The sequence below is a fragment of the Acomys minous genome, assembly GCF_964271855.1.
Source record: "Acomys minous genome assembly, chromosome: 13".
In the NCBI taxonomy this organism is placed as follows: domain Eukaryota; kingdom Metazoa; phylum Chordata; class Mammalia; order Rodentia; family Muridae; genus Acomys; species Acomys minous.
Genome location: NC_140495.1, coordinates 76,295,110 through 76,439,288, shown reverse-complemented (window position 1 = coordinate 76,439,288; position 144,179 = coordinate 76,295,110). Strand labels below are relative to the sequence as shown.

Below are 144,179 nucleotides of genomic sequence, written 5' to 3'. Positions count from 1 at the left end.
TTTTAATAGCTGAGTAGTATTCCATAGTGTAAATGTACCACAGTTTCTTTATTCATTCTTCATCTAAGGGACATTTAGGTTGTTTCCAGGTTCTGGCTATTATGAATAAGGTTGCTATGAACATGGTTGAGCATATGCCCTTCTTGTGTGGTGGAGTGCCTTCTGGGTATATTGAAAGGAGTGGAATAGCTGGGTCTTGAGGTAGCCCTATTCGTGGTATTCTGAAAAAGCACCAGATTGATTTCGAAAGTGGTTGTACAAGTTTGCACTCCCACCAGCAATGAAGGAGTGTTCCCCTTTCTCTACATCCTCGCCAGCATCCTAATTGGCCTCTTCCCCCATATAAAGATTTACTTATATATTCATGTCATATATATATATATATGTATGTAAAAATCTAGGAACTATGAAGGCCAAAATGTACATTATTTTTCTTTCTACAACTATATTACTTCATTTGATATGATTATCTCCAGCTGATTCAATTTGTCAAGAAATAGCAAAATTTGATTCAATTTATGGCTGGAAGATGCCTATTATGTGTATATTTCACATTCTGTTTTATTCATTCATGTTACTGGACACTTAAGCTGGTTTTACAACTTAAAACTCTCATTAAGAGTGCTGCAATTTAAGTCACAGTGGAAACATGTCTGTGATATATTTATCTGAATTAAAGTAAATATCCATGGGGCATATAGCTGGATTATACAATATAAGTTTTTGTTTTGCTTTTTTCTCATTTATGTATGTATGTATGTATGTATGTATGTATGTATGTATGTATGTATGTATCTATCTATCATCTTTCATTCTTTCTATCTCTCTGTCATCTATTTATTTTTGAGAAATCTCCTTAATGGTTTTAAGTGAGATCTGAATTTTTAGCATGAAAAACATTCCTTCAGGTAAATTTTTTAAAATGATAAAGTAGTATATATTTCCAATAGAAGTGTGTGAGTGTTTAATTTTACCTTATTCTCATTAGAATTTGTCATTTAAAGAAATTAGTGAGTCTATGTCTGGATATGATAAAATCTCAATGTAGTTTTAATTTGTATTGCTCTGGTATATACAGAGAGTGAACGTTTTTATCATATGTTTATTGGGTACTTATATTTCATCATCTGAGATTTGTCTGCTCTGTTCATTAGTACAATTGCTCAGTTCTTTGGATGTTTCATTTTGTTTTTATTATTTAAAAATTATTTGTATGTTCTAAATCTTAATTCTTTGTCAGACGTACAAGCAAAAGTTTGTCCCCTGGTTCTGTAGTCTGTGCCTTCACTCAACTTACTCTTTCCTTCATTGTGCAGAAGCATTTAAAATCATGATATACCAATGTTGGCAGTACTTCCTAAAAAACAAATTCTACTCAGAAAGCCCTTGCTTATGCCCAGGTCTTGAAACATTTTATCTACTTTCCTTTTGACCATGTTCCAAGTTTGAGGTCATATATTATGATATTTGATACACATGAAATTTAATTTTATACAGAGTGAAAGATAAGGAACATGGAATAAACTTAACCAATAAGGTGAGAGAATGGTATAATAAAAACTTTATGGCATCAAAGAAAGAAACCCATGAAGACAGTAGAAGAAAGACCTTTCCCCTGCAGATCAGCTTACATACTTAGAAATCCCATTAATCTGGCTTTAACATAAAATTTTCATTGCTCCTATAACTTAAAGGATAGTTTTTGTGGGCCTAATAATTTTAAAGTCCTGAAAATTAATTGATGTAACAATTGTTCATTGTAATTGGACTGTTTAAACATTTTCTTTCCCTTATAATTTTATGACCTCTGTATGGTGCATTCTGTTGTTATAGTTATTTGGGTCTATATTTACATATTCTGTATTTCTTCCATTTTCAAATATTCACATTTTTAAATAAAATGTCTCTGAACATTACCTTTCTGGACACAATGGCTACAATAATGTCTAAGGCACTCCATATGAAACTTTCAGCAAGTGATTTCTGAGAAGGCAAAGTACAACATCATTGACACCATAAATAATTGCAATAACCACATTACTAACAGCTGAATTCACAGAAGTAGAATTTATATGAAGATATTTGTCCACAGCTGCTAAATCACATCATCATGATCTTAACAAAACTTGGTATAAAGAACAGCTTCATATAGTCTTTCTATTTGTTTTTGTGTTTTACTTTATTTAATTGCAATGTTTTCCCTGTCCCTCTCTCCCACCAAACATGTCTATTTACCCCTCCTCACTTTGATTCAAATGCCTCTTTTCTCATATATATATATATATATATATATATATATATATATATACACACACACACACACACACACACACACACACATATATATATATATATATATATATATATATATATATACACACACACAGACACACACACACATATATATATATATTGGGTGTGTGTGTATGTGTGTATTCCTATATAAAACCTTTTGATTCCATATATATTACATGTGTGCATGTTTTTAGGGCTGACCATTTGCATTGTAAAACAAATTGGTGTGCTCCTTCTGGTGAGGACCACCACTCTTACTCTCAGCTTCATTCATTTGCATATAGGCTTTTGTGGATTGTTGAGGTCTTGTGGTCTTTTTTTGTGTGTGTCTGTACATTAATTCATGATGTGTTATTTGACTTGAATTCAAAGTGTTACATATCCTTTATGGGAGAGACACAATATTGCTGCTAGAATATTTGTTTGAAAATTACCACAATTTTCATAAAAACATTGTAAGGAGTATTAAAAACAAAAAAATCTATTATTTATTGCCTTGGCTAATATATGTAGTTTATATGTATGCATTTATTTTAGAAAGAGTCCATCTCATATGCATATCTATTTTTTCTAGCGGTAATTGGATACAACATCAAAAACTTAAATTAGATCTTGTCCAGAAAAAAATTACTCTATGTCTTTCATGTGGAGAAAAACAGTGAAAGATATCTTATTAACTATAGTCATTTTCATATAGTTTTATTTATGTTAGTAATATTATTCATTTAAATAATCATATTATCAGCAATTTATATAACATCAATAATACAAAAGTAACTGAGTTGAATTAAATTTATTATTGTATAAAACACTAGTGGATCATGGATAAGGATTATATATTAAATGGACTGTGTGTGTTTAGCATTAAAATCATTAAAATCAAACCAGATGTATTTTTGCCCATCTTATGTAAAAGAAAGATTAAATCTCTCTGAAAGTCAAGCTTATTAGAAATGACAATTTCTCTAAGAATAAAAGTCAAAATCAATGATTTTGTTTCCAATATATTTTAATAAAATATACTAAGTTCCAAATCCCTTTTATTTCTCTGAAATTACATTAGAGATTGTCTAGGTCAGAAGCTGTATGTACAGTAATATCATTTAGATGCTCACTTCTTCATCTGACCATTTCTGAGGCTGAGCAAAAATATACTACTTGTCAAATAACATACAGAAAGGATGACATTTTTTTCTGACAATAGTTGCCTATATTGTTTGGCAGAACACAACAACAAAATCAGTTTATATTTAAATAACAAAAATAAAATTATTCTCAAAAGGAAAAATGTATCTTCTCTAAGAAATAATTGAAGAAATATTTCTCTGCAGGAAAATTACCTGATTATACATATTTATTATTATTTTTTTTCAAGACAGAGTTTCTCTGTGTAGCCTTGCCTGTTCAAGACTTGCTTCGTAGACCAGGCTGGTCTTGAACTCACAGAAATCTACCTGCCTCTGCCTCCCTGAATGGTGGGATTAAAAGCATACACTACTATGCTCAGCTGTATGTAAACTCTAAGGCTTCATGAAGACAACTGTAAATGTGTCACTTTTTCCCCTTTAAAATGTTTTTATTCTCTTTGGGTCAGTGAGATTGATCAGGAGGTAATTGCCTGACTTCCAACTGATGACCTGAGGTCAGTTCCCATGTTTGAAAGAAAAATCCAACTTCCTCACTCCCAAGGGATCCCCTTTGCAGGTGCATATGCATGCGCACACACACACACACACACACACACACACACACACACGTTAATACATTTTTCCTTTACAATTGTAATTCCATTGTATTCCACGTGTACTGTGTTAACAAAGTTGTTACCTGATTGATGAGTAATAATTTTCTTGGCTTCTGCTTGCTCATCTTTGAGGTGATAACATTGTTAACAGAATACATGTGGAAGGCATTGGAATTTCCATTTAGAAGACAAGCTAATACTTCCCCATGCACCTCCATTCTCTCTTTTCAGCCCCCATCTCCAAACTCAAGAAAGAATGATAAAAGAACAAAAAGAGATCCCTGAGTCCCACTTGTTTTTTCTCAGAGTAAGACCAATAGATGTTTATATTGTTTTAATGATTCTTTACAACAAGACACGTTAACTCCTGGCAACACATGCCTCAGCCTCTGCCTGGCAACACCCAGCCTACCTCTAAGATGATGATGAGCTTCATCGACCCTGCTCATAGAGATGGCTTCAAATATGGCAACCCAGCCACTGTGCAAATGTCCTCATTTTGGTCACTGACAGAATTCTACCCAAACCTTGGCAAGCTTGGATGCAGGCAGAGTCATTGGGTAAACTCTGCCAAGACAGGGTAAGGAAGTCCTCAATAGTTCCTGGATCACAAATATGTCCGTCAGATTTACTGGGCCACAAGGCTGAAGATGATGCTCCAACACTTTAGAGAGCTATGGGTGACTGTTCAGGTAGCAAACTATCTCTGTCATTTCTTTGTTATTATTAAATTAGTAAGCTGATAAATCACATTTCATGTTTACTCAGGTAATTAATTTTACTCCTTCTCAAGTCTCCGATGAGGTTTAAGACCAAATAATTGAGTTTCACAATTAAGCCTAATTGGTTAGGGGTTAAGATGTTATTAAGTCTATATAGATGTTTTAAGTTGATAGAGATGAAATATGATACATATTGAGTTACATTCACAATTTTAGACACACTGAAATAGACAAATGTTATGTTCAAGGTTGCCAAGTAAAAACAGCCAAGACACTATGAATGTAAAATGAATGTAATTCCTGAATGTTTTATGGTTCTTTTGCTGTATGTAGTTGATTTTATATAGGGGTAAGAATATAAATGTATATGTAAAAAATGAAGTAAATTGATAAAACAAACAAACAAACACCAAAACAACAAGGACAATAACAAAGGAAAAGACAGGTTGGGTAAATAGAAATTACACAGAAATCAAAGGATCATAGAATGAGACAGGCCTATGAAAGATTTCTATATCTTTTGTATGATGTTTTGAATCTCCTAAATCTCTGTCGCTATGGCTGGCTTTGTTTTCTCCGTATCAAGATATTTTATTTAGTCTGTCATTTGACATGTTCATACAAGCACATAACATACAGCAACTCATCATTTCCCCATTTCCTTTATTTGTTTCCCTTTGCCATAAACCTTAGACTCTTCTTGTTAGAGAATATCCTTGACTTTTTTTTTCCAGATAATAAAGATATACTTATTCTCTCTAGTATTTGGGACAGGATTCTTTTTTATTATTTTTCTTTGTTTATATAAACATGTACATTATTACACATATATACAATAGACTATGTAAATCAAGAAGACCCATGAAACAATCAGGAATTATATAAATGCTATGTTCATAGTGTTTTGGCTATTTGTATTTGGCAACCTTGAAAATAATATCTTCTCTATCATGGTGCATCTAAAATTCTTTACCTAGATCTACATATTTGCTTTGTTGAGTCTGGCTTATTTCACTTAATATGATGATTTCAAGTTATGTATATTTTCCTGTAAATAGCATGACTCTGTTCACTTTATGGACACGTAGTACTGTGGTTTTTTTTATAATGTACTGTGGCAATATCTTTACCCGACCATCTATAAAAGAGCACATAGGGGCAGGCTATAACCTTTAAACATTGCACTGTGTTCAAGGTGGGTGTGGGCAGCTTGATGGTATGCTGACACAGATTCATGTAAGTGACATGGCTAGATCATAAGGTAGTTTCATTTTTAACTATCTAAGTAAACTTTATATAATTTCCATAGTGGTTATATTAAATTGCTTCTAAAAATGCATTTATGGGGGATTATTTTTTATTAAATCCTCCTAGAATTTGTTGGTTTTCTTTCATTCAAAAATAATTTTTTAATTTGACAAGAAAGACTACAATTTAGTAATTATTAAGTGTATACACTAAAAACTGAAAAATATATTTCTGTAATTTAAATTTGCTTCAAAAGATTAGATTAAGAAACACTTCAAGCTACCATTCAAGTAATATTTAAGAAAATATAATTTAATAATTCCAAAAAATATTAAAAAGTATAATAAAGGAACAATAATGACTCTATATATTGAGAAAATTTATCAGAAATTCTTATGATATATATGTCATATATATGATATATATATGATGCTGGAACAAAGAACATAAATAAATATCATTGAAAATGGATATTATTAAAAATTCATATTAATATGCTCATGTACATTGAACATTTATCGGTAGAATTGACTAATCAATAGTTAAGGAATTTAAAAGCAAAGCATATGCATTGCTATGCCCCTGCATTTATAGCTATTACCCTTTAAAGGGAAAAGCTTCAATTTTGACATTATTTCATTTTGATGGGGTCCTATAAAATGTCACAAATGGGTGTATTAAAATTAGAAATGTACCTCTTGCATTAAGGAACATTGAGGTATCAAAGTTAAAGGTATTTGAATATTTGAAATATCTGTCTATGTGAGGGTACCTCCCTTTTTATAGATGGCAATATTTTTACTGTATGTTCACATGGCAGGAGGGATGAACAGTATTTCTCTGTTGCTGTTTTAATTTTTGTTTTTTATTATAGTTTATTCAGATTATATCTCCATTGTTATATGTTCACTTGTATCTTCCAGTTCTCCCCCTCCCTCCCTCCCTCTATGGCTTCCTTCCTCCCTCTTTCACCCTATTTCCCTCCCCTAGACCTCTGACAGAAGGGGACCTCCTCCCTTACCATATGTTCACAGCCTAACAGGTCTTATCCAGACAGCCTGCTTCCCCTTCCTCTCTATGCTGGAAGGCCTCCCCTCCCCCCAAGGGGAAGTGGTCAAATTGGGGGCACCAGTGTTGATGTCAGAAGCAGTCACCCCCAGACCCCTGATCTCCCCACAACCATGGAGAATCAGCTGTCCATTGAGGACACTGAACTCATTCAGGAAGGCTGAAGTGATCACATGACTCTCTTATTTCCCAATAGTCTTCCTCCCAAGAGAATCACCTTGTGTGGCTTAAACTTGAATATATGCAGTTTAGAAGGATGTATTGGGAGCACACCAAACATTTTATATACTTCTAATATTTATTGTATATTATTACAAAGTCTATGTACCGTTAGGTAGATACATAGGTAGTTGTGCTTCTGCCGCTAATGCATTTCAATAATGTGATGATGAGCAGGTGACCATGTGCATGCCTATATCCCCAACACCTGGAGGTAATATTTTAACAAGTTCGAGAATAGTCTGTGGTGTGTAGGAAAAAAAAACTATTTTATCAAAACAAATATAAGATAGATGAAACTATCATTATTATGGGAATAAGGTATTAACTTAATAGTTTGTCATGCTAGTATATTTTTGCAAGATGGTAATAAATATGGCAGGACTGTTGTAGCGAGGGCTGTCTCTCTCTTGCGTGGAGCAGAATCACAATTATTTTCCTAGTGATATCCTGTATAGCAATTCAATTGAGAGCTACATTGTTTTACACTCATTTAAATATATTTGGTGATCTAAAAAGCATAAGAAAGGGAGTTTAATGAAATATTGTCTCTGTAATGGTGAGTGTTAAGAGTAAATTGATTCCTCAATAGAGATATTTTGGCATCCCAGAGATAGCTATACTTACAGATAATCTTACTTGCCAAAACACAATAGTTCTGAGCCAGCTGCTTATACCCATTTGCAGCAAATAGTTCCGCATCCCAGTCCCTTGACACATTGGGGAGACCACAGCTTAAGGGTATAATGAAGTAGGTCAAAGCCAAGGCCAGTGTATATAAAGGAAGAAACTCAAACTCCTAGAAAACACAAAACCTCCCAATTTCTGCAACTGAAATATAGGACACACTCTGTTTCAGCTTTCATTGTTAAAATTTCACAAAAGTAAAAAGAACCATAAAGGGACTTCCCACTCTGAAGTGGGAAATGGCAGAAAATGTGCTGTGAGCCAGTCTTTCCCTTCATATAAAAGACAAAAATGCTAAATTTTATTATTTCAACATGCCACAATAATGTGCAGTGATTATGCAGAAATGATCTTAGTGTATATCCCACCACACTCCCTTAAGGCACTAAGAAAGAACAGAAAAAATTCAGAGGAGCCAAGTTAAAGCTAGGTCATGAATAGAATATAAAGCCATTTTCATGAAATAGGCCAGAATATGTAATAAGAAATATCATATTTTAAATTAGCCTGTAGCCTGAAGATATGTCTCTGGAGTGCCACAATAAATATATCATATATTACTTTATATGCTGTTTGTATGGTACATTATTAATGACACATGAATTATTAAGTGCATATTTTAATAATTAGTGCTGGAATTCATGTACAGCAAGTAATCTGATACCACAAACAAAATGGATATAATGTTACTGCATTCACACACATTTTAATGTTTCCCAGTGTTTTTCACGTAGGAGAGTGATGCAGGTTTATATGTAGTGTATGCTTTGCTTAGTTTTATGAATTGATCAATATAAAGGTATATAGAAAAATAGATTCGAGATCATTAGCAATGTCAGGCTGAATGGGAGGAAGCAGGGGAAGCATTTTACAGTTTTATAAAACTAATGATTTCTCCTCAGGCCTAAGGCTATAACAGTTTGGAGGTAGTTTATCCTCCTCACTTTCATTAGAAAATGATCTGGAAATAGTCTATCGGAACAAGTTAAGAAAAATTTCCTTGAGGCTCACAATATCCTTTATTCAGAACTCTGTGTCTGAGAACAGAGTATGATTTTACAGGCAGGTATAGTTATCCTGGCAAACATGAAAGCATCTAAGCCACAACAGCTTCAGGACTTGCTAAGTTTTGATCACTGAAAAATAATACGAGGAAGGAATAAATATTTGTACAACCGACCTAAGGTCACAAAGCCAATCAAGGAGAAGAGAAAATTCACATCCGCTGAAGTTCATTCCAAGGATCCCAAATGATCTTTCAGGAGGTAACTTGCTAATTCATTTCCTCGGTACGTAATTAGGTGAAGCTCTGTAAATTCAGAGGTAAAGAGTACATGGCCCTGGTCCTCAGGAAACTTGCACAGTGAGGTAGGGGGCATGTTATCCCACTGAATTAGAGAGGACAAGGTACAGCAGGTATTGAACCAAAGGGGGGAAAAGTGAGTCATATGTTGTCTCTTCATACTCACTGATTTATTTCCTTTTTGAGTCAAAACTAATTTTATATACTTTATTTTTTTTTCATTAATTTATTTAATCACTTGAGAGCCTGATCACACCCATCCCGTCTCTCCTCCAAGTCCCAATATCACAGTTTCTCACCCCAATCTTACCCTTCCCTCTCTGAGAAGGAGAGGCCGCTCAGGAGTACGAACTCACCCTGGCACCTCAAGTCCCAGCATGTCTGAAAGCATCCTCTCCAGCTGAGGCTAGGCAAGGTAGTCCAGCAAAGGCAGATAATAGAGTCAGAGACAGGCCTTCTCAAATGTTAGGAGTCTCACATGACCACAAAGCTGCACATCTGTCACATGCAGGAACTCAGTCAGTGCAGGAGCCTTGAGGTAGAAACTAAAGCCCCGACTGTGGTAATACTGCATTTGTATTTAAGAAAAATGGTCTGCATACAATATATTTTGATCATGTTTTTGTCCTTTCAGTTCTAAGATATTCTCTACTTCTCTCCCTATTCAACTTTATGTTCTCTATCTCCCTCAAAAAAAAAAAAAAAAAAAGATGAAACATGACACAGAAAGTGATATCAAACCAAGTAAGCAAAAAGACTAGTTAGAGAAATTGCCAAACAAAACAGTCTACAACAAAACAAAACAACAACAACAACAACAAAAACACATTGATTTTGTTTTAAGTTGGCCAACTATCATCTGTGGTTGATAAACCCAGTGACACTCCACTGAAGAAAACTCATTTATTCTTTGACAGTGGGTATAATTTGCAATTCAGTTCCTGTTTGGGGTAGGACCATGTGCCCATTTCCTTATCTGTCTTGAACGTCTGAAGATCTTGTGTCCACTGTCACAGTCTCTGAAAGTTCATATGTGCATTATATGAATTACCACTTCTGTCTAGAAGGCACCAGTTTCTCGCAGTCATCTGTCCTCTTTGGCTCTTATAATCTTTTTCCTTCCTCCTCAGCATAGACTTTGAGCCTTGAGGTGAGGGGATATGAAGACACCCCATTTAGGGCTGAGTGTTCCAAAGCTCCTCCCTGTCTATACATTGTACTATCATAGGTCTCCATGATAATTGCTATCTACAGAAAGAAGCTTCTTTGATGTGGCAATGTGACTTGAGCACGAACCTGGTCTCCGGGTACACCAGTATGCCATGGGAAGTCATGTTATTGCCATATTCCTTTATCAGATTAATAGTGTTATTCTTTTCCCTATGGCCATGACTTTTCTAGTCTCAAATTCTTAGCCTAAATGATGCAGTACCTTTCTGCTGAAAATACTTCTTGCCTCAAAGAGACTTAAAATTTCCAAGACCTTGAAATTAGATTATTAATATACCTTGAACTCATTTAAAACTATGTATCAGTCTCTTACCTAACTGTTTAAATTTAAGCTGACAGTCTCTGACACTGTGTCTCCTAGGACCTTTAAAATCCTTTCCCCAAAATTCTCACCAACATGTACTGGCTGGTTTTATGTGCCAACTTGACATAAGCTAGAGTCATCAGAGAGGAAGGGGCCTCAGTTGAGTACCTGCTTCCGCGAGATCCAGCTGTAAGGCATTTTCCCAATTAGTGATCAATGGGTGATTTACCAGCCCATAGTGGGTGATGCCATCCCTAGGCTGGTAGTTCTGGGTTCCATAAAAAATCATGCTGAACAAGCCATGAGAAACAATCCAGTAAGCAGTACCAACCCATGGACTCTACATCAGCTGATCCTGTCCTGGTGAAGTTGCTGGCCTGGCTTCTTTCAGTAATGAACAATAATACATGAAATGTAAGACATATAAACCTTTTCCTCCCTAACTTTCTTTTTTATCATGGTGTTTCCTCACAGCAATAGAAAACCTAACTAAGACAGTGACCCTCTAATGGTGAGCAAAACAAGATGACACCAAGGAACATTTGAAAACGGACAGAGAAAAGCACACAAAGCTTTAATCCCACACAAAGAAATATGGGCAACCCAGTAATGCTGGGAATAGGAGAAGAGCACACCAATTGCTTGGCCAACAACACACAGTCATCTCTGGACACATGTATTTTTTTTTATTGATTTACATTCAGCATTTTATTTTTTTCTCCTTTATTAATTTATTCTTGTTATATCTCAATGGTTATCCCATCCCTTGTATCCGCCCATTCTTCCCTCCCTCCCATTTTCCCCTTATTCCCCTCCCCTATGACTGTGACTGAGGGGGATTACCTCCCCCTGTATATGTTCATAGGGTATCAAGTCTCTTCTTGGTAACCTGCTGTCCTTCCTCTGAGTGCCACCAGGTCTCCCCCTCCAGGGGACATGGTCAAAGGTGAGGCACCAGAGTATGTGAGAAAGTAATATCCTACTCTCCACTCTACTGTGGAGAGTGTTCTGGACACATGCATTTATGTAACATTATATGGACTCAACTGGTTACAATCAGGAATATATGTATATGTACATGCACATGTGTATGTATATCTTTATGAAACTGCATATATGGACACAATAAGAATTAGTAAAAAGAAAAGCCATGAATTTGAAGGAAAGCAAGAGGTGTATTGTGTGAGAGCTTGCAGGGAAGAAATGGAAGGGAGAAATGTTGCAATTAAATCTTAATTTCAAAATAAAAAACAACCTAAAAAGAAAAATCTAAATAATCTTACTCTGCCTTTCACTTTCTTTGCAATGGGCATTTACAACCTTAGCAGATGCATAGTGTTTATCTTAAACTGCATGCTCTTCCATGTCTTTGACCCAGAATCATGTGTGTTTATGTATTCATGTGTGTTTTTGTGTTGTAGTAATCATTTGCTTAAATACAAACAGATGGGAAACAACCTTAAACAATAAGTAGGCTTTGGAAGCTAAATGTGGATAAATATTGGCACTGTTTGTGTGCTGTTTTGAGTGCTATTGTTGGTCATTGGGGGCCATAAAGTAACTTCTTTCCTGGTAAAACTTTGCTAAAGATTTCTGTACAAGAATTTTCCTCATTCATTCCCATAGTGTTATCAGTGCTGTTCAATAAAGTCAGAGTAATGTCCTTTGTTAAGGAAAGACAGCATAGATAGAGAGCAACTATTTACAAATCTCAGACACACAACAGACAGAAAATACAGGTCCCAAACCACAAACTAAAGACATACAGACACACAGAAGACTCTTCAAGTGAAGTAAAAATGTCAAATTTGGACTTTCTCTTCATCTTAACTTCTCCAAGGGGTGTTTACTTTTATATTAGTCAATTTAACATTAAAGTAATGGGTCATGCAGGAGTGCTGGTTACTGGCTTGCTTCCCATAGCTTGCTCAGTTTGTTTATTTGTAAAACCCGGGACCAACTGTCATGCATCACAGTGCATTAGGTGCTACCACGTAAGTCATTAATCAAGGCATTAATACATGAACTTACTCACAGGACAATCTGATTTAGGTTATTCCTCAGTTGAGGTTTCCTCTTTCCAGATGACTTTATTTTGTGTAAATTTGACAGAAATTATCCAGTATAATTTACCCTTTGTCGATTTGAAACATAAACACATCAGTGTTGTGTAACTATCTTCATTTTATTGTTTATACATAAGATATTATATCAATGTCACAATATAAAGCTTTAAATGTCACAATATATAACTTTAAAATTCCAACTGTTTCTAAGCATTACAACTGTATGTAGCAACTAATAGGGGAAATTGTTATAACTTTGAAAGAGAGCCATATGGGAAAGTTTGGAAGGAAGAAAATTTAGAGGAAATCATGTAATTGTATTATAATCTAAAAAAATAAAAGAACTAAATTTAAAAGTATAAGGTTTTTTTTCTTTAAAATATCCAACATGTTTTTGAAAGTTTAAAGTTCCTCAATTATGTGATCCTATAAATAAAAATTAAATTACATATATTATATTTCAAAGGAGAAGAACCACGGCACAGGATCAACCAAATCAAAGCCAAAAACAAAAACAAAACAAAACAAAAAACAAAAACAAACAAACAAACAAAAAACAACATCAACAAATAAAAACTAAAAATGTAAATAGCTCAGTGTCTGATGTCTAAGACTGACTAATGATCATCTGGGTTACAAAGAGCTTGGCTGTTCCCAGCTCCCTGGCTCTGTTACCGACAACAACACAGGCTTCTTTTCTCCTAGGCTTAAGCTGGCCCCATTCCATACCTCTTGTTGTCCTTGGAGGTCATGGCACGGTCTAGACATTTCCAGTATCCTGTGGTTGACACTGAAACTGAGACTCCAACTTCAGTATCTGGCCCCTCTTTAAGAAGACACTCAAACTATTACAGAGTGTCATGACTCTGTTACCTATATGACACCCTACAAGTCCTCTCATGCTTCCAAGGCCAATATGTGGGGGACTCTTAGCTATTTAACTGGTAATTCTTAACTCAAATATATAACGTGAGTTTACCTGATATATTCTTATCTTCCCTCTGCAACTTCATAAGACATGACTCCATCATCTGCATTTCTCCCAACGTTCTTTTTTTTTTAAATTTATCATATTTTTTCATATTACTTCCTGATTGTTCCACCGTCTCTCCCTCTTCTGCCCTATTTCCCCTACCCTAGACCTCTGACTGGGGTAAAGGGCTCCTCCTCTGGCCACAGCCTATCAGGTCTCACCAGGATAGCCTGCAGTCACCCTCCCTTGTGTGACTGGAAGGCCTCTTGCCAAGAGGCAGTGATCAATTACTGGGCACCAGAGTACATATAAGAGGTTCAGTGGCAGCCCTCCCCGGCTCCTTAGCCCAAGTGGAGAATTAGCTGTCCATCAGCAACATCTTTCAAGGTCCCCTGTAGAACAGTTTGTTAAGCTTCAAGTACTCTGCCTTTTCCAGACTAGAGCTCCATAGTTCTCCCTAAAACATCATCAGATATGTCACACCAATCCTATACTCTTTGGTAACAATTCCAGTCCTAGCTTGCTTCTCCTATTGCTGAAATAAACACAATAACTGAAACCAACATGTGGGGAGAGGGTTTGTTCGAATTTTATGTTTTAGTTATCTAATGAAAGAAGTCAGCGAAGGAACCGGGAGCAGAAACCCAGAGCAGAAGCCAAGGAGGAGCACTGCTTACTAATTTGCATTCCATGGTTAGCTGAGCTTGATATATTTTCTAGTACAAAACCTCAAGCACAGGAGTGGTTTATAGAAAATTTAAAAAACAACATGGCACATTTTGGAAAAAGGTTTCTTTATTGAAAGTTGGGATAGAAAAGTGGAGTTGGCCTAATGAAGGGGGAAGGGACTGTAATGGCATTTGTGTGATGTTTACACTGTAGATGTGGTTTGCTCTCTTAATCCCTTGCTGCAGCAGATTGTTGCCCAGTTTGATTTCTTAAGAGGTAATAAGGCATTAAGAAGTGAGCCCTAATGTAAGGTTACTAAACCATAAAACACAAAGCCATGCCTATGATGGGATTAATTCTGTTTCCACACAGTGGTTTGCACTGTATGAATCCGTTAGGTGTCAGGTGTCTTCTATATGATGCCATGTTCATTTGTATTTATGAAGCAGTGTTGCAATCAAGGTGTCTTTACCAAAATTATAAGACCGTGGTACACTGCATAATTGTTGAGAAGGAACATTTTGTTCTTTATAAAACACTCAGCAACACAAATAGACTAATGTAGAATATTGCCAGAGATTTCTACTAAATATTCCAAAAATATTCATTGTACAAAATATAGATAAGCCATTCAAAGTTAGAAATGATACCTTTAATCTAGAGAACAATAAAATCCCATAACATCATTGCACAGCAGCACTTCTGGCTTAAGAAAGGCACTACAGAAGAGAAAAAGGTTTGAAGTAGTACCTAGCTTTCTGTATACAGAATTTTCATCATTATGATAGATTTTATATGGTATAGGAAAACTGAAAAATAAGTTAAACACCAGTAATCATTTCAAAGTATATTGTTCATATTGATCATCACTGTCAGTCAAGTCTACAAACAAATTAAAGTCAAACTTAAACTTTTTAATCAGTATGGATAAATTTATGCAAAATAATTATATTGTATTCACAAATCATTCTAATATTTTAATGCCAAAGTTTTGATTCACTATTTACAAGTATAACTTGTAAAAATACATGTTTTTGAAATACATAGGAATAATATTATATTTATAGAACATGAATATAAAAGAAGTTTGTAATCTGTTATTAAAATTCTTAATTAATAGGACCATAGAATACATTGGAATCAGGTCCTATTGGCTATTTCTTTTTTTTTTTCTTTTTTTTTTTTTTTGAGACAGGGTTTCTCTGTGTAACCTTGGCTGTCCTGGAACTCTATCAGTGGTCCAGGGTGGCCTCAAACTCACAGAGATCATCCTGCCTCTGCCTCCCAAGTGCTGGGATTAAAGATGTACGCCACCACCGCCTGGCTCTATTGGCTATTTCTATAAATGATAGGCTCAACCCATAAGGATAAAAATCACTTTTAAATGATTTTAGTGAGTTCTTTATTGGCATTTATAAATTATATATAGCCACAGATTTCATTGTGATAATTTAATATGTACATAACACCACATGTAACACAAACATACACCAGTAATGAAAAGCAGGAAGAGCAGGGGAAGGAAGAAGATGGAGGGGAAGAGAAGGAAATTAGCATTTTATATAAACTAATTAAATAAACTCTTCAAACCAAAGGGAATAACAGGAAGAAAAGAGGGATCATGAGAATGTGCAAAGATGATTGGTTTGGACATAATCCAAGTACTAAAATTTACTCCATGTGGAATATAAATGAATACAAATGTTAGAAGACAAATATGTGCAGTTAGTTCCCCCCCCTCCTTTGTAGTATTTGGTGTTTATTTAAATATCTGAGCATCTACTACAGCTTTCTGCCATGTATGAAGTACAGGTAATCCGCCAGAAGTTTCTGCTGCTCTGCTGACATCTAATGAAAGAGAGAACTTTATTATCTGGATTGAGTTCCCTTTTCTAACTTTGCATGGTTGCGAGATTGAATTCAGATTGTTAGGGTTCCGTATCAAGTGCTTTTACTCTTTGAGCCTTCTTGCTGTCCATGGGGAAAAAATGTCTGATTTTTAATTTAATTAAATATATAAAAGTGAATGCCTACTTCTTGGAATAATGGTAGATATTTTAGAATATATTGAATATTTGTTTTCTTTAATTTTTCTTTTTATGTATTCTTTTACTCATTCTACACATTCCAACTGCAGATTCCCCTCTGTCCACTGTTCCCAGTTTCTCCAATCCCCACAGGAAGCCTTCTTTCCTGCCTAGATCCACTGGTCCTTCATTTCCCTCCAGCGAAGAGCAGGCCTACCAGGGATATCAACACAACACATCATAATAGCATGCAATAACTCTAAGTACAGAACTATACAGATTTTCTGGTTATTTTGCTTGGTTGCCTATATACTTACTGAATTATTAACTTTATTTAAAATGAACATACTTACTAGAAATAGCAAGCCTTTTATTTCTGACTTATCTAAATAAATTATTCTTTATGACTCTAGTAATGACAGCTAAATAATTAAACATAATTTTTATACAGCTTGTGAATGGCAGAGAAATGGGTTTGAACCATTAATCTACTAAATACATAGACATCGTGTATTATATGGTTCTATTTTGTAGCACTGAAAGTATGTTAATTTTAATCCCTTGAATTATTTTCTTTTACAATGAAAAGATCAATTGTTAACATTTCACTCATATTGCAATTTACTTACAACGAACAACTGAAGAGGAATAAGCTTCAAAAGAGGTCATCTGTGGGCAAAATGTCAGCATGATTGTTATGCTGGCTAAACAGAATAGCGTACAATATGAAATAAGAATGATTTAATTAACTCAAACTGTCTCTGTGGAGTGCACGTTTTATGTAGTGAAAACATAAAAATGATAGATATGTGCACTATGTCAATTAATCTCTTCATATTTCAATGTGATTATAAGAAATGAGGATGTATATGAGATATCATTGTCAGGGTAAAGACTTAATGAATACATAAACTGGCTCATTTGAATCTTCATCATCATAAGCAAGACCAGACGAAGAATCATGCCTATATATTTCCAATCAGACAGACACAACTTTTTAACACAGAAAGATGGAAGTGTTATCTTGAAATGTTTAAATCCTTAATTGAAAACCTCAAGATGCCATCTCTATAAGGAAGTTCATTGATGCTCATTCTCTTCTTTGAGGTAGGCTTGGTGTTGCCAGGAATTAAGCTGTCTTATTGACAATGAATTATTTATTTATTTATTTATTTATTTATTTATTTATGTGATTTTTTCAGATTACATCTCAATTGTTTTCCCCTCAATTGTATCTTCCCTTCCCCCTCTCCCTCCTTCTTTCTGTGACAAAAGGGGACCTCCTCCCCCACCATATGATCATAGCCTATCAGATATCATCCTGTTAGCCTCCTCATTCTTTCTCTGAGTGCCAAAAGGACTACCCACAAAGGAGAAGTGGTCAAATAGGGGGGGCACAAGAGTTTATGTCAGAGTCAGTTCCTGCTCTCCACAAAACTGTGGAGAATGTGCTGACCATTGGCTAGATCTGGGTTAGGGTTGTAGATTTAATGCATGCATTGTCCTTGGTTGGTACAGTACTTTGAGCAAAGCCCCCTTGGGTCCAGATGTGCCAGCTTTAATAGTCTTCTTGTAAGTTTCTAGGATCCTCTGGACCCTTCTATTTCCCCATTCTCTCTTAAATCTCTCACCTGGAGTTCCAATAGGAAGTCCTAGTATCTATCCTAATCTCCTGTTAAGGGAAGACTTTCAGGGAACATCTCTGTTGGTCTTGTGTCCAATTATAAGTGAGTATATACCATGTGTATCTATAGTAAAACATCTTTTAATGCCATATTCTGTAGGTCTCTGAAGATTTTGAAAACTTTATCTAGTTTATCTTATCTACATATAGAATTATATCTATCTGTTAAGTCTGTATATTCTTTTAATATAAATAGACTAGCAATTGACATGACAATGATTTGATCAAATAACAATTAACTTGTATAATTTAATTATTGTAGACTGCCTGCAATAGCACTTTCTTTTTTTTTTTAAGATCATGACAAATTTTTTATTTAATTTACTCAGATTACATCTCAATTGTTATCCCCTCACATTTATTCTCCCATTCCTCCCTTCCTTCCTCTTTCACCTTCTTCCCCTCCCCTCGATCTGTGACAGAAGGGACCCTCCTCCCCCACCTTAAGGTCATAGCTTATCAAGTCTCATCCTGGTAGCCTGCTTGGCCTTTCTCTGAGTGCCACCAGGCCGCCCCACCATGGGGAAGTGGTCAATTATGGGGCACAGTATTGGAGGTAAACTTTGTATTCTACTTGAGTTTTACAGATATAAGACCTCATATTAGAGTAGAAATATAAATAATGTATGTGAAAAATAATCTTTTTTTTTTTTAGGGGAGAAACAGTTTATTTTGACTTACAGTTCCAGAGGGAGGGTCTGTAATGGTGGGGAAGGCATGGTGGTAGCAGGTGGCCTCAGCAGGAAACCGAGCACTCACATCTTCAACAGGAAGAGTAACAGGAAGCAGAGAGCAAACTGTAGGTAGGGCGTGGCTGTAGACTCCCAGAATCCACTTCCAGTGACCTCCTTTCTCCAGCAGGGCTGCACCACTCCTCACACAGCACCACCAACCCAAGACCAAGCGTTAAAATACCCAAACCTGTGGGGTCATCTCTTACTTATGCCACCAAACCCACATCTTCATGCTGTTCTCTCAACTGGCCAGAGGAGCTTGAACCTTGGTTTTCAGTATCTTTTTATTTTTTATTTTTTGGCAGCTTCATAAATGTAAACAACATGTCTTCATCGTATCCATACCTGACTCTGTTCTCCATGTTCCCATCAGTCAGGACCCACCATATCCCCCTCCCACCTTCCTGCCCTCCTTACCTGTTTGTAATGCACTGAGCCCAATCAGCGCTGCAGGTTGGATGTTGACTGATCTCATGCAGCAGCCAGCGCTGCAGTGAGATCCTGACTGCACTGGCATGCAACAGCACTTCTCCCAATCTTCCAGCTCTTACATCCTTTATGGCTCCTCTTCCGTGATGATGTTCACTGCGCCTTGTGGGGAAGTTTAATACAGATGTCCCATCTAGGTTCGGGCACTCTGTAGTCACTTATTCTCAGCACTTGGGCCGATTAAGAGTCTCTGACTTAGCTGCTGTGAAAAATAATCTTAAATTTGAGTTCCATAGTAATATATAAAAATTAAACTTATTTTGTATCACTATACAAAATTCTATACCAACGAATTAAAAATAACCTTGTGAGTAATAATTAAGATCTTAAGTTGAGAAGTAGATTCAATGATCTACTTCTTGTCCTATCATTCCTATATATTTTTATATTTCCCCTTTCTTATTTTCAACCCCTATCTCCAAACCTGAGAAAGATAAAGGAAAAGAGAGACATCACTGAATCCAACCTCCCTTTCTCTCTGAATAAGATCAATAGTATTTTATAACCAACTCCCAATGAAAATAAAAATCTATAGCCCAAAGAAAGCAACCAAAAACCTACCCAACACCCCTTAACAGAAATAGAGAGTTGTTCTCTTAAAGTTTCTTCTGGCTGAATTGGTAGGAATAATATCTTTGTAGGGGCCCAAGTGAAATTAGGGAAAATGATTAAACAAGCTAGGAAAAGCATTTGTTGTCCATTTCTAAATGTTGAGAAATTCTAGGCTTAATAGAAGCCCTGTGTAGGCTAGAATGTGGCAAACCAGCCATTGGGCAAAATCTCCTCATTTCAGCCACTGACAGAATTCTGCCTAAAAATTTGCAAGCCTGGATGCAGGCAGAGTCAACTGCTAAACTCTGCCAGACAGAGTAAGCAAATGCTCAATAGTTCCTGCCTCTCAAATATTTCTGTCAGATATACTGGACCAGATGCTGAAGATGACGTTCCAACATTATAGAGAGTTTTGGGTGACTGTTCAGATTACAAACTAACTCTGTGATTTTTTTTTCACTTTGGAAGCAGCTATCCTGCACTTTCTATTTACTCAGATAATTAATTTTATTCCTTCTCAAGTCTCTGAAGGAGTTGAAAACCAGATATTTAGTTTTATAAGTAAGCTTAGTTGTTAGGAGTTAAGATGTTTTTAGATCTAGGCAGATGTTTTAAGTTGATACAGATGAGATGTGCTAGATATTGATTTACATTCAGAATTTTAGACTCACCAAGATAGGTAAGATGTTTTCTTCAAGGCTGCCAAATACAAATAGCCAAAACACTATGAATGTAGCATTAATATAATTCCTGATTTTCTGTAGTTCTTCTTGCTGTATGTAGTTTATTTTATATATGTATAATAATATGAATGTATATATAAATATAATATAAAAATATATAATAAAAAATTTAAAGTAAACTTCAGGATATATTTTGCAGTTTGTTTAAGTATTCATTTTTGCCTTCCCTTGTATGTTTTCCAATGAAACTGATATAAATTCCTTATGCTGAGTCTCCAGAATCTAAAATCCATTTTTCACTTTTAAAAGCAATTTATTCAATTCCAGGCCAGTTTGTTTTATATAATATTTTATTTAATAGTCAAAAATGCATGTAACATGTTTAGAACACATCTATCTCCATTTCTTTCCCTCTAGTACCTCCCCACCACTATCAATAATTCCATGACAATTTCATGCATACCCTTTCTTTTCTTTTCTTTTTTTAATTCCTTTCTGAATCTTTTAATGATGTTGTCAGTAAGTGCCTGAATGTGGGACAATCTACTGCAGCACAGATCACCTCAGATGGCCGTCATCCCTGAAGAAAATTGACTTCTCCCCATACAAAAGCTATTAATTTCCAAGAACTTCTCAGCTCACGGTGAGAGTTCATGAGCTCTTCTGCTTTGCATGTTGGGCCTTTGGCTGATGTGATCCTCTTCAGATCTTTTTTGTATGGTCTAAGCTGCTGTGACTTTATGTGGGCCACAGTGAAGTCATGTCATGCAAATCCTGATTGACTACAAGCATCCACTACCTGTGGCTCTAAGACTATTTCTAATACTCACTGTACCTTGGAGAAAAGAGGTATGGTATGGCGATCCCAATTATTCCTGAGCACTCCATAGCCTCTTATTCTCTGCATATTGTTGGCCGTGGGTAGCTGTATTGATTTCCACCTACTACAAAAAAGAAACTTCTTTGATCTAGTCTGAATGGGGTGAATGATGTGAAGGCAAAAAAGTTGAAGAGTATAAAGTAGGATAAATAATACAAAAGAGCCTGGAAAATGGCAAACGGAAATGTAACACTCTAGATTCCTCCTAAATGTATACATATATACATGTGAAACAAGTTCCATGATGATATCATGTACTATACCTTCCAGAACTTGTTGGTCGCTAGGCAGAGCAGTTTAGTCAGAAGCCAGACTGTTCTTTCCATATGCATATCCTGTAGCAGCTGTGTAGGATGACGGCGGCAGCTGGGATGCCGAACCGTCCTTGCTGAGGGAAGAAGTTGCGTTCTTCAAAGCTTGTCCTTGAGAAGGAATAAATGCTTAAAGTCCTGTAAGCCCCAGTTACTGAGAGGGGTCAGAGGCTCCCAATAAATATAACAGTTTCTTTGTATCAACTACTGATAAACCATTTCCTGGATTGTCCTTTTGCCAACTCTCATTGCAAACTTCGACACAGATCGGCATCAGTGGGTGCTGAGCATGCCGCGCACTCAGTCATGCATTGCTTCTCCACGCTGTCTGGAGAATGTGGCCAGTCTAACGTTTCTGCATTTGATTATGCATCTCAGCATGATATACAAGATTTTAAAGATAGGGTGATTCACCTTTACCATTCTATTATTCAGAGTCACCAAGTGAACAACAAAATCACAACTTGAAATGGTGTGGCTGATTTTGACGTGTTAGGAACCTCCGAAACACTGCCCTGAATTAAGGGTTATGTTTACTCTCTCTGTGTACGCATCTGGAGGTCTTGCTTTGATTCTCGCTGCGGTGTAGCAGGGTGCTAAGAAGGCAGGAAGTCTGTAGGAAGCATATCATTTGACCTGAGTCTCCTCATATATCTGTCTGGCCATGAGAAAGCGCCTTCATTCCCATGAGTCTCTCTATTTTCTTTTGCTAAATGTATCTTCTATGATATACTAGTGAGCTTTAAAAGCTGTCTTGGACACCAGAGAGCAAAGTGGTATCTACAGTTCTGAAAATTACATAGTTTTAAAAATCACCGGACCAGTACTATCCAATATAGCTATTCTGTATTTATATTTAATTATTTCTGTACACTAATACACGGCTCTATTCATACTGCTTACATTGGTCTTCTGTGAGTTTCCGTTTCAAGCTTATACAAGTATGGAGGGCAGTTTTATTCTTAGTATTAAACACAGCAGTTAGGCCAGGGGAGATTTTCTTGTTCTAAGAGGGCAGACAAGGGCAGCGATGTAAACCAGGGGAACTGACCTTCAAGGCTTGGCTACTGTTAAGGCTTTTGCCAGTTAACCAGATTAAAGGCTTGAAACCTGGGGAGAGCAGATCAGGAGGAGGGATTTTGCTTTGTGCCTTTGAGAAGGAGAACCTTTCAGTGGAAATGTAACAATCTTACATCAAGTTGTAGAAAATGGCCCAAGATCCCCATGAGCCTGAGACGCTGTCAGAAAGAAGATATCGGCATCTGGCAAATGTCTGGACGTTAAGCCTGACTAGAAATGTTAGATTTTTATTCTCTGAAAATACCTTTCCCTCCTCTCTTTCCTCCCAAGTCCTCTATTTTCTTGTTCTTCTTACTCATTAGTGAAAACCAGCTGCCTTTACGGGGTTGTTTCCCCCCTGGAGCCTGAGGATAAAATACTTAAAGTAAGAAAATTAAGCATGATTACGTTCTCAGAGCCCCGTCCCATCTAGTGTTTATGCTACGACAATGTGGTATGAGGGTGAATAGTTTTTCTAATATAATGTGTCTTTACTTTTCTTTCAAGTTTTCGTAAGTAACATATTCACACACATTGTTTAGTATAAAAATGAACATACTAGTAATGAAATCTTGTGATCAGAAATATCTTTTTACAAAAATAAGTGAATAAATATTCCCACTTAGTTCAATGCACTTTACCCTGGGCTTGAAACTCAAAGTAACAGATACAGCTGCACATAGAAAAACCTTACACTGTTTTTGACAACAGCTAAATAACCATGTCCCTTACCATCCAACATGATTCATGTTTTAGTAGTTGCTTCTGATATCTTAGGCACTATTTAATGTGAAATACGGTGCATAAAAATTTTACATTTATCTTTTAAACAATTCTGTGGAGTTGCTGGTATTCATAGACTCATTGTTAACTTGAAATGTCAGAGTAGAGGTAGTTAGCTGTTTTGTTAGAGACAGAACAGTTACTGACAGCAAAGCTTTCGTTCTAAAAAGAATATCTCCTTATGACTTGTACACACAGCTGTTGTTATGAAAGTGAATTTTACACACTTGACTTTACTCTCAGCAAAAGAATGGCATAGGTCATTTTATTTCATATCCAGGGTCCTCATTATTTTATAAAAACTATTATTTCTAGATTTGCATATTTCATAAATGTTTGTAGTCTCAAGCAACTTAAGGTAGTCCCAAAGCCTGCTTTACAAAGCACTCACTTTTTTTTTTTTTTATCTAACTGAGGGTGGTTGGAAATAACCACAAAACAGAAGTACATATTGCTTTTCTAGTGTGAACCTGTACAGATAAATACAATCCCTAACAAACACTTCATTGAATACAAATTTTACTCAATCTAAACATTTTTGTATTTTGCCGTTTGCCTAGAATCTTCACAGAAAAATGGAACTTAGGGTGATATATGTCATCAGAACACTCAAGCTGGGCTGCTGATAAAGCTAAAGTTCAACTGCGTTTTGAATGTCACAGGCTAATATAAATTGGCAAAATAAATCAGCATGTAAAAGATGTAGCATTATTAACTTATGCTTTTCTTAAAATTGACATCAAACAATACCTTTAGGAAAAATATTGTAAAACTTAAACAAAATTGCATGTATTAGAATGTTTTCTGGGGAAAACACACTGCACATGTGAACTGTACCTGTCTTAGCAATAAACTGTGAGGCATGGTCATGAGAGAGCATTACAGTTATTCTAACAACAAAGGACATGAAACCTCTATTATTATAAATTGATAGCTAATACTAGTAAAATAATAAAGCTCTATTACTATAAATTAAACTGACATTTCTTTGAAAATTATCAAACTTATTTCTTTATGTACTTTGGCTATACTAACAATGGGAACAGTATTCAAACAGTTCGAAATCTTTTTAAAGATAGAAAATTTTGTGGAAACTCTACATTTTTCTGAGAGAGGCTAAAAATGAAAAATTTCACTCTAGGCTCTCTTGTGTTCTCACACATTTATAACATGCAATACTGCTTCATGGATTTCTTAAACTTCAGAATTTAGCCATCTGTAAAACTCTATGTTCTGCAAGGACTCTTGGAATAAGAAAGATAGAAAAATATTACCAAGTTCCAAAACACATTCAGAAGTAAAAACATTTAAAGCACATGCAGTTGTTTATTGGGGTGAATCAACATGCCTTTTCTCAAGTTGTGTTTATTTTTTATGTATTACTAAATTTACTGTCCCTTAACAAACTATCATTGATTAAAAATAACAAATGTAAGGAAAAACATGAGACAGCTTCTCACATTCATAGCATCTATTATTTAAATCCACAATTGGTAAGAACACATTGATTTAATTTCTAAAGCCAAAAAAATGGGTAAGAATAATTTATCAGTGACATTTTATTCAGCTACATTATTGTATTATAGAAAAGAAAGAAAAATGATACTATAATGAATAATATACAAAAATATTTCATCCAATTTTCTTAACAAAATTTTAAGCAAGAATCTTTGTGAATATAGACATCTAAGCAGTAAACTGTATGTAGAGGTTATTCAATGAAACAAATGTAGGCTATTTAGGAAGAACATAACCAATGGACCTTATTTTATATTACTATTCTCTGCACTGAATCTTTTAATGATATTGGCTGATGTCTACCTAATATGTCAAGTTTAAAGTTTGGCAATATGTTCACAGCTGAAGATGTTGCCACAAATCGATTTAATCAACAGAGTTAACTGAACCTTTGGGATACAATTAAAATCAGTCAGTCATTGATTATCTTTAATACTTCTAAATTGATTTGAAATATTATACCCAGCCTCTAAGCGAAGCCCTAATTTCATGCACAGATTTTCTGATTAACAGCTATCAATACATAGGGAGCATGACACTTCATTGAGTTATTAAAGCAGCGAGGAGAAAACAACACATCATTATCTCCCTCAAGGAAGACAGGAAGGCAAAATTTATAATTCATTCTTCCTGTCTTAAACGCAAAAACATTAAACAGATGGAAGAACCCAGATGAGAATAGGATTCATAAAAGGAAAAGGCTAAGCTATGCTGCTAAAAACACTGAGGATTAAACCTTCCAGTTTGTCAGATCGTCCTTACTCCTTTTTCCGAAACTAAATCTATCATGGTTTTTAGAACACTGGAGATACATGTTCTGCTCTCTACACTTAGCATGACAGAATTTTACACTACTAAGTGTTCCCTAGATAACTGGTACAGCTATTCTTAGAAACACATACACACACACACACACACACACACACACACACACACACACACACACATGCACAAACACACATGTACACAAAACTTAAATTTATAGCTTCGTAACCTTCATATCGAAATAGTGGTTTATATGCGTTTTCATGTCTTCGTGTGGATTCTCTAGTCTTGATCCGTTCTTCTCTCCTTTCTTCCTCCTTCCCGTCTTACTTCCCTCCCCCCTCTTTTTGTTCCACCTCTGCTCCTTCTTTCTTCCTCCTCTTCTTTTCTTTCTCTTTGAGATGGGAATTGAATTTGTGGAAATGCATACTAAATGTTCCATTGAGCTTCATTCCCAAACTTTACATATGTGCATTTTTCAAGAACTGATTCAATTCTAATTGAGTGTGTACTTATGTGTATGCATGTGCATTTATGTGTGCACGTGTTTGTGTGTGTGTGTGTGTCTGTCTGTCTGTCTGTGTGTGTGTGTTGTATGTGTGCATGTGTGCAGGTACTCACAGAGGCAGGAGATGTTGGATGTCCTGAAACTGGATATTACACAATGTTGTGAGCTGCCCATCACGGTTGCTGACTTATGAATTCTCCTTCTCTGTACAAATAGTACATCTATGAGCCTTTTTTCCAGCGCCATATTTATGAGTTTTTACACTGGTAACTCTGCTGAATATATGTTTTGTTAATCTCTTACTAATTATTAAATTAACTGATAAATAAATCAAAATGTGTAGTAATCGCTACTACATATAACACATATATTAAAATAAGCTATAAAGCTATATAATAATTGGACAGAGCAAACTTCCATGCTATAAGATTGAATGAATGCTTTAGCAGCTTCTCGTTTTATGATTTAAGTAAGTCACATGAGCACTAGGAATTTAGACAGATTCATATCCACCCTCAAAAATATTCAAATTCTGTCTTTAAAGAAAGTCACTCTAAACTTCAAAGATATTTAACCTTATTAAGTTGGACAGTCACACAAACTGTCATTTTATCCAGATTAAAATTTCATACATACAAGCAATATTACTATATGATGTAATGTAATTATAATAAAGTCTGTATCAGAAAGCTAAAATAGTTAGATATTTGAAATTTCCTGTTGATGGAGAATTTACTGTGAAATAATTTTCTATTGTCTTTTGTCTCTGTTTTTCTTTGCTGCAAAATGAAATTATTTCTTTTATCTGTCTAGGCATATTTAGAACGTTCTTTTAATTCGGATGAATCTCAGCATTTTGGAGCTCTGACACTGAGAAAATGGCACTGTGCTAATTTCTGTCTCTGGAGAATAAACTAGTATTATGGAGAGGGATGTCAGAGAACAATGAGATTGACTCCAGATTAGAAGCTTTGGAAACTGGAGAAAGTGTAAAACCTAGATGTTTTAGATTCTCTAGCTAGATGTGCTTAAGGGACTGCTGAGCATAATGCATCTTGGGAAAGAAGGATACCAAAATCATGGGAGCCCATTTTTGGCACAGATTTGAAGTTACTTAGCAGTTTACCAGGCCTTTGAAACCAACGACCCCTATTCTTTTCACACAATAAGAGTTTTAGTAGCATGAGCTGCACCATGTACACTGTAGAGATTAAAATATGGTAATTCTGAAATGATCAATACCCAAGTGCTTACAATATCAAGAGAGAGAGAGAGTCTATAGCACTCTCAAAAGATTGACATTGAGTTTTCAAATGAACTGTAGGTTTTAAAAAAGCAGATATAATCTTTTTGGTTAAGATACATGTAAATTAACCTTTCTTGTTACTTTTGGATAAAATTTAAATGTTTCATATGACAATATTATGTTTAAAATTTTATACAGTTGTAAATGGATAAAAATTGTACTTGACACGTATTAGTTCTTTCCAATAATTTTCCTTCTCCTGCTGTCTAAATTAAACATTTATTAATCATGTAAGATTTAAAGGAAAATAAAAGCAAAGTAATAAATAATATACTAATCATACATATTTAAATAACCCAAAGAGATAACAATTTTTAAGTATACTCATTAAAGTTATATGAGGAATTAAATCTCACACTTGTTTTCAGTTTTTTGAGATGGGTTTCTCTGTGTAACGTTGGCTCTCCTGTACTGTGTAGATAGGGATGTCTTCAAACTTGGATATACACCTGGACCTGCCTCCTAAGTGGTGTACTGAAAGGTGTGCATAACCACCAACTGGCAAATTTCACTCTTAATATATGTATTACACTATATTATGAGCCTTCAAATGTGAGAATACAAAATAACCGCATTGTTTCATTTAGTATAATGGGACATAAAAGAAAAGAAGAAAACAGGCTTGTGATTACAAAATATGTGTTTTGTTTGCCAAGTCTCCTGACTGGATGCTTTCTATTCTATATCCAATATTGTAATGGTATAATATAATCAGAAGAAAATATAGTAAATTTGGAAGTGGTAATTTATTCTAATAGACATACTAAGTTCAAAGACTGAGAAGGCACCATGACAGTTGGTCTACAGAAATCCATCATAAAACAAAGCAAGCTGCTTACCAGGCAGATGAGAAGCCTCATGGGTGAACTGAGGCCATCTTATCACTAGACAGCCTGACTGAGCTTCCAGTAGAATAGCCCAATCCCATGCCTTTTTATATTTATATCTTGAGAACCAGTAACATTTCATTTTTGCCCTTTAATAATAATTTGGTGGGTTGGGCGTGGTGGTGCATGCCTTTAATCCCAGCACTCGGGAGGCAGAGGCAGGCGGATGGCTGTGAGTTCGAGGCCAGCCTGGACTACAAAGAGAGTCCCGGACAGTCAAGGCTACACAGAGAAACCCTGTCTCAAAAACCAAATAAATAAATAAATAAATAAATAAATAAATAAATAAAATAAATTGGTAAAAAGAAGATATTTAAAACACAAAATTTCCTTTCTTTATTCTACTTATTATATATAATTTCCATGGAAAATACAAGCTTTTTATTTGTTTCATACGCCATACCATGGTGTGGCAAAGACATTTTTTAGTTCATCATTATGTAATATTGTCTTCTAATAATACACAATCTTTTTATTGTCAAAAGCAGTACTTGAAAAATTTTTACAGAGAACAAATTGAATCTATACTGAATATTGGGAAATAATTACTGGACTTGGATTCCTGTAATTAATAATAATGTCTGGTATCTGAGACTTTAAAACCAGGCAGTTAAAGTTTATGCTAACTTTAGGTTGCAGGTGCGTTTTGAATATCTGGGGCAATAGGCAGGGCTATTTCACTGGAAGATGCAATCTGATCAACTAAAGCCAGTTATGCAGCTGTAAGGTTTTGTGAGTGACTCACAACACAAACGCTGGAAACCACAGCTTTCCTGTGTGACAACAACCCTGTAAGTCATGCTGTCTAAAGGTTTCTGAGAAAAAAATTGTGCACATTTTCCATGTATCCCCCACAACACGAGTAGTGCCCACTCTTCAGGACTTTGTTCCTGTGTTTTTCTCTTCTCTGATGTGAATCTATATTTTGCAGTGTGATAAATAGTAATAAAATGTAGAACATCCCCTCTGAATTCTCTGAATTTTCAAATGTGAAGGTCTCAGATATGATTTCTAATATTTACATGGTAATTTAAAAATTGTTTACATTTTCAATCAATCTACTATTTACATCACACTCTTCTTAGAAAAATAGCACCAATCTACAGACTTTTCATTATTTTACATCAGTGAATGAATTATAAAAAATTAGATTACTTTAACACACACACACACACACACTTACACACACATATATATACACATGAAATCAACAATCTAGTGATTGACTTTTACTAAACTTTACTTCATTTTTAAAATTTTAATTCATGCTTTTCATTATTATAATAATAATATTTTTGCATAGGAATAGTTTTTATGAGCTGAAAGTAGATTTACATTAATTATCACAGATACTCATTGGCAACATGTAAATGTAATCATGAGAGCATGTTGTAGGTGCATGTTGTATTGTGTAGTATGACTCAGATTCTGAAGTGAAACCTCCAGTTTTCATATGAATGGCTTGCTGAATTTCACTGAAAAATTGTGATCAGATACAGAATTGTAATCACATGAGTGGGGTATGGAGTTATTTTTGTTAGAATAGAGTGTTCTTCCTGAAGATATGAGTGGGATCGGTTCTGAGGTGAAATACCACCACACATTTATAGTACAATTTATTTGCAAGTAAAAGGCTTTTGACTGGTCATATTTAAATACAGGCTGTGACAAAAATCTTATAATTAGGTTTCGCTGTTAGGAAGTCATCTAGAAAGTTCGGCCAAGATCTTATCAGCTGATCAATGGTAAAGTTCCATTAACCTCTCCATTCTGCTTCAAAATCTTTCCTCATTAGGATGCAACCCGTTCTCCTTTTGAGGCACCCTGGAACTGGGGTGTTCAATGTTTTAAGGAGGTCAGAACCACCAAATATTTTCAGTGTCAGGTAAGGGGTTTTTTTTCCTTAGAAAAATTGCTGTTTTCAGAGAGCTGTGTATTATCACCTAATCATCTTGAAAGTATCTACAAGTGGTGATGGGTAGAATATTAGGACTTTCACAACACATCCAGTATAAACTGGAAAGAGAGGAGAATTAGGTCAACTACACGCACCAGAACAAAGTCTCAGTAGCTTACAGATACGTCCTGTTTGTCCTAATAGATATTCAAACCCAACACGCAATCATTACTTTAGGAGTGTGCCTTCCCTGTGAAGAAAAACAATGTCACAGTTTATTCTTTCACTGAGAAAACTAACACAGTTTCTGACTAAGACTTAAATGTGCTGCTAAAACCAAATTGTTTTACAGAGCTTTGTTTCTAATTTCAAATTGCAATTCTCTTCTAGAAATAAGCTTTGTTGATGGTGAACAACCTGTAAGCCTGTGCTACTTTTGTAGCCTTCAATTGTATGTCACTTGTTTTCTGAAGGCAGTCAGTGAGTGAGTGAGTGAGTCCACCTTGAGTGGATATGTTTTCTGTCAGGCTTTCTGAGAAATGAAGAGCCTGAGTGTTTCCCATTGATTTGCCAACTGTGCTACAGTCCATTTAAGACAGAAGGGCACATGCATGTAACTAAAGTGATGAAAAATGACTCTGTGTAGAAGGGATCCCAGCAACACAGATGAATGAATGGGATGATGGAGTATACATCAAGGGATGGAAATCAAAGTGAATGTTAAGATTGCGATTAACAATGAAATGTGCATGTAAATAGAGAGGCTTGAGCTGGACCAGAAAAAAAAAACAAAACAAAATTGTAAGACTCATAAAATTTCATAGTTTCTGAAATCATACAATTCATTTTCACTGAGAGTGATTGGTGGGCACAAAGAAACTCTTACTATACATTGTGTATATTATATTATGTAGTGATAAATAGAAAAATTAAATATTCTTAAGCTATGCTACCCGAGTTTCTGCTTTTTAAGCTTAAGAAGTATACACAGGTGTGGATACATTTTTGCCAGAAATTCACTTTATTTGTAAGACTTTAGTGATGTTATTTTTCTAAGATATGTTAATGAGATACATGATTACAAGGCCTTTTTTCATAGATGTTAAATATGGAGTCATCAGTATCCTGCCCATCACCTGGATTGAAGGGAAGCCAGTATTTAGTGACAGCAATGACAATAAAAAGTTAATAATCTTACAACAGATATCACACAAATAACTTTGTAGTCCATAGAATCGTCTTTACAATTAATTTCTAACTTTAGTATGTATTCTTACATTTCATTTTAGGACACACAGCCTTGTACAATATTTTAAATAACTATCACTGTCTTCTCGTGTCCTTTCTGTTCCATGACAAAATACTGACCAACAGCAACTTGTAGGGAGAAAAGGAACTGTTTCTTTGGCTTACAATTACAAGTACAACTCGTCATCAAGGGAGCTCAGGGCAAGATCTCACAGCCAAAGAAGCATGCCCGAAACAATGGAGGCATGGGGCTTTCCGGCTCACTTTTTAGGTCACTTTGGTGCTTATAATTATCCTGTTCTCTTATACAGGCTGGGAGCAGGTCCCAGTGATGGCACTGCACACAGTTAGCAAGCCAATTCCTGTATCAATCAACAATGAAGACAACTCCCACGGATATTCCCATAACTCACTCTGATCTGGGCACTGCCTCAATTGAAAATACTCTCAGATGAATACATTGTGTCAAGTTGGACAGCATGCTTCACTTGTTATTTAACTTTATAAAAAGCTTCTGTTTTTTTCTTTTTTAAAATTTTTTATTAATTTATTCTTGTTACATCTCAATGGTTATCCTATCCCTTGTATCCTCCCATTCTTCCCTCCCTCCCATTTTCCCCTTATTCCTCTCCCCTACTAGGATAATTACAATAGAGAGTTGGTAACAATTTGATAAACAACAATCGATAATGTTCAATGTTCAATGATCTCTCTCTCTTTCAGCCACTACACACTTCATATAAAGGACAGGTAATTTTTACATTAGTTAACATTCCATGTAAGTTTTATGTTTAATAAGGTAGTTATGTTTTTTGTTGTTTAAGTTTCATATAATGCTAAACTACTTAAGACTTGCCTAGAAAACAGTTGGCATGTGTAGTGAAAGGTCTGGTTTCTTCTCTCTCTCTCTCTCTCTCTCTCTCTGTGTGTGTGTGTGTGTGTGTGTGTGTGTGTGTGTGTGTGTGTGTGTGTGTGCTTCCCAACACCAAATGTGAAATGTGGAAATATTTTTAGTTCATCCTCAGTTGAAAACCACCTACTGAGGAGGCACATGGTCTTGTTCAGCTGAAAAAAGACTAAGGCAATGCACATGACTTTTGTTAATGGAAAGCAGACCTTTGGGAGGGCACATGATATTTTGCTGGAAGCTGTCTTGTGAGTGAGCCTGTGATGTTTTACTGAAAACAGCCTTGTGAGGGGGTGTGCCTTGTGAGGGGGTGTGCCTTATGAGGGGGTGTGTGATGTTTAGAAAGAATACAAATAGAAGCACATAGACAGTGAGACAACACCTTTGTATTGCTATGCCTTTCAATGGTTTAGTTTGCTTCACTGGTCTTGACTGGTCTTCATTTCACAGAAAGTAATGCTCCAGAGCACTTCTTTTGGTAATCCTAAATCTGGAAGCTTCCCCTGACTTCTGTAAACTAGGCAGTGCCTTCCTGTTTCTGCTGGATCATGCCCCCACTAATGACCTTTATTGCTGTTTGGTATTTGCTATTGTACTGGACTGCTTGTATCCTGACAACACAGAGTGGAATTGGCCCAAGGACCTACATCTAAGAAGGTTCACATCCCCATCCCCTATGCTTTAATTCTCGTATACCTTTGGTTGTAGGTTGGAAGTGAGGTAGAAGTATTTAAGAACCCTAAATAGACTATGTTTGTTAAAAATCTCAGCCTATAGTCATGCTTGATTATAATCTTCTAAAATAATAGCTTAATCAATAATGATGGAAAAATAATAATGACTGAAACAACTCAGGAAAATGTTGACAATGTAAAAGGAAGATGAAACACGTATAACTTCATGTCTCTATACTCAGTTTCAGAAGCTCTGTAATGCATAAATGTTTTATTTCTGCAGATGAAGGGATGAGATAAGAGCTATTCCCAAGCCTTTCTATCTCTTTCTGAACTCTCTCGGGCTGGTTCAACTCCACCCTTCTGGCCTAAACTCCTCTCTAAGCTGCCTGATTCAAATTGGCTTCTCTCTCTCTCTCTCTCTCTCTCTCTCTCTCTCTCTCTCTCTCTCTCTCTCTCTCTCTCTCTCTCTCATTTTACTGAATTGTTTTGCCAGCCTTCAAATATGATTTAATCTTCTGGAACCTTTTCATTCTCTTGATCATTCTGTCTTCACCTAGGTCTAGCTTGTTCTCTCTGTAACCTTTCTTTCTAAAACCGTCCAGGTAATCAACTCTTGGCAAAATACACCTCTACCTTTCCCTGCACTGCTTTTTAAGTAGTCTAGTCTCTCTTCCCTGTCCTGTTCCTGTGACAGTTAGGCACATCCTATCTCTGACTCATTCTGTCAAACATGTTTAGATTTGTCACTTTATCTGCTTCCCAATTAGGTGTCACTTTCAAACACGGCTGCTTCCTTCTATAAACAAACCTTATCTTCATTGTTTGGGATTAAAGGTACGGAATAAAGGTGTGTCTGGATTCCAATCAGATCATACTGTAATCCAGAATGTGCCTGCATTCCACCCAGATCATATAGATATAGAAGGTTTCTGGATGTGAGTCTTTGCCAGAGCAGTCTTGTTGCTTGATAAACATTCCTCTACAGCAATGTTCCATTGTTCTCCAAGTGATCTGTTCCACGAGCTTTGAACCTCTTTATTACCCTTCAGGAATCTCCTTGGGAGTTTACATCCTAGGGTATCATTTCAATGTGTTGTATGGAATTTAACTAGATTCTGGATTTCTGTTGCCATAAGAAATGACACCATGACACTAGCCCAAGGGGCATGTCCCATGAAAGTCTTCACCTACCAGGAAAGTGGGATAGATGTGAGGACATCCTATTGGGACTTGAGGTAAGAGAAGTATGGGAGAATGGGGAAATAGAAGGATCCAGAGAGTCCTAGAAACCTACAAGAAGAATATTATGACAGACATCTCTGGGCCCAGGGTTCTGCTCAAACTATGGCACCAACCAAGGACAATACATGCAGTAAACATCGAACCCCTACCCAGATCTAGCCAATGGACCTGACACTCTCCACAGTTGAGTGAAGAGTGGGGACTGACTTTCACATGAACTCTGGTGCCCCATATTTGACCACGTTCCCTTAATGGGGAGGACTGGTGGTACTCAGAGGAAGGATAGCAGGCTACCAAGAAGAGACTTGATACTCTATGAGCATATACAACGGGAGGAGATATCCCTCAGTCATAGTCATAAGGGAAGGGAATAGGGGGAAAGCTGGAGGGAGGGAGGAATGGGAGGATACAAGGGATGTGATAACAATTGAGATGTAATATGAATGAATTAATTAAAAATGAAAAAAAAAAGAAATGACACCATGTAAAAGTTGATCCTTCATTGATGTCATCATAAAGCCTTTACAAAAGACAAGGGTTTTGATACTAGTTTAGGTCATGTTTCCCCACAGTTTTAGTATAGCTTCACACCTTGTATTTATTTTAAACTATCATTGACAACAAAAGGTTAATGAATATGTAAAGATAGATGTAAATAAGTTTATGTGAAACCCTGATTTCAGTTAGTGCTTCTCTGTATGGTTTGCATGGCATTACAAATGACAAGATAATTAAATTAAAGTCATATGCTATTACAAGCAATTACAACATTGGAGAATATCATCAATCAAGATATTTTAAGATATGTTCATTATAATGCTTCAAGATTGGATCCAAATATGTATTGTCAAGCAGAAACAACTAGTTTTGGATTAAATTTCAGGATAGGTATTCTATAACTATGCACATAAGTTATACGTTATTTTTTGAGACAAATAACAACAAATTTAATCATAGTATTGAAAAGTCTGAAAGATAAAGTCCTGATAAAGTATGATTTTTCTAGTCATGTATGCGTTTCCTAATACTGTGACATTTATAAATGAAGTATGAAACTAAACACACCCTGAGTAATTAACTTAGACACAAGTCACAGTTACACATTTAAAGGAAACAAAATACATGGGAGGGTTTTCATCATTTATGTGGTTAGGTACAACCCAGTAAGTTAACTTGTAATAACTTTATTTTTAAATATATATATTAAAAATGTATTGTTATAGGTAGTTTTGTCAACTTGGCACAAAATAAGTCATTCTGAAGGAGAAAAAAACTCTCAACTAAGAAATTGCCTCTGACAGATATGCTCATGTGCATGGCAGTTGGGAATATTCTTGATTGCTTATTAATATCATAGAGCAGAGCTTATTTGAACAATGCCATCCCTAAGCAGGTAGGTCTTATTGTATAGAATTGATACCTGGGCAAGCCAGAGTGTAAAGTTCCTTACTGGTCTCTACTTCAGTTCCTGTTTGCCGCTTCCTGCTTGAATTTCTTCTCTGACTTCCCTCAATGATGGTTTGTGATCTGTAAGTTAAATAAACCCTTTCTTCCCAAGGTCATAGCAATAGAAACAAAGCCAGGACAGGCATTAGTATGTATTATGCAGTTATTGTTTGATGGACCTAATTTTTTTCTTTTACGGTTATGGACTCATTGAGAAAGTGTTTGGAACTTTGTCCTGAAACTTCTCTGAGATTAATGAGCTGCTCTGTAGAATCCAGGGAGATAAAATGCTGTGAGATATATAGGTCATGGAGGCCTGGCTTGTGAAGATTCTGAGTGATGTTTGAAATCTCTCAGAGACTCTACCCTGGTAGTTTATATGGTATATTTGAGTGAAGAAATTAAAGTTTGATGCTTTACAGGGAAAATGAAGACTGGCTACTTGGTGTCAGAAATCATTAATAAGAGAACAGCATTTTTTTCTAGTTTGTTTCTCTATCATTGTGTCAAAAGCAATTTAGCTAGGAGTGCATTCATTTGCTTTACATATCAAGATGAAAGTCCATAATGAAATAAAGTCTGGGCAGAACACAATGCAGGAATATAGAGAAAGGAAAAATTATCTGTGAAGTATTATCTTTCGGGTCAGTACACAGATGTTATGGACTTATAGGGGGCCAATACTGCAACTCAAATTAACAATCAAATTTGACAGTGTGTAAAAGCCCTGCATGTGGTATTTGTTTTGAAGACATGAAGGGTCCATGAAGAACAATTGAGGCTTCTCACTGTGAAAGACGGGGGGTGGGGGGGATCCATTGGTGAAAGTGACACCTCAATTTCATAGAAACCAGCATAGTAGATAGTCAAAGACTATGGTATAAAACTAAGGACAGTGGAACATGTATAATGGAACAAGCACATGCACAGAAAAGAAGCTGTGTGTACTTAGGATGGTGCAACCACAGAAATGGAATTGCCTAATTCTTTTGGACCCCAGAAGATAAACATTTGGTCCTATATAACAAACAGTGAGCTATTATATTTGAATTACGTTTTTGGTTCTGGGTTTTTACAACAATTTTATTAAATATTTTATATAGACATTTATATTATTACACATATATACAGTAAACTACAATCAGGAAATATATATATATAATATCATAGAGCAGAGCTCTATGTTATATTCATAGTGTTTTAGTTATTTCTTTTTTACAATCTTAAAAAATATCAGCTTTCCTGTCTTGGTGAGTCTAAAATTCTGGATGTAAATCAATATGTATCATATCTCATCTTTATCAACTTAAAACATTTCCTAGACCTAAAAACATCTTAACTCCTAAACAGCTAAGATCAATTGTAAAACTAAACTACCTGCTCTTCAACTTCATCAGAGACTTGAGAAAGAATAAAATTAATTACCTGAATATGCAGGGCTTACATGTTAGTAACTTCCAAAATGAAAAGATGAAGGCATGGTTTGCTGCCTGAAAAGTCACCCAAAATTCTCTATAGTGTTGGAGCTTATTCTTCAGCCTTCTGGCCCAATATATCTGAAAGACATTTGTGAGGCAGGAACTACTGAAGACTTTCCTGTCTTGTCATAATTTAGCTTTCAACTCTACCTGCATCCAAGTTTGCCCACTTTTAGTCAGAATTAGTTAAACTTCCATATACTAAGAGATCATAAAGCCAATGATTTTAAATCTGTACTTTTAGTTTGCTATAAAAGAGCATAGAAGTGAAGAATTGAATGCCCTTTCTCCAATTTCATAAAAAATTAAAAATTAGTAGGTTTGTCTTAATTTTTAAAATCTCATACTTGCTGACTCTTCCTCTCTGAGAAAAACAAAATGATGTTTATAAACAATTCCTCTGAAAGACTGGATAAATAAAATAATGTATACTTGAAATTGTTAATGATACCAGCACTTTAGGTAAAGAAATATAAGCTGAAGACTTTGAATTTTAATATTCTTTCATGAATATTCCTCCCTGCTTTTGCTTACATCTACATGTATTGCCCTTCAGAAGTACAATTGGGTTTAATTGGTTTTATTATATTTTCTAGCTTATATCAAATCATTAGTGATTATTACTAATGAATTATTTTTCAAAATTATCCATTCTTATGGCATCATAAAATGAAAACATGCTTGATTTGTCAGATATTATGCATTGTACCTCAAACTTGTCTCTGACATAAGACACTAAAAAAATTACCAGTTTTACTATGAAAATGCTTTCCTGGAGGCATGTAGTACCACACACCTATAATCCCCAATTTAGGGAAGATAGGTAGGGAGATCATAAATTTGAGGATAACCTAATCTACATAGTAAGACCAGTCTCAAATCAAACTATCCACCCTGGAGTGCATAGAATATTACTATAGAATTGCCAATTTCCTCTTCTAATGCCATTCTTTGCCTGGTGCCTTGAAAATACAGTCTGATCAAGTGGAGTCCTTTCATATGGCATTGCCTTAAAACACGAGCTGCTGTTGTAAAGTTGTGATTATAAAACCGTTTCATTTATGACAAAAAGAAGAAGAAGAAGAAGAAGAAGAAGAAGAAGAAGAAGAAGAAGAAGAAGAAGAAGAAGAAGAAGAATTCTCTCTGTGGTAGAAACAAGGACATTTTGCTCAGGTTTTTTTTTTCTTTTTAATTATAAATGGGCCTAGATTCTTCTCTCTTGGAAACGTTGAAAAAATTCAAGAATAGGTATTTTTAAATTTGACATTGTCCTATACTGTGTTATAAACATGATATATTGTTAACAATAAATAAAAAGGGTATGATTCAAAGTAATATGTTTGTCCAAATTGACAAGGGGTAAAGTATCATAGTTTATGTTGTCTTAATACAAACCTAGTCATATATGAAATAAAGAATCTCAGCTGAGTACTTACTTCTAATAGTCTGATCTTTGACCATGTCTGTCAGGCATTTTCTTAATGGTTGATTGAATGTAGAAGATCAAGTGGGGAGTAATACTCTGTGCATAGTGGCCTTGCTGCTAGCTGTACATGGCCAGGAGTGAAAGAAAATAGGCCACATTCTGCCATGTTCTCTGCTTTAGTTTCTGCCTACAGGTTCCTGGCTGAAGTTTCTGAATTGCCTTTTCTTCACGATGGACTGTGAGCTGTAAGCCAAAAACATATGTTCCTTCTCAAGTTGCTTTAGATTAGTGTTTTACCACATCAATAGCAAAGCAGGACAATGTCCTTGTTATCATTCATTTGCGCTTATGTTGACCAAAAATATACACACCTTAGATTTTTCATTTGCCTTTATTTGTAAATATTATTCAGCATTGTAATTGATTTATGTCAGAACAACTCAGTAAAATACAATTCCGGTTTATTTTTGGATACTGTTTCACACATACTTCAAACAAGCCAAATAATAATAATAATAAAGAGCAACTTCATAGACAAATAAAAACGGAAAAGAAATCTTTTACTTTTGGCTCTTCTAACCATCTCATACAATTCAAGTACTTACAATACAGCTAAGAACATACAATGAAAAGGTAGGGAATGCTCAGGTAAGATTAGTTTTTGTTGTTGCTTTTACAGGTTTTGGTTCCATTCTTTGAGATTATAATGAACATGGTCACACCAGAGTTAAGGTCAGAATTTGGCCAGACAATCCTCTGAAGCCTGGTTTGCTCACCTGTTATCATTAAAAATGGCTGACCCCTAATATATATATAAAAAAATAGAAAATGTAAATTAAAAATACAAACAAGGCCAGGGCAATTTTGATTCTTTTTTCCTCCCCTATTGCAATTTTATTTTGTGGTTTTGTTGGGGTGGGGCGAGCACATGTCATCTATGTGTGGCACTGCCCATTTTGAGGTGGGCAGAGCCTGCTTCTCTATTGGAAGGTGGCCACATTTAAATTCTGAGACTGACATGGGAAGTGAAGGGCATATAAGTCACAATGTCCTTGAGTTTAACTTTCCCTTTCTGCTGTCTAGTCATCTTCATCAGTCTTCTGCTTCTTGGTGTCAACATCATCATAATCATCTTCAGCTACCCACTTGCCCTTAGGAGCCTGTTACTTCATCTTCATCTCTGCCCTCTTCCTCTCCATCACTTTCGTTCTCCTCCTCCTCACCTTCTTCTGCTTCTTCATCGACCTCATTGTCAGCCTCCTGCTCCCCGTTTTCCTCATTAGCATTCCCTTTGGCAGATGTGTCTCTTCCATTTTCTGACTCCTCCAAAACTTCCTTCTTCTCCTCCAAGTCCTTGGTGGTGATCTCAGAACTATTGTCCACTGCCATGTCTGACATGGTAGGGCACGCCTGTGGTCCAAAGTAGCAAGTGAGAAAGAAACCAAGTTTGAAGATTCTGGTGAGAGAGCTACCAGAGTCCACCATAGAGGAGGAGGAGGAGGCAGGTGACAAAGGAGGCTAGAGCTTGAAGCAGGACCCAGGAGCAATACAAAAATAGCTATTGGAGCAGCCAGCAGCGGCTGTAATTGATTTTCTGCTGAAAAAGGTTTTATACATACTATTTTCATAATTGTTTTATTCAAACATATTTTATATTAGCATTTAGTTGACTGCTTATAAATGAATTTACAAGAGGTAAGTATGGTAAGACAAAGGTAGACAGTTATTTTCAACAGTATCTCTGTTCATTCTTTTCCTCATGTTTTGTCACCATTAATTCATGATGTCATTTCATACTGTTTTAGTGAGTTTCAGCAAATATGAGGCATGTTCTTCCACACACATAAAAATTTTCCTATTGGAATATTTAATCTCCTTTTTCCTTTCTTTAATTGTTAACTCTGGGATCAGGGAAACCATATTTAAATTTCCTTTATTTCTTAGAATTATGACAAAATAAATGAATTCAGAAGTAATGGGCATTATCAGTCATAATAATATGCATTGTCTCTGATGGTCAAGCTATCAGGTCAGTGAGCATAGTGTGCTTGAAGCCTTTCCATTCTGTACCAAACACTACATCAGATGTCAGGAATTAGTGAGGTGACATCACCACCATAAAAGTGTGATGATGGGCTGTAATTATACAACCTGGGACCACAAAGTCTTTCCCACTCTGCCATTGGACCTGAGAGGACATACTTTAATATCCATCTTTCTCTATATAAAACTCCAGTTTCACAAAAATAATTAACTTCAAATGTCCTTAATGCACAATGAAGCCATGGAAACAAGAATCTGGTATTGGTACTTATCTTATGAACCAGTTCCTGTGAGTTCTGTCATTTACCTAGCTGATATTTGCATTATTGCATCTCATTTAATATATGTGGCTTGACTCATATTTCTCTTTTTCATTATTGCAACAATGCTTTCTTTTTCCACTGGGACTTAAGAATGTCTCATTTATTGAAAAGAATCAGCATGTAGCAATGTCCATAAACAGCATTTTTAAAAATTCTAGTTTGTTGCTTTTTCTTCTTCAACAATGTACTATGATGACACTGCAATTACAAATTAATTATTAATATTTTGATAACCCTTGTGTTTTATTCCCAGGAACCTATAGTTTGTCAACACTATAAGATTTCCCTGATGGATTTATTGCTAGTCTCCAAACAAATAGACACTGAAAAAGATCATTGTAATAAGCTTTTATCTTAATGGAAACACCTCAGTCCTGGTGAGAGGGTATACACAGATGAAGTGATTGTCGTGGTATGAAATGTATATAGTGTTTAGAGATGACAAATAGAATGTCTTGATCCAACAGAATTCATATCACAGAAAAGTACAACTTTTACCGAATGAGCTTGTGCCTCATAGCAAAATGAATATTCAGGCTTGATGGTAAAATGCATTTATCTAAAAGCAACAGGAATGGTACAATTATCAGTTATTGGATCGTGTCTCCAGCACTTATCTATAATCACAGGTTTATAAACAATAATCCACATGCCTACCAAGAATATACAGTAGTCTCTAAGTATTTCAACAGCTTAGGTTTTCTGGGCAATGTTTAAACTACAGGGATGGAGGAAAATAAAAGGACTGGAGAAAGTGGTGACATTTTCCAAGTCAGGAAGAATAATAGCAGTTTAAGAAAGTAGGAAAAAATAAAAAAATATCTTTGCAATTCTCCCAGTTCTGACTGCATAAAATAGATGCTTCATGGTGAAACTGATGAAGATACTGGCAATGTGCACAACAGACATCAGTGTACTCCAGGTATGGATACATAATTGAAATCAGTAAAATTTATACCAAATTATGTAGAAATCTAGAATTTTGATTTCCATGTTCGGAAATCAGAAAAGAAAGAATAAACTTTAAAAGACCTTCCCAAGACCCCAGGATATAAAAATAAAGCTGTGTTTATATATAAATATAAATATATTACATGTCTACTTTTAACAAGTGATATCTAATGATTCTGGAGAATTCAAAGCCCATTTCTCATTTTTATACTACATATAATATTTTCTGAAAGTATTTTTTTCATAAAAAATGAAAATTACATTGAATAAACATTCATTTTATACATATAAAATTTGACTATGATGGAAAATTCTCACATACATCTATTCTTTATAATTGTTTATTTTTAATATTTAATAATGAGACTGTATTTTTCTGGGAAGTTAATCTGTCACAAAATATTTCCATGTCCATAAAATATTATTTAATTACACAATAATCATACTTATTTTAGAAAATACTCATATCATTGACATCTTCATTTCTAAATTATGACAATTTATGAAACAATTTATGACTCTCCTAAGGTGTACACAGAGTTCTGATCTTTAGCATGTGTGCAATCATATATATAAGTTGCCTAAGTTTATAAACTTAGTGTAAATTGTTACACAGTCAAAAATACAAATTCAGTCAAACGTAAGAATGGCTAAGACATCGTAAATAGTGTCCTGAACTGGTGATGTAAGTCCTAAGGGAGTATACACCATCAAGTTAAGCATGTGAGACTCAGAAGGGAAAGAGACAGATGAGGCCAGAAGGAGAGAAAGTTCATGAAATTGAGAACAAATCATTATGAGTAAAACACTGAATACAAGGAGAAGGAAGATACATTGCTATGTATCATTGACCAAGACATGCCTCAGGTTTTAAAGGGAGCTTTACTTCATGAACAATTAAGGATAACGTGGTAAGCTGACTAGCATCGCCCACTATCACTACCTGCCCACAGTATCTAAGAAAAAAAAAAAACAGAAGTCTAATTGTTACATTGCATAACAAACTGAGATTGTAGATAGAATGAAGTTAAGAATTGTGAATTAATGAGATCATTATTTCTGCTGGGTAGGAAAAGTCCTCACATTTTGTCAAACAATCCTCCCAGGATTCTTGTAAAATGGAGACAAAAAAAAAATCAAAAGGAGTAAGGAGATAATAGGAATAATCTGAATTGATGTGAGTTAAGGCACCAAGAGGCAAAACAAAAACAAAAACAAACAAACCAACAAACAAAAAACCTAAAAAAGATAAAAGATACAAACTCTATAAGCTAGCAAAGCAAAAATATAAAAGTCTTATAAAGAGTACAGGATTGCAAATAACTTCATTTATACTGTGGGTGGGATACAATTTTTGTGAGAATGTGTCTAAATTTGAAAGCTGTATATGTCATGTTATTTGTTCCACTCATGTATGTTGACTTGTGTGGGCCATGCTGTCGCTGGAGGCTATGTTGATCTGGGTGGCCTGTGCTGCCACCTGATACAATGTTGATTCCTTTGAGCTAGGTTGCCACTCCCGACCATACTGGATTCTATGGTCCATGTTGTTATGGAACCCATGTTGATGCCCTTGTCCTGGGCTGCTGCCAAGTGCTATGATGGTATACATGGCCCATGCTGCGCCAGAGGTCCATGTTTGTGTAAGTGGTCTGTACTGCCACCAGAGAGCATGCTGAGGTCCATGGCATGTGTTGACACCTGAGATCAAGTACATGCAGTTACTCTGTGCTGCCATCGGAAAACGTGTAGGCCCATGATCTCTGCTCCTGCTGACTGTAACGGACAAAGAAGCTACTTTTGCATTGATAACAATGGCTCAATGCCTGCAGACTCATAACTGAGAAAAAGCTAGCAACTTTCTTTGAGAGGGAGGAGGTACAAGAGTAGGAGGCTGCCTGCTATCCTTCCTCTGAGTACCACAGGCCTCTCCATCCAGGCAACATGGTCAAATATGGGGCACCAGAGTTTGTGTGAAAGTCAGACCCCACTCTCCACTCAACTGTGAAGAATGGAAGAGACTTGATACCCTATGAGCATATAAAAGGGGAGGAGGTCCCCCTCAGTCACAGTCATAGGGGAAGGGAGAAAGGGGATAATTGGAGGGGGGGAGGAATGGGAGGATACAGGTGATGGGATAACAATTGAGATGTAATATGAATAAATTAATAATATATATATATATATATATATATATATATATATATATATATATATATATATATATATATATATATAAAGAGAGGAGGCATACCTGAGAGAACTGGGAAGTGAGTGTGGTTAGGGTACATGGTATGAAATTCCGAAATAAACACTGGCACATATCCAAAACCTGTTAACAATTTCCTACATGTGCAATAAAATGATAGCTAGCCGATTTACAGCATGTATCATATGGCCTTTGCAAGTTGTATTGTATACACACTCACACACACAAACACAAACATATATTTGTTGTGTCTGTGTGTGTTTGTATGTGTAATGTATAGTTTCTTTTTTCTTCTGAGGTTTTATTTTGTAAAAACTATACCCTCTTAAAATTGAGAAAGTAAGGTAATATACATTTTATTACATATATATCTGGTAGGAAACATTAAAATCTTGTTTTTATTAGTTTCCTTTTCAACAATATCAATTTTAAAAATCTTGCATGCTACAGTTCCCACTGAGAGTGTTTTGTTAGAAGTATTCATTCAACAGAATTATATTTCCTCTAATTGAAATTTGCATCAATCAATTAGTATGTTAGTTCCAAGTGTATTAATCTTTTTTAGTATCGAGTTCTATGATAATGGTAAAATTTTTTACAAGAAAAGCAGTGCTTAAAAATTCTAAGCAGTGTGGATGTTTATAAAAATAAAAAGGCCAAATGGGAAAACATAGTAATGTCATATTATGAATGATTTCTTACTGATAGTATATAGAATTTAGGAAAAGAACAACAGTTGTTTTTGGTAATTGACTGGAACTTAATGGAAAACCATTATAGTAAGTGCCTAAATGTGTGCTGACTTGAGTTTGAAACTCAATAATTGCACAAGAAACACAGTAATCACATTTACACTAAGTCAACCCCATCTACAGCATCATAGAATTCAAATATTTATTTTAAACATGGTAATGTAGAAAATGAGTCAATTTTAAATCCATATCTATACTTCTGTGTAGTGTCTAGTTGATATGTATGTGTTGTGTGAGTGTGTGTGAGTGTGTGTGTGTGTGTGTGTGTGTGTGAGAGAGAGAGAGAGAGAGAGAGAGAGAGAGAGAGAGAGAGAGAGAGAGAAGAGGGTGTTGATTTATGGAAATCTAGTCTTCCAACTGGTACTGTTTGTAATAATAAAATAAAAGATTTAGACTAGAAAAAAAACTCTGGGTCTAATGACTAGATAAATTTGTGGAACATGTAAACATATCCATTTTATATCCTCGAAAAACCCATTGTGAATATATTATTGAAATTAAAACATAGGCTAAAAACAAGGGCCAGGTAGCACCGTCTTTCATAGGTATTAGCTGAAAATGGACATTAGGCTTTTGTCCATCACAAAGAATCAGAAATAGTAAGAGTGGTCAGCTCGGAAACTCACGTAGACTGACGAATGGTGACACACAGTTCTTACCAAGAGAAGCTAATTATTTTCCCTCTGCTCTTTCTTCTGTATTTAGGTTACAGAGGTTAGAGGTCTCATTGTTAGCAATAATTGGTTAGATAGATGAGATATGCATGAAGCAGTGGGAATTAATACATTTCCAAATGTCTAGAAAGTATATAAATGGGAAATTTGATTTATTTCATGAATATTATTTATAAATTGGAATCTATAAAATGATTTTCTATTTAAATTTAAGCAATTAAATTTCCTTTCCAAGAATATATTCAAACACAAAAAATCAGCTATTCTATTTTTAATAATATTTTTATTATACTTTAAGAATTTCATGTTGGAGGGGCAGGTAGATATTACAAGGAAAGGAAAATAGGACAGATAGCTTTGGATATATGGTGGGAGTAACAATAAGATCAGTTTGGATAGAGAGAGGGAAAGCTGGGAGGGAATGTAGATAGAGACAGCTAAAATTAGTGTCTATTCGGGGGTAGTATGAGACCCTAATAAAGTAAAAATGTCCTAAAATACCGACATATATAAAAGATGTCTAAATAAGATCACCAAATACTTGTAGAGACAGAGCCCTAACTTGACATATTTTGTCACCAAATGAAGCTTCCAATACTGAGAATAGATTGCATCTAATTGAATTGTTGGGCAAAGACATACTGTAAAAACTCCAAACATCCAAGACTGTTGCCAATAATATAAGCTGCTCTCTAGAAATTGATAGGAAGGTGTTATTGCTGAAGACAATGCCTACACAACTCATTGTAGCTGGAGAACTCAAGCTGATGCCTACATATAGCCCTCACCCTTACATATAAGCATCTTTGTACAGGAAAGTATTCTGCAGGCTACCAAAGGAGGAACATGGACACCAAAACACACTAAAAACCCTTTGTCCTGCCTGCAAGGTATATTACTGCAATGGTGGCAAAAAGGTTGTAGAAGTAATCAAGCAATAAATATCTGATTTTACTTAAGGCACACTCCATGAGATGGAGCCCATACCCAGCAGTGGTTGGGAGACCAAGAACCTGACACTAGACAGCACATAGATAGATGTAGGAGAAAACCAAAAACTAATGTTCTGATAAAAGAACATAATGATAACATGACTCCTAAAGACATTCTGCTATACTCACATATTAGTGCCTTGCTCGGCTGTCATCAGAGAAGCTTCTTCTTGTAGCAAATGGAAGCACAGATAGAGACCCACAGACAGACAGTAGGCAGAAAGTGAGACAGCTTGGATTACTGATTCTAAAACGAATGTCTCCATCAATTCTCTCCTTTCTGGTCTCAGGGAACCCGGGTTAGAGGAGACAGAAAAATGAAAGAGCCATTGGATGGAGGGCACAAAGGAAACAAAACCTTCTAAAGACAGCTGCCACAGAGAATGAGGCAGCATGCAGAGAAAGGGCCTGAATGGGTCTGTACCAGATGGGGTACAAGATCTGAAAGAGTGGGCTCATGACCTCATCCCTACCTCAAAAACTATCTCCGACTTATAACCACTTGCAAATGAGTCTTCTCCAAAGGAGTCCAACTACAGGGACTAAAGTACACTTAAGGGTAGGGCTGCACGCCCAGTAGTAGGTGGTCAACTGAAAACAAACTCATGACATCTTTGTAGGTTTCTTGTCTCATAATGTCGATATAGAGCTTTTCTTTCTTAAAAAAAAAAATATATATATATATATATATAATTAAAAATATATATTATTTTTAAATTTAGTTTTAATTTTATTTATGTGTTTTCTCTTTTACCTCACAGGTAATGCTGGCTTCCAGTTTAGGATGTTTATAAGATTTCTGAGGTCAAGAATGGGTCTATATCATTTTCATAAGTCTTTGCTTGGGCTATTTTCCTTCTGTTTGTTTTGTCCTATTCTTATGTGTTAGTTGCTACTTTATACATTTTTATATTATCTTTATTCCCTAGAAGCCTGTTTGTTTTCTAATAAGAGAAAGAAAACGTATGGATGTGTAAGTGAGGGAGGTGGGACAGGACTGGGAGAGCAGAAGAAGAACTAACCATAGCCAGGACATGTTATGTGAGAAAAATATGTTTTCAGTATAAATAGAAAATATTTCAATATAAATAGAAAAATAAGAAGAAAGGAGCATATGATGATCAGATTACAAATCATAAAATTCAGAAAAAGAGTACACACACATAGGCAAACATAAATTATAATCTGTAGTGAAAGCACAGTTCATTTCCCCCTCTTTTTGTTTGTTTTTACTCTTCACGTTTGAGTCATTGAATAGATTACAACTTCAATTATAAAAATTATAATTTGGGTTAACTTTAGGGAAGGCAGCCAAATTCTTTGAAGTATTTAACAAAATGCTTTCCAATTACTGACAGCTTAATCTCATCCAGGAGCTGGCAAATGGCTTTTCAAATAATTGTAACAAATTATTATTAAAAACTTTATTTTAAAAATAATCAGGGAGAATTAAAACTAATGGAGTTATATCAATCCACAACACTAATTTGGTTTTCAAATACTACTTGTGAAATCCATGAAGTGAAAATAATTCACACTGAATTCTAAGATGTACTTGTGTTATTAAATAATTGTAAACAGATCACTATATATTTATACATATGTATATATGGAATCTTTACATGGGAAAATATGTTAGCAGATAAAATATCCTATTTTACTTAGTAATTTGGAGCAGCAACACAAGAAAATCTAACACAGAGTCTAGAAGAATGAGTAAAATATTGAAATTAACTTCTGTATAAATAAGCACAGAATTCAATGAGGTGAAATACTTAATTGAGGTTATTAAAATTGAAAAGTAAATCTAGTTTAACATTTAAATTCCAAAGTGTCTTGTATTAATAGATAGAAAAATATTACTACATGTATAAATTATTATACATAAGTTTTTCACAGGGACACAAATTGGGTTTGATGGGTACCCAATAAAGATAAATTTTTATGCAATATTTCAGTGACTACTTTCAATTATTTTGTTGTATTACCATTTGTCATTTTGATAATTTCTCAGAAATCTCATATTCAAATATATATTATTATTCTATGGTTTGGTAGATTATGTATAAGGCTTTTTTGTTTATATGTCTCTTTTTAAGTCTGTGATTAGAATTCTCATCTGAACCTGTGCAATAGATAAAAATTATGTCCACTGATGGTTGCAAAATATATTTTTTGAAATAAAATACGAATGCTATGTGTAGGTTACCTTCTTATGAACTTGTTCTTGTTAGAGGAGCGTCAAGATGTTCCCAAACATATACAGGTTTTCCCTCTGTTTGTGATTGCCCACCAGAAAGAGATAGTAAAATTCTTTGCAGAAGATATTACATAATTTTGATACAAGACACAGAAACAAGATGCAACTAAACTTGGATTTTTCTCTCCACTGGCTGGCTCCCATAGTATCAGAGGATGATATATAGAGATAGTTATATATGCGTAGGTTGACATGTTATGTACTTGCAAGCCTCAACACTGCCACACCACAGCTATAGTCTATTCCTTTTCTCTTTTGTGGAAATATAATAGAATCTGTAAATGATTTGGAGTTACACTGTTGATAGGTCATATAGGGTGGCTTTTTTTTGTGGAAGGATGGGTTAATTCTCAAGCAGAGTTCTAAAGAAGAAACTGAAAATAGGTTTAGATAGAGAAAACAAAGAATTACTTTACAGAAGAAAAGCGTGAAGGCCCACATACACTGTGGTGTTACAAGAGAAGACAGCATCACAGAAAAACAGGGTACCCAAAATCTGTCTCGCCTACAGAAATGTAGGGATAAAGATGGAATAGGGACTGAGGGAATGGCAAACCAATGACTGTCCCAACTTGAGACCTACCCCATATGAGTGAGCCAACCTCTGTCACTATTTTTTAAATTAATTTATTCATATTACATCTCAGTTGTTAGCCCATCCCATGTATCCTCCCATTCCTCCCTTCCTCCCACTTCCCCCCTACTCCCCTCCCCTCCCCTAAGTCTGTGTCTGAGGGGGACCTCCTCCCCCTGTATATGCTCCTACGGTATCAAGTCTCTCCTTGGTGACCTATTATCTTTCCTCTGAGTGCCACCAGGCATCTCCATCCAAGGGACATGTTCAAATATGGGGCACCAGAGTTTGTGTCACTATTAATGACACTCTGCTATCCTTGCAGACAGCAGCCTAACTCTCTTCTGAGAGGCTTCATCTAATAGCTGATGTAAACAGATGGAGAGATACACAGTAAAACAATAGGCCAAGCTAGAAGAGTTCTGTGAAAGAGTGGGAGGAAGGATAAAGGAAGACAGAAGGATCAAGGACACCTGAAGAAGTCCTACAGAGTAAACTAACCTGGGTCCCTGGGGCTAACAAAGATTAAACCACCAACCAAAGAATATTCATGGACTGGAACTAAATCCCCAGCATATATGTAGTAGCTGTGCAGCATGCTTAACATATAGATCCCTTAACAATGAGAGTAGGGGATGTCTCTGACTCTGCTGCTTGCCTTTGGATCACCTTCCCCTAGCTGGGCTGCCTTGTCTGGAATCAGCAGGAAAGATGTGCTTGGCTGTGCTATAACTTGAGGTACCTGGGTGGATTTAGTACCCCTTGAATGCCTCACCTTCTCTGAGAAGAAGAGGGAAATGAGGGAGGGGGCATAAATGCAGGACTGAGAGGAAAGGAGGTAGGGGGCTAGGATCAAGCTGTAAATGGACTAAACTAAAAGCAAAAAAATGATAAAAGAAAAAAGGTATCTTGATATGGGATATGAGAAAATTTAACAGAATTAGGAGAGAACTAAGAAAACTAAAAGTGGATTATTTTGGTCAGATCATAATAGTATACAAACTATCTTCATTTCCATATATAAAATTAAAAGAAAAAAATAAAACTGCTAAGAATGGAGAAACATTATTTCTTTGTCAAAACTACGGAAAGCACTACAACACACATCTTTCATATACATAATAACCAACACACTATAACCAACTTACTATTCAACTGTATAATATTGGCTATTAACAATAGTACTAACATTGGAGGCGCAGAGCCCATGTCAGAAGTAGTGCCTACTGCTCATATTGTGGCACTCACAAGAAGAAGACTGTGCTGCCTTTCTACTACACCTGATCAGAGGGTCTAGGTCCACATCATACATGGTCCTTGGTTGGTGCATCAGTCTCTTTAGTGTAGTTTGGTTATCTTGTATTATTTAACTAATACCCACTTATGAGTGAGTATATATCAAGCATTTATTTCTGGATCTTGGTTACCTCACTCAGGATGATCTTTTCTAGTTCTATCTATTTACCTGCAATTTTCAATATATACTTGTTTTTAATAGCTGAGTAGTATTCCACTGTGTAAATGTACCACAGTTTCGTTATCCATTCTTCAGTTGAGGGACATCTAGCTTCTTTCCAGATTCTGGCTATTATGAATAAAGCTGCTATGAACATAGTTGACCTCAAAGAAGATGATGAATGAGCATCAAAGAACCTCCTTATGGAGATGTATTCAAATGTGGCAAACAAGCCACTGGGCAAAATGTCCTTTTTTCTACAACGGATAGAATTCTGCCTAAAAATGGACAAGCTTGGAAGTAGAATCAAAGGCCAAACTCTGACAAGACAGGGTAGGCAAGTCTTAATACCTCCTGCCTTACAAATATGTCCATCAGATATACTGAGCCAGAAGGCTGAAGATGATGCTCCAATGTTATAGAGAGTGTTTGAGTGACTGTTCAGACAGCAAACTGTCCCTGTCATCTTCTCATTTTGGAAGATGCTAACCTGAACTCCCTGTATACTCAAGTAATTAATTTTATTCCTTCTCAAATCTGAGATGGGGTACGAAGGCAAGAGAGTCTAGTTTTACAATTAAGCCTAGTTCTTCAGAGGTTAAGATGTATGTAGATCTAGGTAGATGTTTTAAGTTAAATAATGATGATATATGATAGATATTGATTTAGCATCCAGAATTTTAGACTCACCAACATTGGAAAGATGTTTTCTTCAAGGCTGTCATAGCCAAAACCTATAGCCAAAATGTAATATTTATATAATTCCTGATTTTTCATGGTTCTTCCCACTGTAAGTAGTTTATTGTATATACGTGTAATAATATAAATATATATGTAAACATTTTATAAAAACAATAGTAATCTTTGTTACTAATAGTTCATAATCAAAGCTGTTTTTATGTACAAAGCAGAAATAAGGTCACTGTGTAAGTTGAGATTTGTCTCAGAACATACATTTATAAGATGCTGACTATCTCTTTAAGGGGCTATAGTAAGCTGGTGTAGCCATCAGCTCTACTTCACACTACTATGTGATCTTGTTCAAAAATAAAGGCAGGGCAGTTTAAAGCACCACTTCATAAGTGTAACACTAAGCATTCATTCCTGTGGTTATTGTGTGAGCTGAGCCTCGATGGGTGTATCATTATCCAAATGTCATATCTAAGTATCTCTGATAAAGACTGGTTTTAGGGAGATTTTATTTCTAAGAGAAGACTTTTTTTTTCAGTTCAAATTCTGTATTAAAAATGATGCCTGTCTGCTGAAATGTCTATCACCAGACAATAGAATGGAGAATATATATCATATATGCAGGATATAGCATTCATTATCAAGGAAGAAGAATAAAAATTGTCATTATTATTTATTAATTAAAAAGTTAATCATCGTTTTAAATGTTATATACTTCAATTATGAGGGCAAAAATCTGTTTCTCTTATATAGAACAAACATACCCACTATATATATATATATATATATATATATATATATATATATATATATATACCTATATACATGTATATGGTATAATAGACAAAGAAATATTGTGGGAAGAAGAGGACTAATATAGAAGAAATAAGATAGGCTAACGGGTAAAGCAGACAGTGATTTCGTGTTTTCTCTCATATGTGTAACCTAAGTCACACACAGATATAAAAAGATAATTATAAGTATCAGTATGTGCGTGTTTCCTCATGGGTGTTTGTTTTGTGTGTGAATGTGTTTGTACGACATGACTGTGTGTTATAAGTGTATATGTGTGTGGGGGGTCTGAATTTGTGCATGAATGTACGTGCATACATATCTGAATTTGGCTTTGGGGATGAGTTTGTGCGTGTGTGTGTGCGTGCATGCATGCGTGCATGTGTGTGTGTGTGTGTGTGTGTGTGTGTGTGTGTGTCTGTGTGTCTGTGTGTCTCTCTCTGTGTGTATTTGTTTGTGGGGATTTGTGCCACGGAATCAGAAACAGGAATACCCATGTATCAGGCACAATGTTGAGGGACTGAAGGCAAGGCAAGATGATATGAGCATGTCAACTGTACATACACATAAACTGTCAAAAAAAAACCCCCAACTTTTCCTGCTCATTTTAAAAGTGTAAATTAAAAATATAATGCATGGTAAATAAATAAATAAAGTATGTAGAGTGAGAAAATTTTGGTCAGGTTAAGTAGAGTGAAGTATAGCATGAGGGTATTGGGTTTGATGTTGATAGTGGCCTTTCCTATTCCCTAAGCAAAGCTTCAGGAAGCCAAAGGTTCTTGTTTTACTATAATGCCACATTTGAGACAAGTCATGCATGGAATCTGTAACTTCAGTGATCTATAGTGATGAACCAAAACTGGACAAATCGAGGAAAACAGTGTTTCACATATGTGCAGGTACATAGCTTGTTTTGAATTACATGCAATGTCAACACTGAGGAAGACCTGACATGAAGTAGACTATATAAATTCTAATTTATATTGTTTTGACAAACTTTAAACACATAGAGATATTACTTTTAGTGATTTATGGTGCCAACTCACTTGTCTGGAATGTAAGAAATGACTTGATGTAGTTGTTTCCATGTGTTTAAGAAGGAACTTAGGCAGGGCAAAGAGCATAATAAACAATGCTCTATGAATCATGGAGGCACATACTTAACTGCACAATGTTGCTTCTCATTGGGCCTTTCTGAATCTCAAAACTGGATGTTTTTGCAATTCTAAGAAAACATATGTATTTTCACATAAATAAATACCTCATATTTCAGCAGAAATTTCTTCAAATTGGAAAAGTGTGAACTTTGCAATAACTGAGTCTAATAAAGGAACCGGAGGTGGGTGGTGGTGGATTGGTTGGAAAAGCTTTCCTCCACAGGCATCTATATACAAGCCTGGCATGTGAGCTGTGTTTTATTTCCAGCACTGGGAAGGTGGAAGTAATTAAATAATTGAGACTCTAAAGGTAACCAGCCTAGGATATTGTATTTACACTCATATACAGAAACACAAATGCATGTGCACATGGACCTGCATGCGCGCGTGCACACACACAGAGAGAGAGAGAGAGAGAGAGAGAGAGAGAGAGAGAGAGAGAGAGAGAGAGAGAAGAGAGGTGAGCAGACAAACAGACACAGAGACAGATAGACAGAGATACTGAGAGAGAGACAGAGAGGAGGAGGAGAGAGCAGCGGAGAGCCGAGATAAGCAGCTTGTACACTCCCCCAACTATTAAGTTCTAGAGAACATCTGGGTTTTTTGTTGTTGTTGTTGCTCTTTTGTTTGTTTGTTCATTTGTTTTTAGCCTCTAATGTGATTTTGAATAAAATCTTACAAAGATTAGCTAAACTTCTTTTTTAAATTATTTTATGTTAAATAACTAATTTTAGCAACTTCATAAGATAAAGTTCAAGCTAGAATGATCAGCCTTAGTGGATTGGGTCAAATCTTAAAATGGCATAAAATAAAAACATCACTTTCTTACCCATTTAACCACACAGGTATAAAAAAGCATGACAATGCCTTGAGAAATGTTAATGTACTTATAAATTTCTAAGATAAAAGGTGTTTTTAATATATTGTACATATTTCAATAGGCCTCAGAGAGCAACTTTTGATGTCTTAAACTGAAAAATCAATATTACTATCCACAAAATGGACATTTCAAAAACCATACATACATATATCAAATTTTGATACTTCTAAGTTCTTTCAAACCCTTTATATTAAACTTTTAAATCATAAAAATATCAAAAGTGGAGTCATTTTCTATAACCGTATATAACAATTTATGGGAAAAGCCAACACTGCATATATTGAAATCTCTGCAACAAAGAAGATGAATTTGTTTTAAGCAAATAGTTTTCAATGGCTGAGTAAGTCTAGAATATTTCCATATTGAGATATGCAAAATATTTGACTCTGGTTTTCTTATCTATGTAATTTACCTTTATACTTTTAGAGAATGCAAGTTATTTGAGTGGAGAAATATTTGAATAGAACTCTCTCATTCATAATTTATATAGTGAGTTTTCATGCAGCAAGGTCGATCTAAGATAGAAAGAGATAAATGTTCAAATATGGGTAAAAGGGAAATGAAATTCTGGCTTTTTTGGGTCTGACAGTTTGGAATCTAGAGCATATGCTCATCAGTGGTGCAGTATGGAAGTCCACAAAGTGGAACTCTATAAAAATCAGAGTAAGGGTTGATGTCAGAAAGTCTAAAAAGAGAAGTGACCCTTCACCAGAAACCTCTGCAGAATTGTACTTGGAGTTATACATGGGATTGAATTTAGAAATCATTTACCAATACAAACTTCCAAACTCTGAAATTATATATATATATACCTACATATCACATATCACACTGGCACATACACATACACAGGTGTGTACAGGTTTATGTCACACTTTCACAGTTTAGAACATTTTGGGGGTGGTATGAGTGCGTGTGTGTATTTGCAGTTAGGTATGCGTAGATATGTTCATAGAGACATTCTTGTGTACATGTTTGTTTTAAATTCAATCCTGTGTTAGTACTACTACACTTTCACTGTTTCTCGCTCTTGTTCTTTTATACTTTACTCCCATTCACAGCAATCCATTTCACCAAACATATCATTAATTTATCTCACCCATGAAATCATTGCATGTATTTTTTTTAATTTGATTTCATTTCGATGTTAACTATATTCCTTGTTTGTTTAACAAACGGCACTACAAGTAGTCAAACGCTATTCATTCCACATATACTGAGACACTGCAGTCTGGAAAGTCACAGTAGTCATTCCCCACAGTAGAAAGGGAAATGTGGGTTTAGCTCTAAGGGATAGGGAATAGATAGGTAAGTATGCCTTCTGGAGAAGTGTTTGGGTGCCAAGGCACTACAGCATGAGGTACCATGAGGTTCTGGTAAGACATTTGTCCAGAGAGATGAGCAAGAAATAAGGCAGTATATCCACAGGCCTGTGTTGGCATCCTGTGTCTGAAGTTCAATTGACTAAGCACAATCCAAGGTGTAACTTTCTCTGAATTATTCTGAACGTGTAGGTATTCCCAGGGCTTCTGACTATCCACCACCATGCGTATGTTCTAGGTTTTCCTTAGTCGTATTCCTCTGAAAGACATTAGCTACGTTCTCTCTACCACTTTTCTTCCCACATATCTAATACTGCAGACTCATGCTTTCACAATTGCTAACATTTAAATCTGTCATTCTATACACGGTGTCTCCACAGGCATTAAAATAACTTGAATGAAGTTACTTTGGTGATTTTCCTACTGGAACAAGTTAAACCTTTGTTTCTTTCCTTCTCAATTCATGTCATAAGGTCATGTCATATCATTCCAATCAAGCTGGATGACATATAAGAGAGTCTGCATTTTGTGATTGAACATCCAAAACTGTGGTTGATTCTTTTTTTTTTAATTTGAATACAGTAAATTTCACAGTGTAGTCTGGAGATTTATCAATTCTTGCTCATGCTTTTAACCAATTAGATGATTCCGAAATTATCTAAAATGCTATGCTAAAAACAATTACACTCTCAATTACAATATTCACTGATGTTTATTGCCTGATATTTATTTCTGATTTTCCTAAACACCAAATGCTTAGAACCATATGCCTTTGAAAGGAGATATGTACTTTTGGAGTGTGGCTTCTGCATGTACTGACAGTGAACTAAAATACAAGCCGGGAAACAACTCGTGTTATTATCTCAGGAATGGAAGGCTTAAACATCAGTATTGGAAATTTGAAGCCTCCATTACATAGTAAGAATCTTGTAAATTTAGTATATCTAAAAACAAAACATGTTTGTTAGAATTATATTAATTACATACTACTATTGGTTTCTCTGTCAAACACATTTTATGGATGGAAAATAATATGCTTTATGTGTTGTGGGGCATCTTACAGTGGGAGTTATGTTTTCTCTGACTCATTTGCCTGTTGTTGAGATGTTTCCTTTTACTGGGTTATTTCATTGAGTCTTGAGGTGAGGGTTTGTGCCTAGTCTTACTACATCTTGTTATGCCATGTTCACTTGATATCCCTGAGAGGTCTGCTCTTTTTGGAAAGAAACTGAGGTCAGAGGACAACTTGTAAGAGACAATTCCTTTCATCACGTGGATCTCAGGATTAAATTCAGTTATTCAGGAATGGCAGCAAACACCATTTCCTCTAGAGATATCCATTTTGACAAACTCAAATGTTAACTTTAGTGAATCCTTAAAATCTTACTTGCTTTGTGATTGTACATTAAGTGTGTGTGTGTGTGTGTGTGTGTGTGTGTGTGTGTGTGTGTGTGTGGTTGGATATCTCAGGACACATCTGTAGACTAATTCTTCCTTTATATGTATTCTGAGAATTAATCTCAGGCTGTCACCAGTCTTGTGCTGAAAGCCTACTATAATTTTACCTACTGAATGAACTCTTTGGCAACATTTGAGTGTTAAATGCGTAGCTACCATAATATTTCTCAAATATACATATGTGTGTGTGATTTTTATTTGAATTTCCTTTGATTTTATAAAAAAAATCTACTTACCATTACTAAATTTTAAAACTTATTCTTGTACCCATGAATAAATGTAGTTACCAAATCTCATAAAATAGCCTTTCTTTACAGCAAATTTTGAATATAACAGAAAACCACAACCGTATACAATTCAGAGATCAGTGGACCTTAAGGATCTAGTTCCAACAGATACATCTACATCACTTCCCCTGGCTTAAGGCTCAGAAGCATTTTGGGAGAAGGGACAGAAAGAATTCAAGTGTCAAAATAACAGAAAGCCTGCGGTTAATCAGTCTTTCTTTGACTGTATAAACAAGTCTGTGACAATGCAATTATCAATGGTCATATTAAGATGAACACTGGAAAATGTACGGTATCCAATCCCTACAAAAACAAGTATAGGCAACTAATACAGTTGGGACTAGATTTAGATCCCAAAGCTTGGTGATTGTACTTATTGGCTCTCCAGTGTAGAGCAAAAAGCCTTTAAGCTGTCTTTACACCAGCAAGAGAAACAAATATGTGTTTAGATATATTTGTATATATGCATACATATATAGATATACAGACATGAAATAAGAAGAAAAAAGAGAAACTAATTTTAAGAATGAGATGATGTGACTGAAATTTGAGGAAGTGTAGCTGGGAATAGATAGGAATACAAAAGGGAAAGGAAAAGTGGTGCATTTCTATTTCAATTAAAAATGTAAATATAAATTAAAAATGTAAAAGATTATTGACAAATGTTAGTGAAGATGTCTGGAAAGGGGAACCTAATTTTCTATTCTTGAGATTTCAAATTGGTGCAGCAAATGCAGATATCATTGCAGAAATTTCTTAAAAAGCTAAAAGTATATCTACCATATGCCTGATATACACTTCATGTTGACATATTCCCAAATGGCTGGATACTCTACTATAGAAGATTCTTGATCAGTCATAAACAGACAATGAAATATATATATATATATATATATATATATATATATATATATATATATACACACACACACAACAAGATACTAATGAAGGATAAAACTTGAAAGCTAAATAAGTGGAACTGAGAAAACATTACACTTGAGTGATGTAAACTAGACTTAGAAAGACAAACCTTAAGTTTTTACATGTCATGTTCTACTCTTTAGACTTCATAAAAAACCTGATGTATTCAAACAATTCAGGAAAGTAGAAAGAGGAGGATAAAAAAACTCTAAAAATAGAGATAACGATGAAATATGATAGATATTGATTTACATTCAGAATTTTAGAGGCAGCAAGATAGGAAAGATGTTTTCTTCAAGGTTGCCAAGTGCAAACAGCCAAAACACTAAGAATGTAAAATTTATATAAATCATGATTGTTTTGTGGTTCTTCTCACTATGAATAGTTTATTGTATACATATCTGTAATAATATAAATAGTTTATTGTATACATATCTCTAATAATATAAATGTATTTGTAAAAACCATATACTTACTAAAACAACATAAATAAATGAATAAATAGTAGAGATGAAAAACAGAGTGTACAATAGAAGAATGGATAAAGAAACTGTGGTACATTTACACTATGGAATACTACTTAGCTATTAAAAACAAGGAATTTCCAAAATTTGTGGACAAATGGATTGAACTAGAAATTGTCATAATGAGTGAGTTCACACAGAAGTAAAAAGAGCTAAATGGTATATACTCACTTATATCGAGACACTAGTCCAAGGTGTACATCCCCATGAAAAACTGTCCCTACCAGGATAGTGGGTAAGAGGGGAGGACATCCTATTGAGACTTTAGGTGTGAGAAGCCTGGGAGAAAGAGGAAATAGAAGGATCCAGCGGGTCCTGGAAAACTACAGGTGTGTCTGGGCCCTGGAGTCCTCCACAAACTATGGCAACATCCAAGGAAAAAATAGGCAGTAAACCCCGAACCCCTACCCAGACTAGCCGATGGACAGGACATTCTCCACTGGTGAGTGGAGAAGGAGATCTAACTTTCACACAAACTCTGGTGCCCCATATTTGAACATGTCCCTTGGATGGAGATGCCTGGTGGCACTCAGAGGAAAGATAATAGGTCACCAAGGAGAGACTTGATACCCTATGAGCATATACAGGGGGAGGAGGTCCCCCTCAGACACAGACATAGGGGAGGGGAGGGGAGTAGGGGGGAAGTGGGAGGAAGGGAGGAATGGGAGGATACATGGGATGGGCTAACAACTGAGATGTAATATGAATAAATTAATTAAAAAAAGAGAGAGAAACAGAGTGTAAAGTGAATGGTGAAGAATTTTAACTAAAAAAGTAAAAGGGAAGAAGAACAGATGCATTAAGTATGGGCCAATAAGCAATAGAGAAATACATTATTTATAAATTTACTAAATATTATGCATAAGTTATACTCATAAGATGAAGGTGAATCCCCAAATGCTGTGTGGTAGCTGACAAACACTGTAGTTCCAGGCAAGAGAAACTTGTTAGTAATTATTTTATCTGAGACATAAGAGTCTCTCTAAACAAGATTAGTTATTGCCAAAACTTTGGTTGCCTTACATAAATTGAACATAAGATCATTTTGCTGAAGACAGCACAAGCATAGGACACAAACCCTGAAACAGTTAAACTGGAAGGGGCATTTGGGGAGAAGCCTTAACCCAAAGACTGATTTTCATAGTATTATAAGGTTGCCTTGCAAGCTTATAAGGGAGAATTATAGTCAATATTCTCCCCAGCTGTAAATCCTTTGATTCACAGTATTGGCCCAAAATATTTGCACAATCATATAATACAGGCTCTTTGAGCTTGGAGATGGCAACAAGTATCTAACTGGATTTAAGGCCTCCTTAGTATGAGGGAATGTATGCTCAATTCTAAATGAGACATCTGCCTGTCATAAACACTAGCATAGAACCTACTTCTGCTATACAACTAAACCAATAGTATTTCTAACAATAGAAAGACTTGTTTTAATACCCACAAATAAGTGTAGCTCTTATCCCTTAGGAAGAAGCTTCATTATGCAATAGATGACGATCATTATCAAGATCCAAAGATAGACACAGTGCATAACATGGAAATTAATAGTGACTTTGGCATTCCAAAGCTAACTGATGCGTCTACTGATGCAATGCCAAAATGTAAGGTTTAGGGAAAGGCAAAGAATAAAGGAAAGATTCTGAGTCCGAATGCCAGAATGCCTGCATCTAGATAGTGTTCTCTAAACATGACAGAAAAAAAATTGCACTCATGCAGTCTCAATAACGTATTTGCCTTTAGTAAGAAAAACATAATAACAACAACAGCTGCCATGGCAAATATGGACAAGGAAATTCCACATGGCCCTACATAAGCATAAAGAGCTACAGATCAATGGATGATAAGGAACAGAGAAACAGTTTCCTCCAGGATTGCCTATATGCATAGCTGATTATATGTATGATAAAATAATATATGTGTGCATATGATTATATAATAATAATGACAATAATATAATGATAAATTAAAATCTTTAATTTAAAGATTAACAATATTAATTAGAGATTTTGAAATGGAAAAATGAGAATAAAGGAACAGTTCGAGAGGGAAAAGTAGGAAAGGTCTAGTTACAGTGCAGGAAATTCATAAGAAAATAAAATCATTTTTTCTGGGCCTTTGATTTGATTCCATTGATCCATCATTCTACTGCTGTGCCAGTACCAGGCTGTTTTAACTACTGTTTGCTCTGTAATACACCTTGAGATCAGATATGGAGATTCCTCCAGACGATCTTTCATTGTACAGGATTGTTTTAGCTATTCTGGTTTTGTTTGTTTGTTTGCTTGCTTGCTTTGTTTTTCCATATGAAGCTGAGAACTGATTTTTCAATGTCTTTAAAAATTGTGTAGGTATTTTGATAGGGATTGCATTGAATCTGTAAATTGCTTTTGGTAAGATGGCTATTTTTATTATGTTAATTCTCCCGATCCATGAACAAAGGAGATCTTTCTATCTTCTGATGTCATCTTCAATCTCCTTCTTCAGAGATTTGAAGCTTTTTTCAAACAAGTCTTTCACTTCCTTTTTTAGAGTAAATCAAAGTATTACTTGTGGCTATCATGAAGGGTGTAGTTTCCTTAATTTCTTTCTCAGCATGATTGTCATTTTTATACCGGAATGTACTGATTTTTTTGAGTTAATTTTGTATCCAGCCACACTACTGAAGGTTTTTATCAGCTGTAGGGGTTCTCTGGTGGAATTTTGGGGGTCACTTATGTACACTATTATATCATCTGTTTAATAGGGATAATTTGACTTCCTCCTTTCCACTTTGGATCCCCTTGGTCTCCTTTTGTTGTCTTATTGCTCTAGCTAGAAGAGCCTGGAACTCATTGGCACAGGAGACAACTTTCTGAACAGAACAGCAAAAGCCCAAGCTCTGATAATTAATAAATGGGACCTCATGAAGCTGAGAAGCATCTGTAAGGCAGAAGACAATATACACACAACAAAGTGGCAGCCTATAGACTGGGAAAAGATCTTCACCAACCCTACATCTGACAAGGGTCTAATATCCAAAATATATAAAGAGCCCAATAAATTAAACACCACCAAACCAAATAACCTAATTAAGAAATGGGGCTCAGAACTAAACAGAGAATTCTCAGCAGTGGAATATATCAAACGGCTAAGAAACACTTTTTTAAAAATGCTCAAAGTCCTTAGACATCAGAGAAATGCAAATAAAAACGACCCTGAGATTCCATCTTACACCCGTCAGAATAGCTAAGATAAAAACTCAAGTGACAGCACATGCTGGCGAGGATGTGGAGAAAGAGAAACACTCTTTGCTGGTAGGAGTGCAAATTTACCACCACTTTGGAAATCAATCTGGCTCTTTCTTAGAAAACTGGGAATAGGGATACCTCAAGACCCAGCTATTCCACTCCATGGAATATACCCAAAAGAGGCTCCAAAACACAACAAGGACATATGCTCAGCCATGTTAATAGCACTCTTATTCCTAATAGCCAGCATCTGCAAACAACCTAGATGCCCCTCAGTCTTAGAATGGATAAAGAAACTGGTACATTTACACTACTACTCAGCTATTAAAAACAATAAAATATTGAAATTTGAGGGAAATGGATAGAACTAGAATTGGTCATCGTAAGTGAGTTAACACAGACCCAGAAAGATACACATGGTATATACTCATTTATAATTGGATGCTAGCCCAGTGGGGATGTCCCTTGAAAGTCTTCACTTAGTAAGAGATTGAGATAGATGCTGGGACTTCCTATTGGGACACCATGTGAAAGAGGTATGGGAGAATTGGGAAATAGATGGATCCAGAGGGTCCTAAAAACCTATAAGAAGACCATTAGGACTGGTGGATCTGGACTCAGGGGCTCTGTTCAAACTACTGTACCAACCAAGGACAATGCATGCAGTAAACCTAGAACCCCTATCCAGATCGAGCCAATGGACAGCACATTCTCCACAGTTGTGTGAAGAGGGTGATTGACTCTGACAGGAAATTTGGTATGCCATATTTGACCACTTCCCCTTGGTGGTGAGGCCTGGTGGCACTCAGAGGAAGGGGAATCGGTCTACGAGGATGATACCTGATAGGCTATGATCAGTTTTGAGGGAGGAGGTCCCCTTCTGTCACAGACTTAGTGGAGGGGAATAGGGTGAAAGAAGGAGGGAGGGAGAAATGGGAAGATACAAGTGAGAGGATAACAATTGAGATATAATTTGAATACATTACTTAAATAAAATAAAATAAAATAATTAAAAAAAATTTAAAAGTTCAGTGCATTTTATCTTAGGACAAGATTATTCCCAAGAAAATTGTTTATCCTTCTTAAAACTGGTAATATCTACTAGAGTGTATGCAAATGCATAGTATAATTTATCAAAGTATAAATTTTAAAAAGAGCAAGTTGTTAATATAACTCTAATCTTATATTTTAAAAATTAGTAATTTTCAAAAGACTATTAAATTTTGTCCTATATAATGATTTTTATCTAAATACAGGGTTTATGAACTTTTGAAAACAACACTGTAGAACCAATATGTCATCCTTAGTTCATTACAGGTAGATTTGAAGTCTATTTCTTCTACATTTGTGGGCATTATTCAAGTAGAAACATAATGATTCTCCTTGAACTTAAAATTTTTAGATATTTCCTTTGAGATAATACACACATCTTACTTTACATAAACATTTCACTACTAACAGTATATCTATCCATGATCTTCGCACCACATTTTTTCATTCATATGTATGTTAATGTTCGAGCTAGGAAAAGGTACCCATTCATGTTTTCTTAATTACGTTCCTACATTCTAATTTTGTGTGCACTTATATAAATACTGTCCAACTAATTGATGAGGTCAATATCGAGCAAGTACTTAGCGGGTCACTGTGAGTTTGAGTCCAGCCTGGTCTACAAAGTGAGGCCAAGACAGCAAAGGCTACACAGGAAAACACTTTCTCGAAAAACCAAAAAAAAAAAAAAAAAAGAAAAGAAAAGATAAACACTTGTGGACATGCATGTATTTGTATATGCATATGTATATTATAAAATACTAATATGCATGCATACTATTTCTATGTGATATACATTCTATGTATGCAAATCCATATGTATATTTATCTATATCATCTATATCAGCTATATATATGTATCTATATCATCTATTTCATAGAATTGATTTTTCACCCAAAGGTGTTATCGCACTAGGTACTATAAAATGTAATAGGTACATACATGTACATATATACACATATATTTACATTTCTACATATTAACCTAATATAAATAAATACCTCAACTTAAAATTTACATATACCATAACTTCCCTTTGCTTTCATAATTAATAGTTTTCCTCTATAGCTGTCATTACTTAAACTCACTGGCAGTTCATTATTGCTACTAATTTTCTCATGGACAGAACAAACAGAAAAAGTTTACAATTGAAATAAAACAAAAAAATCAAATTAATTTGCAGGTTTGCTTTTAGAACATTTTACACATAATATGTGCAGAAATGATATAGCAAACAAGACTGCTTTAACAAATGAGTGCTGTTTCTAAACCCACATTTCTTTAAGACCCAGATTATTTTTATACTGAGACAATCTCTTCATTTTGTGTTTCCAATCAACTGTGATTATAGAGTTAAAAAGTATTCTTTACGTTTTCAAATTTGTGAAATAAGTATCAATAGAATCTGAAAGTAGTTTCTTTTGTCTATTTCCTTTTACACAGAAAAGAATAAGAAAGACTCTTGATGTTCACGTGTGTGTGTGTGTGTGTGTGTGTGTGTGTGTGTGTGTGTGTGTGTATAGTCTTTTGATTCCATTAGGTGTATTGTTTGGGCTTGGATACTCCATGGTCAGTTGCATTTTAACTAGTTGTGACTTTCTCTAATGATATCCATCTGCTGAAAAACAAAGATTCTTTAGCAAGTACTGTAAGCTATACTTATTTATAGCTATAAGAATGGTTACTGGTAATGCAGTTAAATATTATACCTGCTTAGGAAACTGCTTAGTACATTGTACTGTAGGGCCTGTGATTTTATTAGCTACAGGTAGAGGGCTTAGTTTATGGTACTAGGCATGAATTACCTCCAATTGAATGATCCAATTAGATTTGAGTTGCCATTATGGCAAAATTGGAATATATTTAATATTAGTTATTGTGTTTTATAGATGTCTCATGTGGTAGAAATAATTAATTTTCTTCCTTGGCAACTTACATAACATTTATTTAGATTTATTTATTATGTATACAGTATTCTGGCTATGTATATGCCTGCCCAATAGTAGAGGGCACTGGATCTCATCATAGATGGTTGTGAGCCACCATGTGGTTGCTAGGAAATAAACTCAGGACCTCTGGCAGAGCAGCCAGTGCTCTCAACCTCTGAGGCATCACTAGCATCACATTTAAACCAAGACATCAGGTGATGTAAGCTGCTGAGATGTCAGGATCTGTTCAGTTGGACCTGAACCTGAACTCTGCCTGGTTGTGGTAGAAGCAACACTACATATACAATAGATTAACATGCCATTTTACCCAGAACAACTGATGTCACTTGATGAGACCATTTCTTTATAAACTGCCTGACAGACGTTCACAGCAGGACCCAGACTATGCTTTGAGAACAGAGGAACTGGCCTTCTGGATCTCATCTTAGAGTACTTGACTTCTGGTCTTCATAGAGATGTGGGAATTTGCCTGCAGAATTTTTTCTTTCTTTCTCTGTAAACTTTTCTTTCTTTGCTTCAAGGCAGGATTGTGTCTCAAGATTCAGACTGACAAAGTGATCCACATAAAGCATTGTGAAGAGCCGTTTCTTATTATATCTTCTATTTAGGTACCAAGGTATAGGCCACTGGTTGAATTTTTGCCAGATGATGTGTCTGAAGGTGTCTCCTCTCTACACACCAGGTCTTGCTTTTTCTTGTCTGGTCTGAAGAAGCCTTAAAGCATTTTCCCTCTCCTGGACTACTTTATCTAAGGCAACCAAGGATTCAACAAAATTTCCTACTGCTTTGGACTAGACATTGGCAATCACTGTTACTTGGCTTCCTGCTATAGAGTTACAAACATGTTTTTTTTTTCTTCAAAAAGACATACCAAAGTTCACATAAGTCTTTGTTAATTTTGTTCCTTAGGTGCTGTCAGGTCCATGAAGCTCCAAATTTGACTTTTTCTTCCTCCCAATTCTTTGAGTCATCAAAAAATTCTTCTAGTCCTTTCATTGACAACATGGTATGAAGAAATTTACACTGGAGAAAAGGTGCGACATGTGGAGTGTTCTTATGCAACACACTCACCCGAAGTGAGCAGGGGCCTTGGGATTTACTAGGGAACTGGCAGCCTTCAGGAACACTGAGACTCTTCTAAAAATACCCACTACACTGGTCATAGCTATGCTTCCAAAGTCTACATAACGATTTTCAGCACTATGAATACTAGTCATCAAAGAACGGGCTTCCATGTTAGTTTTGCTTGATTTTCCTATGTTCTTTGGTTGAATTGCATGGTGCCTTTGACAATAGAACTTTATCTTCAAGTAAGTCAGGCAAACAAAGGCAATAACTATATCCTCTTATATTATTTCCTGACACCTAACCGATTACCCAGGACTAGTTAAATCACAGAAACAGTGAAATCTACTGACACCTCTTTACTGTGCTAGCATAATCCCTACTTCACCATAATAGTGGTGCCAATAGATTTGTGTAAAATTCACTTCTTTTTAAAAATATTTTTATTTAATTTTAATTTATGTGTGTGGGTGTGAGAGTGCCAGATTTTGGAGCTACAGTTGTGAGCTGCCATGTGGGTGCTAGGAATTGAACCCAGGTCCTTTCAAAGAGCAGGCAATGCTCTTAACCACTGAGTTATCTCTACAGCCCCAAGTTTCACTTCTTATCAAGGAACTTTTCTTTGCAAGGAACAGAGAACATTACAGACAATCACAACCAATAAAAATGCACTTGTAGAGCCTAGACTCAACAGATAAATCTCTAGTACACCTCTGTACCAAAGGCTCAGGAAAACTTTGAAGACATGTAAAAGTATTGGAAAAGTTAGGGGTCCAGGGAGGATTTTTGTGAGACTGGGTCTATCAGTAATCTCAGTATCTACATCCATAACTTCTCAACAACAGAACTGCCTGAACACTGGATGAACATAAACAACAACAATAGACATACTAAAGTGAAAGGTTTAAATCCCACAATGTCTGAACCCTACAAAAAGCCCATGAAGCCCACTGTAATAATAGGAAAAAATCATTTAGTATCTTAGAAGAACACTGTACATATACACATATACATGAATGTTATATGTATATATGTATAATAATTAAATTATATCAAACGTTATGATAGAGTAAATAAAACAGTGCATGTAACTATGCTTCTCTGAAACTGAGTAAATTTCATGAACATTTGAATGAAAGAGTCTGGGAGAAACATTTTATTGCTAGTTTGGAAGTATCTTTAAAGACTTCCATACTATACTTTCTCTTCTCAAAATGGCTACTCTTCAGTAATTCCTCAATGTCTGTATAGGGTTGTTTTGCTTCTTTGAGACAAAGCATTAAGATGTAGCTCAGGCTTGCTTAGCAATCGTACCAATCACTTTACCTTAACCTACAGAAAAACTGAGAACTAAGGATTATTTAAGCTGAAGGAAAATAATATCATCTCATTCTTCATAGTATGTTTTTAACATTCCACATTTCTACACTGTAGTAGATTTCTGAGGCTACACCATGAAACAAGTAGCTTAAATAACAAATCTATCTTTTTGAGATCTGGAGACTGCAAATAAATGATTCAGTGTTTGGCTGAGGTGGCTTTTTCCGGGGACTATGAAAGTGTATATTTTCTGTCTCTGCTGATTGACATTCCATGGATTTTTTAAAATCTCTGATCTCAGCTTTTATCCACATCTGGAGGTTTCCAACATTGTAGCTGTCTAAATTTTCCCTTTTTGATGAGGACAACACTCACATGATACTGAGGGATGATCCTATTCGATTGCAAACTCCCATTAACTTTAATTTGTGATTATGATTATCTCAAGCTTCCTTCCAGGCCATTCCACATTCGGAGGTGACCTTCCTAGAGATTAGTATTTCACTGTATGGAAGTGTGAGGGCACAAATAGAACCATAGCATACCTCCTAGAATGCTACCAGTCATGACAGCTGGAGCATCTAGGGCAGGTTAAATGGACCCCAGAGTGTCTGGATAATTTCCGTTTTATAATCACTGACCTATAAAGCATAAGTATGTCATTTTGTAAAGAAAGATAAGGCAGTGTCTGAGAAAGAGGTTCTGAAGAGCCGCGATAATCCTGAGGTCAGTGTGTCTGACATCTGACCACTGATACTTAGGAGTTCTAATTACATCGCTGACACTCACAGATGATACTGCAATTAGTGTGAAATATTTGATTAATTGCAGGTAATGATGAGCCTACTTGACCTGATTTTTGATTACTGTTTTTTGTTTTGTTTTGTTTTGGTTTTGGTTTATTTTTGTTTGTTTGTTTGTTTTTTAGTGAGAGACCTACAGATTAAAATTAAATGAAAAGAGTATGCTCAGCTATACCTTTCTTTTCATTCATTTTTATTTTTTAAATAATTGATTCAGATTACATCCTGTTTGTTATCTCTTCACTTGTATCTTCCCATTTTCCTCTCCCTCCCTCTTTCCCCCTATTCACCTCCCCTAGACCTGTGACAGAAGGAGACCTCCTCCCCCACCATATGATCACAGACTATCAGGTCTCATTTGGATGGCCTGCTTCCTCTTCTTTTGAATGCAACCAGTCCTCCCCATCAAGGGGATGTGATCAAATAGGGGGCATGAGATTTCATGTCAGAGTCAGTCCCTGTTCTTCACACAACTGTGGAGAATGCATGTCACTAGGCTAGGTCTGAATAGGGGTCTAGCTTTAATGCATGCATTGTCCTAGGTTGGTTCAGTAGTTTGTGCAGCCACCCCCTACCCCACCCCCCTCATCCCCTGGCTACAGATCCACTAGCCTTGATGGTGTTCTTATATGGTTCCTGGACCCTCTGGGTCTTTTTATCTCCCCATTCTCCCATATCACTCTCACCTGGAGTCCCAGTAGCAAGTTCTGGCATCTGTCCCAATCCCTTGCTGAGTGAAGACTCTCAGAAGACAATCATGTTGGGCTAGTATCCATTTATAAGTGAGTATATACCATGTGTATCTTTCTGGGTCTGAGTTAACTCATTCATTATCATTCAAAACTGTACAACTTTTAGGTTTAGATATATGTTTAAGCTGATAGATATGAGATATAATAGATATTGATTTACATTCAGAATTTTAGACTCACTAAGATAGGAAAGGTGTTTTATCCAAGTTTGCTAAATGCAAATACCAAAACACAATAAATGTAACATTTATATAATTTATGATTGTGCGTGGTTCTTCTTGCTGTATCTAGTTTGTTGTATATACTATAAATGTATATGTAAAATAAATAAATAAATACATAAAACTGTACTACTTTGGAGAGATCTACCTTAATTGGTCAAGTGTTGTCTGAGAAAAATGGATAGCAGAATTCCAGTGCTAAAGCCATGTACTATTACATGCTGATGTGAGCTTCTAATGCCAGCACTGAGGACTCAGTCACAGGTGGATATCTAGAACTCTGGCCTCCAAATTAATTAGCCTCGTCAATGACCTCCAGGTTCAAACAAGAGGGCTTGTCTCAAAGCAACATGGAAGATTCATTGTGAACAATTCTGGGTTAAGTGTTGGACACACACACACACACACACACACACACACACACACACACACACTCATTCTCACACACTAAAATACAAAATAAAGTGTGATAAATACTAATTATACATTCTTGATCGTGCTGATGAGCTCACTTTTATGCCCTACAGACACTCATAACTATCAGTGTATTCTAAAAATCTTTTACCAGCTGTAAGTCTGAAAATAGGAACTGTATTTATTTTCCAACCCAGTAACTTAGGGATAAAAATATTTTTTCCAATTTCTTGCTGAAGTGTCTTTCCACATTATCTCCTGTCTTCCTTTCCCTAATCAATAGGAGGCCAGCTAATGAAGCTCCTTTGTAATTTCAGCACTGTGTCCTAGAATGATTTTAATCAATATAACCATCAATCTCCTTGCTAACTTATTAATATTTGTTCAAAACATAACAACTTTCAAGGCTTCAGTAGCAGTCTGTTCTTTGGGACACTTTTCACATATCTTCATCCTACTAGCACCTTCTCCCTTAGCTAATGCAGCACTCTTCTCTGTATCCATTTCCATGAGGTTAAAGAAATTCATTTAAGATATCTTATTTGATTTTTTCATAATTTTTTTTAAAAAAAGTTATTTTGTAATACAATGTAAAATAAGGAAATTGACTCAGATTGTAATGAATAGTACTGGACTTTTCCAGATCTTCTCAATCAATGTGCATTAAGTTTAATATGAACATTTAGATCTTATCAGGGGAAGCATGAATCAACTCCAAGGTGTCTTTTTTAGGTAGCTCAATTTTTTATTCAAGTTATCTTAATGAACAAAGCATCCACATTTATGCACTAAGTTGTGAATGCTTTCAGAACATTTCTCAGGTAGAATGGCTAACTCAGCCTTTTTAGGATATTCATCACATTTTCTACATATAAGTTTGAATGGTGACACCATGGGCATATATTGCCATAGTTATTTTGAAAAGGACAGTAATTTATAGTTGACAATAGTCACTTTTCTCTGTGATCTATCTCAAGGCTTTTATCTCCTGGCTGCCTAAATCTTTATGCCCTTTGATCATGAAGCCATCCTGTCCTCTCTGTCTTTCCAGCCTGTGGTGTCATCCTGTTCTATAATTGAATTCAACATTATTTCTGATTCCTCACATATGTGAAGTAGTACAGTATTTATCTCTGTGGGTCTGTTGTACTTTAACATATTATCTTTCAGGCTAATTTATGTTCTCTACAGCTACATTTTTTCATATTGGAGCCTCAACTCACAATTATAATAATATTCATAATCACGGAATAACAGACAAAACACCAGCTTGGAGGATAATAGGTGGGCAGGAAGACCGACTCCCAACTGAGCAGCTACTGGCACCTTTTTGCTTCAGGGAGAGAAAAGTCAATGGTGTCACAGCTAATATATCAGCCACACTAAAAGAGAGGATTCATATTCAGGAGGACTCAACAACAGAATTTGCTGGCTGGAGAGAGGAGAGAAAGAGAGAGAGAGAGAGAGAGAGAGAGAGAGAGAGAGAGAGAGAGAGAGAGAGAGAGAGAGGGAGGGAGGGAGGGAGGGAGGGAGGGAGGGAGGGAGGGAGGGAGGGAGGGAGAGAGAGAGAGAGGTAAAGAATGTTTGTTTTCTCAATAAATAATTCTCTTACAATGTTTTAAATTAACTCTCAGATGTGCTTTGTGTTTCTTCCCCCACATATTTCTGATTGCCTCTCCTTTATCTCATATCATATTACTGATGCTACCAAAATTCTAAGTCTCCACTTCACAGCATTCTGTTTCCCTCTCAGTGTTTATTTCCTCAATGCTTTATCCTAAATAGTTCTTTGATGGATTAAGATTAATAAATGTGACCTGATCCTGCCAGGCATCAGAGTATATAACTCATTTTAAAAGTTTTAGAATTAATGCTTTGAGACTCTTGGAAACTTACGGTTGCATATGCCACAAGGGATGGCCTTCCAACCCGAGGCGGATAGTGTGATGGGTGACTTAGCAGGACAGGGGATCAATGAAGTGATGCATTTATTTCCAAAAAATATATGAGGGAATGTGCCATAATGTACACATTTGTGTCTATTCCCTGCTGTTAATGTTGGGATATAAGTGACCCCCAAAGGACTAATATTGTGAGGGTTTGTACCCTAGCTGTAAATAGCATTGAGAGGAAATTAGATGAGTCTGCTAATTTTACCCACAGATTATTATTTTTAATTCATTGTCCTTCAATACATTTATCCCTGACTGGGCTATAAACCTGTTTCCTTCATTCCTCTGATTCAGTAGCAATACAAGACCATTATTTATCAACAACCTCATAATATGAGTTTTCTTATTTTTATGTCAACTTTATGCATATGAATATCACAAAATCTTAGTCAATTGGGTTTGTTACCTCAGTGTCTTTCAAAAATCCAATTACCTCAAACTGTTTTTCATTAGACCACTTCACAAATACTTCCAGTATTTGGTTTTTCCCTACTTATAGTATCTCAAGATCTTCCAAAAGAAAAGAACAACAGCAAAAAATTCCATCACATATCAGTGATCACCCAAAATTTACATTTTATCATAATTTTCTCAGACTAATGGCTTCTTGTTATTTGCAGTGCTGATCAAGTAGCAATTTGATTTCCCGTGTGTGCCACTACAAGACTGTGCTGGAACACCAGCTTCCAGCTTTCAGGGGTACATCTGGATACACACAGCACAAGCGTTTTTCATTTCCTTTCTTTCATTTTCTTTTTTGTTTTTCAATTCTAATACTTCTTTTTTTCCTGATTTCTATATAGTTTATTTTTATTTATTTCTGGAATATTCATATTATTAATGTGATGATGGGTTAAAATATTCATCATGTATTCATTTCTATTTAGAGGAAAACAATTCCTGCTTCACTTGCTAGGAAATACAAAATTGTCATATTTGAACAAATTTGGTGACTCTGATAGTCAACAAGTGTGAAAAGTAAAATTATTAAAGATAGAATATTTAATCGTATCATGACTTTCAATTTTTTTAGACTACAGGTTATTATACATATACTGCAAACTAGCCATCTGTAATTCCAATTTCATTTTAAAGAATACATTATTTCCTTTGGTAATGGAATTCAAGAGTGATTAGTACAGAATGTAGGTTGCTAGCAAAGCATTTCTCTGAATTGGCCAGTCTGTCATCTTATCATTGTTTTGCTCGGTTATTTTCATGAGAGTGGTGTCACTATGGCTAATTGGTTTAGATGTCTATGCTTAGTATTATATTATCACTACGAAGTCAATGACAATTTTTTGTCATGTAACATTCATTTCTCAAGAAAAAAATGTACTCCAGTGCACTTGTACACACAAAGGGAGAAATCAGTAGTTTACAAAAATTAACCACTTGTCTGTCAAGTAAATCATAGAGTCAAACAAATATATGTCCATAATTTGGTCTTTATTTTCAATATTCAGTGAAAACTCTAAAATAATTTTATTTATAAATACTAGAAAAATAATTTGCCAATTCTTATTAATATCCTTTTTATTCTTTCTATTAAATTGACTTTTGTATGACTACTTAAAGTGAAATAAGTGTACTATTCAGCTTCAAAAAAGTGAACACAAATCTGGAATGGAAAGTATTGTATAATATGTATTTTCTGTTTTAACTACTACAGAGAAATGACATACAAAACCAACATCAATTAGCAAATGAATGCTTCTCCATTACAGGACTAACTTACTATGAACTAACAATATTACAGTTCATGTGTGTTTTGGCCAGTTTTCCAAATTATTTCCAATTTCATTGAAGCAGTGAGATTAACCTGTTTTAAGAAACATAATGTATTTATCTGGCCTAGACTTTCTAATGTCTTATGGAAATATTAGTGGTAGTCATCTGTGTATGCCAGGCATTGTACTTATCCATCAAGAATGATTAGTGTAGCTGTGAGCTAACTAGACTGGAGTTTTAAATTACAGCATCTCTCTGTCCTCAGTGGAGTTTAGCAGAACACTGACCTAGCAATGGCTAGTGAAGTCTGAAAAACTAATTGCTCCATTATCCGCACTTTAGATGTTTTCCCTTCTGAAGCACTTGAAAATATATACTTAAATCAGTCTTCTAATTACAAGTTCCCATAACACAGTGTCCTGCACAGAAAACACCATTATTATTCTGGCTTCTAACACACTCAAGTGTTTTCATTTTGCTGAGTTTTCTTTCTCCCCATTTTGCTTTCTTGTATAAACTCATTTAATGAATAATTACCATTTCAACTTCTTAATCTTAATTGGTAAACATTTGGAGACACGTGCCATTAATAATGTAGCAGGTATGACATTACCTCAAACATTTTCCATTTTACTTGATCATATATAGTTTTGTTAATATGACTTTTTAGTATTCAAGCACTTCTTTTATTGAGAATTAAGAAATAATTGACCTAAAATGTTAATGTTTCTTGTGTTAGGTATTGAAACCTTATATTTTGAAGAGGAAAAAGTTATTTCCCTGCAACAATTTATCAAAGAAATACAAATATTATTGCTTTAGCTATGCTTTATGTATCATTATTTTTCTCAGGCTTCTCTCAGTTAATGAGAAGTCAGTTTAAAATTATTCACATATAAATTATGAAGTCACCAACAGCTTGGAGATTGCAAATGTACATTTAACAATTTAAGAGTATGAGTCATTCTAATTTAATGGACAAATATAATTGCATATATTTGTGCTATATAATATGATATTTAAATAAATATCTAATGTTCTAGTTTCATTCCCATTGTGATAATGAAACACCTGACAAAACGCAAGTGAGAGGAGGAGGTTTTACTTGTCGATGTTCCAGGTTATACACCCTAGTTGTGGGAAAATTAGTAATCAAACCTTAAAGCAGACAGAGATAGTCAGGGGCAGAGAAAGAATAAAAGCACAGATTTCTGACAGTTTTTATATCCGTTTTACTATTTAGGACCTACAATCCAAAGAATGATGCCAACATATCTCGGATCTTTCCTCAACAATTAACACTTTCTTGAGTCTTGGGAATATAATATTTAAGTTATATAGGTTATTCACAAAAATACAAATATTACATGGCATTTTTTATGTTAAATCTACAAAAGATTGATTCAGAGAGTTAGAGAATTGTAAAACACTTTTCAATAAATAAACAACATTAACCCTGTATATAAATATACTATTGATATTAGAAACAGTTTGAGAGTGGCCTGCGCTCTGAAAGGCATGCTCTAACATTTGCACAGGATTTTTCTCTTAACCTCACTGATTCAATTATTCTAGGCACAACATCTTTCTGTAGATGGCTAGATGGCTGTCTTCACCAGTTGTTAATATCAATAGTATTTCATCACCATGATATAAAATGGTTTATTGTGGCTTATAGTCACAGTCAGAAATAATTATATATTTTTTTAAGAAATGAAGTATAACTAATGTTTGCAAAACATGAAGACATAGAAATCTTTATTTAATGTTGTGTGAGCTAAGTAAGCAAATATGTGGCTAGGAATGGATGGTAATATGGATATGTTCTCAGTTTTCTATCAAAGCCAATGTAGCAGGTATTTTTCTTCCCATTTTCTACATATGGAAACTGAAGTCTATCTATGTAGTATATTTTTATCATATAAATAAAATCCATAATTAACTTTTGGATTATTGAATAAAAAATATAATATAATGCTTCCTTAAGCAATGGGTGTCTAATACAACACATGAATTATTGAAAGCACTTATAGAGATAACCACTTTATATTTTTTCATCCTGACAGAAAGAAAAACTTGAAGTTGTCTTAACCAAAGCAGAGAGCACCCATGCTGTTTATAAATTTCTTTCTTCTATGAAAACTATGAAGCTTTCTTCCTATAAATCATAATAATATTTATGAATGGCTAACTCATTTTTTATATTAATTTTGAATCATTTCAGTAAACTTAGTTCATAGTAAGTAGGGAACATAATAGTAATATACTTTTTCTTCTGAAAGACATGCGGATTTTCAGTTATTCACTGTAGTTACCAAAATTTATAAAGGAGCATATTTGATTCAGTACAATTTATGATCTGTGAATTCCAGTAGATAAGCATCTCATGGGAAAAGAAGCTTCAATATGTGATTTATTTTTCATATTTATTAGTTATTTTTAAGTGTACACAGTTAGGAGATCAATAGCATTAGCAATATTATTTATGAACACCAGGCTGTTTATGGAGATTACTTATATAAGAAACTAGGGAGCATGAAAATATTCAGCCCTATGGAAATAATTATGTAGAGAGTTTATAATTACTGTCCACTCTCTTCATAAGTACATTATATAGTCTGGTCCATTGTTTGAATACGGCCCATATTTATACTTTAGTAAACAACTGCTAATGCGACTGAATAAATGAGTAAGTAAATAAATAACTGGCAAATGTTTGAGGTTATGTTCCTCAACTTAGAAGCAATGTTATCTCCTATAGGTTTAAGCTGATGGTGCATACTTTCATTAAAATTTCCAAAGTTAATAATAAATGCATTAATTTATGATGTATTTAGTGGATAAGTTTTATTGAAACACTCAAAAGATACAGTGTAGAGTCATCTATCTCTTGAATAGACTCAAAAAATTGCTACCAGATTTAGACAAATTAGGAAAGACAGAATCAATGCATGGTTTTTAAATTACTTATGCTTTTACATTTGAACAATTCCTAACTCAATTGTTACATAATCTTTCGAAAAGTTGTATTGAATCTTTGCATTTAAAGGCGATAGTTGCAATGAGATATTCAAAGGGGCCTTCTTAGGATTCAAAAGACAATCATATATTTAATCATGTTAATAACATTAAAATAAAAGTATTTTAAATTGTGGTAGCTTGTCATAGAAAAAGCTTAATTGTTCAATTTATTTTTCTCATTCAATAAAATGAGGAATTTTTGCCAATTAACAGCTTTTTTATATCAGAATTTAGGTTTCTTTATGATCTTTGTCCTTCAGCTTTTTAATCCTTCCCATATCAAATTGATTGAGAAGTGAAGGAGTAACTGACAGTTTGGTATATTTTATAACCCAAACTAAATAATAAAATGTTTTATCCCTTCAAGTTTTAATTTGAATTCAAATTAGATGAAAATCAATTAAGATTATGTTTGGAAGTAAAATAAACTGATGCACAATCAATCAGCTCTGTAAGAAAAATCATGATTCCCACCTGAAAATTATTTGGAATATAAATTGAGATAGGAATTCTTATATGCTGCTTTTTTTTATTAAGCACATATGTTTCATACCTACTTAACTGTGAATTGTCTTTTAACATTTTATTTTACTTGATAAATCTAAGACAATTGTGTTAAATAGTAATTTTCCTCACAAATTGATTTTATAATACTAAGTATAAATTTTAAAGTATTTATGATTGTCTAAAAATGTATTGGCTAGAGCTCTCACTGTCCCTTTAAGAATTGTAATATCCCATCCCATTATCTACCATGAATTCTCCAGCTGACCCACTGACAGTAACATCCATGTAAGCTACCTGAGTCACACTTATCCCAGCTCAGGATATTCATTTTAGTCTAAACTCCATGGAGGCTTACCAGGGATAGATAAATTTTTCCACTTATCCAGGAGACCCATCTGCTATTTCTCATTTTGATTCACCAAATCTCTTCCTACTGCCTTGAAAGAGATGCAGGTATGGTTCAACACAAATATATTAGTATTATTATATTTGGTATAAAGAGATTCAAGAGATAAAGGGAATATAAACAGGAAAGGAAGATGTCAAAGTATCCATATGTGCAGATGAAATGTTTCCATCCATAATAAATAAATCTTAAATTTCCACCAGACAATTTCAGGAGCATAATACAAATTAACATACAAAAATAAATAGCTTTCCTATGCACAAATGACAAATTTACCAAGAAATAATCTTTGTGAAATTGCAGATATTCTTTAAAACAATAATATATTGTAGAATAAATCTAAACAAGGAAGTAAAAAACTTGTACAATGAAAATTTATGATACTGAACAAAGAAATGAAGAAGGTCAGAATATTAAAAAATTTCAATGCTCATTGATGGGTAGAATTAAAATTATGAAAATAGCTACTCTAAAAACAGCAATTCGTAGATAGAAAAAAATTCTTATCAATATTCCAATGATGCCAGGCAGTGGTAGGAAACAACCTTAATTCCAAGTGCTTCTGAGACAGAGGCAGGTGGATCTTTGTGAGGTCAGTTCAACCTGATCTACAGAATGAGTTCCAGAACAGCCAAGGCTAAACAGAGAAACCTTGTCTTGAAAAAACAAAAACAAACAAATGAAAAAGTCAATGATAATCTTCAGAGATATCAAAAAAATAAATTTAAATCCATATAAATACAGAAAGACCCCAGGATGTAAAAAACAAACATTAATAATAACAAAAATGAGACATTGCCAAGGCAGGTTTTGTGTTTTAATAGGAGTTATAGAAAGAAAAACATAATTTTTATGAAATAGAAGCACACACTAATCAACAGTATGGATTGAGGATTTTCACACAGCCCCATACTACAGACATTTGATTTTTTACAGAGACTAAATTAAATTACATTAAAAATAAATTAAGATACGCATTGGGGGAAAATGGCATCATCAGCACACGATGATGATCAAACAGGATATCTACATTTAGAAAACTAAATTTTGATACTTAACTCTCATTCTGCACAAGTTCAACTCAGTATAGATTAACTTCAATATAAGAGTGAATATTCTGGCTCTTATAGACGATTAAGAGGTAAATGTGCCTGAACTTTTAGGCTTAAGGAAAGACTTTCTCAATACGACACTAGAAGCATAGGCATTAAGATATACAACTGATTCTTTGCTTTTAATAGCTGAGTAGTATTCCATTGTGTAAATGCAGCATATTTTATATCTATTCTTCAGTTGAGGGGCATCAAGGTTGTTTCCAGTTTCTGAATATTTCAAAGAAAGTTGCTATGAACATCAGAGATGCTATGATATTTTCAGGCAAACGAATGGAACTAGAAAAGACCATCTTGAGTGAAAACCTAGAAAGACATGGTATAATATATATAATAAATGGTAGAGAGTGTTAAGGAGCCTGAGGTAGCCACCTCCAGTAGCCATGTGGGACCCTCAATGGTAGGAGGGCGATACCAACCCACCCATAAAGCCTTCCACCCCAAATTTATCTTGCCTACTAGAAATGTAAGGGTTAAGATTGAACAAAGATTGAGAGAATGGGAAAAAATGAAATGCCCTGAGACAAACTGCATGGGAGATAGCCATCACCTGTAACTATTAATGATACTTTGCTATTCTTGCAGACAGGAGCCTAGCCTAACTGTCTCATGAGGGGCTTCATCCAGAACCCAATGGAAAGATGCAAAGACCCACAGCCAAACAGAAAGCAAAACTCAAGGAGTCTTGTGGAAGAGTGCTGGAAAGGATTAGGGGAGCTGGAGGGGTCAAGGACACCACAAGAAGACCCACAGTGTAAACTCCCATGGGCCCATGCTTCGCAGAGACTGAACCACCAAGCAAAGAACATGAAAGGGCTGGAACTTGAGTATTTACATATATGTAGCAGATGTACAGCTTCGTCAATATGTGAGCCCCCTAATGATGGGAGTAGAAGCTGTCTCTGGCTCTCCTACCTGCCTCTGAATTCCCTTCTCCTAGCTGGGTTGCCTTGTTAGGCCTCAGTGGGAGATGATGCTCTTAGTCCTGCTGTAACTTGAGATGCCACGATGGGTTGGTAGATCTTAAGGGGCTCCCCAAGTCTGAGAAGACGAAGAAGGGCATAGGGAGAGAAAAGCATGAAGATGAGACTGGAAGGAGAGAAGGGAAGGGCTGGATCAGATGTAAAGTGATTAAATTGGTCAAAGATATATAACTGATAAATTACACTAAAATGTCTCCATATAGTAAATGGTTACAGCATTTGATTATTGAAGAACCAGATCACAGAATGGAAAATATGTTTACCAACTCCACATAGGAGAGACATCTAGTATCTAGAATACACACACACACACACACACACACACACACACACACACACACAATAATAATAATAATAATAATAATAATAATAATAATAATAATAATGAATTTTTATAAAACTAAAGGAAGTAAAAACACCAAGAAAAATAGTCCAACATAAAACTGAGCCATGGAACTAAATAGAGTTTTCTTAAAAGACAAAATTAAGGGGCTAAAATCATGATTTAAAATGTTCAGCATCCTTACTTATTAGGCAAATAAACTACTTTGAAATCATTATATATGAATAATGCAGAAGGATTGTTATATTGGGTGGAGTGTGGGAAGTCACAGTAGAGGAGAAAATAGAAGTAGGAATAAAAATTCTTTAAAAAAAGTCATAAGGAAACCATCTACTGTAGAATATTCCTAAAATATATGGATACACATAAATAAAAGTTGTTTAAATGGAATTACTCTACAATTGTTCAACACTGACCCTACCAGATACCACAGGCTAACAAATAAATCTCCAGCTGTCAGACAAGCTGATCAGTGGACCAGGAAATCAACAATTAATGAATGGGACTTAAAGAAGCAGAAGTGCTCTCTAAGCCAAAGGACACCATCAATATGACAAAATAAGATCACACAGAGTGGGAAAAATTGTTACCAGCCCTATATCCAACAGAGGATTAATATCCAAAATATATAAATAATTCAAGAAATTAGACATCAAAAACCCAAGCAACACACTTAAAAATTGGGGTACAGATCTTAACAGCATTCTCAACAGAAGAATCTCTAATGGCCAAGAAACACTTAAAGAAATTTTCAATGTATATTATCATATCATCTGTCATTTAGTTAGTTTGACTAAGGGTTTGTCTATCTTGTTAAATTTCTCAAAGAGCCAGCTCTTGGTTTTCTTGATTCTTTGAATTGTTCTAATTTATTGATTTCAGACCTGATTTTGGTTATATCTAGCTATCTGCTCCTCTTGGGTGTTTCTGCTTCTTTATTTCCTACGGCTTTCAAGTGTGCCATTAAGTTGCTTGTATGAGATGTCTCCAGCTTCTTTATGAAGGCACTTAGTGTATATTACCTACTATATGTATATAACATATATATTAAAACACTTTAAATTTAAAGGTTGAGGTTGTAGCAGAGAATATAACAAGTAACAAAAATATGATTGGACACAAGTAGTTGAAGAAGTAACATGAAACATTAAACTTTAGGTAACCAAATTAAAGGATCTAAGAAAAATAGGCTCAATATTTAACAATACCTAAGTTTATGGCACTTATCTGGACAGTTTTAAATAATAGTGGCTGAGAAAATATTCTAAATCTGTCAAAAGTATTTAATACTCAGAGGATCCTGTCTTAAAGGATAGCTTCACCACTTGGCATTCTTGGAACATGAAGGAGAATTTGAAGTTTGGCCTTTGTGGAAGGCCTTCTAGGAATTGCAAATTTGCCCTTGAACGTGATAAGAAGACCCAGGCTTTTTCTTACTTATTTTTGTCTTTCATTCCTGACATAAGATGAACAAGATACTTTCTGCCCTGTCTCTCACTTTGATGAACCGTCCATGGGCCCAAATTCAATGAGGTCAATTGTTTCCACTGAAAACCTCAAAGTCATAAGCACAACACAACTTTCTCTATAGACTGATTATTTAAAATATATATTACCATATTGAAGAGCTAGCCAAGTAACATGTCAGATAAGTGCATTTATACTCAAAGTTATAGTTATGATTAGGTTAGAAAATAATAGTTATTATTTTATAATATGTAAAATATTAGTATTACAAAATTTATATCCATACTATATAATAGGGAAAATCATTTGAATAGAAAAGGACTAGCATACTGAACACTTTTATATCATTTGGTTTCACTCATGTTTTTCCATGGAGAATACAAGACAGCTGCTTGGCGGATGTATATAAACAAAGCTCATTATTTCCAGGTTCCGCCTACAGGATGACCAGCCACTCACTTTATAAACTGAACTTAGTGAAAGTGAAGGGCTAATAATGTCTCTGGAAACCAGGAATGAGTTCGGGGAAAGGAACCAAATACCTTTAAAAGTTAATTATGTTTGTTTTTTTCTTCTCCTTTGGTGTTTATTACCTTTAAATGGAGCCACACATTGGGAAAAGTAATTACCTAGTTGGTCACTGCAGGGCTCCATAAGTCCAGGGGTGAGACACACACTCATCTGCACCTGTTTTCATTCTTACACCAGTGGGAAAGGATGCAAAGGTTAAGTTTTGTAAAGAAAAGCAGATGCCTGGTTAAAAGTCCTAAATGTGACCAGGCCCCCTAATTTATTTATAATGACAGTAGGAAAAGATTGCTATCATGCATTGTTGTTATAAAATATTTCACTTCACTATAAACTTGAATGACTTCAGGCATAATTAATATGCTGATTCAGCTCCCATCAGTCTGTAGACCTTAAAAACATCCTTGCATGTAAACTATCTTAACATCATTAGGGATCAAGAACTTTATCAAATCAATGTTTCAGGTTATAGGGAAGGCAAAAAGTAACTTAAGGCTATTTAAATGAAAAGGCATAGTAACAACACACACACACACACACATACACACACACACACACACACACACACACACACACACACATATATAATTAAAATTTTAATATATATATATTCACATCCACTAAATTGGTAGTTTGAATTTGTACAAGAGGCAAAGATAGGTAACATTAATGGAAATAAAATTGGACATAGCTAAAGAAGTGAAAATTATTATCACCTACAATAGAAGAGAGGAAGCTAAAAGATCTCACAAGAATTTACTATCAAGTAAAGCTGATTTGGAAACTTGCTTAATTATAAACAAAAAACATCCACCTAAAGGAAAGTTTGCATTGATCAATAAATGTACACACTTTATTTCTATTTGCATAAACAATATAATACTCCACAAAAAAATACAGTATTCTGATCATCTCTGGAAAGCAATTGATATGCATATCTGTCACATTAATTGTGTCTTCTAAAAATAAATAGTTAATTTCGCCTCAAATTAACCTTCAGTTGTTGTTTGGGTCAGCCTGCGTGGCCTTGAAATCTATCCTGACACAAGGGACTGATTGCATTGTGAGGGAAGACATGACAACCACACTTGACATGGAGAATACTGAGGCTTTCATCTGCCATCTCAGTTATCTCTCAGTTGAATAAAATATTCACTCAGCATAAGCATAGATGTCTCTGATATAACCTGCAGCAAAATCCAAGACTACATTCAGGTATATATATTTCTACCTTGCATAAACATATCTGCTTGTGAAAAAGAGATTAATTTTGTTGGGCTTTGTATAATTGTGGATGGCTTCCTAGACTGTCAAATAGGATTCCACACAAAGTTATTTATAATCCCTAATGGCTTTTGAAAACTGTTATGGAAACATGAAATGGTCCTTTATTCTCATGTTTTATAGTATGTATATTTCCCTCAGAGAGTCTACCTAAGTATTAATATGATGTATTGGTATTTTTTTTTAAAAAAATCATCATTATTTTCTGATTTTCTTGTTATTGAACTCAAGTCTGGTGTTTAATAGCTTTTATTTTTTAATCTCTCTGATGTGAAATCGTGGGTTACTGATTCTTATTATATCTTTCCTTTAAAATAGACCTTAGATATATATATATATTTAAACTGAAACCCCTCATTAATTCAGTACACATTTTAATTGTGTTCATCATTATCCCCTGAAGATCGTTTCTATTATTTTCTGTGTGATCTTTTCACCCGTGAGTGATTTATAAATGTGTTATCTAATTTCAGATATTGCCAAATTCCCTAAATGTCTTTCTGGTATTGACCTTTAAAGTTAACTTCATTATGGCTTTTTTTGTAAACCTAAGGTATCGTCCACATGGAGAATACTCAGTGTTACACTCACAATATATACATCTTGTGATTCATAGGTAGAAGAATTTATAAATGACTGGACAAGCGCACAATGCTTGCAAGTGATTTTTCTGTCCACTCTTCTATGTACTATGGTCAGGTTATGGAAAATTCAACTATAACTGCTAAAGTATTTTCATTTGTAAACATATGTGATTACCAAGAAGTTTTGTTTCACAGACTGTTTTGTTGATAAGTGTGTATATATTTATAATTATTATTCCCTTGGTGTGCTAAAATTTTATCATTTCAACTTTTTGCTTCTTACTATAGTATTTTATTAAATCTTTGAGAATTTCATACAATGCATCTTGAACACATTCATCTTCTCCTCTTCCACTCAGTTTCCCCCAATATACCATGTCAGGTACTAATGTCCTATGAACACCAAATTTTATATATTCTCTCTCTCTCTCTCTCTCTCTCTCTGTCTCTCTCTCTCTCTCTCTCTCTCTCTCTCCCTCTCTTTCATTCATTTTGGATGTATCTTGTACTAGACATCGTGCTCCTCTGGTTTAAAACCTTCAGACCCTTCTCCTACAATGGCCTGAGCTTTAAGTGGAGGTGTTGTGTTAGAAATGTATCACTTGAAGAATAATTTTAAATTTGAATTTTATATCAATGTATCAAAAATTAAACTTACTTTTTATCTATATACAAAATTCTATGCCAGTGAATTGAAAATAACCTTGTGAGTAAAAATTAAGGCATTATGTTCAGGGGCAGATTCACTCACCTACTTTTTGTCCTATCATCCTTATGTATTTCTATATTCTCCCTTCATTCTTTTCAACCTCTATCTCCAAACCTAAGAATGAAAGATACAGGAAAAGAGAAACATCCCTGAGTCCAACTTTGTTTTATCTCTAAATAAGACCAATAATAACTTATAAAATCTCCTAATGAAAATAAACATGTCATCTAAATTTAAGATTATTTTTCACACACATTATATATATAAATATATATATATATATACTCTACTTTAATATGAGGTATTGTACCAATATCACCCAATTATATTACAAGGTTTACTTCCAATACTTTGAAAGTGTTGTTGCAGGCTGTTTAGGATAAGCAATACAAATTAATTGTTAGTTGATAAAATCATGGCCATATCAAGTACTAGTCTATTTTTGTCACAAGAATATACATCCTAGGTTTAATAGATAGATATGATTATAGAGAAAAATATGGTAAAATAGTTAAAAAGGTCTTAAAAACCTCAGAGACATACAGCATATGGGCATTATTTTTTTATTTTAAAGATTCATTGACAATGAGACAGGTTAACTCCCAGCAACACCCAGCCTATCTCAAAGAAGATGATGAGCATCCAAAAAAAAAAAAAACCCAACTCCTTGTGTAGATGGTTTCAAATGTGGCAAACAAGCCACTGGGGAAATTTTCCTCATTTCTAACACAGACAGCACTCTGCCTAAAAATGAGCAAGCTTAGATGCAGCCAGAGTTGACAGCCAAACTCTGCCAAGATAGGGTAATAAGCAAGTCCTCAATATTTCCTGCCTCACAAATATGTCTGTCAGCTATCCTGATCCAGAAGGGTGAAGATGATGCTCTGACATTATAGAAAGTTTTGGGTGCCTTTTCAGAAAGCAAACTGTCTCTGTTATTTTCTCATTTTTGGAAGTTGCTCACCTGCACTTCCTGTCTACTCAGATAATTAATTTTATTCCTTTTCAAGTCTCTGATCAGTTTGAAGATGAGATAGTTTAGTCTTACAATTAAGTTTAGTTGTTTAGGGGTTAAGATGTTTTTAGATCTAGATAGATCTTTTAAATTGAGGAGATATGATAGATATTGATTTACACTCAGAATTTTAAATGCACCAAGATAGGAAGGATATTATCTTCAAGGCTGCCAAATACAAATAGCCAAAACACCATGCATGTAACATTTATATAATTCCTGATTGTATGTGGTTATTCTTGTTGTAGTTATTTTATATTAAGTATTATAATAACATAAATATATTTGTTTAAAAAAAGAAAAAGAAAAAATGCATCATTTTATGACTGGCACCTACGGTGAGTTCACACCTGAAGTTTTCACAGTTTGTTGATCTGCAATGCTTTCCACTTGCTACCAAAATAAGCTTCTCTCATTGATCAGGGAGAACTATAGTAATCTGTAGATATAGAATAAGCATTTTAAATAGAATTAAAATTATACTGGAATTTTAGATGCACCAAGATAGGGGAGATGTTTTCTTCAAGGCTGTCAAATAGATAGAGTCAAAACACTAAGAATGTAACATTTATATAATTCCAGATGGTGTCATGGCTTTTCTTGTTGTAGGTAGTTTATTATATTTATGAGTAATAAAATAAATGTGTATGTAAAAAATGAAAAAAGTGTTTTAAAAATATCCTGGTTTAGAAAAGCGACAGTAGTATGTTTTCCTCTAGGTACCAATGACCTCACTATCTATGTATAGTTGATTAGATTTATCAGGAATAAATTTTGTCATACTGAGCAGATCTTACCTTTAGTTAGGTCTCTCTTGGTTACAATTATAGTAGAATGACAATGACTTTATTGTACCTTTAGGAATATCCTGTTGTGCTGGTCACTGTTGTGGTCCATAGATATAGCTATTGGATTTGATTACTGAGTGTTCTTCTCCCTTGGCAGCTCACATTGTTTCTTCAGGAGTCATGAATGTGATTCCTTGGGGAAAAGGCTTCTAGGTAAGATCCATATTGATTCATCAAACTTATGTGTAGTGAAGGTAAAGATGATTTTGTTTTGATCCCAAGTGTGCGATGTGAAACTGCCTCGTGTGAGGATATATGATCTTTGTCCACTGGAAACAGACTTGTGAAAGTTTGTGTGATGTTGAACCACTAGAAAGAAAACTGCCTCGTGTAGGGGCATGTTCTTTGATTGTGTGAACTATGGGAGAGTATAAATAGCCCACATAACAAAGATCAATTGCTTTTTCATTGCTGTGAATTGCTTTGCTTGGCTGTTCATAGCTCCCGAGATGCTCCTAGAGAGAGACTCTCTGGAGGAATCTTTGAAGAGGTTGCTTTTAGTTCCTGCTGTTGCTCCTCCTGCTGCTTGTTCCTGCTGCTGTGCTTGCTGTTGAAATCTTGACAAGAAATAGTGAAATCGCTCCAAGGAACTGAGTCTAAAATCATCTATTTCCACTGTTCCTATTAAACTTCTTTAGCTCCTATCAAGGGTAGGTGAGTTGGAGGGAGGTAGAGGCATTAAAAAAAAAAAAACCCAATAAGGTAGGTTTTAAAAAAGATCAGGGCCTACAGTCATGTCTAAAGTATGTGGTATCTTTAGCATTAGAAGTGTACCTAGAAGCTCTTTTGGGTACCAAGGGCAATGTCAATAGCACATACTGGTTTTAGAGTCTCTTGGATTCCTCTGTTGAGCAACTTGAAAGAATATTTTCATGTCTGAAACTAGGGCTTTTATTAGATACCTTGTAGTTTGAAAGGGATGAAAAATTACATTATATTATAATAGATATACTTACATGTTACATTATATTCAAATAAAATGTAACATATAAGTATTTACATTACCTACATGTATAGTATGTATATATCCTTATATCATGTAATTTTCTCCATGACACACATATGTTGTATTTATGCATATGTGTGTGTGTTTATTTGTATACATACATAGATAGGCTAATTCCATTTTTTTATTTTAAAGCTTGCTTATACGCAACACAATGGACATTTAAATATTTCACTTTATTTTGAAAATTAGAATTTTACAATTATGAGCTAAAAGTTGCAGTGTAATGAATTGTATATAGTATTCTAGAAAGTCATATGAAGAAAAATATAACCTCTTCTCTCCCCACCTGTACTTACACCATGACATATTAAGTATGTGATTGCCTGGACAGCACCTGAACAATAGCAGTATCAGTTATCTAACATGCCCACTTGAGTCAGGGTAGCATCATAAGGTCCATTCTGGAGAAGAAGAGGTGTATGAGTTAACAACTCCTGTTAGAGAGAGAACAGTCTTCTGTGAGAATGAATCCCTTAATTAGTTATCATCTATCAAGTTGTCAGTAAAAAAAAAAAAGTCATGTAAGAAAAAAATGAATAGATTCACCAACTAGTATTTATATATTTATATGCAAGTTACATGTAATAATAACAAGCAGGAAGGTAAAAGAGAAAAATGAGGTGAACATGAAAGTAGAAAGAGGCCTTGGATGTAGAGGAAGGAAACAATAGAAAGGCAGAATAGGATAGGACAATATGGAATTGAATATGATCACATTATATTATGAGCATCTGTGAAGAAACCCATTGTTTTATTCAACTAATAAATGGTAATAAAATGATAAAAGAAAAAACTATGAAAGAAAAATGTCATATTTCTCTACAAATACTCCATGTACTAAAGGAATTACAGACAGACATGAAAAGTAGATAAGAGATATTTAAAGAAAATTGCAAAGAACCTTAGTACAGAATTAATACTTAGTCCTTCCTTCTGAAATAGTTAGTACTGTCTTTACCATTATCCTGTGCTAGTAGTGTTCTTTTCATTGGTCCACAGTCCCTCTCCTTTCCCATTCATAGCATCCATGGGTAAGCCTACTAGATACTACATTCTCAGTGTAAATATATCTTACAGGAGTTGCTTGGTAGGAACCCGATATGTGGCTAAATTTAAAAATCTGAACATATAGAAAGATAAGGTAAAATAGTTAGAACAGTCTTTGAAAACCTCAGAGATATATAGAATATGACATTTAAAAAATGTTTTTATATTTTAAAGATTCACTGACAGTGAGACAGGTTAACTCCTGGCAACACTCAGCCTACATCAATTAGGATGATGAGCATCAAAGAACCTCCTCATGTAGATGGCTTCAAATGTGGCAAACAAGCCATGGGACAAAATGACTTCGGTTCAGGCAGGGACAGGTTATTCCCAAAAAAAGATCAAGCTTGGATGCAGGCAGAGATGACTGCCAAACTCCAACAAGACAGGGTAAGCAAATCCTCAACAGTTCTAGCCTCACAAATATGTCTATCATATATACTGGTCAAGAAGGCTGAATATGATGCTCCAATGTTATAGAGAGTTATGGATGACTATTCAGGGAGCAAACTGTCTCTGTCATCTTCTCATTTGGAAAGCTACTAATCTGCACTCCTGGGATTCTCGGGTAATCAATTTTATTCCTTCTCAAGTCTCTGAGGGAGTTGAAAAACAGATAGTTTAGTTTTACAATGAAGCTTAATTGTTTAGGGGTTAAGATGTTTTTAGATCTGGATAGTTGTTCTAAGTTGATAATGGCAATATGTGATGGAGATTGACTTACGTTCAGAAATTTAGACGCCCCAAGTTAGGAAAGATCTCTTCTTCAAGGCTGTCAAATACAAATAGCCAAAACACTAAGAATGTAACATTTGTATAATTCCTGATTGGGTCATTGTTCTTCTTGCCATGTGTAGTCTATTGTATATATGTGTAATACTATAAATGTATATGTAAAAAAGTAAAATAAAATATTAAAAAAAGAATCCCATAAACCAAATCCACTTAGCAAATATGAAAACGCCCACGTTTATACTCACTGCTGATTAAAACAACAAAGCAAATAAAGGGAGGTTAAGAAAAAAAAAAGAAAAAGAAATAAGAACCCAAAAGGAGATAATTAAACTCACACTAATGTATTTCAATATAATATAATCAAATAATGACAATATAAATGAAAAACATAAACGTAGAATTTGGGACATAGGATTAGGTATAATAGCTACTTGAATAATATATATTTCTATAATAAATAGTGATTTAGAACAAAAAGAACTATGCAGCAACCACACTGTTGATGTGACCACTGGACAACCAATAAATATAAGAAAAAATAAACTTCAGAGAAAAGTATAAGACTGATGAACTTTGATGTATCCTGTCAGTCTCTTACCTTTTAAAGAATATATCCTTGTTTCCTAACTGCTGAAAAGTTTAAATGTGGCTCTTTTTTCATCTCCAGAAGCTGAGTATCAGGACAAGGCAAACATAAAATTGTCCTACGCACAGACACAACAAAGTTCCTTCAGACTAACATTTTATATATATGAAAACTGAGTGATGTTTGGGTGTGGTCTGTGTACCTCTGTGACACACTGGATGGTCATAGCTCCACATCTTCTCTCTTCTGTATTTTCTTACAGTGTTGTAGTGCTGCATCATCTGTGTTGCCACCTTAGAGTGTGGGGTTTAGGTGGGTCAATCAAACATCATTTGCTCCGTGTCCCATCAGGTAAGTCTGCACTATCAAAAAGCGTAAGCAACCTCTTGAATTTATTTTTCTTTATACTTAATTCAAAGTTATCGCTAACTTTAAAAAATTGCCTCATATCCCTCTATTGCTTATAGCCATATTAGTGAATTAATTTCCAAATATGTTCCTTCACTTTATATCCTGCTTTGACTTCATTGTGTTGTCAACAGCAGCCTACTGTAACATCCTGACAGAAAGCTCAGGGAAGCCTTATCCTATGTCACCACAGACATTTACCGCAGGAATTCCAAAGCAAACCACTCCTAGAGGTGCTCTACTTTAACCAAGAATGGCCAGTGTACTCTGCCGTCTGCTACTCCATGTATTAACCCAGCTTACTTGTCGTAAAGAATATCTGAAAACAGATGTGAGGAGCACTGCTGATTTTAGATTAAAGTTGAAGCCAGATTAAATAGTAATAATTTTTAAAAAGTGAGGTGAGGGTGCCAAAGCATGACTCAATTTTAAATCTTACCACTGTCTTTGTACTGTCAATACAAAATACTGGTTTCACCTTAAAGGAAGTAAGTGTTTATTCTACAAGCAAGTTTGAATGATTGTGGCCTGGGAAAACAGATTCACGTTGCCTTAACTATCATATAGTATTACAAAACAGAACATCTCATAAAGCAATGCAAGATTAAAATGTATTTGTTGGTACATCAAAGAGATACTTTAAGTATGATGAAGAATGCTTTGCTTTAGGCCCTAGGTGCTTTCTGATAACATCCTTAGCTTTGGGGGTTGGTGGAAGTAAGCAGATAGCTAAGCTAATAATCTTCAAGATGTTTTTCTATTAGTAACATGATCTTAGTTGATATACAGAATTGGTGCAGGATTGGGTTATTATAGGGATAAAGCTAGTCTAAAATAAAGAAAGAAGCCTCCGGACCTGCAACATTCCAACTCCCTCCTCCCCATCTCTGCAGTTCTAACCAGTCACCAGGATTTGTCATTGACGAGACCAATGCTTTGCTTATTTCTAGCAGGATTGCATAGAAAGCCTCAGAGACTATGTGATTTCTAGTAGTCATGAGAAAACAAACTACTTCTCAGAATAAAGCAAAATGTCTTCGAACAGTTAGAACAGAATCAATGTATGATTACATTATGTACAAAATCCTTGAATATGCTGCAGAACGAGTTTCAGTATTTGGCGATTATTATAAATTCCATCAGTGTAAATTGTTTTATTTACAAAAAATCCAAACTAGATACATTTTGTTAGAGATACATTTGATGTGAATCGGTGTTTTTCTGTATGCATTTCTGTGTACCATGTGTTTGTCTTTGCCAGGAGAAGCCATAAGAGGATGCTTTAACCCCAGGCACTAATGTTAGTTACAGAAGGTTGAGAGCTGTGATGTATGTGATGGGTATCACACCATAGTCCTCTTAACGAGCACCCACTGTTTGTTTGTTTTTATTTTAATAAAAATTTTTTTAAATTTTATGTGAATTGGTGTAAAGGTATCAGATCCTTTGGTACTGGAGTTATAGACAGTTGTGAGCTGCCATGTGGGTGCTGGGGATTTAACTCAGGTCCTTTAGAAAAGCAGACAGTATTCTTAAGCACTGTGCCATCTCTCCAGGCACCACATCCACTGTACTACCTGGGTGGGTGTTCTTATCCCTCCACTGGAAGTCCTTCCTGGCTACAGGAGGTGTCCACTTCAGGCTCCATATTCCCTAGCATCCTGACCTAGAGTGGTCGTAATAGAATCTCTGGGGCATCCCTTATCTGAAGTCTCTTGCGTGTCTCAGGGATGCCTCTCACCTCCAATGTCTTTTCTCTCACCCAGCCCTCTCACCTCTGTTATCCCTGCTCCTGCTCCTAACAACTGATTTCCTCCCCATCCTCTCACGTATCCAGTTCCCTCCAACCATCCACCTCCAGCACCTATTTTATTTCCCTTGCTGAGTGAGATTCAAGCACGCTCCCTTGGGTTTTCCTTGCTACTTAGCTTCTTTGGACCTGTGAATTGTAGTATGGTTAATCTGTACCTTATGTCTACTATCCACTTATAAGTGAATGCATTCAATGCATGTCTTTCTGGGTCTGGGTTACGTCAGTCAGGATGATCTTTTCTATTCTATCCATTTGCCTGTAAATTGTTTGATGTGCTTGTTTTGTCGCTGAGGTCTAATATAAAAAATATAGAAAGAACTCCAAAATTGGACACACCAATTGAACATCCCAATTTGAAAATTTGAGGTACAGAGCTAAACTGAGAATTCTAAACAGAGGCATCTCTAGTTGCCAAGAAGCACTTTTAAAATGCTCAACTTTCTTAGTCATCAGGGAAATATAAATCAAAACGACTCGGTGATTCCATTTTACATCCTTCAAAATGGTTAAGATCAAAAATTCAAGTGACAGCACATATTGGCAAAGTTGTGGAGCAAGGAGCACACTCTTCCATTGTTTGTGGGAGTGCAAATTTGTACAACTACCGTGTAAATCAAAATGCAGTTTCTTGAAAGTTTGGAATAGTTCTACCTGAAGACCCAGCTATACCAATCCTGGGCCATATACCTGAAAGATGCTCTACCATACAACAAGGACACTTGTTCATGGCAGCTTTATCATTACAGCCAGAATCTGGAAACAATCTATATGTCCCTTAACTGAAGAATGGATAAAGAAAATGTGGTATATTTACTTAATGGTGCATCTTTAATCCCAGCGCTCAGTGGACAAAGGCAGGTGGATCTATAAGTTCAAGGTCACCCTGGTCTAGAGAGTGAGTTCCAGAAGAGCCAGGGCTACATAAAGAAAACATGTATTTAAAAAAAAAGAAGAAAGAAAGAAAGAAAAGAAAGAAACAAGGAAGGAACGAACAAAAGAAAAAGAAGTCTTTGTGCTGAGTTCTCCTAACAAAACCAGGGAAATAGAGACAGGAAGAAATCCATATAAAGTTTAGTCAAGATAAACAAAATCTTATGACTATCTTAGGATAATTAAGTCATTGGTTGGAATCATATAGTCTTTGCATTTCCAATTTGTAAAAGAAATACTTAAGTGTGCATTTTACTTCAGAAGACAATGCTTTTCTGACTTCCTGTTGCAAACTCAGAGTGTGTCCTCCTCCTACTCAGTGAGGGGCCCAAAAGGGCATCTCACGGAGCTCCTAGGTTTCATTCTTCCTATTCCTCATGAATCCTACACCATCACCAGTTTACAGTTCTGAGAGAAGAGACTCATGAAATTTGTAACAATGTCAGCCTTCACTTGTTTCTTATCTTCCTTTCTATTTCCAAAGCTGATTTACTAATGAGGACCTAAACTTTATTCTCTCTGCCCTGGCAAAGGATTCAAAAGATGCCTATATGGGATCTACTTCTACACTATGGTTTAAAATTTTACACATTGATTTTTTTTATAATTCATGCATATTTTCACTATTATACCATATATTACTCTTGCTAATGACTGCTTGCATTTTGTCCTGAGGCACATTTGACTTTGACTTTTCTCATACATAACATCCTGACTGAAGTTTTCCCACCCTCTTTGCCTCCTATCTCTCCCTTTATCTTCTCTCTCCCACAGATCCACTCCTACTCTGTTTCCAGAGAGAGAGAGAGAGAGAGAGAGAGAGAGAGAGAGAGAGAGAGAGAGAGAGAGAGAGAGAATGCCTCTCAGGGATATTTACCAATCATGGCCTAAGAAGATACAGTAAGACTGGGCACAAACCTTCTTATTAGGAGAAAAGAATATCAAGGGAAGGACACAAAGTCAGACCCTCCATTCCCACTGTTGATAGTTCAGCAAGAACACCAATCAAGCTATAGGAAAGACCAATCCAATCTTGAGAATCCAAGTGCGAATAGCCTTGTGAACTTCATGAAGCTGCAGTTACCCTCTAAGGTTAATGTTATAGGTGGATATTTTCCAAATCCCTCTGACAGCTCACAGCGGCATCCTGGGTCATAAGAAATTCCATGAACTTTATACTCTTATTTTAATGTATCTTGTAGCTGCTGCTTAGACAAACTCTACCAACTCTGTCCCCTTACCTGGCTCTGAAAACTGCAGATGCTATAATTTCCTATAAATACTTAGAAATACATGAGAAGATTGGAGGTTGGGTTATAGCAAAATGATTAACAGTTTGCAGTAAATGATAAACTAATTACACTGATTAGATCAGTATACAGGATACACATGTTACATCTTTCCATTGTATCCCATGCATCTATATAACTACAATTTATTGATTTAAAAAAATTAAAGATGAAAAGAAAAGAAAATCTCACAAAAGCATCTTCGAGAAGAATCACTTTGGGACTTTAATTTCTGACTGAGGTCATAGCAGGCAGCCCTGGCCAACTTCCTTTAGACACAATAAGTCACGGTGACCTCCCATAGTATTTATGCCTTCTCTAGCAGTCATTACAACTTCTTTCTAACTAAAAATGCAGGCTTATGAAGAGAAAAATAACAAATTTGTACCTCTCTTGCAGTTAGAGCAGCAATTCTGACATACATTTTCAAGTCCAAAAAATAGTTGTTAAGAGAATGAAAAGTTCATGGTGATTGAATGCTAGCATATGGCAAAGGGATTGTATCTGCAAGGCAGGTACTTATTTTCAATGCCATTCAGAAGAAATCATTAGCAAAACACTAAAATTCCAGGTGATATAAAGAACATTGTAAAGGTGGTGGGGAACAGCATGTGTGATTGACTCTTTTCAATTTCAGATTATGTTCCAGATGATTTGATGGCAATAAACTGCATTTAACTTGTACATATACACGATTTTAGAGCTTTCTTTGTCAAAAGGTAGATGGAATTTAGATGAAATTTCAATTTGAGTCGGTGAGCTGTAAAGTCTCCCTTATTTGACAAATAAATTATTAAGCATAACTAGTTTGAATATATTCAATAGTATGATATTCATGCACTCATTTCATTTTTGATTTTTGAATAAGCAAATATAATAATCATGCCCTCTGTATTTCATTATTATGTAAATATCTAAGATTCAGAGCAATGATGTGCAGACGGTAGAGAAATGTACTGTCCATTTCTTAACTGTACAGATCTAATTACTTCTCATCCTTCTCCTCTAGTGTAGTACATGCTGATGAACCTACATTTACAAACCCTACATCTAAGTTTTAAATACGGTATATCCAACATATATAAAAATACATTTTGACATTTATTTTTGGATGAACTCAAAATTTCTCTATGCTTCTAATTCTGAATTTATATTCTTCATCAGTTCATATATATTAAGATTTCTTTATTTATTTTATGTATATGAATGCTTTATCTGCATGAACACCTGCATGCCAGAAGCGGGTATGAGATCCCAGTATAGATGGTTGTGATCTCCAAAGTCATTGCCGGGAATTGAACTCAGGTAAAAAAGCAGATAGTGTTCTTAATCAGTGAGCCATCTCTACAGGCCCCCCCCCACTTCATATGTATTTAAATTCATTTTCTAAGTCCCAGTTGCCTCGCTACATGTTTCCATTTGTATACACAGTGCAGCCCATTTTCCATGGATATATGATTCTCCTCATAACAGTTATAGAATAGAAACAATCCATTTATCAAAAAGGAATCAAGAAAGTGAGAGCTCAAAGTGTCCTGTAGCTTCTACATAACCTGTATCTTTTGAATGTTTCCTTTCCTAACTCTTGAAATTTCTTTGTTTTTGAGTCTTTGTTTTTTGGTTTTTTTGTTTTTTGGTTTTTTTTTTCTGTTTCTTTCTACTTTCAGTTTATTCAGTCTTACACTCATTGGATGTTACATTTTCTACTTACTGTTGCCTAATCAGGTTATGGAGACCACAAGTTGGTTTGCATAAAGCTCAGTCACACTATAACCTTTAGAAGACCCTGATACCAGAATCATAACTCACACTACTAAAGGAATCGCATAAGGCTGAACTCCCCCGTTAAATATCAGTTGCCTTATCACATGGGTATCTGTTAGGACTCTGAAGTTCCACAAATAACAGATAAGTATTTCTCTAAGCACTATACCTTCATTCTTCCTTATTAACTATTATCAATTTCAAAACCTGAGTTAATTCCTCATCCTTTCTTACTGTCACATAATAGATCAGCAAGTTCTAGCAAACTTTACCTATAAAAATAACCCAAACCCATCTCCATTATTAACAACCCTATCCATCAGATATATTTCTCTTCTAAATGAGGGGAATGGTAATTTTTAAATAACCCTCATTTATTGTATTTTACACCATATCCAGACTGACTTTAAAAAGGAAACACCACGTTATTCTGATAGTCTTTGAAACACTATCCAAATTTCAGTGTCTCTTGGCAACATTTTAAAACACAGGCTTTACTTCTCCATTCCTGCTCATGTAGTTACCATGTTCAGGATACTTCTTAAGATGTTTCATTCACAAAAACCAGTATTTATCTACATTTCTTATCAGGAACTCTCCTTCCCTAGAAAGACTTGTATAGCAGTAGTTGCTTCTTACCAAGATTTAGTTATCAATTCGTGTCTTCCAAGAGATTCATCTAATAACTTCCCAAACACCTTCATGAAATAATTTGCTTTTCATAACTTATCAATCCACATATACAAGAATAATTTCTCATTTTTCTCTATTTAAGTTTCACATTTTTGGAAAATTGACTGCATAAAAGTTAAAGAACATGTCACAAAATTTAAAAAAAAAAATCTCAAGGGTAGAACAAAATACTATATTGTGTAAATCTCCAAGGTTCAAGTGCCAGTACTACGAAAAGAACACGAATAGTTTTAAGTCCCCCCCCCTCTGAATATAATATGATCTGAAAATATCATAACACCTCATTTTGCATTATGAAAGTATACTAATATAAATACAAAAGGCAGAAGGCTCATATTGCATAGCGTCCTATGTGGGAGCACTTCTTTGATGAAGGTGGGCATTCTTCACTGCTTTAGTGAGAGACAGGGGGCCTAGATAAAACACGAGCTATAGAAAATGATATAGCATTGAAAGTCAGAGCTCCTTCCTTCACAGCTTAGACCTCCGGAAGTAGCAGGATACAGTAACCAGTAACGGGGAAAGCTTTTGGCTCCAGACCACTTTCCTCTTAAGTGTGAATTTTGACATTCTACGCCTGCACGTGTTTAAAACACGATGAGAAGGTGAGTTTACACAGAAAGGAGCACATTTGCAGACTGAAAGGATCAATCAAGGACAGTTCCTGTATTGAGCATAGGCCCCCTACAAATAGAACCTATGGGTAGTTCAGTCTTCACGTAGATATCCTAATAAGTGGACCCAGGCTGCCTGTGACATAGACTCTGTTACCTGCTTTCTTCTCACTTTCTCCTGGCAGGACTACATCACCAGGCCACAGGAGAAGAGAATGCCAGCAGTCCTGATAGAGCTTGATGTGCTGGGGTAGATTGGTAGGGCGTCTTCCCCTTCCTAAGGGGTGGGGAGGGTGGATAGGAGGGAGAGGGAAGGAGAGTGAGACTTGGAGGAGAGGAAGGAGGGGGCTACAATCAGGATGTAAAGTGAATACATAAATTAATTAATTAAAAAATAAAATCATTATAGAACATGAAAATTGGGAATAATATTACAACTGTGATGTTTTTTCTTAAGTGAAATATTTAGCTTACATTGTACATAATGTTGATTGGCTTGTGTTTATTAAGCTTATTTTATTCTTAAATCATAGAATTTGTTTGAAATTCATCTGGGAATGTAATGTCTCTAAATGAGAATGCATGAAGGCAGATTCATAGTGTTTATTTTTATAATATTGTCCTGGAGTTATATGAAACTATGCAATTGACAGCCTGTAAATGTTGGTTTTTAAAAAATAAACACAAGAATATATCATATTTTATTTTTATATTTAATCTTTCTACTGTGTCTTTGCCTGTTATGATGTCTGTAAACTCTTATCCAATAGCGCCAAAGTCAATTATAAGTTAAGGCTATTAAAAAAAATTAATACCACTGGCTATGAAATAATCACATTACTTGTTTTCAGTTTTGTTCAAATGTCGAATTTTATTTCACAAATTCTAATAATCTGAGTCTTTTGGATCACAGTGGAGAAAGTAAAATTCAAGGGTACTCAATAGCCAATTAATAACTGAATTGCGGCGAAGCCATTAAAAGCTATCATTGACCCCATCCTTTTTAAGGTCTGTGAATCTGAGTTGACTAGTGTCAAGTCATTCTGGTCTATCCACGGGGAATCTTCATACTGCAGAGACACAATGATGTAATCTGTTCCCTAATTAAATGTTAACTGCTGTCACTTTCCAAATATGAATATTTTATCAAAATGGATAAGATGAAGGTAGAGAAATTATATAAGCTTTTTTAAAAACTGTGAGCCACTTAAATGTGAGGCATGATCCGTGATTGCGCTGTTAGCAATTTAGAACCAATTTCCAGGTCATGAACAATTGATAATAACAAGATTACTCCTGGTAATTATACACTTTCAGATTTCCTAATAGTCTATCAGATGGAATGACAATATGGAAGCCCATTTTTCTATAATGCTTCATCTCAGAAATAAATGCTTTTTCTGTATAATGAAGCAGGAGTTTATTAGGCATACCCTCAGAGTTGAAAGGAAAAGTACAACAGATCTATTTCATGCTACAGTAGACTTTATATCAGAGAGCTCTTCAAAAAAGGGGGTATTAGATTTACAGAAATAATCTTGTTTCAGTTTTTAGTCAAAATTACAACACATTCAAAAGACTGAGTACAAATTGATTCAGGCTTGAATTCATCAGGGAAGCTCTGTAAATTGGTTAGATTTTATGCTTTCAAATCAGTTCCTTTCTTATAAGACACTTGCTAATCATACACTAATCTCATGCAGGGAGAGCACTTATTCATTTGCAAATAGTTACACTTAGCAATATGAGGATACTGATGAGGCACTGTGCATAGAACAATTGTGAGATGGACTATGAAATATCTGCTTAACTATGGAAGAATATCAAATGGGACTGGGCATTCAAACGTGATAGTCACAGTAGCCTGTGTGACTCCTATTCCTAATAGGGAAAGTTCATGGGCTATTTCCTCATTCTCCTGTTAAATAGTTTATGAAAATGACCTTTTAAGGGAAGAAAATGGTGATATATTTCCAATTATTAAGATACCTAATTTATTTCCAAAAATCTAATAATCTGTGTCTTTAGAATCATAGTGGAGAAATGAAAGAAAAATATACACAAAGAGGTGGTATATAGGTACACAGGGAGAATTAATGCAATTGAAAAATTCAATTTCTCCCCTTAAAAGTCCTTTAGCAAGTTACTTTTAATATTGCTAAATATTAAATACTCTTAACTCAAGATAAGGCTATCCCTTCTGAGTGCATAGTCATGGTTGCATTATTTATTTGGTTCCTGATAATTAAAGTTCAGGGTAGTGATGGCATCAATTCATAAATCCTGAGATGGCACACACTTCTAGATATGTTACAGTTGTGAGACACAATAACAACTAGTTGACTCATATTTCAGAAATCACAATTGTGATGAAAAGAAGTTAGAATATATAAAACACTACTGCAGCCAAAAGTTGGTCTTATTATCACCTGGGTTTAGAGAGACAGACATAATAAAGGGACAGATATACATAAATGCCTTTTACTGACCATTGATAGTTATTACTTTCTTACCATGAGGAAAGAGTGCTTTAATAGAAAGAAACAGTAGACAGCCCCATTCCAGTAGTGTCTCTATGCCATGAAGCAGGCCAGCCATGGTAAGCAAATGCATGTATACAAGGATAGAGGAAACACCCACCTTTCACAAACTTGTTATGGTTTTATATTTGCCACCTGTTTTTAAATAAATTTAATCTTTTGTGTTTTTCCCATATACCAAAATTGTCTAAGGATAACTACTTGAATAACAAAAATTTGACAAAAACATGACTACAGTGCTGTGAATGGCATGACAGTGGTTACTCAGAGGTAAGGAACAGGTTTTATTTTATTTTATTTTAACTGCCATTGGTGATGTTGCAAATGTTCAAGAGTCGTGTAGAGTTTATAATTTCAATTAAGTGGTAATTGGAACATTTTGTTTCCTTATCAATGTATTTTATGTACTCTATTAATGAAAATAAGGTCTTAGAACCTCTCCACACTTTAACATTAAGAAAACACGGAGAAGTGAAAACTCCTTTAACTCTGGAATGAACTCAATATAGACATATTTTTTTTATTTCTGTAATTATTCTTTCTTTGAGTATTTAAGGTTTTGATAATATAGAAATTATGAAGCCAAGGCAAGTACAAGGTAAAGTCAGTTTTAAGAAATAACTATAACTAAGTCAAATGTTTCCCGAAGAATAATAAGTGGACTAACAAGACAATGGAAACCAGAAGATATGGTCAGAGATTCTTACTATAACTAAAGGCACATGAGCTAAGTATCTTCCTAAAGATGTAGCTGACGAGACAGTAAATTCATGCAATATAATAGAAATGGTAATTGTGTATAATTATTCTAAAAAAATCATTGCCTAATAAAATGTATATAATTTTCATGTTGTGTTGCAGTCCTCATCCAAACATCTTATTAATTCAGTATATCTAAGAATTGAGAACATGGATCCTTAGAAAATGTTTTGAGCATTCTTGGAATTACAGTTCAGCGGGATTTTGGGCAATTGCCTAACAAACAAGGACTTGCTGTACCTGTTCATAAAATTCAGTGTTTTTATGGTTTAGGAAAACACTGCTTTGTTGTGAATTCACCATCTGTGAATCAGTTTTATGTTATTAAGAGCTTGATTTAAAGCTACTTTAAAAAAGTAAATACATTTTTAAAAATTAAAATAAATCCAATCATTGAAAATTCTTACTTTTTATATCATAAAATCAATACATTATAATTTCAACTTATATGTTATAAATTTGTTTATTAAATATTCTAATAATATAATAGATATACACAGCTTACTGAAAATCTCTAAAAAAATAAAAGTGAGTCTAATAGTGAGTATTGTGTCAGACTGTCTTAGCTCAATGGCTTCTTTCTGTAGCATATGTACAATCGTAATTGATACATCTAAAACATATTCTTTTAGATACATTGAAAGACAAAATGATATTTTTCAAATTCTAATTTTATAAGAAGAATTCTACTGACTCTTGGAAATACTTAAGTCAATTCTAATCTCAGGATAATTGGAATTTTTCATTTGAAGTGAAAATACATTTGAAAGGTCAAAAATAGATACATTTTTTTATTATTTACCTGGTTGGCAAATATAGTGAAATCATGTACTTCAATTTTCACATGAGTTGGAAGAACATCTATCAATGTCGACTGTAGTTTGTATTTGACAGAAAAGAAAATCAAATATTAAACCAGTAAATCAAGTGGAGTTTGAGACTAAGCAAGTTATTTTATAGTCCAGATGATAAACATATAATTTAATGGTAAGAGATTTATAACACTGAACATTATTTTTAGGCAGTTTTAAAATTAAAAGTGATAAATATTAATTACTACTTATACAAATTAAATTAAGCAAACAATGTCTATAACACTGAAAAATATTTGAGACATTTTATTACTCTAATATTATTATCTTTTAAGCACAAGTTTTCATCTTGGTAATTAATAATTGAAAAATGAATGAGGGCCAATATTTCAAATTATATATATATATATAATATATATAAAATCTTTGAAAATATCAAACATCTGTTTTTTACTATATAGATTGATTATATAAGAGTTAAAATATGCAATCAGGAAACTTTTTTTATGTCTCATTAAATCAGGTTATTTCTATTTCTATTGCCATATTCTATGTGTTTATATCCTGAAATGTATTAGAATTAAATATTATATTTTTGTTATAATCTGTAAAATTTAAAAAATATAAAATTGCTAGAATGGAATGAGAGAGCTCCATTCCATTTATAGTTTTAGAAGTTGTATAAAATTTTTACATAACTTCAGAAGAATAAAATTAAAATCTATTTTATTCAAAAGGCATGATTATCATTGCCTATGTCATAATCACACTATTCCTCCTAGGTACATAGATTTAAACTTAGCACAATAGTGAGTAAACGCAAAGCATTTTTTGAAACAGATTTGTGGATACTTGTCTTCATAAGGGTTTTAGAGATTTTTCATTTGATAAATGAAAATTTCATTGTTATATACTCTCTTATTTACTGTCTTTATGCTGTGAAATGATGTCATGACCAGGGCAACTTAGAAAAAGAGAGCATTTAATTGGGAGCTTAATGTTTTCAACAGGGCGTGTCCATGCCATCATGGCCAGAAGTATGGCAGCAGGTAGGTAGATAGGGCATTGAAGCAGGAGGTTAGACAAGCATGAGGCAATAAGAACAGAAATGGACCTATTAAGGACTTTCAAAACCTCAACTCCTGCCCCCATGGCATTGACACATTCTTTCAAAAAAGGCCACACTTCCTTATCCTTCCCACGGTCTAATAACTGGGATCCAAACATTTAAATGTATGAGCTTACAGGGGCCATTGTCATTCAAATCACCACATATATTGATAAGGTAGTAAAATTAGGACTTTAAATTTTTTTATGACCACTGAACGTGAGGAACTGTTCTTCATGATTACTGCTAACTGTAAGCTGGGTGGGATCTCAACTTACCAGGAAGATGGGGTACTTGAAATGCCTTTGAGAATTATCTTGACTGTGTTAATTAAGGCCTGAATGCACATCCACTTTTGTTGGTGGCAATCCCTGGCTTAGATTTTAAACTATATAAAATAGAGAAACAGAGCTGAGAAACAGCATGCATTCTATGCTTTCTTGAGTGTTTTGCATTGTGATCAAGTCCTTTGCAATCCTGTGGAACTGATGGCCCTATCGTGATGGACTGTTCTTTTCAACCTGAGCAGAATTCAATGTTTTCTCTCCTGAATTGTTCCTTTCAGAATATCTTTACAAAGCAACTGGAAAAGACACTTAGATATATCCTTTATACTATTGCAGTTAAACGCTAAACTTTCTGTCTCAGTGATGTATTCAGGAGACAGACAAAATATTTCAGTTACTAGGATCTTAAATATCACTAAGAAACATGTGGAGATAGATGGTCAAAAATCAAAGCATTTGGTCATATTGGAAAGAGCATATATTTATAGAAATTATGATATTTGCTCTTCCTAATCAAGTTGTCCTTCCAAGATATTCAGTGAACTCTTTGGAGTTCAATGCCAAGCCAGGTACAGAACTGAAATGAAAGTTAGGCATAAAACAAAGGACTTCAATTACATGGAGAACTCAAGAATAGCCTATACTTGGCCAAAATATGTATATATGAAAATACAAGGATCAGTAAGGGGAAGATTCAGCTCTATTCTTGTGTAGAGAGCTAATGTCAGGCATAGAAGCAGGTTCGTGTTCCTCTGTGGTTCCTCCTGATAACTACTAACTAGTTCAGGATTTATTAGCCAAGTATCAGACGTTGATTCCCCATGGTGGTCAAGAAGCAGTGACCAACATCACAATGGTGCATATATAGTTGTGACCTTAAGAAAAAGACATTCTGTGAGAAGCACATGCTTTGTGAGTACAATTTTACAACAGCTGCATGAAATATAGTTCTTTAATTTGAAAGAGGCAAGGAAATTTTTAAAAAATCAGATCTATGTCAATCAATACTTTGAATTAGCAAACTAAACAAAGATACAAAGGTAAACGCTATTGGTCTTTAATGAAATTGCATGTAATATAAAAAAATGTTCATAATGGCTAAATAAACATACATATAAACATATTGTTAAGTTGTATGTATAAAAGGAAATGCATAGTCCTAAACTGAAACATATAATTTCCTAAATTTTCTCTCAAACTCATTAAAACAAAAAATAATAACAAAGTTGCATTATAGAAGATGGGGAAAATACACAAAATCTCCTAATAGGTTAAAATTGTATCTTTTTCAGTACTGGTGATAGATAACATAATTTCTTATAACTATATCTTATCAAATGCTATTAAAGCATCCAGACTCACTTATTTCCCTTGTTTACACTTTGTATTCAAGGTTCCATAAAACTTTAAACATATGTCAACGTACATTTAAATAGAAGAATACAGAAAAATAAAGCAATTCTTTGAAATAATTTTAGTGTTCAGGCATGGATACACATTCTCCATAGGATGATTCTACTTGAGATTTCACAATTAAACAAGTGATGCTTAATATCCATAGATGAGAAAACTGTCAGAAAATTATGCCATTAGACTTACTGTAAATAAGACACTTCTGTTAATTTCTAATTGATAGGAAAGTGGCACTATTGAGCCAAAATTGATTTTCTCTTAAACATGATGTGTAGCCCAGTGTTTGTTTTATGGGAAGTTACTGTAGGAACAGCTACATAATTCAATTTCTAAAAGCTAAGAGGCTTAATGTACTCTTGAGGGCCACATATTTTGCCAGCATACACTGGACTTTGTGGTCAGATTTGAAATTTTATCTTTTTATTCATATGAGTGAATTTCCAATGTGACAAGATAACACTTTAAAAACAGAAAGAATGCTGGCAGTTTTGCACCCAGAGAACAACTGGTATAGGTCATGAATTTCTGAGAAGATAAATTAAGTTCGCCACAGCATTGTAGGTAACAGCTTATAATTTAAAAATTGAATGAATTAATCCACTAAACTTCAAAAAGTATTCATTTCACTGGACATCCATCTTGTTCATCTCCTCTGATAAATGAATTTTTACTTAATAAAAAATTCAGAGATATAATATCTAATATATTGTGTGTAGATAGATAGGTATATAGATAGATGATAGATAAAATTTTATCAATTCAAGGAGAAATATATTTAAATATTGTGTAATACATACTAAATCTGCATTTAGTTAATGTAAATGTAACAAAAATTTAGTTACTTGAAATACTTAAATGTCTTTAGAAAAATTGAGGCATTTAATTTTATATCACGAACAATAAATTTTGTAAAATTTATTAAAAATTCAAATAATTTCAGTGAAAATAGAGACATCAAATTAAGATGACTTATATGTGTGTTTTCCAGCCTTTTCTATACCAGAGAAAAGAGAATTGAAAATGGTAAGATTAATTTTAGCTCATCATGATGGAGAGAATGCTTCAGAGCAACACAGCTCAACAGGGGAAGATACAGGAAGAAGCCCAAGCAATATGGTGCTCAACTCCCTCACACTTTCTCTAGGACGCCATACTTCTACCACCTTCCAATAACATCATCATGTCGTGAACACATCACATTTAGCCTATTCATTACACCAGAGCTCTCAGATTCTTCACAGATATGACTAAGGTTATGCTTAATCATGCCCTGGACAGCTCCCACTTTGTCAAGTTCCCATCAAGGAGTAACTATCACCATAAAGTTTTTAGCTAGATAAATAAGTACATAATTTTAATAATGTTGAATATTGCATACTGTTTCATGTACTAAATTAAATGTTAATAGAAGTTTTACTTAATTTATTGTAGCTGTTAAAACGTTAAAATTATACATACTATATGTATATTGGATGTTACTGCGGAAGAGTAGAAGCCGTTGAACGTAAGTTTATCATTAAGATTATATGAGATGGCTCAGAGGTTAGGAGCACCGACTGCTCTTCTGAAGGTCATGAGTTCAAATCCCAGCAACCATATGTTCGCTCACAACCATCTATAATGAGATCTGTATACATAATAAATAAATCTTTAAAAAAAAAAAGATTATATTTTATGTCTGTAAACTTTGTCTAAATTCGGTATTTCCTGACCCTTTTCTTATTCTTTTGATCACTAATTAGTAAGATTTTTATCACTGCTCTGCCCAGCATTGTTTATATGGAAAGTCACTTGCTGGGTAATTTAAAGTTCTAGTCTCTTCATCCATTAAAAGAAAATTAGCATTTCTATAGCAGTGTTTTGTGTGAGGGAAGGGAAGAAGGAGGAGGAATTTTGGAAGCACTTGACAGTCTTCTTTTGCCAAAGAATGTGTGCATATTTTTATCCAGAATTATTAGGAATCACATTTTTAAAAGTGTAAACAAATGGATTCAAATAAAGGAAGAATGTGAGAGTAGGAGTGTCGGGCGAACAGTTATCTATGAACATCCTCTGCTAGAGCTCTCCAAGTCCTAACCCTCCGCTGAAGTCCTGAGAGTCCATCTCCTCGTGATCTTTTGAAGCAGCTGGAATGGGATAACCATTGAGATGTAACAAGAATAAATTAATAAAAAATTTTAAAAAATAATAAAATAAAATAAAAACATAAAAGAAAGAAAGAAAGAAAGAAAGAAAGAAAGAAAGAAAGAAAGAAAGAAAGGCCTACGCCACTGGTCTTCGGGATGGCCAGGTCTAAAGTAGCAGAAATCTATAAAAGAAAACCAGAAATTTATCAGGAAAAAAAAAAAAAGCCAGTGATGACCACAGTGTGATCCTGAGCAATAAAAAGAAAGCTAAAATAGCATGGGATTTTTGTTTGTTTGTTTGTTTGTGGAGACAAGGTTTCTCTCTGTAGCCTTGGATTCCTGGAGTCATTTTGTAGATCAGGCTGGGCTCAAACTTAGAGAGATCTGCCTGCCTCTGCCTCTCTGAATGCTGGGATTACAGGCTACCACCTGGCTTCTTTTCTTGCCACAATTAATTAATTAATTAATTAATTCATTCATTCATTCATTCATTCTTTCTTTCAATCAATTTACATGCTCATTACTGTTCCCACCTTTCTCTCCTCCAATTCCGCACTGCATCCTCCCTCCCTCTTACCCCTGTGCCCCCTTGCCTACTCCTCAGAAAAGGGGAGCCTACCCTACCACCCACCAACTTGGATCAGGACGGAGCTTGTCCTCTACCCCAGTGGCCTGGCAAGGCAGTCTCTCCAGGGAAGTCATCAAAAAGCTGACAGCATAGTCTATGTCAGAGACAGGCCCTTATTAGAGTGCACACATGAAGTCTGAGCCTCTTGGCTATTTGGGTGTGGGTGTGTAGGGGGGGTAGTGGTGGTGTTAGGTCCTGTTAAAATATGGTCCTTGATTGGTGGTTCAGTCTCAGAAAGAGCCTCTGGGTCCTATGAGTTGCCTCTCTTAGTATTCTTGTGGACCTCCTCTCACCTCAGGGCCTTTCCTGCTTCCCCTTCCTTTTCCATAACACTCCTTTTGCATTGCCCAATATTTGGTTGTGAGTCTGAGCATCTATTTCCAACTGCTTCTGGTGGAGCATCTCAGAGGACAACTCTGCTAAGCTCCTGTCTGCAAGCACAGCAGATTATCATTAATAGTGTCAGGGATTGGCTCTCTTCCATGGGGTGGGCCAGGTACCGGTTTGACAATCCCTCAATCTCTGCTCCATTTGCTCTATCTTTATCCCTGCTGATCTTGTAGGCAGGGTAAATTTTGGTCCATACCTTTTGTGGGTGGTTTAACATTCCACTTCCTTCACTAGAAGTCTTGTCTAGTTAGAGGGCGTCCTCTTTATTGATTTGTTTATTTGTTCATTTTACATCCCTATCATAACCCTCTCCCTCCTCTCCTCCTGGTCCCACCCTCCCTCTGTCTTCATCCTCCTCCTCACTTATTCATCAGAAAAATGAGCTCCCATCCCTAAGCAGCCAACCCACTTGGCTTCTTAAGCTAAGTCTGATCAATATTTTCCTTAATTTTTCTTTCTCCCCTCTCTCCTATCAGTCATAAAAAAAAAACTCTGTACAACTTTACTAATAGTACAGAACACTTACAACTGCCAACTCATGACTGGAAGCATAGCTTCTGCAATTTGCATTTTGAACTATCATAAACATGAACATTTGACTCAGCCTTGGTATATAAGACTTCTTAAGAACAGCTTTAAAAATGTGTGTACTGTATGAATGCTGAACTGAAAGAGTGGGTGATCGATTTGTGTGGGTTTAGAGTCTAAAACACTCTCAAGAAATGATTTTTTGAAAAAATGGACATAAGTGTTTTCAGCTTTTTATTGATTTTTTTAAATGAAAGAAAAGCAATTATTTAAATCCCCAAACTTTTTAATGAATTGAGTAAACATGGACTAGATTGCTTCAGGATGAAGATATATTTCAGTATTTGAAAAATACCAATTTGGCATATTTTAACATTCATGAGCACTTCAATTTCTCAGACTTTAGTTGTCAAAAAAGTATTTCTTTCACTTATAAACCATATAACCAGTGGACCTTGATATGCAAAGATACAGTCTGCATTAAAGACTCAACTGGTGGCTAATTTCTCACTGAAATTTTTTGAGACACTTCTAAAGGCAGATGTCACAATGACAATACGCAATTTCTATCATATGTATAATGCAGCAATTTCAAATTTGTTTTCAGTGTCACACCTAAAAGTGATCAATACAACATTTAATATGTAACAACACATTGTTGATATAATAATGACACAATAATTTTTGTGGTTTCTTTGTGGCATGTGTTAGAATGACCACCTCTAGCCCTTCAGAGAACCCTTCAATCAATTTTAAATGCCTTTTCAGGAACATTTATAAGATGGTCTTTGCACAGTACTTCAACCACTGCACCTCCTTATGCTCTTCTATACCCATCTAAACAGAGAGAAGCTAATACAGTTTGGAGCCAAAAATATTCCAAACCTGTTTCCAAACCCATGATATTTTATTGTGCTTCTCTGGTTCAAAATATTCATAACTTGATATTTCTGTACACTGGTAATAATTATATAAAGCATAATTGTTTGAAAATAAAATTTATTAAAGCTACATGGCTGTTTGAAGAAAAAATTTGAACAGATATAAAATTTATACATGAATATAAAAGTCATCTAAGGAGAAATGTTTAAAGATCATATTTTCATATCAACTTCTCGAGATTTGATTGGCAAAGTGATTTAAATTGTCCATATTGATAACTGTTAATAAAAAATAATTTAAATTCTTTTTCATCTACATGTTCTATTCATTTTGAGATTACTGTAGATAGCTCATAATTTCAAGAAACTTACTTAAACTTCTGGGAATATAACGACTTTAGTGCCAAGATCTGCTGAAAAATCTTTACTCCGATATTTGACATTTCATGGTCTTCTAAATGCATTCTAATGCATGGTCACGCCACAAAATGACTGTCATTAGTGTCGTCTCGGCAGTGGCTGTGGGGAGACCATGACTAATGTTGAGCTATCAGCACTATCTGAGGAAGGTGGAGTCTCATAATTTCTCAAACTGACCATGTAACCAATTTCAAATGATCCCTAAGTCATAAAACTTCCCAATTACCCTGAGTTCATTAATAATGTATTACCCTTCTCGTTCTCAATCAGAGTTTAATCAGATCCATGTCTCACAGGAAGGTTGACAAGTAAGCCACAAAACGATTCATATAAATGTCAAGATTTATTTTCCTAGCATAAATGATATAACCTAGTCAGGCACAGTTAAAAATAAAATCACTCTGAGATTACCATTCACCTAATTGTCATATCAATTTTAGCCTTATATCTTGGCCTCTTTAATAGTGGAGTTACAGATACATACTGTATCAGTAACACAAAATATGAGGCCACGAATACAAACAATATTCCTTCTTATTTTCTTCTATTATACAGAAAACAAAATGGTTCAGTTTATTTCATAAGAGCTAGTGCATATTAAGACAACAAAATATACAAAAGCAGTAATTTTGTGTTTACCTCTGTCTTAACTAAAACGCATACAAAAGCCTTATGGTACAGAAAGTCAGAACATTTCCTAATAACAAAAATTTTATTAAGTCACACTAAAATATTATTCAAACATAAGGTAAATTGCTTATATATGTATTTTTAATAAATACTGACATGAAGGGCATATAATAAGTGCTGAATACTTCCAACTGAAATATCTTCAATATAATGCTATGTTTTAGTACATGTGTTATTTATTATTATTATTATTATTATTATTATTATTATTATTATTAAGTTTCATGTGTTAATTTCATCATGCATATTTAAGATCTTAAATTTATATAAAAGTAAAATATTGAACAATTCCATACATATGATTTAACTTAACGTTTGCAAGATAGTACTTTAAAGACTAATAAGTAAAGAGGTGTAAGACGTATATAGTATACAAGCCACTGCGGATATAGGAAATTACACATTGACAGGGAAACTCTAAACTTTGAGGATACTCAGGAAACAACTTAGCATACTCTGCCATTTTTATGACTTCTCTGTCAACAAAAACTCACTGCTGGGAGTAGCTTCTCTATGGGGAAATTGACAAAATTCCTACAGCATTCTGATAACTCCTATGAAAGAGACAAAGCGCATTCATTCATTTAAACTGTACGTAGTTAGATTACAGATCACTTTTGATGTTGTTGTTAGTGTCTCACTTCTGTTTATTGATCTTTTTCAGATAAAATATGACCTTCTATCACAGTCTGGCATGAAACTCGGGATTCCCCTAACTCAGACACCCTAAGTTTGATATTACCTGCATGCAAACCCATAGATAACAAATTTGATACATGCTTTTCTGGCCTTTGAATCAGACCCAAGGTAGTCTGCCCAAGTGTGATACCATTAAGCTATATCCCCACTCTTTGACTCAAATAAAATAAAGTTATGAGATCTTTGACACTTAATAGAATAAATATTAGTATCATCTTATCTGCTTCTTAAAGATGCAAACCAATCAGTATGAAAGGAGACAAATCTTAGGAGTGTTGTTGTTTACCTTGTGTCTACTGTGATTTGTGGTATCTTTACTATTTAACTTGAAGATAATATCTGAAGCTCAACAAGAAATGCAGACATATATAGAAGTACTTCTCAATACCATGACCATTAAGATGAGATCAATGACTACATAGAAATTTCAGAGGATAATTGTTAGGACAATATTTATAGATGTAATTTTTTAATTTTTATTATTATTTAGGTTGTACTATAACTACATCTTTCTTTTCTTCCTTTCCTCTTTCAAACTCTTTCATAACCCTCTCATTGCTCTTTCAATTTCATGGCCCTTTGATCATTAACTGTGGCTAGATACATATATGTATGTTTCTATGTGTATATGTATGTATGTGTATCCTAAATAGAAATATATGTCCTAAATACATAATATACTCTTATAAATAAACACAATCTTCCAAATCTGTGCAGTATTGTTTGCTTGCATATTTTCTGGGCTGAACACCTCTTATTGGCTAACCTATTGGTGTGCTCTTCTATGAGAACAATTTCTCTTGCTCTCAGGATTCTTCAGGTCCCTGTAGTTTTTTGAATAGATTGAAGCTTCATGATCATTTTCTGTCTACTTTAGCATGTCTATGTACTGTTTTTCAAATAACAAATAAATACAATAAGTATCAAAGATCAAAGAAATCAAAGTATCAAAGAAATATAAGTATCAAAGAAAATTATACATCAGAAATAAAAAATACCATTCGTTTGATAACTGACCATTGAGATAACTTTTTCCAATCACAGATGTAATTATTTCCCCAAATAAAATGTTATTTACATGTAATAATTTTATTTCTAATTTTTGATGATGAAAATTCTTTCACATAATAAATAAGTTAAAGAAAAGCATGATTACTTTTGTTTGACCACATCTCTAATATTGTTTTGTCTGAATAATTTCATGCAACATATTTTAATAATTATTTCTTTGTATATTATATAATATTTAAATCTGTATAATGAGTCTACTATAATTGATAATCCTATTATTAATCTAAGGCAGATAATTTATAACAGGTTAGGTAGCCATTGAATAGTTTAAAAAATTAATCTTCATACTAATCCATAATTCACGTCATTTCCTCTTTGGGGGGTGTCTTTTTGGTAATCACTCTGACATCATTTAAATAGATATATTCTCACAACTTCAACATAAGCAACATATCTTAAATTTATTTATCAAAAACTCTTGGAGTTAAATAAACTCCTTCACATTTCTTATTAATCACATCTACAAAGTCTAGCGAGCTAAAATTTAAAGTGATATGGAATAAATACATCTGCCCTATAGAGTTATTAAAAGTAAGATTCTCTGGAGACATTGTTTTCTTTTATCGTCAGTCCTTCTGAACACCTCAGTTTCCTCTCATTTCAGTAAAACATTATATCCAGTCTTGGTATTTTAGTGTTTGATATCAATAATTTCTTAACTTCATTCCTATTTCAAAACGGTGAAGCTTTCATTTTATGCAAAAGGAAATAGTTTCTACCTCAGTTTAAATCAAGTGGTGTCTGGTAGACTGAAACCCAAATCCGTCTTTGAGAATAGAAACAGCTTCCTTCTAAACTTTTGTTAATTTTTTTTTCTTTGTAAATCAAACATGTTATGGCATCTTAGAATAATGGCTTTGATCTACTGTGTTTTCTTTTTCCAACTCAACTTTGAGAAGACGTTGTTTATGTGGCTTATGCTTCCACGTTAGAGTCCATCGTCAAGCCGAACGTGATAGTGGCTAAAGACAAGAGGCTGGAGGCAGCTCAAGCTGAAACTACGGAGGAATACTGGATTGCTCGTTTGTTCTCTATAGCTTATCCAGCCTTATTTCTTATACAACCTGGGACCACTTTCTTAGGCTTAGTAGTACTGTAGAGACCAAACCAAGGTCATTTTGTGTTCAGGCCCTGAGAACTTGACCATCCCCCATCCCAGAGTTTCCATGGAGTGCCACAAACATACAGCTGGCAACCGTTTCTGGGAGCTTGCACCCCGGGGGCCAACCAGACCTACAGGTCACAGTGACCAGAACCAACAAAAAAATTCTCTCTGGCCCTGGTCCTCTCGCTTAAACCTAGTACCCCAGCCAATCAGCTTAAAAGGCAACTTTCCTTTATTCCTCTAACCTATCATCTCGCAGCAAGGCTTGGAAACCCTGTGCCTGAAGTTTTTGCTTTTAAAATCCTGTTCCTTTAGCACTAGAGGCCACCATCTTTCCTCCCCATGGGGGAGAATATGGCCCAAGCTCTCAGCTTGACTAATAAATGAGACCCTGTGTAATTTGCATCCGGCTGATTCCTGGTGGTCTTTAAGTGGTTTCACAACTTGGGCATTACAGTACTTACAGTAGGCTGTGCCTTTTCACATCAATCACTAATCAAGGAATGCCTCACATACTTGCCTGAGGGACAATCTGATAGAATCTTTTTTTTTTTTCAACTAAGGTTTTCCTCTTCCCAGATGATTATCATGTGACAAAAGAGTGAACAACACAGATTCTTTCTAGGTTTTACTCAGAAGACCTACAGGTTTCCCAATGTCTATCAAGGAAATCACCATTTGTAGCTTTATGTCAGGGCCCACTCTGCAACCTTGCTCTATAAAACTGTCTCAGTAAGACACTCTTTGTAAAAACTCCTCTTTCCCTGTGCTGCTCTTAAATATCTTCCCCTTTTTCCTCTTCCCATGAGAGTTAAGGCATATCCTATCTCTGACGTATTCTGTCTATTTTTTTCACTGACTCCTCACTTTGTCTGCCTCTCAGTTAGGTATCACTTTCAAACATGGTTGTTATACCTTCTATAAACTAAATTTACCCTCACTGTTTAGGATTAAAGGTATATACTAAGGATATGTCTGTATTTCAGCTGGTTATACAATCCAGAGCATGTCTGCATTCCAGCCAAGTCACATAGTCTTAGAAGGTCCTTGGATATGATCACTTTCCAAACTAGCCATGCTGTTGGATTTAAATTCCTCTGCATTTTATCTTTGATCCTTGAGCTAAAGAATAGATGTTATGTTACCATCTTAAAATGTCAGTCTTTTATGTATCATCTTCAAATATTTTATAAGCTTGGATGTCCTCTAAATAAATAGTAATATTTTCAAATGTTTTAATCCTAGAATTTACGACAATAATGACTTTAAGTATTCGTCATTACATGTGCTAGGTCCATGGAGTTCTGTGCCATTATAAAGCAACTGATTATTTTAGGGCCTTGAGTCTTTCAGTACAGCAAATGTGTCTGAAATTTACATCCTATAATTGCTTCTGAAAAGAGCATAATCTTTTCTTTGTGTTTTGAGTCAGATGTCAGCCTCTCCAGTTGCAAGAACAAAATAGGTGCTTATCCATGCAAAGTTGCTTCTTCTACATTAACAGTTTGTGGTTATTAAATCTATGTTGGTCAGTTATCTTAGATAACTTTTTATAGCTTAACTTTATTCCTCAGACTTCATGAACTTCTGTTAACAGTTTTGTTTTGTTTTTCCCATTACAGCTCTTTTTTACCTCTCTTAGTCTTTACCAAGTAGAGGGTAATTAGGAACTATTTGTGGTTTCAGCATTACAATTGATTTGATTTTTCTTCAGATCGCTAAAACTTTCTCTTCATCTGAACTGTGACTGCTGTGTGTTCTTCATTTACTTCAACAACACATTCAATTTCCTTGTAGAAATATTTATTATTATTATTAACCTATATAATACAGAAAGGCAAGCGTTCAGGCCACTTCAGTGTTAATAAATGGGACGTCATAAAACTGAAAAGCTTCTGTCAGTAAAATGACCCTGTCAATAGAACAAAATGGCAGATTGGGAAGAATCTTCACTAACCCTGCATCCAACAGAGAGATAGTAACCAAATTATATAAAGAACTCAAGGAATTAAACTCTAGCAGACCATACAATATAATTAAAAATTGAGTTACAAAGCTAAACTGAGAATTCTCAACAGAAGAATCTCTAATGGCTGAGAAACAGTTTTTAAAATTTTCAACATCCTTTGCCATCACGGAAAGAGAAATCAAAATGACTTGGAGCTTCTATCTTACACCCATAAAAATGGCTCAGATCAAAAACTTAAGTGTCAGCATATGCTATCAAGGATGAAGAGCAAGAGGGGCAACATTCCTCCATTGCTAGTGGGAGTGCAAAATTGTACAACTACTGTGGAAATCAATCTGGAGGTTTATCAGAAATTTGGAAATAGATCTACCTCAAGATTCAGCTATACAACTCCTGGGCATGTACTGAAAAGATGCTCCAACATACTATAGGGACACCCATTTGACTATGTTCATTGCAAGTTTATTCATAATAGACAGAATCTGAGGACAAGCTAGTTGTCCTTCAACCGAAAAAATGGATTTAAAAAAAGTGGTACACGATGGAATACTATTCAGCTATTAAAAACATGGAAATCATGAAATGATTAGAAATGCACGGAAACAGAAAAGGAAATCCTGGGTGAGATAACCCAGACCCAGAAAGACAAACATGGTATATACTCACCCATAAGTGGATATTTGCTATATAGTACAGGATAATCATTCTACACTCCAGACACACAAAGAAACTAAGTAACAAGGAGGGTCCAACAGAGGATAATTTAATCTCCCTCAGAAGGGGAAGTAAAATAGACATGGGAAGTGGATAAAGACAGAGAACTGGGTGGGAGACGGGGTGGGAAGGAGAGTGAGGCTGAGGATCAGGTTGGAGAGGCTGGGGCTGGGAGGTGAGAGGTCCAGGAAAGAGAAGGGAAACTGATGTGGGGATGCATCTCTGGTAAAAGCTGGAGACCTGCGCTCATGGGAGGCTCCTGGGAGGTATGAAGGTGACTCTAGCTGAGACTGTTAGCAGTGGTGGATATGGAGTCTGAAGTGCCGAGGTCCAGAACCCAGGCAGGACTTTGGAGGGACCCAGACAAAAAAGAACTCCACAAGAAGACCAAAAGAGTCAACTAACCAAGGACTATGAGGGCTCACAGAGACTGAACCACAAACCAAAGACTTAGTCCCCTACTCTTATGTAGCAGATGGGCAGCTCGCTCTTTGTGTGGCTCCCTTAGGCGCTAGAATGAAGGCTGTCTCTAACGTGCAGTCTGTTTCCTGCTTTTGGACCACTTTCCCTTACCAGCACTCCCTTGGTGGGCCTCGTTGGAAGAGGATGTGTCTGGTACTAATGTGACTGGATGTGCTGGGGCAAGTAAGGGGGAGCTCCTCTTTTCTGAGGAGAAGGGGATGGGGGAAACAAGGAGGGGTTGGGAGGAGAAGAAGGAAGGGGCTGCAATAGAAATGTAAAATAAATAATAAATATGTTTTTAAAAAAAAAAAAGAAATCTAGAAACCACACTCCTAGATAAAGAGCTTTAGGCTAATGACTACTGAGAAAATCTGTCATCTCCTGGGATCAGCCCAATCATGGTTTGTATGATTTAATCACTCAGCCATAAACACACATATATGCAAACAATCCTAAAGGGACTCAAGAGGTTGCAATAATTAACAAAAAGAGATGAGTTTTCGAGGGAATGAAGAGACACAGGAGGAACTGAAGACGGGAGTAAGGGAGGATGAGGTGACAGAAACACACACTCACATATGAAAAATCCTCAAATATAGCATTTTCTCATAATTTGGACAGGGTATACTCTAATGTTTCATAATGATTTACCTTTCATGTTTATCATTTTAGAGTTTTAAAGCTTATTTCTTCATCTTTTTTTGTGATTAGAATGTATTTACCTGCTTTCTCTTTCCAATTCCTCCCTTCAAACTGTCCCATAAACACCTTCTTGTTCTCTTTCAAACTCATGGCCCATTTTGCATTAATTATTGATATATACATATACATGTATAAGCACACACACATGAATACAATTTGCTCTATATAGTGTTCATGTATGTATGTGTTAAAGGCTGACTATTACATCTCTTGAAGATACTATACTTACTATTAAGGCCTGAGAACGTCAGAGAGACCTGGCTTTAATTTAAGTTACTGTGTCTGAAATTTGCATAAATCTGAGTATTATTTGCCTCTTGTAAAAAGGAAAAATTATCATTATTTATTTTATATATGATAAAGAAATCAATAACTCAAATGTCTGTAATTCAGCCCATTAATCTAGCATGTTTAGTTAGTAGTAGCAGTTTTGGTCACTGCTATGTTATTACAATTGTTAATAACATAATTCATAAATATGTTGTTGTTAACTTAACTATGGCACAAAGTGTACTCAAAGCCAAATATCTTCTAAATAAATCCTTTCATAGCAGGTTAACAAAAAGCAAAAGAGAAACAAACCTACATTTCTGTGAGTTAAAAGCTGATTGTTTTGTAGATAGTTTTATCTATCATATTTTCAAGATTTATAATTAGCATAACTAAATACAAAATAAGTTTATAAGTTTTTCTAAATACTTTAATATGAATATATATTTGTAGCATATGATGATATAATTTCATGAACACCTATTTATGAATAATCTGCAGTACTCAATTTGTCATTAATATTTTTGGTATCTATTGAAAAATACCATATTTCACTTTATGCAAAAGTAATTAACATGAAGATTCCTAACTTGATTACATGAGGCATAGTAAGTGGATTTCATGATGCTGTTGTTTCTGGAAGGATTTCAGGCTCTGACTGTTTTATAAAAGCATTGCCAGAAGCATATCACCTATTTCATTTTTGTATCAGCGAACTCAGGGCCAAGTTCTGCAATTTTTCTTTTGAAGAAGTGTTTGCCATGTTTTGTTAGCTAGACGGGAAAAACCAATTAAAATACAGAGTTGTGGAGCCTATTCTTCATCATCCATATCTCAGGCTCAGGGACAGTTGTTGAAAAAGGGGTATGAAAACATTTTAGGAGCCAGAGGGGCAAGAAACGTTCTGAGATTGAGTTTCCTGGCAATGTCAAAAGCTCCATACATAAAGTCTCACCAACATGGCTGTAAACATAAGCTGAACAAGTATAATAGATATGCTCTTACTCTTATGAATAGTAGAAATCCCATGAGGCATCAACCCTATACAAAGATATATATATATATATATATATATATATATATATATATAGAGAGAGAGAGAGAGAGAGAGAGAGAGAGAGGGAGGGAGGGAGGGGGAGGGGAGGGAGAGGGAGAGAGAGAAAATATGTTCATGTGTATGTTACTTTGGTTATATATATTCACATATGTAGCAATAATTAATTTAAACAGAGGCTAGGAATTTGAAAGAAAGCAAGGAAGCCTAAAGGAAATGGTTTAGAGGGAGAAATTGATGGATAAATGTAATTACATTATAATACCAAAGGAAAGAAAGAGGAAAATGTTTTACCAGTTTTACCAGTGATTTCAAAATTATATTTTGAATTAGAAACATCTTTGTGTTTTATTTATTTGATATGTCCATATATATGAACATGTTATATAATGATAAAACAAGACATAACATAAATGTTGACAAAGAAAAATAAAATTTCTGCAAAAAAGAAATATATTTGCTTCAAATAACTAAAGAATGATCAATGGCCACATTAAACAGCCTATAATTTTGGAAGTAAATATTTCTCCTGGAACACTGTATTGTTTCTGATACATATTAGCATGCTGTGTAGTTTTAGCTTTCATTCTTCTCACTCCTTTTAAAGAGAACTCATACAGAAATCAGCACAGGTTGAGTGACACCCCAAAAAGTGTCAAGTGTTCTGGTTCTGCGAGGTGGCACTACAACAGCAGTAGAAGAAAAGGAGATGAACTGAAGTTCTAATCAAGAAGTCATATACAAGCGTTCTGGCACTTTCCAGTGCAGTAGCCAGAAATATATCACTAGACAGAATTGCCTCTGTTTAGAAAAATAAAAGGAATATATTGGAGTCAGTAATGCATTTTCTTTGCGTAAAAGGGTTATCACACAGATATTTGTAACTTTAGAGTTGTCAGCGCTGTAGCCTCAGGGCTCTAGGAGGAATTTCTGTTCTCTCAGATGAAGCCAGCTGAGATTCTGTCTCCCTTAATGAGAGAAAGAATGACTTATAAATGAAGATTTAAAGTACTTCGACAAGCTTTGAACTAGTCAAGCTGAAACTTAACTCCCTCTTGCCTAGTACAGACCTCACTGCCAGAGTGCTTTCTGGTTTGGGAGGATAAATGACAGTATTCACTAGTAGTAAACTGCGTTTCCTTCAGATGGGGAGGGGTGGTATAAACAATAGCTAAATGCCAGCTTCCTCAGCTGTAGAGAACTGTAGAGAAAAACTTGCAAGGTGTCTTAAATGTTAGGATTCAAAGGAGTTCTGTGTGAGCACAATATTTGTAGGAAACAATACAACCGTCAAACAATATGTACAACACCATATAAAGGCTTAGTTTATGTTTATTCAAAGTTATATTATCTCTTAATGTGAAGAGCCGTGGGCTGTAATTGTGCCCTTGCTGCGCTATCTTTTCTTTTTAATTGCAATTCTTTATGTACATATTAATTAATTAATTTTTATGTGCCTATACACAAGTATGTGCCACAGTATACATGGGGAGGTGAGAAAATAACCTGGGCAACCTTGTTTTCTCTACCACATGTATCCGAGGAAACAAACTCAAGATGTCAGGTTTGATAACAAGCACTTCTACCTGCTGGGAGTCTAACAAGTCCTTTCCTACATTCTAAATGGAGAAAAGCTAATGGCAAAAAATAGCATTAACTTATAAAAATCTAAAATTGAAATTAAAAAAAATTGTGACCAAGTCACTAGTATTTATATTAATCTGTTGGCTTTTGCAGAACCATCATGCAGATTATCTAATTAAATTTACCTTTTTTATTTAAATATTTAAAGGACTTAATAGAAACTACAAAGTATTCAATTTAGAAAGTAAATCTTAAATGCTGTTTTTAATCCTCAGATGAGAGGAAGAGATGAGATCCCTAACCAAGCTGTGCAAATACAGAGCCCACAGCATTTCTATCTCTAGTCTATATATCCCTAGGTCTAGGCCTGGAATCTTAGCTTCCTTCCAATCTTGTCTTCTGTAATCCTGGGCCTTGAAGGCTTCAGATTCCAGCCTCCTTCCGCCAGCCCACTTCTAGGATGATTTAAGACTCCAAGACCTACTGGTAAATAAGCTCAACCTCCCTAGCTCTTTCTGAACTCTGGCAGGCTGATTCCGCCCAATTGCTCTGGCTTAAAATCCTCTCCAAGCTTACTGATTCAAACTGGCTTTTCTTACTTTTGTCTGAATTTCTTTTCTAGGACAACTTGCCGCTGAACCCCACAAACTGGACTGCAGTGCCTCAACTACATTCAACTGAACTGTGCCAAAATAAAGCCCTCCCCTCTCTCTCCCTGTACTGCTCTTAAGTAGTCACTCATTCCTGTCTGTTCTCCCGAGAGTGGAGTGTATCCTATCTCTGACCCATTCTGTCAAATCTTTCTCTGATTTTTTTACTTTGTCAGCCCCTCAAATAGAAGTCTTTGATTTGGATTAAAGGTGTGTACTAAGGGAGTAGCTGTATTCCCACCAGAAGGGCTAAAGGTGTGTACCAAGGGCGTGTTTGTGTTTTAGATGAATCACACAAACCTAGGTCTTTGTATGTGATTCCATACCAAAGTAGCCGTGATGCTGGAATAAAATTCCTCTACGATAAATACAGAAGAAGTTGGCAAGATGGTAAAGATGAATAACAGGGTACCATGATCTGATAGTGGAATGTAAAAAAAAAAAAGAGAGAGAGAGAGAGAGAGGTGTCGTTAGAGAACAGAAGGAGGTAAGCAAGTAAGGAGGTAGGAAAGAGGATAAAATAATAAAGATGTCTCAGAAGTTCATAATAAATAACTCTTCTCTCTACAAAAAAACCAGTACATGTAATTTTGTGTATAAATATACACATTTGTTTTAATAGACTCGTCTAATGTAGGCTGACAATGTTCCCTCATATAGCCCAAGAACACATAACAAAATCTCCAATATTAGACATTAGAAGCAATCATTTGATTTCTCTGCCAGAGTTGTTCTGGGGCCCTGCCAAAACAGATAATCTACTGCCATTGCCCTTGACTGTCATCCTGAAGTATAAGGTAAGTATTTGTGAACACACCATGCACTTCAGACACTGGGGCCAGACACCCCGGAGCTGGAACGGACCTGAATGCCTGCTCCTCAAGTACAGTCTTTCATGGTAATATAAGGCACCACAGAAGCTTGCAAAGGAAGGAGGCACGCACAAATACTTTCCAGACATGATGCCTATAAACCACACACACTATCAGCGTGGCGCATTAGTCCTAAAGGTGTAAGAGTGGCAAGAAAACCTCAACAGCAACTAACACCTCTCTAATTGAACATAAGAGCCACTCAACAAGAAAGAAACCATTCCTGGTAATAGTAAGCTAGTCAACTATTCAGTGATAGTGAAGTCATGAATATTGAAGAAGAAACTCTAATCACTAATTTTTTCTGTTTTTTTATTAAATAAATTTTATTTTTACATATACATTTATTATATATCATACATATTGGGCCAGTAGGCTGCAGACGATGCTCAAAAGTTACAGAGAATTTTTGGTGACTATTCAGGGAGCAAACTCTCTCTGTCATCTTCCCATTTGGAAAGCTGCATTCCTGGTATACTCAGGTAATTAATTTTATTCATTCTCAAGTCTCTAATGGGCTTGAAGACCAGATAGTTTAGTTTAAAATTAAGCTTAGTTTTTTAAGGTTTAAGATGTTTTTAGGTCTAGATAGATGTTTTGAGTTGATAATGAAGAAATATGATAGATATTGACTTACATTCAGGATTTTAGATGCACCAAGATAGGAAACGTGTTTTCTACAATCACTATTTATTAAACAAACATAATAACTAACAATAATCCAAACGTTTGCTTTTATACAACAGATAACATAGTTTTCCTCCTGTTCAAGGAAAATTATCTTCCTAACAGGCAGAGACCACACTACAGGATATCACAACAAATCAAATCACTAGACCCCATCTCCAGTGGATACATCTACAAAACAAGTCTTCATCTAGGCTAACATGTTGTTGAAAAGGGGACAGAAAAAGTTTAAGAGCCAGAACACCAGGGAATTTGTTATGAGATTCTACCTCCTAATAGTGTCACAAGCTAAACAAATAAAATCCTTTCAACATGATGACAGAAACATGAGCTGAACGTAAAAGATACCAATGGTCATATTAATGTGAACAAGCACAGTCCCAAGAGAACCCAACCACGTACAAGCAGCATTCCATAGTTGCCTGTAGTTCTTTTTGCGTAGTTGAAGTCTTGTGGGACTATGCTCCTACACATTAGTGTGACAATTCTCTCTAACACTGGAGCATTGTCTTCTACCATCTGGCCCAATATATCTGATAAAGATATTTGTGACGCAGGAACTATTGAGGACCTGATACCCTCTCTTGGCAGAGTTTGGATGTTGACTCTGCCTGCATCCAAGCTTGCCCTTTTTTTAGGCAGAATTCTGTCTGTGATAGAAATGAGAACATTTTGCCCAATGGCTTGTTTGCCACATTTGAAGCCATCTCCATAAGGAGGTTCTTTGATGGTCGTCATCTTCTTTGAGGTACGTTGGGTGTTGCCAGGAGTTAACCCGTCTCATTGTAAAGGTATCTTTGAAATACTAAAACATTTTAAAATGCCATATTCTGTATGTTTTTGAGGTTTTTGAAGACCTTCTCTATTTTACCTTATCATTGTATATAATTATATCTATCAGTGACATCTAGGATGTATATTGTTGTGATAAATAGTTTAGTAATTGATATGACCATGATTTGATCTATTAACAATTAATTCGTATAACTACTTATCCTAAACAGCAATAGCACTTTCAAATACTGGAATTAAGCTTTGTCTTATAATGACTTATATGGGTACAATACCACATATTAGAGTATATATATATAATATATATATAATGTGTATAAAGAATAATCTTAAATTTGAATTCTATAAAGAAAAATGTCTATTTTTAATAAAAGAAAAATATGAAACAAAGAACTGTGCTACCATACAGCACCAATGCATTCTTAGCAGTAATCAGAGACTTGTGAACTGTTTTTCTGCTTTAGGTGAGGAGCTTGCTTACCACATTTTTTATATATCTTGTATTCTGTACCTATGATATTTATAAAAACAATATATAAGCTAGCATGGGTTATAATTACAACAAATACAATGCCAAACAACATACAACCATTTGTAATTATTTGGAAGTGATTATGATGACACTCTCTTTGTTCACCAAATTCTAAATGTACTTTATTGTTTCAAAGAAAGATTTCTTTTACAGTATATAGTACAGGATATTTAAAACAATATATAGTAATCATTCACAAACACCCGTATTCTACTGTTCTGATGTTATACATAGCTAGTATTCACACTGTTGTACGTCATTTCTTGTTTTGTAACATGACCTGAGCTTGCCTGAGAATTCACCAAAGTGCCTGGCAGAAAGGAGCCAGGAATGGTGTGAGAGTCCTCCACAGTCTGCAGAGGAGCCTGCTCTGTGTTTTATTCATCTAAATGCTTACAGGAAATGTCACAGGTATTATACTACTTTAAAAGACAACCACAAGACCCTGTACCTAGAGATTGATTAATATGTTTATTAGACTAAGAAAAATATCTTCAGTGAAAATATATTTGAACAATATATATTCAAATATATATTGAATATACATATGAACAATATATGTTTAATCTGTATTTACTCATTCATATTAAATTAAAGGCAAATTTCTTTGTTACCTAATCAACAAAAAGAAAATAAAGAAATATATATATTCAGTATCATAGTAAAGAAGTTTGGATATGTTAATATAAAAATATTGGTTGCTATATTCTGTGAATGTCATGATCAGATCATTTTGAAATATGCAAGTCATGGAAATAGAGCTATCTTTTCTGCAGTTTCTGGATTGGCTCTTTATTGGGAATCTTAAACATAAAATAGTTTTATCAGTTATCATAAATGACATTTATGATGAGACTTGAACCCAAAGAAAATAATGAAATATCAGCTTTTAATGATTGTTCTAATTTCATATTATGATACCATTCAGACTGTTTTATTTTCCTTTCCACATGATAGTTTAAGAAAAAGTGCTTAAATATATTTAATTTGGTTTTAACTACCTTTGTTTAAGAATCTTTGACTCTACTTATTTGTTTCCTCAAATCATTTTTGAGGCAGAGTAGAATAATTCCACTTTGTGCACTTTCACTAGGACAGCAGCCCCGCTACAATTCACACCTACCTACAAAAGTTTTGCCCATCCTTTCTGGCATATGTGGTATGTGTGCATTTTCACTTTTGAAACACCTTCTTCGACTTTTTCACTTTTAATACTTACACCACCCTAATCAGAAATACCCATTTCTTGGCTTTTATTTAGTTGTTACTTATGCGAAATATGCATTGTGTTTTTCATATGTATGCTATCTAACTCTGTGCATCGTTGGACTGTATTTACCAAGATACAGTCTACCGGCCACAGACATGAATATTCCAGTGCCTCTTTCCTAAGCATGGACACTCTGCTTCTAGTTCTGCTTGCTCTATTACCTCCAGCCTGCTGCTTTTGCCTGTTTTCTCCTTTCGTGATAATGCCCAAAGGGAGAGCTGCTCATTTCTTACTGTCAAAGCTGTAAGCAAAACTCTTAGTCCTATACTGATTGATGCAAAATCAAAAATAATCCCCAAATTTCTTATCTGAAGCTCTCAAGCAATTCATTTTAGAAGATATCAATTTCTGTGCTGTTTCAGGCTTTTAATCTAATTTTAGAACTTCAGGGCAACTGCTGTAAACAAGTATCCTGGCTTTCATCCTCTTCTGTGAGGATGATCTGACTGGAATATATCAATTGCAAACGTATCTTTCAAATCTTCCCTGGCTCCTAGCAATGGTAGGGTTGCTTTTTTTTTTTTTTTTTTTTTTACTCTTTTGTCTTTGTTCATTCATTCCCAGAGTTTATAACTGATAAAAATGTTCCAGTAATTAATAAAGTTAGAAACAAAGACCTCAGCCCTAAAATACACTGTTAGAATTTAATTTAGCAAATTGGAAACCAAATGAAGAGTTTTAAGATTTATATCACCTGATATCAGCAAAGCTAGAGAGTTAGAGTCATTTCTGCTTTGAGGTGCAATGTAGCATTTAAAGAAGATAATAACATTTCAATGAGGACTTAAATGATCATGAGATATTTGAAGATAATGTTTGAGACAAATAACTTTCCAAACAGAAATGACAGAGCATAAAACATAAATTCCCATGTGTTATCCTTATTTGCCAATATTTCCTTTTTGACTAATACTTCAAGCATTTGAAATTTTAAAGCTCATATTTGTAACATATTTATTCTTCACGAAATAAATGTTTTTCTTTATCTGATATATGAGGACATTACGTGGTTACAAGGTTGTTTTGAGATGTATGGTGCCAAATGAAAAAAAAATCCACCCTTTATTCTGTACAGGAGGAGTAGCCAATTATAAGGCATTTGGACAAGGTCATAACAAAACTTGCTCATCATAAAGATGATAATAATACTTCTGAGGAGAAAGGAAGTTTGTGTCTAATGCTTGGAAGAGTGATTACAAGGATCTAACTCACAGCCTTGGTGCTAGGCATTGAAATTCTGTGACGATGAATAATGTAATAGAGACATATTGCATGAAGGATTGACTAGTCTAATTGTAAGGGAAATCTATACATAAAATACCTTAGCATGAAGGATTGGCTAGACTAATTGTAAAGGACAGGTATCCATTAACAAAATCTTCAGATGTAGCCAATGGACAGCTCATTCTCCATGTGGGGTAGGGGTAAACTTGGTTCAGGGGGATTTCCTGTCTCATGAACTCTGGTGCCTGTGATTTGATCACTGCCACTTGGCAGAGAGGCCCTGTGGGAACACAGAGGAAGGGGATGTAGGCTATCCAGATGAGACCTGATAGGCTGTGGTCAGACAGTGAGGGAGGAGGATCCCACCTGTCAGAAGTCTAGGGGAGGGAAAATAGGGTAGAAGAAGAAGGGAAACTGGTAGCAGGAAGATAAGAGTGGGGGATTACAATCAGGATGTAATGTACATAAATTATAATAAAATTTTTAAAAAGGAAGGAAAATCTTAGTGAGTAATATCTCAATGTTATTACTTTGCAATTACTTTAAATGAACAAAAGAAAGATGCTTCAAGTTGAGATGGATAACATGAAAAGAGAGCAGATTCCTGACTATTTGAGGAGAAAAGAGAAGCAGCCAGAGTGGGGAGGAATGAGGGAATGTAGTTAAGGAAGACAGAAACTAAGAACAATGTACACTGACACATGTATATAGAAGTGTAATCATAAAACCCATTTTTTTGCTTAACAAATTTAGAGGAATGCTGTACTTGTTAATTGTTTAATTGATGTATGAACTGTAGTTATTGCTTCTTATATGAATTAAGATGGGGTGTATACAATATCATATCAACTTTATATTTATCTTTGCTTCTGAATATTTCACTTCTTTCTCATTTTTTTATTTCCTCATTCCTTTGTTTCTTCTAGTTGTTTTTGTTTGATTGATTGATTGACTATACAGAGTATCACAGTGTAAACCTGACTAGAATACTACTGTTCAATTAGATCCTCTTGTTTCCACATTAAGTGGTGGTATAAATCTTTGCCAACCATAGCTCTTCAGATATTTGATAACCACTATCACTTTTGTTTCTGTAACACTAACTCGTGTTCATTGAGATAATCATCTGGCAATTTTATAGTTGAAGTTTCTTTATGAACTCCTATCTCTTCCTCCTCCTCCTCCTCCTCCTCTTCCTCCTCCTCCCCCCCTTCCTTTTCCTTCTTGGTTTTGTTTATTATTACTGTGGAAGGTGTAGGATGTTTGTATGGGTACAGATAAGCATGTGGTCCAATGTGTATGTGTGAAGGTCAGATGACATTTTTAGGAAGCCAATTCTTTCCGTTCTCTGTGTTTTGAAGATCAAACTCAAATCCTCAGGTTTGCAGTGAAAAATATTTTATCCACCAAGGCATTTTGTCTTCCTCTTTCCTTTATTTTCCTTCCTTCCTTCCTCCCTTTCTTTCCTGCATTCTCTTATTTCTTTTCTTTCTTTCTTTTTTCTTTTTGTCTTTCTTTCTTTCTTTAAATATGTGTGTGCATACCAAAGATTTTATCAAATATACATTCTACATAATACACAAACTTTAGCCACTGTAGTTTTGACAAACTGATAAACTATTTCCCCTTTTTATCATATTTGCTTAAACTACCCCATAACTCAATATTCATTGTCTTTTCCTATCTGAGGAAGTGTTCCTAACTTTCAATCTGAAGCTATTTCTTTGTAATTTTGGCTAAAGGTCTTTTTAAATTTTATTGCATACACGGTTTTGCTTGTGTATAATGATAATCATTATCTCCTAAATTTGCAGATTAGAGATTAACATGAACTATTCCCCTATTCATTGCTCTAAAGAAAGTTAATGAAAATATTAAACCATCTTTACATTAGATTTTTAAAGATGCTTTTAAAGGAAAATATTACCTGGTTTATTATAATGATCATCTACCTTAATAATTTATGTCCCAAAGGCCTAAATAAAAGGCAAAAATTGATGAAATTTTAATGTCAATTTTTAGTCTGTGAGGTCTTAAATTCCAATAAAACACCAACTCATAATTTAAGATTCCTATAAATTAATTAATGAAAAGCAGTAAAAAAAAAATCTACATTTTTAAATTCTAAAAAGAAAATAGGTCCAAGTAAAAAAGAATTATGACATTTCTTAAAAACTTTAAGATATGTAATTCAAATTATAAGTACAAAACAAATAAAAACCAAACTAATAGCTTCTTCTAAAAATTCTAGAATGGCTAAACAAAGCTCTAGCATAATGCAATTTGAGTATTAGCATAAATTATACTGTTTTATTGTATGTCTCTTTCACATCAATACCCAGTAATTGAGGGGAAAAAAAAGAAATAAAATAAAAAAGAAACTTTTCTTAAAGTTAACACTATAATTTCTGGATAAAATATTTAAACAGCATTTTTCATCAATTTCTTCTATATTTACTAATAACCACAGTGTATATTAGCTTTAAAATCTGTAGTAAGATATAAATGAAACACAATGAAGCAACCATCTCTACTATCTGAAATAGTAAATATATCTAGTAAAGAATACTTTATGTTCAGTTGAAGTTGTCCTTCCTAATGGGCTACCTGTGCTGTATATTTTCAGTATTTCCTTCTTTCTGTTGTAGGTAGATTCATAATACCACTTCACTAAAGTGCTTGGTAGGTTCCTACACTTAGTAACTGGTGAACTGAATTGCAGTGATATACACAATCAATATAAAACTCAGGAAAAAGTCTTTCTCAAGAATATAATGACACTGAAGGTCAATACATCAGTTGCAAAGATCCTATTGGTTGGATGCATGAGGAGAAATATGGGACAATAAATGTCCCTCTCTATTGAAAATCCTTCATTCCTGAACTTTTGTCTTCAATATGACAAAATGCACCAAATGAATATTTGCATAACAAAGCAAAAATACATATCTAAGTTAAGTCTAACCCTATTTCTTCACAGCTAAATGAGAAGGAAAGATGCATTTTTATGTCATAAGAGAAAGTAGTATTGAGCTAGTGACTGCAGCTCCATGGTTCTTTCAATTTTAGAGAGCATACAGGGTTCTTAAGGAGAAAAAAAAAAACAGGTTTCTAGGAAAACACTAGGAGAATGGTCTCACTTGACCACATGGTGTCATGTGATCACCTTCTGTAATTCTGAAGACTTTATAAGAGACAAGCTGTAATCCTTTCTCTGTAATATACTCTGACCATCCTACTAAGCAAAACATCAAAATTTATATCATGAGTTCATATTGTTATGTAAAACTCTACAAGTGTTAGCACTCCAGAGGACAGGGTCTATTCGTGTCTTGAAAGATGAATTTCAATGGTTAGAAAAGCAATCGTTTACTTAGATGATCCTTTAGTTTCTCTACTTATCCTGCCCTACTTCAACTCTTCTTCCTGTATTTACATTATTGGATGAAAGAAACAGGATATATATATTCCAATTGTATACCCTAACAACAATGATGGAAGACAAGGAAAGCTACTTATTTGTTTATTCCTAGTTCTTTCAGTGGTCATGCTACTCATGGAGGTGGTGCCCTGTATTCTATTCTCTATGGCTGTGAACATAGAGGAAATGCTGCAGTTAATATCTTCTAAGCTTTAAACTTCCTTCTCCAGGTGAGATTGAAATCTGTTGTGAAAGGAATCCAGACAGGTTACTCCTAGCGTTGCCTTTTCAAGACAATTAAGAGATGTGCAGAACCACAATATCTGGAAATATCCATTGGCACCTTTGATACTTGCTATTTTCAGTGACGATTTGAGGTTGAGAAGTGGCTGCGTGCTAGTCTTTGATCCATTTAAAACCTACTGTATTTGCCATTTTTTTTAATGCCTCTACTTCCTTTCCAACCCACTTACCCTAGATAGGAAAGAAAGGAGGTTAATAGTGAGAGCAGAAGAACACCTTTTGAGACTCACTTCCTTGGGGCAATTCCACTCTTCACTGTCAGGATTTCAGCAATGCAATAGGGAAAAGCAGCAGGGGAAGCAACAGCAAACACAGCATCCTCTTTGAAGTCTTCTCATCCTGTTTCTCTCTCTAGGAGCATCTCCAAGTGAAGTGGCGTGATGAACAGCCAAGTGATGCAAATTGATGCAAAAATCAAGCCTCTTTTTTTGATGTCCTATTTATCTCCTCTCAGAGTCCATACAAGAAGGTTTATCAATTGGAAGGGACCATGTCCCTGCAAGAGGCAGTTCCCTCTCTATCAGACAAACATCATGAACAATCTCACACCTCACACTTGGGACTCAAACAAAAATATGTTTGCATCCACTATGGCTGTAGGTTTTTAGTTTCATCAGGACTGTGTCTAGACCTTTGAGTAATAGGAAATAAAACTATGGAGATAATCAAGAATATGACTAAATTCAAATCTAAGTACTAAATCTATGAAAATATAGGTGGATGGATGTCTCTCTAAGAATGTATTTCATATCTAACACAAGCAGAATGAGGGAATAAATTTACTCCTCTGTAACCTTGTATTTATACTTGTGATAGTCCAGTGTAGCACAAAGGAGAATACATCTCACTATCCCATTTACACTTCTTCTGGGATTCAGGAAATTCCTGTAATTTCAGCTCCCCCCTACTACTAATTGGCTTTTTCCTTCAAGTACACGGAAAAAAAATATTCTCCTTTTTTTAGAGTCAAATGCAGCCATGAGATCATTAGCTATTCTTTGGGAAGCTGTTTGTGAATAGAGGGACATACATTTTCTTTAGCCAGAAAGATTGCTTGGTAGATTGAGGCTTGCTGACTTTTCTTCTTCCACTCAGTGGCTGCTATAATCTCTTGATTTTGTAGTTTGTTCCTGCTACATTAGGTCCCATAATCTCAATGATCTACTGTCCAAATTATTTGTGAAAGCTATTTGATTTATGTTAGAAAGGAGCTCTTTATAGTATCTTCTCAAATCAGAGGAAGTGGGTTTGTAGCTATTGGTTCACCACCATTTCATTAATTAAAAAAGAATATAGAGCACAGGAGTAGATGAGAATATTTGACGGCCTAGATATTAAGTTCACAGGAGAAAAGCACGTCCCTACAGAAGATAGTGGCCAGCTGAGTGGTGGCTGTTTACTCCGCAACTATAGAAAAAGTACAATTTACAGACTGCATTAAGTTTCCCAAAATAACTGCCCTCTGCTCTGCTCAGCCAATTTAGCAGGGATTTGTACCAATAATTACCTACACTCATTTCTTGAAGCAAAGAAAGAAATTAAAGAAAAGCAAAAACAGAAAAACAAGTAATATCTATTTCCATAAACATAGCACTGATATAAAATAATTAATGTAACACTTGCTTAAATTATTTGTGTACCTGGGAAATAAGCATATTAATAATTAGCTAAAGACCTAAGAAATGAAAGATAGAAAGCAAACTAGAAATATTTCCCAAGAAGAGTCTGATGTAAACAAAGATACTATTATATCACTGTTATAGGTACTTCTGTACACATTGGAGTATGAACTATAAACAAGGAATACCTACTGCTTTCATTCTTGTTTGATGAAAAAATGCTGGAAGTACAACAAACAGTATGTAGTAGAAAAGTAAAATTTTAAGAATATGAATTCTACTGGGAAAGAGTAGAAGATGAGGAAGTCAAATATTGGGGATTAAAATTACTAAGTTTTATCATATAAATGTAGGAAATTGCCAAACATTTGTAAAACATTCATAGAGTTATTATATTTTATAGGAATTTTAAGAAGCAAAGACATTTCTGGCTGTCCTGTGATGAACCAGATTGGCATAGAGAGATATTGAATAAGTATATACCAATGTGCAACTGTCCTACGTAAATAAAATAAAATAAAGTAAACAAATCTCTATATTAAAACCTGCGTTGAAAAAAAAATAGACAACTTTTTCAAAAAAGGCAAAATATCAGCACTTAAACTTTCAACTTTCTAGTTAATTTTATGGCATATAACTATTTATACATGATTGTCATCAACAAATATTTTCACAAAGAAAATACTTCTCAAGCTATGACAAGTCACCAGCAACAAACGCTAAAGTAGTACTTAGGACTTCAGAGCTGTCACCATACTAGAAATAATATGAGCAGGGCTACAGAAATGGATGAGCAGTTAAGAGCACTGGACTTTCTTTTAGAGGATCCAGCACTGATTTCCAGCACTCCCAGGGAGGATCATAATCATCTATAAACCAAGATCCAGCAGGGTCCAATGTCCTTTTCTTTCCTCTTTGCTCAGCAAGTATACACATGATGTGTACACACATAAATGCAGACAAACACCCCTACACATAAGATAAAATTCATTAAATATTTAGAAAATAGATATGAGTTGAACTTTTTTTTTAATGGGATAACCATTTATTTTGTTGTTGTTGTTGTTGGTTTCTGCTAAGGAATTGAACCCAGGGCCTTGCTATGCAAGTGCTCTGAACTCCACATCTAGCCCAACAGTTCCCCTAATTTCTGGTTGACATTCACATCGGGTTTTTTTTTTTGTTTATTGTTTTTGTTTTTGTTTTTTTGGTATGTTTTATTTATTTATTTTTTATTTTTTTAATATTTTATTAATTTATTCATATTACATCTCAATGGTTATCTCATCCCTTCTATCCTCCCATTCCTCCCTCCCTCCCATATAGGGGAGGGGAGTAATGAGTTGAACTTTTGAGAGTTTCTTCTATAAAACCAGACTTTTATAGCAGCACGGAATAAGGCACTACATGAAAGCTTAATGCTTTTAGGAACAGCAGTAAAACATATACTTGAGCCATTCCTAAGGCAACCAAAGAAATCTCATTTTTGTCTAAGTCTAGTTATTCTTGAGTTATTATTGGGGAAAAAAGTTATTCTCAGCACAAAAGAGGTCCAAAAGGCAGGGAATTTGAAGAGACAAAGACAGGAGACAAAGGATGTGGGAGAACGTGGAAGAAAACCAGGGAGTGGGGAAGGCTATTTGTCCCACAGTGAGACAAAGGGTTGCCTATAGATAGAGTAGTGACTGGCAAAGAGGCAGTTTATGCAGGTAAATGGAGAAAACCTATGTTAGGATGAGGTGTTTAGTTGTAATTTGGCACGTTAATTAGGTGACCCAAAGGCAATATTTTGATGCTAGGCTTCAGTACTTTGATAGCTGGACCTTGATAGGCAGACTCAGGAGAGGGAAGTGGCTGGATGAGGAAAAGACCTTAGTGGCTAGCTTTAGGAATGTAATCTAATGGTTTTCAGCAAGGCAGAGGGAACAGGGGTTGCTCTTCCTGAGCCTTGCTTGCCACACCTGAGCTGGTCAGATTCCTTTCAATAGTCAGATGCAGATGTCTCAATGTTCCTCATACAGACATCTTTTCTCATTCTACCACTGTTATTTCTTGTCACAATCAATGTTAAAATTAAAATTGACATACAAACCAATAGAAAAAGAAAAAAAAGCACAAAAATAATCATTTCTCCCATAATACTCCTGTAACTGTTGAGTTGAAGATCCTCTTTTACATCACACCTACCTGAGGGCCGTGGGCTAAGTGAGGCTCCTTGTGGGCTTCATCAGCATCCCAGGCATTCATTCTACTTTCTATTGAAAGAAAAAAAAGAAAAGAAAAAATGAGTTCTTTGAACTATACGTTGTGTCTCTGTACCACAGCGTCTCAGATATTGATAGAAATAATTTGAAATTTTTTCTAGATTGCATGACTAACTCTCATTTGGAACATCTCTCTGAAAGAGACCCAGGAATCTATAACCTCACTAAGGACTTTAGGGCTAGCAAACCATGCATGGAGAACACTTGCGGATTCCTGCCACCCAGCTGCCATCATTCTCCCATTCTTCGGTTTGACTTTAGTTTCCGGATAACAGAATCTCCTCCCTTCTCATCTTTCATCAATTCCAACGATATCAGTATCTTATAGTAAACGATCCCATGCTCTCTTATCTGCCTTTTGAATGCTTTGTTTTAAATGTCTGCTCATTTTTTTCAGTTTCTTTATGTGATGTATCACATTGATGGATTTCCATATAATAAACCAGCCCTGCATACCTGGGATGAAGCATATCTGGTCATGGTGAATTACATTTTTGATGCATTCTTGGATTAGGTTGGTGAGAATTTTACTGAGTATTTATGCATCAGTGTTCATAAAAGATATTGGCCTAAAATTCTCTTTCTTTGTTGAGTCTTTCTATGATTTGGGTATCAAGGTGACTGTGGCCTCATAGAATGAGTTTGGCAATGTTCCTTCTGCTTCTATTTTGTGGAATAGTTTGAAGAGAATTGGTATTAACTCTTCTCTGGAGGTGTGGTGGAATTCTGCACTGATTCCATCTGGCCCTGAGCTTTTTTTTTTTTTGGTTGGGAGGCTTTTGATGACTGCCTTATTTCCTTAGGAGATATAGGACTATTCAACTTGTTTACCATTTCTTAATTCAATTTTGGTAATTCGTAGCTGTCAAGAAAATTGTCCATTTCATTTATATTTTAATTTTGTGGCCTTTAGGCTTTTGACATAAGACCTAATGATTTTTTGGATTTCCTTGGCGTTGGCTGGACAGTGGGGAGAGAGCTACAAGTTGTATGGAAAAGATGGTGGATGGAAGGAGAGGGGAGTTATGAGGAGCTCCACAAGGAGACTATCACAGCTAATGGATCTGAACACAAGGGGCCTGCACAGACTGATACACCAACCAAGGACAGTGCAAACCTGAACCCCCTGTTCGGGTGTAGCCAGTGGGCAGCTCATTCTCCACATGAGAAAGGAGGGGGAAGCAGGGGGCTGCCTCTGACAAGATCTCTGATGCCCTGGAGTTAATCACTACCCCTTGGCAGAGAGGCCCTATAGGAACACAGAAGAGGGGGATACAGACTGTCTGGATGAGACCTAATGGGATGTAGTCAGACAGTGGGGGGGGGGGAGGACCCCACCTGTCAGAGGGATAGGGAAGAGGAATACATCAGAGGCATAGGAGGAAGACATAGCAGGAAGACAAGAGTGAGGGGATTACAATCTGGATGTAATGTGAATAAATTATAATAATAATTTTTAAACATATGCTCATGTCCTCTGTCTTTCATATACACTCTACCTTCTTTACTGGTTTTGTATCTAATTGTATCTACTTTCTCACTACTCAGAACACACAGATTCATCAGTTGTTACCCCTGATATCACTTTCATCATTGCCATTCTGGGTAGAGAATAGAGCAGGTTCGGATTCTGTTCTTCCTGATACCTACAGCAAATAATTAGATCAATGGCCAAGTTTTCTGCTTCTTGTAACTTTTGTCAGAGGTAAGATTTGTGTGCTTGTTGATTCCGGCAGGCAGAAAAGCAAAGTTTCATGTCTTGATGTCTGGGTAGAACTTTTATTTCTCAATGAAGAAAATGTGCAAGCATCATTAAGATTGTGAAAATTAGAACTTCAAAAATAGCTAAACGTATTTATTGGGGATGAATGAAGAAAGCATATGAGCCATCTCTCAGTACATGTGTTTCATCAGAATTTTGTCACTGATAATTTCTGTTTCATTTCAATAATCTACTTTTCTTCATTTAAAATCTATGACATATTTTATGGTGATTTTTGAATATTAAAGCCATTCAAGTTGCTGTTATTATATCTCAAGTCCCCTTGTGAAAAATTTAAAGCAGAACCCAATTTACTTGGGTTATTTTCATTTCCTGTAGAGTCTTCCCTTTATTTGTTTTTTAATTATGAGTGTTTCTGCATATTCTACATAGCTTTTTGTTGTTGCTGTTTAAACATCAAAAAAGCAATAAGAGCACTAAAACCAATTTTGAATGAGAATAAGATTCCTTAAAATATACCCTTTACCTAATAAACACATTTTTAAAAATACATTTCAAATATACTAAGTAGAAAAATATCCATTCGCATTTCAATTTTAAAGAATTTGGAGAATAATCATTTATGTAGGATTATAGGTATTACTGAAGATATTACATGTTCAAGTATAATCAGTACAAATAAATATTAAGACAGAAAGAAAAAGAGAAATTAAGAAAGAAAAAATAAGAAAAGGAAGAAAGAAAGATGACAAGATGGACTATTACCAAGAGGAAGTCAGTATAAGCTAACAGGGATGAGACTACTGTCTGTATATTTAAGAAATGATCTTATTTCAGCACACACAAGTCTTCAGACACAGTGATCTAATTGCTTTGAGAAATACTTATGACTTATTTAATAGCTTTAGATTCCTGGACATAGTAAAATAAAAGTCCTAAAGAGAGTATTGACTGGAAGACTTGGTGACTTAGACTTCATAAATAGTTTACATTAACTAAAAGGGTTTTTTTTTCTCTCCCAAGCAGGTAACTGTCATTTTAGCTTGAAATAGTGATTATTATATAGAAAGAAATGTGTTTTGTCTCAGTAACACTTAATAAAAGAAGATAAGAAATTATGTCACATTTAACATAAAAAATGGCAACTAAGGTTTTGATTCCCTAATTTTTAATTATTAATTGTGGTGTGATTATACCTACATTCCCTGGATTTAAACTAACAATAAACATAAACACCACCAATTTTTGTAAGGCTTACAAAATCTAAATTTGTTATCTATTCATGTTTACTGAACATGAATAAATAGTCTGAATTGTTTACGCATCAATTCCAGGAAGAATAAAGTATGGCCAATGACACTTTGCTTATCTTAGAAGACCAATAAAATGGTAAAGCATTGGATTTCCTATCCTGCAGAGACATTCAGTCTTCTGATAAATCATTGAACAACATGAATATATTCTGTGTTATAAATGTTATGAGTCATTGTGATAATACATGACACAATTATTAATTGCCAGAAAATCCTTAAAATTAATGCAGACAATAATGACTACTTTATAAATAATTACAAAACTACATCATCTGTCTTATTTAAATAATATTATTGCAGAAATAAAAGAAAACTTAGCAAATGTGCTTTGAAAGTCAAAATCTGTTGTTAGTTATCAAGTAAAATAGTTCCTTCCTGCAGGGTAAAGCTGAATAAGTAGGTAAAAAGAAATAGTGTTCATCCTTCACTTGCATGCCAATGCTTATATTACCTTTCTACAAATGTTTTCAAAGCTAATATGGTAGGTCAGCTCATGGTAGGACAAGGCCCTAACACTAACACTGTGAAGCTGAGGAGGCTCACAAGTTTTAGGCCTTATTCATATATATACTGTGTTTCAAAGAAAATAAAATCAGTCAATCATGTTATTTGGGCTGGGTGATTGTGGCATACATCTTTAATTCTAGCATGTGGGTGGCAGAGGCAAGTGGATCTCTGTGAGTTCGAGGCCAGCCTGGTTTACAAAATGAGATCCTGGACAGCCATAGCTACATAGAGAAACTAGTGCTGTATTGAAAAAACAAAACTAAACCAAAAAACCAGGTTGGACGTGACTATTTTTAGACATTGATAAAACAGTAATTGTGCATATTTTGTTTATATTTCATAATGTGTGAATTAAGGCATAAGGTTTTTAAATAAGCAGTAAAAAGAAAACTCCATGTTTACCTTTGCTTTCATAACTTGCAAACCCATATGAACTCACTTTTCTATGGAAACATTGACATGTTGTTTTCATCAGGTATATTATTCTACATTAAAACATACTGACAACTTCATGAACAGCAAAATAACATTGGCTATGCAACAGAAGGAACAACGTGCTTTTAATCAAAATCACAAGCCTTGTACAACCCTAAAAACACAGCACTGACCAAGAGCTTAATTGTTTCTGCAAATGTTCTGTGAAGCGTCTGAAGAGGTGTAATTCATTTACTTAGAAATTACGAACGCAGATGCTCTTGTGTCTCACACACCACCTTTGTATTCAACTATGATTTAATGGATCTTGCACAAAACTAGTCCAAGACAATTAAAAATCAAATAAATAGTCTCAGCGGAGGGTAAATTGCCTTCTCTGCTTTCGTGAAGCAAGCGTGCAGCAGTTAGATAAAATGTTGTCAGTCTGTTGCAATCTAGAAGAATCCATCCTGCTCCATCATTGGTAGTGGTGAAGCTTTTGGGGCTTTCAGCAACCACAAGGGTCATTTGTCTAAGTTGTGGGTAAACCTAAGGGGAAGAAAAGCCATAGTATTTCTTGCAGCACATTAATCTTGACATAAAAATAATGGAAAACGGCCCAAGAGGATCACCATTTAAACTGACTTTCTTCAGAGCTTAACTCAACTTCCTACTCTCTCTTTACATAGTTGAACTAGGACATACATAATATTTTTTACTTATGCAGTACAAAGCAGAGATGATTGTATTAGGTTTTTCATTTTAGGTTATTCATTTTTATCTATCCTGTCTCAATAAAAGCATCAGCTGTTTATCTATGGCCAGGGACATCATGGTCTCACCTTACTTCTCAGCTCCTCATTTTATTCTTGTTTAGTTTTGTGTTTCTATTGCATAGACCAGTGGTTGGTCATAATTTGAAATAAAAAATATAAAGTGCTAGACACAGTATACAAAGCATCCCTTGATGTTATCAACATATTTATGTTTTTAATTTTATATTTATTATAATGTTCTTCGTGTACGTTTCTAGGACCCTCTGAATCCTTCTATTTCCCCATTCTCCCATGCTTCTCTCACCTAGAGTCTCAATAGGATGTCCTCCCCCCTGTTCCACTTTCCTGGTCAGTGAAGACGTTCATGGGACATATCCCTTGGGCTAGTGTCCAGATATAAGTGTGTATATACTATTTGAGCCTTTCTGCTTCTGGATTAACTCACGCATTATGATCATTTCTAGTTCAATCCATTTGTCCACAAATTTTGGGAATTCCTTATTTTTAATAGCTGAGTAGTAGTATTCCATAGTGTAAATGTACCACAGTTTCTTTATCCATTCTTCTACTGAGGGACATTTAGGCTATTTCCAGGTTCTGGCTTTTATGAATATATTATATGTTTTGGATATTTTGGATAGCAGACCAGGGGCCCTGCTCAAACTGTGACACCAGCCAAGAACAACATGTGCAGTAACTTCAAACCCCTACCCAGATCTAGCCAATGGACAGGACATTCTCTACAGTTGAGTGGAGAGTGGGGTCTGACTTTCACACATTCTCTGGTGTCTCATATTTGACCATGTCCCCTGGATGGGGAGGCCTGGTGGCACTCAGAGGAAGGATAGCAGGCTACCAAGAAGAGACTTGATACCCTATGAGCATATACAGGGGGAGGTGGCTCCCCTCAGTCACAGTTATAGGGGAGGAGAGTAAGGGGAAAATGGGAGAGAGGGAGGAATGGGAGGATACAAGGGATGGGATAACAATTGAGATGTAATATAAATAAATTAATAAAATATATTCTTAAAATTTTTAGATTTGTTCATTTTACTTTATTTGCATGCCTTTTGCCTGTATGTGTATGACCACCACACATGTGTTTGGTGTTTGTAGGGGTCAGAGGAAGGCACTGGGTACTGTAACTAAGGATGGATGTGATCCACCATGTGGATGTTATGAAATGAAACTTGGGCCTCTTTAAGAGCAACAAAAGCTGAGCCTTCTCACCAGACACAGTACATTTAAGAATATATGATTAATATTCATGCTATCCTTTACTTATTAAGATTATGCATTTGTAACAAAGATTCAGACTCAATCTAGAATGTTTAACTGACCACATATTAAAATTTTACATCCCCCTGCTCCAGTCTTATCCTATATCTAAAATAGCTAACAAAAAATTCTGTGTATATTTTGGTCCTAGTGAGAAATTCTAGTTTTTTTTTTTGTTTGTTTGTTTTATTTTTTATTTTTTGTACATGTGAATCCTGATTCTGGACTGATTAGTTTTGAAACAGTTCAAAAGTCATTCTCCTCTCAGAGCATTTGGATCAGCTTGGAGAATCAGCTCTACTCTAACTAGAATCTCTCATTAGGTACTTTGGTACCTGTGGAATTGTCCGGTCCCATCTTGAACCAGTTTGCATGCTGGGACCACTTTGCATCTAGCACTTGCCAAGAATAGACGTGTTGCCTAAATATGCATAAGACTTGACCCGTAAGTCTGTCAGTTGGCTGACTTCTACACCTGCTTCAAATTTGTGAGTAGAAACAGTTGGGTAAGACATTAAGAAATCAACAGTTACCTTAATGCTCCAGTGATGATAAACAAGGTGAATGTTGTGCTTTGAAAAAGAATATCTTCTGTAATATTGTATATTTTAATATTTTAATATTTGAGAAGCGTTGAAAGGAGATGCATCTCCAGGGGCTAGGCTTGAGCTGTAAGAACCTCTCAGCATCCCTAATGTGTTCTCTCTGCTTCTTGTTTGTGAAACAAGATAGGAGTTCTCAGCTGCCACTCTAGTCCCCTGCCATGATGACTCCACTCCGCCATCATAGACTGGAACCCTTTGGAACAAAAGTTCAATTAAACCTTTATTTCAAATATGGTGGGTTTTTTTTTCGGTCTATCAAAGATATAGGAAAGTAACTAATTCAGTGGTGGTCATGGTCTGCAATGTCAAAGTTTTCTATACGTGATGAGTTTATGGGTTGTAGCCTGAGTTGGGCATGGATCCCAAAAGTCTGACTCAGTTTACCATCACATCTAACTCTTTTACGTGTGTGTCATTTCAGAAGGCCGGATAATGAGCAAGTCCCACAGGATGACCTCATAAATTACAGATTCCTTATTCCACTCCACACATAAAACTACGTACATCCCAATGCTGATTATTTCTAAGAAGCACTCCTCCCAGATTCCTAAGAAGGCATCCATGGCTTGAAGAACGAATAAAGGATCTGTTCCTAAGTCTCACAATGGTTTGCAACAGTAAGCTTTATTTACTTTGCCAAGTTTCTTCTCCTACTGGTTTAGCCCAGCTTGTCAGATGATGAAAAACTTCTTCTATTCCAAAGAGCCTGGGGGTATGATACTCAGGAAGGGCCTGCTGGGAGCTGGATCAATGCTCTCAGCCCATATCACTTAGCTAACAGGTGGCACCCTGATAAACCTGCTATCTGAGGGCTCTATTGGATTGTGGTAAGAGTGAGATCTGTGAGACATCACTCTGGTGAACCAATATCTGTAGCTATTAGCTATGCACCTGGTCTTTGAATCTGACGGAACAAGGAGCATTGTGCCAGAGTAATCTTGGAAAGATGGAAATTGTGTCCAAATTCTGTTTTCACCTATATTCTTAGTTCAAGAATCAGTAAAATATAAGCAGATTTTGGAAATATAAAAATGTAAAAATCACATTTCAACATAAGTGACTTAAGTCTTTTTAAGGGAAATATTCTGAATAATCAAATAGAAATTTTAATTTAAAAAAGTACTATAGAAATGCTTAGCATATGGACAGAAAATATTTGAGCTGCTTGAAATGGTATGTAATAAAATATAGTACAAATAAATATCATAGAATAAAATATACTTATATGTTATCAATATAACATAAACAAACACCTCACAATAAATCCCACTAATAAACATAAGTTTCTTTTGTAGAACATTAGAAAAAGAACTGGAAGATAATATCTAAAGTAGCTTTTGAAATTTCAGTACTATAAAACATACCATTAGTAAGCCATGGAAGAGAGCAGATAATCAATACAGTCAACATTCTCAATGTTTTCAAATTGAGCCATAATTGAAGAGTCTAAATGATTTCAACATTTTCCATCTGAAAATATGCACTGTTGGTGCTAATTATATAACAGCATGATTAATGGCATGTCTTGAATAATAATTCACCAATTAGTCACCACTTTTAAATGCCTAATTACTAGTGAGGTTAACTTTTATCAACACAAAAAGCTTATTTTGCTCAGTTTGGCCCAGAGAGTCATACACAAAATATTATATATTGTCTAAGTCCAAAAGTATAATGAGTTTATAAAATCTATGAAAATATAGTCTGCCTTCAAAATTCTACTATACATACATTGAGTACATGTACTTTCTGTATAAATATATAGACATTCATAATATAATCATAAATAGCAATTCCACTACAAACTGGAATATATGCATATGTTTACAGGTGTACAATAAAAAGTACATGCAAATTAATTAGAAATTAAATGTTAAAATAAAAATTTAAATACTAAAAAAAATAATAAACTTGACAGAGAAGCAGGACAGTTAGACCCGCTGTTGTTACCGAGGTCAGGACCTGGGTTATGAACACTGAGCAGGCATTTTTTCTCCATAGGAGATGTTCTCTCTTAGAGTGAACAAGTCTGTTGTTTGCTCTTTTTCTCTGTAAAATGTCACTGTCCCTGTATTTCGAACATTTGGTAAGACAAACCTTCATCCTTATTCATCAGTTTCTCAAGACAGTAAATTAAGTAGACATTCATTTTTTGTATTGAGCCTTATATTTTATTTATTAATGCATCCTATATTATTTGATTTCGATAATAAAACTATTTTTATTCAAAGTAGTTTTTCTTTTTCTATTTTATTCTTTACATATACATTTATGTTATTCCACATATATACAATAAACTACCTATAGCAAGAAGAACCATGACACAATCAGGAATTATATAAATGTTACATTCTTAGTGTTTTGGCTATTTGTATTTGACAGCCTTGAAGAAAATATATTTCCTATCTAGGTGAGTCTAAAATTCTGAATTTAAATCAATCTCCATCATATCTTGTCCTTATCAACCTAAAATATCTATCTAGACTTAAAAACAACTTAGTCCCTAAATAACTAAGCTTCATTGTAAAACTAAGCTACTTGGTCTTCAACTCCATCAGAGACTTGAGAAGGAATAAACTTGTTTACCTGAGTATGCAGGGAGTGCATGTTAGTAGTTTTCCAAATGAAAAGATGACAAGACAGTTTTCTACCTGAATAGTCACCCAAAAACTCTCTATAATGTTGGAACATCTTCTTCACCCTTCTGGCCCAATATATCTGACAGACATATTTGTGAGGCAAGGACTATTGAGGACTTGCTTACCCTGTCTTGGCATAGTAAGGCCCTTAATTTTGCCTGCATCCAAGCTTGTGCATTTTTAGGCTGTCTGTTGTAAAAATGAGGACATTTTTCCTAGTGGCTTGTTTGCCACATTTGAAGCCATCTCCATAAGGAGGTTCTTTGATGCTCATCATCCTCTTTGAGGTAGGCTGGGTGTTGCCAGTGAATCCTTAAAGTAGTAAAGTAGTAAAAATATTTTGAATGCCATATTTTGTATGCCTCTGAACTTTTTGAAGACCTTATCTACCTTATCTTTCTATAGAATCATATCTATCTGCCACACATAAGATGTATATATCACAAGGTTATTTTTAATTCACTGGTATATAATTTTGCATATAAACGAAAATAAGTTTAATTCTAGATACAGAGGCATAGAATTCAAAGGTAAGTTTATTCTTCACATATCATATATATACATAGATATGGATATATATCTTTCTACTCTAACATATATTACAGTAATTAAATAATCAAACTAAATTAAAATTGGTACTGTTTAAAAATAACACATTTTAAATCCACACTCAAGAACTACTTATCATAAGTGATTGAAATTCAATTAATTAAATCTAATTGGAAAAATTATTTGTTTCTTTCTTCTAGACCAAAAAGAGAAAGGAGAATTATTTTTACTTTATTATTGCTAAAAGTGACATACATTTTAGAGTTGCATACAACGGTGTTTTGAGGCATACATGTGCAATGAAATGAGAATGGAATCCTGCCTGTTAACACTCCATTCCTTCATACAATGTCCTTTTTGTAAGTGTGTGGTGAGTGGGAAAAAAACCCTGTACATAATAATTATGTTTAGTTGATTCTAAACCAATAAAAACTCAAAATGAGGAAAGGAAAAGAGCAACTGACTACTTTAAATAACCTTCATTTTACAAATGGTACCTTACAGTAAGGAGTATCAAGTATTCTATAGAGCCTATTAGAAAAAAATGAACTAGAAAACAGTATTGTGCCTAAACTGAGAAAACAGAAGAGCTGTTGCTCATGTATAGGAGTCACATGAGATCAGTAGAGCAGAGCACTGGTTCATGTTTCTTACATAATAATTAATTTAGTTTAGAACATTGCAGTGGCTGAAGTAGTTAAAAGACAAGCTGAGCTGCCTTGGTAATTCAGGGTTATGTAAATTTATATCTTTGGGATTTTTAAAAAATTTTTGTTGTTATTATTTCTTAGGAAACTTCTTGAAAACAAAATCTAGTGATTCCAGTAGTGTTTTCAATGACTCAAATTGTAAAATGGACTGTGTAACACCGGTTTTTGTTCTTAGAGATACTTTCATAATGGATTTTCAACTAAAAGCTAACTTTTCAGAAGTCACTTTCTTATTTTTTTAAGATTTATTGATTGATTGATTTAATGTGTATGGATACTTTTGTCTACATTACATCTATACACCAGAGAGCAGCATCACATTCATTTGACAAA

At 34.9% G+C, this 144,179-nt stretch overlaps 2 pseudogenes across 2 annotated transcripts; both read right to left on the bottom strand.

Moving 5' to 3' along the window:
- Positions 1–40,077: 40,077 nt before the first annotated feature.
- LOC311581099 lies at positions 40,078–40,433 on the bottom strand (annotated as a pseudogene). The gene has a single exon. The product of its transcript is annotated as an uncharacterized misc_RNA (transcript).
- Positions 40,434–65,952: 25,519 nt separating this feature from the next.
- LOC311581815 (large ribosomal subunit protein uL29m-like) lies at positions 65,953–133,315 on the bottom strand (annotated as a pseudogene). The gene is made up of 2 exons: positions 133,256–133,315; positions 65,953–66,670 (listed from the first exon to the last, which is right to left on the bottom strand). The product of its transcript is annotated as a large ribosomal subunit protein uL29m-like (transcript).
- Between the last annotated feature and the right edge of the window lie 10,864 nt (positions 133,316–144,179).